This window comes from Vicugna pacos, unplaced genomic scaffold, assembly GCF_048564905.1.
Source record: "Vicugna pacos unplaced genomic scaffold, VicPac4 scaffold_20, whole genome shotgun sequence".
NCBI lineage: Eukaryota > Metazoa > Chordata > Mammalia > Artiodactyla > Camelidae > Vicugna > Vicugna pacos.
Window position 1 is genome coordinate 96,570,863 of NW_027328741.1, and position 144,179 is coordinate 96,715,041.

Genomic DNA, 144,179 nt, shown 5'->3' on the forward strand with positions numbered 1-144,179 from the left:
TTTGAAACACACTAAATCGACCTAGAAGCCAGACTTGTCAATTTTGGTAAAATTTTGTCAGCACTACGGAAAACCTAGACAGATAGAATGCAAACTAGCAGTCCAAACTGTTAAAGGGGTCATGTCAGCTCTTTACGGTTGAAGCCTCCGAGACCAACAGGAACCATGAAATAACTATTGGAAACATGAAATAACCCCCAACCTTGGATACACTTGGGCATGTGGTGCCCTTTAGTCCTATTTGTCACCTACTGGCCAATGTTGGCATTTCAAGGGGTAACATCCCTCTCTAGGAAAATACAAGAGGAGACAAACCAAATATATACATTTAGGTTTGAATCCAAAAGCACCTAGAGGCATTATATCTAGGAGAACCCTGCTGCAGTTATGCTTGTCTATGGAGAACCAGGTGTTCTTCTATCAGTGATGAGAACAGTTAATCTTCCGATCATGTTGGGTAAAGCCATTTAACGCAACCAAGTCTGCACCCACATGATATAGTGCCCCCGGGGGCTTGACTCAAGTGAAAGACGATCCACATAAGCTGTGTCTTTAATGTCATTGGCGACTTTTACAGTACACTTCACTTTCTGACTTGTACTATTTACCTATACTGTCTTGAAAAACTGAGGCCTAATACAGATTCAAGTTCAGTCAAAGATTCCCCTCACTTACCACACTCCCTTCACCCCAGGGAAGACATAAACACAACATTTGCTGAATCTAGCGGAAGGCCATCGTTTCTAGGTGTGAGCTAAGTATTCAATTCCTATCTATTTCAGCCGAGACTATTTGACCTTTAAGGAGTTCACTGTTGTTCACAGAGTGTGAAGCTGGAGGAACTCTGATTCTAGGAGGGACTTGCCCTTCTCCTAATGGCTTCATTGCCGCTCAGGTACTGAACCTTCAAAATGGATGCGTGAGTGGAGGGGAGGGAAGGGCAAGTGCTTGCTAGCTAGGCCCAAACCTGGGAAAAGGCTTACCTGGGCTTGGTGAATTTTGGTCTGAATGGCTTGGGAAGGCCCCTTGGGACGTGTGGATTCTCACGACCTCTTCCAAGAACAGGAGCGTTTTGATCATCTCTGCCATCTCTTCTCTTGCACACGTCAGGGACCTTGGACCCGTTCTTGGAGAAGAGAATTGAGGAACTTCCTCAAGTCCACGTTGGCACTCCGTATGTTTCTGCCAGTATCAGCGAGGTTCAATATGTCTCCTGAATGTCTTTTGAGCCTGGTATCCTCTACAGCTGTCTCCACGCCAGTATTCTCCATTGTAGCAGAACATCTCTCATCCATGTGTTCGCATCTCTCCTCAATCCGTGCAGCCAGCTTTTCGGCCAGCTTCTCTTCGTGACTCCGCTAAAGTCGACTTCACCAGGACTGGGCAAGTCTGAAAGTACCTCGGAGCCTCACCAGTAAGCTGATGACAGGCAGATCTTCCACTGTCTGCCCTTTCAGGTTCTGGAAACTGACCTGTGAACTCAGGTCTTTGGGCAGCAGAAGTATCTCGAACTTACACAGCTTCCCGTAACAAACACCTAAGCCAAGCTCCACAGAGGCCTGCAGCCCCTCCATCACACTGATCCACCCACAGAACTCGGCCCGGTTACCTAGGATCCAACAGCCACAACAAGCCTCGTGGACCACACCAACATTCCACCTGGAATCCAACCGGTAACTGCCATCCCCAATGGCTGCTGCATCTTGTCAGTGTTGGGGGAGGGGCTGCATCCGACGAGAGGTTCCTAAAGTAAATGTGGTTCAGCCCACTAGCGTCCCATGGGCCTTTCTTCTTCCCTCTTTCCTTTTGTTCAGATCTGTATGCACAGTACCAATGGAGAGAAGTGTGTCCCTTTTCAGTTGAAGGTTTCACACGTCTTTAAACTTTCTAAGAGTTCACAGTACACAGAGACCCAGTAAAGGAGACTAATGTTCCTATAATATCCGTACAACCGGAATACATATGCGTCGCATGATTTCTGCTGAAAAACCCACACTCTCAGGACATGGATCTATTGGTTTCATGGGGGCTGAATTTCCAAGAAATGAAACCAACCCCAATGTGCACGTTACTGTCTGTCTCTTTTGTTCTTAGTACACTTTGGCAGAGCTACTTGCCTTTGTTATAGGCTTCTTACAATTCTTCTCTACGTAGCGTAGAATATGGCATTCCTTCATCCTGTTGGAAGACATACAAGACTACATCACGGACTAGGAATCCATTGGATTCCAAATCGGCATTTGGGTGAGGTCACGATATGCTCTTATGAATCTATATTTACGAATATGAATGCACGCCTCTGATTTCCGAATACAAGTGTGCTGAGTACATGCAAGCCGCAATACTGGGTCGATGCGTGCTGAATGATCCTTGACATCACCTTGAGTATTTTCTTTTGAATAATCATGTTTCCCATGGTATATGTCAGCCAACCGTACCATTTTGGTGCATGTTTGTTGGTTTGATTCTTTGTTGGTCTGCTTCTCGCTTGTTTTGCAAACACGTCACGACATGCATCTCTCCTTTCGCTTCAAACAGAGAGTCAAATAAGCTGATTCACTTAAGAGAGTGCTTCCAATCACCTATGATTTCCTGCTTCCCTCTCCAATCTTTAAGGTTTTGATGTCCTCCTTGCCTTCTTCTTGTTTCTTCTTTGCCACTCATGCTCTTCTTGCATTTCCAATAATGGTTTTCTTCTTTCCATTTCATCTTGCTGCTTTTCTATTCCGGGGAGTATTCTCATCCTTCCTTTTAGAAGAAGTTTTGAACTGCTGAATTCTTTTATGATTTGCCGGTCTGTGGATTGCTCTAGCTCTACCGTTATTAGAAATGGTGGTCATGTGGCATAGGCTACCCTAGGTGGCAGCATTTGGCCATTCAGGATATGGTCTGTGTCCTGGCACTCCTCCCTGTCCTGCAATATTGCTGCCGAGTTATAAGCTGAAACCCCTCTGGAGGTTCCCTTGTGACTATGTTGTTTCCTCCAGGTGCATTTTAAATCACTGTGATATTCGGGAACTTTGTTGATTGGAATCATACAGCTGCTTGTAGGTCTATTGGGATTCCACCTCCTTTGGATGCTGTGTAATTCCTGAATTCGCATAGATGATTTTTTCTTGGCTTTCAACAAGTTTCAGTCTGATATTTCTACAGATAAATTTTCAGACATATTTTATTTCTTTATCTCTTGCTTTTCCATCTGGGACTCTTATGAATTCTAGTCTTTCATGCCCTGTCTTAACCCAGGATACAACAGCAATATTTTCATTGTTTTGCACTTGCTTTCCTATGTCCGAATCTGACCGAGGGATTTCTGTTCCCCTGTCTTCACAGTCATTCACGCGTCCCTCTGCATTATCTAGTCTGCTAAGGACTGAATTTTAGCCCTGATATTATCACATCCACTGAGTTTTCTGATATGTTTTGGCTCGTCTTTAGACTTTCTCTTCCCCTTTTCTGGTATTCTGCCTTTTGTGATTCTGAGACCCTTTTGTTCTTCAGTGTTTTCCTGACCTCCATTTTCAACACTTGGACTGCATAGCGTTTTGCAGTCTAGTTGTTTGAAAGCTTATCTTTTGGGCCTTCAATATCTTTGGAACTGATAATGGTACTTCCTATTTCTTTTACTGTACTTCTTCATCTCTACTGGTCAGGTAATATCAGGTATCTAATGTAGATTTTTAGGGCTATGTTAAGTGAAAATTTTAGACTCTTGTCTCTACGCAATTCCAAGGGATTTCTGTGAGGACAATTTCTCCTAGACATTGATGCCATATTCTCTTCCTGTTTGTGTTGTCTGGTATATCTCCAATTGCTGGTGTTGCATTTGTTGTGATGAAAAACCCATACTATTTCGATTAGCATAACTTCATTTTGATTACGCTTATCTCACAATTCTGAAAGTGCGCAGGACACGGCCTCTTGTGGAAATGAGGATTCTAAAGGTTCTCAGCTCTGCATTCTGCTCTATGTCATTTTGGAGTGTTTCCAAAACAGCAAACTGAGAGTGCACTTGTGCTTTGTAGTGCCACGGGAATGTCCCAATGAAAGCAGTTCTTCCCAGAGCTTCTCTTTCTACTGAAACACCAGTGGAAGCACAACCATGGATGTCACAAATCAGGGCCTGCTGGAATGATCCCGCAGACCGACCTTGGTGTCCTCGCTGCCGTACCGTGCCGGTGCCATCCAAAATGTAGCATCCGACTTTGGGAGATAGTGCTGAAGGAAATGCTTCCTCTTCTCACGCTGTGGACTTGGACCACTCTACCTTGTCCTATCATCCTTGTGGCACGGGTGCACGAAGGCCACCACAGAGCTGTTGCGCATCCTGTGCCTCAAACCAAACCATAATCCCAGCCCAGGTTATGAATGTAGCAGATCCTAAGGCTTTTCATTCTGATTTCAAACCCAAGGCCCCCTGGATCCCTCAGACCAGATGCACGATAGCTCTGATTCAGCCCCACACGTGCTCTATTGGCAAAATGCCCAGTTGGTCCCTGGTCCTGCCGATGCACTGGGTGTGGCCATGGGACATATCGGTAATCTCAACTGCGCGACCAGTGTGGTTGATTTATCATTGGTACACTGTTCGGTTTGCTCTCTTGATTAGACACACCACATCCCACAACGCACTCCAGATCCCTGAGACTCAGCGTATGACATCAACCGTAGCCCTATACCTCACTTACCGATGCTCCTGCTAACTGTAATTTGGCATCACGGATCTTGGTCTCAGAATCAACTGTGGGGATAATTTGCGCTGGTATCTTTGACTTCTGTCAGCCAAGCATCTGCTGTGCACTCTTGTAAATCTCAGCACATCACCTTCAATCTCATGTCTCCTGTTCGCTTGAGAGGGTGCGTCCAAGTTAAACAGGGTTTCACCCTTGTTGGTCAGACCCTGCCCTGGTTTCCATTCCCTGCTTTGCCTTCTCCTGCTTCCAGGTGTCCTGAGGCCTCATCCTGTCTTTGGAAGTAACAGACCTCCCTTCGGCAAGTGTCCTGTGCCAAAGGCTGGGTGAGTGGAGTTTTACATTTCTCTGTACAAGGGAGCGCGTGAGTGCAGGTTGCACTTCTTCTCTGCCAACTGGGCATCGATGAATCAACACTATCCAGATACATTTCAGAGAAATGTGATATTTGCTTAGCTCTTGGTTTCTATACAGCCGTGGTGGGAGGGGTTGTCCAAAGAAACCTGTTTTGACATTGTGTTGATATCTCATTTACAGACTTTGAGAATTTTAACAGAATTCATTTCCATGTTTTGGGAGTTATACGAAAATGAAGTTATTTTTTGAAACACACTAAATCGACCTAGAAGCCAGACTTGTCAATTTTGGTAACATTTTGTCAGCACTACGGAAAACCTAGACAGATAGAATGCAAACTAGCAGTCCAAACTGTTAAAGGGGTCATGTCAGCTCTTTACGGTTGAAGCCTCCGAGACCAACAGGAACCATGGAATAACTATTGGAAACATGAAATAACCCCCAACCTTGGATACACTTGGGCATGTGGTGCCCTTTAGTCCTATTTGTCACCTACTGGCCAATGTTGGCATTTCAAGGGGTAACATCCCTCTCTAGGAAAATACAAGAGGAAACAAACCAAATATATACATTTAGGTTTGAATCCAAAAGCACCTAGAGGCATTATAGTTAGGAGAACCCTGCTGCACTTGTGCTTGTCTATGGAGAACCAGGTGTTCTTCTATCAGTGATGAGAACAGTTAATCTTCCGATCATGTTGGGTAAAGCCATTTAACGCAACCAAGTCTGCACCCACATGATATAGTGCCCCCGGGGGCTTGACTCAAGTGAAAGACGATCCACATAAGCTGTGTCTTTAATGTCATTGGCGACTTTTACAGTACACTTCACTTTCTGACTTGTACTATTTACCTATAGTGTCTTGAAAAACTGAGGCCTAATACAGATTCAAGTTCAGTCAAAGATTCCCCTCACTTACCACACTCCCTTCACCCCAGGGAAGACATAAACACAACATTTGCTGAATCTAGCGGAAGGCCATCGTTTCTAGGTTTGAGCTAAGTATTAAATTCCTATCTATTTAAGCCGAGACTATTTGACCTTTAAGGAGTTCACTGTTGTTCACAGAGTGTGAAGCTGGAGGAACTCTGATTCTAGGAGGGACTTGCCCTTCTCCTAATTGCTTCATTGCCGCTCAGGTACTGTACCTTCAAAATGGATTCGTGAGTGGAGGGGAGGGAAGGGCAAGTGCTTGCTAGCTAGGCCCAAACCTGGGAAAAGGCTTACCTGGGCTTGGTGAATTTTGGTCTGAATGCCTTGGGAAGGCCCCCTGGGACGTGTGGATTCTCATGACCTGTTCCAAGAACAGGAGCATTTTGATCATCTCCGCCATCTCTTCTCTTGCACACGTCAGGGACCTTGGACCCGTTCTTGGAGAAGAGAATTGAGGAACTTCCTCAAGTCCACGTTGGCACTCCGTATGTTTCTGCCAGTATCAGCGAGGTTCAATATGTCTCCTGAATGTCTTTTGAGCCTGGTATCCTCTACAGCTGTCTCCACGCCAGTATTCTCCATTGTAGCAGAACATCTCTCATCCATGTGTTCGCATCTCTCCTCAATCCGTGCAGCCAGCTTTTCGGCCAGCTTCTCTTGGTGACTCCCCTAAAGTCGACTTCAGCAGGACTGGGCAAGTCTGAAAGTACCTCAGAGCCTCACCAGTAAGCTGATGACAGGCAGATCTTCCACTGTCTGCCCTTTCAGGTTCTGGAAACTGACCTGTGAACTCAGGTCTTTGGGCAGCAGAAGTATCTCGAACTTACACAGCTTCCCGGACCAAACACCTAAGCCAAGCTCCACAGAGGCCTGCAGCCCCTCCATCACACTGATCCACCCACAGAACTCGGCCCGGTTACCTAGGATCCAACATCCACAACAAGCCTCGTGGAACACACCAACATTCCTCCTGGAATTAACCGGTAACTGCCACCCCAATGCCTGCTGCATCTTGTCAGTGTTGGGGGATGGGCTGCATCCGACGAGAGGTTCCTAAAGTAAATGTGGTTCTGCCCACTAGCGTCCCATGGGCCTTTCTTCTTCCCTCTTTCCTTTTGTTCAGATCTGTATGCACAGTACCAATGGAGAGAAGTGTGTCCCTTTTCAGTTGAAGGTTTCACACGTCTTTAAACTTTCTAAGAGTTCACAGTACACAGAGACCCAGTAAAGGAGACTTATGTTCCTATAATATCCATACAACCGGAATACATATGCGTCGCATGATTTCTGCTGAAAAACCCACACTCTCAGGACATGGATCTATTGGTTTCATGGGGGCTGAATTTCCAAGAAATGAAACCAACCCCAATGTGCACTTTACAGTCTGTCTCTTTTGCTCTTAGTACACTTTGGCAGAGCTACTTGCCTTTGTTATAGGCTTCTTACAATTCTTCTCTACGTAGCGTAGAATATGGCATTCCTTCGTCCTGTTGGAAGACATACAAGACTACATCACGGACTAGGAATCCATTGGATTCCAAATCGGAATTTGGGTGAGGTCACGATATGCTCTTATGAATCTATATTTACGAATGTGAATGCACGCCTCTGATTTCCGAATACAAGTGTGCTGAGTACATGCAAGCCGCAATACTGGGTCGATGCGTGCTGAATGATCCTTGACATCACCTTGAGTATTTTCTTTTGAATAATCATGTTTCCCATGGTATATGTCAGCCAACCGTACCATTTTGGTGCATGTTTGTTGGTTTGATTCTTTGTTGGTCTGCTTCTCGCTTGTTTTGCAAACACTTCAGGACATGCATCTCTCCTTTCGCTTCAAACAGAGAGTCAAATAAGCTGATTCACTTAAGAGAGTGCTTCCAATCACCTATGATTTCCTGCTTCCCTCTCCAATCTTTAAGGTTTTGATGTCCTCCTTGCCTTCTTCTTGTTTCTTCTTTGCCACTCATGCTCTTCTTGCATTTCCAATAATGGTTTTTTCTTTCCATTTCATCTTGCTGCTTTTCTATTCCGGGGAGTGTTCTCAACCTTCCTTTTAGAAGAAGTTTTGATCTGCTGAATTCTTTTATGATTTGCCGGTCTGTGGATTGCTCTAGCTCTACCGTTATTAGAAATGGTGGTCATGTGGCATAGGCTACCCTAGGTGGCAGCATTTGGCCATTCAGTATATGGTCTGTGTCCTGGCACTCCTCCCTGTCCTGCAATATTGCTGCCGAGTTATAAGCTGAAACCCCTCTGGAGGTTCCTTTGTGACTATGTTGTTTCCTCCAGGTGCATTTTAAATCACTGTGATATTCGTGAACTTTGTTGATTGGAATCATACAGCTGCTTGTAGGTCTATTGGGATTCCACCTCCTTTGGATGCTGTGTAATTCCTGAATTCGCATAGATGATTTTTTCTTGGCTTTCAACAAGTTTCAGTCTGATATTTCTACAGATAAATTTTCAGACATATTTTATTTCTTTATCTCTTGCTTTTCCATCTGGGACTCTTATGAATTCTAGTCTTTCATGCCCTGTCTTAACCCAGGATACAACAGCAATATTTTCATTGTTTTGCACTTGCTTTCCTATGTCCGAATCTGACCGAGGGATTTCTGTTCCCCTGTCTTCACAGTCATTCACGCGTCCCTCTGCATTATCTAGTCTGTTAAGGACTGAATTTTAGCCCTGATATTATCACATCCACTGAGTTTTCTGATATCTTTTGGCTCGTCTTTAGACTTTCTCTTCCCCTTTTCTGGTATTCTGCCTTTTGTGATTCTGAGACCCTTTGGTTCTTCAGTGTTTTCCTGACCTCCATTTTCAACACTTGGACTGCATAGCGTTTTGCAGTCTAGTTGTTTGAAAGCTTATCTTTTGGGGCTTCAATATCTTTGGAACTGAAAATGGTACTTCCTATTTCTTTTACTGTACTTCTTCATCTCTACTGGTCAGGTAATATCAGGTATCTAATGTAGATTTTTAGGGCTATGTTAAGTGAAAATTTTAGACTCGTGTCTCTACGCAATTCCAAGGGATTTCTGTGAGGACAATTTCTCCTAGACATTGATGCCATATTCTGTTCCTGTGTGTGTTGTCTGGTATATCTCCAATTGCTGGTGTTGCATTTGTTGTGATGAACAACCCATACTATTTCGATTAGCATAACTTCATTTTGATTACGCTTATCTCACAATTCTGAAAGTGCGCAGGACACGGCCTCTTGTGGAAATGAGGATTCTAAAGGTTCTCAGCTCTGCATTCTGCTCTATGTCATTTTGGAGTGTTTCCAAAACAGCAAACTGAGAGTGCGCTTGTGCTTTGTAGTGCCACGGGAATGTCCCAATGAAAGCAGTTCTTCCCAGAGCTTCTCTGTCTACTGAAACACCAGTGGAAGCACATCCATGGATGTCACACATCAGGGCCTGCTGGAATGATCCCGCAGACCGACCTTGGTGTCCTCGCTGCCGTACCGTGCCGGTGCCATCCAAAATGTAGCATCCGATTTTGGGAGATAGTGCTGAAGGAAATGCTTCCTCTTCTCACGCTGTGGACTTGGACCACTCTACCTTGTCCTATCATCCTTGTGGCACGGGTGCACGAAGGCCACCACAGAGCTGTTGCGCATCCTGTGCCTCAAACCAAACCATAATGCCAGCCCAGGTTATGAATGTAGCAGATCTTAAGGCTTTTCATTTTGATTTCAAACCCAAGGCCCCCTGGATCCCTCAGACCAGATGCACGATAGCTCTGATTCAGCCCCACACGTGCTCTATTGGCAAAATGCCCAATTGGTCCCTGGTCCTGCAGATGCACTGGGTGTGGCCATGGGACAGATAGGTAATCTCAACCGCGCGACCAGTGTGGTTGATTTATCATTGGTACACTGTTCGGTTTGCTCTCTTGATTAGACCCACCACATCCCACAACGCACTCCAGATCCCTGAGACTCAGCGTATGCCATCAACCGTAGCCCTATTCCTCACTTACCGATGCCCCTGCTGACTCTAATTTGGCATCACGGATCTTGGTCTCAGAATCAACTGTGGGGATATTTTGCGCTGGTTTCTTTGAGTTCTGTCAGCCAAGCATCTGCTGTGCACTCTTGTAAATCTCAGCACATCACCTTCAATCTCATGTCTCCTGTCCGCTTGAAAGGGTGTGTCCAAGTTAAACAGGGTTTCACCCTTGTTGGTCAGACCCTGCACTGGTTTCCATTCCCTGCTTTGCCTTCTCCTGCTTCCAGGTGTCCTGAGGCCTCATCCTGTCTTTGGAAGTAACAGACCTCTCTTCGGCAAGTGTCCTGTGCCAAAGGCTGGGTGAGTGGACTTTTACATTTCTCTGTACAAGGGAGCGCGTGAGTGCAGGTTGCACTTCTTCTCTGCCAACTGGGCATCGATGAATCAACACTATCCAGATACATTTCACAGAAATGTGATATTTGCTTAGCTCTTTGTTTCTATACAGCCGTGGTCGGAGGGGTTGTCCAAAGAAACCTGTTTTGACATTGTGTTGATATCTCATTTGCAGTCTTTAAGAATTTTAACAGAATTCATTTCCATGTTTTGGGAGTTATACGAAAATGAAGTTATTTTTTGAAACACACTAAATCGACCTAGAAGCCAGACTTGTCAATTTTGGTAACATTTTGTCAGCTCTACGGAAAACCTAGACAGATATAATGCAAACTAGCAGTCCAAACTGTTAAAGGGTTCATGTCAGCTCTTTACGGTTGAAGCCTCCGAGACCAACAGGAACCATGAAATAACTATTGGAAACATGAAATAACCCCCAACCTTGGATACACTTGGGCATGTGGTGCCCTTTAGCCCTATTTGTCACCTACTGGCCAATGTTGGCATTTCAAGGGGTAACATCCCTCTCTAGGAAAATACAAGATGAAACAATCCAAATATATATATTTAGGTTTGAATCCAAAAGCACCTAGAGGCATTATAGCTAGGAGAACCCTGCTGCAGTTATGCTTGTCTATGGAGAACCAGGTGTTCTTCTATCAGTGATGAGAACAGTTAATCTTCCGATCATGTTGGGTAAAGCCATTTAACGCAACCAAGTCTGCACCCACATGATATAGTGCCCCAGGGGGCTTGACTCAAGTGAAAGACGATCCACATAAGCTGTGTCTTTAATGTCATTGGCGACTTTTACAGTACACTTCACTTTCTGACTTGTACTATTTACCTATACTGTCTTGAAAAACTGAGGCCTAATACAGATTCAAGTTCAGTCAAAGATTCCCCTCACTTACCACACTCCCTTCACCCCAGGGAAGACATAAACACAACATTTGCTGAATCTAGCGGAAGGCCATCGTTTCTAGGTGTGAGCTAAGTATTCAATTCCTATCTATTTCAGCCGAGACTATTTGACCTTTAAGGAGTTCACTGTTGTTCACAGAGTGTGAAGCTGGAGGAACTCTGATTCTAGGAGGGACTTGCCCTTCTCCTAATGGCTTCATTGCCGCTCAGGTACTGATCCTTCAAAATGGATGCGTGAGTGGAGAGGAGGGAAGGGCAAGTTCTTGCTAGCTAGGCCCAAACCTGGGAAAAGGCTTACCTGGGCTTGGTGAATTTTGGTCTGAATGGCTTGGGAAGGCCCCTTGGGACGTGTGGATTCTCACGACCTCTTCCAAGAACAGGAGCGTTTTGATCATCTCTGCCATCTCTTCTCTTGCACACATCAGGGACCTTGGACCCGTTCTTGGAGAAGAGAATTGAGGAACTTCCTCAAGTCCACGTTGGCACTCCGTATGTTTCTGCCAGTATCAGCGAGGTTCAATATGTCTCCTGAATGTCTTTTGAGCCTGGTATCCTCTACAGCTGTCTCCACGCCAGTATTCTCCATTGTAGCAGAACATCTCTCATCCTTGTGTTCGCATCTCTCCTCAATCCGTGCAGCCAGCTTTTCGGCCAGCTTCTCTTCGTGACTCCCCTAAAGTCGACTTCACCAGGACTGGGCAAGTCTGAAAGTACCTCGGAGCCTCACCAGTAAGCTGATGACAGGCAGATCTTCCACTGTCTGCCCTTTCAGGTTCTGGAAACTCACCTGTGAACTCAGGTCTTTGGGCAGCAGAAGTATCTCGAACTTACACAGCTTCCCGGACCAAACAACTAAGCCAAGCTCCACAGAGGACTGCAGCCCCTCCATCACACTGATCCACCCACAGAACTCGGCCCGGTTACCTAGGATCCAACAGCCACAACAAGCCTCGTGGAACACACCAACATTCCACCTGGAATCCAACCGGTAACTGCCATCCCCAATGGCTGCTGCATCTTGTCAGTGTTGGGGGAGGGGCTGCATCCGACGAGAGATTCCTAAAGTCAATGTGGTTCTGCCCACTAGCGTCCCATGGGCCTTTCTTCTTCCCTCTTTCCTTTTGTTCAGATCTGTATGCACAGTACCAATGGAGAGAAGTGTGTCCCTTTTCAGTTGAAGGTTTCACACGTCTTTAAACTTCCTAAGAGTTCACAGTACACAGAGACCCAGTAAAGGAGACTTATGTTCCTATAATATCTGTACAACCGGAATACATATGCGTCACATGATTTCTGCTGAAAAACCCACACTCTCAGGACATGGATCTATTTGTTTCATGGGGGCTGAATTTCCAAGAAATGAAACCAACCCCAATGTGCACTTTACTCTCTGTGTCTTTTGCTCTTAGTACACTTTGGCAGAGCTACTTGCCTTTGTTATAGGCTTCTTACAATTCTTCTCTACGTAGCGTAGAATATGGCATTCCTTCATCCTGTTGGAAGACATACAAGACTACATCACGGACTAGGAAACCATTGGATTCCAAATCGGCATTTGGGTGAGGTCACGATATGCTCTTATGAATCTATATTTACGAATATGAATGAACGCCTCTGATTTCCGAATACAAGTGTTCTGAATACATGCAAGCCGCAATACTGGGTCGATGCGTGCTGAATGATCCTTGATATCACCTTGAGTATTTTCTTTTGAATAATCATGTTTCCCATGGTATATGTCAGCCAACCGTACCATTTTGGTGCATGTTTGTTGGTTTGATTCTTTGTTGGTCTGCTTCTCGCTTGTTTTGCAAACAAGTCAGGACATGCATCTCTCCTTTTGCTTCAAAGAGAGAGTCAAATAAGCTGATTCACTTAAGAGAGTGCTTCCAATCACCTATGATTTCCTGCTTCCCTCTCCAATCTTTAAGGTTTTGATGTCCTCCTTGCCTTCTTCTTGTTTCTTCTTTGCCACTCATGCTCTTCTTGCATTTCCAATAATGGTTTTCTTCTTTCCATTTCATCTTGCTGCTTTTCTATTCCGGGGAGTGTTCTCAACCTTCCTTTTAGAAGAAGTTTTGAACTGCTGAATTCTTTTATGATTTGCCGGTCTGTGGATTGCTCTAGCTCTGCCGTTATTAGAAATGGTGGTCATGTGGCATAGGCTACCCTAGGTGGCAGCATTTGGCCATTCAGTATATGGTCTGTGTCCTGGCACTCCTCCCTGTCCTGCAATATTGCTGCCGAGTTATAAGCTGAAACCCCTCTGGAGGTTCCTTTGTGACTATGTTGTTTCCTCCAGGTGCATTTTAAATCACTGTGATATTCGTGAACTTTGTTGATTGGAATCATACAGCTGCTTGTAGGTCTATTGGGATTCCACCTCCTTTGGATGCTGTGTAATTCCTGAATTCGCATAGATGATTTTGTCTTGGCTTTCAACAAGTTTCAGTCTGATATTTCTACAGATAAATATTCAGACATATTTTATTTCTTTATCTCTTGCTTTTCCATCTGGGACTCTTATGAATTCTAGTCTTTCATGCCCTGTCTTAACCCAGGATACAACAGCAATATTTTCATTGTTTTGCACTTGCTTTCCTATGTCCGAATCTGACCGAGGGATTTCTGTTCCCCTGTCTTCACAGTCATTCACGCGTCCCTCTGCATTATCTAGTCTGTTAAGGACTGAATTTTAGCCCTGATATTATCACATCCACTGAGTTTTCTGATATCTTTTGGATCGTCTTTAGACTTTCTCTTCCCCTTTTCTGGTATTCTGCCTTTTGTGATTCTGAGACCATTTGGTTCTTCAGTGTTTTCCTGACCTCCATTTTCAACACTTGGACTGCATAGCGTTTTGCAGTCTAGTTGTTTGAAAGCTTATCTTTTGGGGCTTCAATATCTTTGGAACTGAAAATGGTACTTCCTATTTCTTTTACTGTACTTCTTCATCTCTACTGGTCAGGTAATATCAGGTATCTAATGTAGATTTTTAGGGCTATGTTAAGTGAAAATTTTAGACTCGTGTCTCTACGCAATTCCAAGGGATTTCTGTGAGGACAATTTCTCCTAGACATTGATGCCATATTCTGTTCCTGTGTGTGTTGTCTGGTATATCTCCAATTGCTGGTGTTGCATTTGTTGTGATGAACAACCCATACTATTTCGATTAGCATAACTTCATTTTGATTACGCTTATCTCACAATTCTGAAAGTGCGCAGGACACGGCCTCTTGTGGAAATGAGGATTCTAAAGGTTCTCAGCTCTGCATTCTGCTCTATGTCATTTTGGAGTGTTTCCAAAACAGCAAACTGAGAGTGCGCTTGTGCTTTGTAGTGCCACGGGAATGTCCCAATGAAAGCAGTTCTTCCCAGAGCTTCTCTGTCTACTGAAACACCAGTGGAAGCACATCCATGGATGTCACACATCAGGGCCTGCTGGAATGATCCCGCAGACCGACCTTGGTGTCCTCGCTGCCGTACCGTGCCGGTGCCATCCAAAATGTAGCATCCGATTTTGGGAGATAGTGCTGAAGGAAATGCTTCCTCTTCTCACGCTGTGGACTTGGACCACTCTACCTTGTCCTATCATCCTTGTGGCACGGGTGCACGAAGGCCACCACAGAGCTCTTGCGCATCCTGTGCCTCAAACCAAACCATAATGCCAGCCCAGGTTATGAATGTAGCAGATCTTAAGGCTTTTCATTTTGATTTCAAACCCAAGGCCCCCTGGATCCCTCAGACCAGATGCACGATAGCTCTGATTCAGCCCCACACGTGCTCTATTGGCAAAATGCCCAATTGGTCCCTGGTCCTGCAGATGCACTGGGTGTGGCCATGGGACAGATAGGTAATCTCAACCGCGCGACCAGTGTGGTTGATTTATCATTGGTACACTGTTCGGTTTGCTCTCTTGATTAGACCCACCACATCCCACAACGCACTCCAGATCCCTGAGACTCAGCGTATGCCATCAACCGTAGCCCTATTCCTCACTTACCGATGCCCCTGCTGACTCTAATTTGGCATCACGGATCTTGGTCTCAGAATCAACTGTGGGGATATTTTGCGCTGGTTTCTTTGAGTTCTGTCAGCCAAGCATCTGCTGTGCACTCTTGTAAATCTCAGCACATCACCTTCAATCTCATGTCTCCTGTCCGCTTGAAAGGGTGTGTCCAAGTTAAACAGGGTTTCACCCTTGTTGGTTAGACCCTGCACTGGTTTCCATTCCCTGCTTTGCCTTCTCCTGCTTCCAGGTGTCCTGAGGCCTCATCATGTATTTGGAAGTAACAGACCTCTCTTCGGCAAGTGTCCTGTGCCAAAGGCTGGGTGAGTGGACTTTTACATTTCTCTGTACAAGGGAGCGCGTGAGTGCAGGTTGCACTTCTTCTCTGCCAACTGGGCATCGATGAATCAACACTATCCAGATACATTTCACAGAAATGTGATATTTGCTTAGCTCTTTGTTTCTATACAGCCGTGGTCGGAGGGGTTGTCCAAAGAAACCTGTTTTGACGTTGTGTTGATATCTCATTTGCAGTCTTTAAGAATTTTAACAGAATTCATTTCCATGTTTTGGGAGTTATACGAAAATGAAGTTATTTTTTGAAACACACTAAATCGACCTAGAAGCCAGACTTGTCAATTTTGGTAACATTTTGTCAGCTCTACGGAAAACCTAGACAGATAGAATGCAAACTAGCAGTCCAAACTGTTAAAGGGTTCATGTCAGCTCTTTACGGTTGAAGCCTCCGAGACCAACAGGAACCATGAAATAACTATTGGAAACATGAAATAACCCCCAACCTTGGATACACTTGGGCATGTGGTGCCCTTTAGCCCTATTTGTCACCTACTGGCCAATGTTGGCATTTCAAGGGGTAACATCCCTCTCTAGGAAAATACAAGATGAAACAATCCAAATATATATATTTAGGTTTGAATCCAAAAGCACCTAGAGGCATTATAGCTAGGAGAACCCTGCTGCAGTTATGCTTGTCTATGGAGAACCAGGTGTTCTTCTATCAGTGATGAGAACAGTTAATCTTCCGATCATGTTGGGTAAAGCCATTTAACGCAACCAAGTCTGCACCCACATGATATAGTGCCCCCGGGGGCTTGACTCAAGTGAAAGACGATCCACATAAGCTGTGTCTTTAATGTCATTGGCGACTTTTACAGTACACTTCACTTTCTGACTTGTACTATTTACCTATACTGTCTTGAAAAACTGAGGCCTAATACAGATTCAAGTTCAGTCAAAGATTCCCCTCACTTACCACACTCCCTTCACCCCAGGGAAGACATAAACACAACATTTGCTGAATCTAGCGGAAGGCCATCGTTTCTAGGTGTGAGCTAAGTATTCAATTCCTATCTATTTCAGCCGAGACTATTTGACCTTTAAGGAGTTCACTGTTGTTCACAGAGTGTGAAGCTGGAGGAACTCTGATTCTAGGAGGGACTTGCCCTTCTCCTAATGGCTTCATTGCCGCTCAGGTACTGATCCTTCAAAATGGATGCGTGAGTGGAGAGGAGGGAAGGGCAAGTTCTTGCTAGCTAGGCCCAAACCTGGGAAAAGGCTTACCTGGGCTTGGTGAATTTTGGTCTGAATGGCTTGGGAAGGCCCCTTGGGACGTGTGGATTCTCACGACCTCTTCCAAGAACAGGAGCGTTTTGATCATCTCTGCCATCTCTTCTCTTGCACACATCAGGGACCTTGGACCCGTTCTTGGAGAAGAGAATTGAGGAACTTCCTCAAGTCCACGTTGGCACTCCGTATGTTTCTGCCAGTATCAGCGAGGTTCAATATGTCTCCTGAATGCCTTTTGAGCCTGGTATCCTCTACAGCTGTCTCCACGCCAGTATTCTCCATTGTAGCAGAACATCTCTCATCCTTGTGTTCGCATCTCTCCTCAATCCGTGCAGCCAGCTTTTCGGCCAGCTTCTCTTCGTGACTCCCCTAAAGTCGACTTCACCAGGACTGGGCAAGTCTGAAAGTACCTCGGAGCCTCACCAGTAAGCTGATGACAGGCAGATCTTCCACTGTCTGCCCTTTCAGGTTCTGGAAACTCACCTGTGAACTCAGGTCTTTGGGCAGCAGAAGTATCTCGAACTTACACAGCTTCCCGGACCAAACACCTAAGCCAAGCTCCACAGAGGCCTGCAGCCCCTCCATCACACTGATCCACCCACAGAACTCGGCCCGGTTACCTAGGATCCAACAGCCACAACAAGCCTCGTGGAACACACCAACATTCCACCTGGAATCCAACCGGTAACTGCCATCCCCAATGGCTGCTGCATCTTGTCAGTGTTGGGGGAGGGGCTGCATCCGTCGAGAGATTCCTAAAGTCAATGTGGTTCTGCCCACTAGCGTCCCATGGGCCTTTCTTCTTCCCTCTTTCCTTTTGTTCAGATCTGTATGCACAGTACCAATGGAGAGAAGTGTGTCCCTTTTCAGTTGAAGGTTTCACACGTCTTTAAACTTCCTAAGAGTTCACAGTACACAGAGACCCAGTAAAGGAGACTTATGTTCCTATAATATCTGTACAACCGGAATACATATGCGTCGCATGATTTCTGCTGAAAAACCCACACTCTCAGGACATGGATCTATTTGTTTCATGGGGGCTGAATTTCCAAGAAATGAAACCAACCCCAATGTGCACTTTACTCTCTGTGTCTTTTGCTCTTAGTACACTTTGGCAGAGCTACTTGCCTTTGTTATAGGCTTCTTACAATTCTTCTCTACGTAGCGTAGAATATGGCATTCCTTCATCCTGTTGGAAGACATACAAGACTACATCACGGACTAGGAAACCATTGGATTCCAAATCGGCATTTGGGTGAGGTCACGATATGCTCTTATGAATCTATATTTACGAATATGAATGAACGCCTCTGATTTCCGAATACAAGTGTTCTGAATACATGCAAGCCGCAATACTGGGTCGATGCGTGCTGAATGATCCTTGACATCACCTTGAGTATTTTCTTTTGAATAATCATGTTTCCCATGGTATATGTCAGCCAACCGTACCATTTTGGTGCATGTTTGTTGGTTTGATTCTTTGTTGGTCTGCTTCTCGCTTGTTTTGCAAACAAGTCAGGACATGCATCTCTCCTTTCGCTTCAAAGAGAGAGTCAAATAAGCTGATTCACTTAAGAGAGTGCTTCCAATCACCTATGATTTCCTGCTTCCCTCTCCAATCTTTAAGGTTTTGATGTCCTCCTTGCCTTCTTCTTGTTTCTTCTTTGCCACTCATGCTCTTCTTGCATTTCCAATAATGGTTTTCTTCTTTCCATTTCATCTTGCTGCTTTTCTATTCCGGGGAGTGTTCTCAACCTTCCTTTTAGAAGAAGTTTTGAACTGCTGAATTCTTTTATGATTTGCCGGTCTGTGGATTGCTCTAGCTCTGCCGTTATTAGAAATGGTGGTCATGTGGCATAGGCTACCCTAGGTGGCAGCATTTGGCCATTCAGTATATGGTCTGTGTCCTGGCACTCCTCCCTGTCCTGCAATATTGCTGCCGAGTTATAAGCTGAAACCCCTCTGGAGGTTCCTTTGTGACTATGTTGTTTCCTCCAGGTGCATTTTAAATCACTGTGATATTCGTGAACTTTGTTGATTGGAATCATACAGCTGCTTGTATGTCTATTGGGATTCCACCTCCTTTGGATGCTGTGTAATTCCTGAATTCGCATAGATGATTTTGTCTTGGCTTTCAACAAGTTTCAGTCTGATATTTCTACAGATAAATATTCAGACATATTTTATTTCTTTATCTCTTGCTTTTCCATCTGGGACTCTTATGAATTCTAGTCTTTCATGCCCTGTCTTAACCCAGGATACAACAGCAATATTTTCATTGTTTTGCACTTGCTTTCCTATGTCCGAATCTGACCGAGGGATTTCTGTTCCCCTGTCTTCACAGTCATTCACGCGTCCCTCTGCATTATCTAGTCTGTTAAGGACTGAATTTTAGCCCTGATATTATCACATCCACTGAGTTTTCTGATATATTTTGGCTCGTCTTTATACTTTCTCTTCCCCTTTTCTGGTATTCTGCCTTTTGTGATTCTGAGACCCTTTGGTTCTTCAGTGTTTTCCTGACCTCCATTTTCAACACTTGGACTGCATAGCGTTTTGCAGTCTAGTTGTTTGAAACCTTATCTTTTGGGCCTTCAATATCTTTGGAACTGAAAATGGTACTTCCTATTTCTTTTACTGTACTTCTTCATCTCTACTGGTCAGGTAATATCAGGTATCTAATGTAGAATTTTAGGGCTATGTTAAGTGAAAATTTTAGACTCTTTTCTCTACGCAATTCCAAGGGATTTCTGTGAGGACAATTTCTCCTAGACATTGATGCCATATTCTGTTCCTGTGTGTGTTGTCTGGTATATCTCCAATTGCTGGTGTTGCATTTGTTGTGATGAACAACCCATACTATTTCGATTAGCATAACTTCATTTTGATTACGCTTATCTCACAATTCTGAAAGTGCGCAGGACACGGCCTCTTGTGGAAATGAGGATTCTAAAGGTTCTCAGCTCTGCATTCTGCTCTATGTCATTTTGGAGTGTTTCCAAAACAGCAAACTGAGAGTGCGCTTGTGCTTTGTAGTGCCACGGGAATGTCCCAATGAAAGCAGTTCTTCCCAGAGCTTCTCTGTCTACTGAAACACCAGTGGAAGCACATACATGGATGTCACACATCAGGGCCTGCTGGAATGATCCCGCAGACCGAACTTGGTGTCCTCGCTGCCGTACCGTGCCGGTGCCATCCAAAATGTAGCATCCGATTTTGGGAGATAGTGCTGAAGGAAATGCTTCCTCTTCTCACGCTGTGGACTTGGACCACTCTACCTTGTCCTATCATCCTTGTGGCACGGGTGCACGAAGGCCACCACAGAGCTGTTGCGCATCCTGTGCCTCAAACCAAACCATAATCCCAGCCCAGGTTATGAATGTAGCAGATCCTAAGGCTTTTTATTCTGATTTCAAACCCAAGGCCCCCTGGATCCCTCAGACCAGATGCACGATAGCTCTGATTCAGCCCCACACGTGCTCTATTGGCAAAATGCCCAATTGGTCCCTGGTCCTGCAGATGCACTGGGTGTGGCCATGGGACAGATCGGTAATCTCAACCGCGCGACCAGTGTGGTTGATTTATCATTGGTACACTGTTCGGTTTGCTCTCTTTATTAGACACACCACATCCCACAACGCACTCCAGATCCCTGAGACTCAGCGTATGCCATCAACCGTAGCCCTATTCCTCACTTACCGATGCCCCTGCTGACTCTAATTTGGCATCACGGATCTTGGTCTCAGAATCAACTGTGGGGATATTTTGCGCTGGTTTCTTTGAGTTCTGTCAGCCAAGCATCTGCTGTGCACTCTTGTAAATCTCAGCACATCACCTTCAATCTCATGTCTCCTGTCCGCTTGAAAGGGTGCGTCCAAGTTAAACAGGGTTTCACCCTTGTTGGTCAGACCCTGCACTGGTTTCCATTCCCTGATTTGCCTTCTCCTGCTTCCAGGTGTCCTGAGGCCTCATCATGTATTTGGAAGTAACAGACCTCTCTTCGGCAATTGTCCTGTGCCAAAGGCTGCGTGAGTGGACTTTTACATTTCTCTGTACAAGGGAGCGCGTGAGTGCAGGTTGCACTTCTTCTCTGCCAACTGGGCATCGATGAATCAACACTATCCAGATACATTTCACAGAAATGTGATATTTGCTTAGCTCTTTGTTTCTATACAGCCGTGGTGGGAGGGGTTGTCCAAAGAAACCTGTTTTGACATTGTGTTGATATCTCATTTGCAGTCTTTAAGAATTTTAACAGAATTCATTTCCATGTTTTGGGAGTTATACGAAAATGAAGTTATTTTTTGAAACACACTAAATCGACCTAGAAGCCAGACTTGTCAATTTTGGTAACATTTTGTCACCTCTACGGAAAACCTAGACAGATAGAATGCAAACTAGCAGTCCAAACTGTTAAAGGGTTCATGTCATCTCTTTACGGTTGAAGCCTCCGAGACCAACAGGAACCATGAAATAACTATTGGAAACATGAAATAACCCCCAACCTTGGATACACTTGGGCATGTTGTGCCCTTTAGTCCTATTTGTCACCTACTGGCCAATGTTGGCATTTCAAGGGGTAACATCCCTCTCTAGGAAAATACAAGATGAAACAATCCAAATATATATATTTAGGTTTGAATCCAAAAGCACCTAGAGGCATTATAGCTAGGAGAACCCTGCTGCAGTTATGCTTGTCTATGGAGAACCAGGTGTTCTTCTATCAGTGATGAGAACAGTTAATCTTCCGATCATGTTGGGTAAAGCCATTTAACGCAACCAAGTCTGCACCCACATGATATAGTGCCCCCGGGGGCTTGACTCAATTGAAAGACGATCCACATAAGCTGTGTCTTTAATGTCATTGGCGACTTTTACAGTACACTTCACTTTCTGACTTGTACTATTTACCTATACTGTCTTGAAAAACTGAGGCCTAATACAGATACAAGTTCAGTCAAAGATTCCCCTCACTTACCACACTCCCTTCACCCCAGGGAAGACATAAACACAACATTTGCTGAATCTAGCGGAAGGCCATCGTTTCTAGGTGTGAGCTAAGTATTCAAATCCTATCTATTTCAGCTGAGACTATTTGACCTTTAAGGAGTTCACTGTTGTTCACAGAGTGTGAAGCTGGAGGAACTCTGATTCTAGGAGGGACTTGCCCTTCTCCTAATGGCTTCATTGCCGCTCAGGTACTGAACCTTCAAAATGGATGCGTGAGTGGAGGGGAGGGAAGGGCAAGTGCTTGCTAGCTAGGCCCAAACCTGGGAAAAGGCTTACCTGGGCTTGGTGAATTTTGGTCTGAATGGCTTGGGAAGGCCCCTTGGGACGTGTGGATTCTCACGACCTCTTCCAAGAACAGGAGCGTTTTGATCATCTCTGCCATCTCTTCTCTTGCACACGTCAGGGACCTTGGACCCGTTCTTGGAGAAGAGAATTGAGGAACTTCCTCAAGTCCACGTTGGCACTCCGTATGTTTCTGCCAGTATCAGCGAGGTTCAATATGTCTCCTGAATGTCTTTTGAGCCTGGTATCCTCTACAGCTGTCTCCACGCCAGTATTCTCCATTGTAGCAGAACATCTCTCATCCATGTGTTCGCATCTCTCCTCAATCCGTGCAGCCAGCTTTTCGGCCAGCTTCTCTTCGTGACTCCCCTAAAGTCGACTTCACCAGGACTGGGCAAGTCGGAAAATACCTCAGAGCCTCACCAGTAAGCTGATGACAGGCAGATCTTCCACTGTCTGCCCTTTCAGTTTCTGGAAATTGACCTGTGAACTCAGGTCTTTGGGCAGCAGAAGTATCTCGAACTTACACAGCTTCCCGGACCAAACAACTAAGCCAAGCTCCACAGAGGCCTTCAGTCCCTCCATCACACTGATCCACCCACAGAGCTCGGCCCGGTTACCTAGGATCCAACAGCCACAACAAGCCTCGTGGAACACACCAACATTCCACCTGGAATCCAACCGGTAACTGCCATCCCCAATGGCTGCTGCATCTTGTCAGTGTTGGGGGAGGGGCTGCATCCGACGAGAGGTTCCTAAATAAATGTGGTTCTGCCCACTAGCGTCCCATGGGGCTTTCTTCTTCCCTCTTTCCTTTTGTTCAGATCTGTATGCACAATACCAATGGAGAGAAGTGTGTCCCTTTTCAGTTGAAGGTTTCACACGTCTTTAAACTTTCTAAGAGTTCACAGTACACAGAGACCCAGTAAAGGAGACTTATGTTCCTATAATATCCGTACAACCGGAATACATATGCGTCGCATGATTTCTGCTGAAAAACCCACACTCTCAGGACATGGATCTATTGGTTTCATGGGGGCTGAATTTCCAAGAAATGAAACCAACCCCAATGTGCACTTTAATGTCTGTCTCTTTTGCCCTTAGTACACTTTGGCAGAGCTACTTGCCTTTGTTATAGGCTTCTTACAATTCTTCTCTATGTAGCGTAAAATATGGCATTACTTCGTCCTGTTGGAAGACATACAAGACTACATCATGGACTAGGATTCCATTGGATTCCAAATCGGCATTTGGGTGAGGTCACGATATGCTCTTATGAATCTATATTTACGAATATGAATGCACGCCTCTGATTTCCGAATACAAGTGTGCTGAGTACATGCAAGCCGCAATACTGGGTCGATGCGTGCTGAATGATCCTTGACATCACGTTGAGTATTTTCTTTTGAATAATCATGTTTCCCATGGTATATGTCAGCCAACCGTACCATTTTGGTGCATGTTTGTTGGTTTGATTCTTTGTTGGTCTGCTTCTCGCTTGTTTTGCAAACACGTCACGACATGCATCTCTCCTTTCGCTTCAAACAGAGAGTCAAATAAGCTGTTTCACTTAAGAGAGTGCTTCCAATCACCTATGATTTCCTGCTTCCCTCTCCAATCTTTAAGGTTTTGATGTCCTCCTTGCCTTCTTCTTGTTTCTTCTTTGCCACTCATGCTCTTCTTGCATTTCCAATAATGGTTTTCTTCTTTCCATTTCATCTTGCTGCTTTTCTATTCCGGGGAGTATTCTCAACCTTCCTTTTAGAAGAAGTTTTGAACTGCTGAATTCTTTTATGATTTGCTGGTCTGTGGATTGCTCTAGCTCTGCCGTTATTAGAAATGGTGGTCATGTGGCATAGGCTACCCTAGGTGGCAGCCTTTGGCCATTCAGGATATGGTCTGTGTCCTGGCACTCCTCCCTGTCCTGCAATATTGCTGCCGATTTATAAGCTGAAACCCCTCTGGAGGTTCCCTTGTGACTATGTTGTTTCCTCCAGGTGCATTTTAAATCACTGTGATATTCGTGAACTTTGTTGATTGGAATCATACAGCTGCTTGTAGGTCTATTGGGATTCCACCTCCTTTGGATGCTGTGTAATTCCTGAATTCGCATAGATGATTTTTTCTTGGCTTTCAACAAGTTTCAGTCTGATATTTCTACAGATAAATTTTCAGACATATTTTATTTCTTTATCTCTTGCTTTTCCATCTGGGACTCTTATGAATTCTAGTCTTTCATGCCCTGTCTTAACCCAGGATACAACAGCAATATTTTCATTGTTTTGCACTTGCTTTCCTATGTCCGAATCTGACCGAGGGATTTCTGTTCCCCTGTCTTCACAGTCATTCACGCATCCCTCTGCATTATCTAGTCTGCTAAGGACTGAATTTTAACCCTGATATTATCACATCCACTGAGATTTCTGATATCTTTTGGCTCGTCTTTAGACTTTCTCTTCCCCTTTTCTGGTATTCTGCCTTTTGTGATTCTGAGACCCTTTGGTTCTTCAGTGTTTTCCTGACCTCCATTTTCAACACTTGGACTGCATAGCGTTTTGCAGTCTAGTTGTATGAATGCTTATCTTTTGGGCCTTCAATATCTTTGGAAATGAAAATGGTACTTCCTATTTCTTTTACTGTATTTCTTCATCTCTACTGGTCAGGTAATATCAGGTATCTAATGTAGATTTTTAGGGCTATGTTAAGTGAAAATTTTAGACTCTTGTCTCTACGCAATTCCAAGGGATTTCTGTGAGGACAATTTCTCCTAGACATTGATGCCATATTCTGTTCCTGTGTGTGTTGTCTGGTATATCTCCAATTGCTGGTGTTGCATTTGTTGGGATGAACAACCCATACTATTTCGATTAGCATAACTTCATTATGATGACGCTTATCTCACAATTCTGAAAGTGCGCAGGACACGGCCTCTTGTGGAAATGAGGATTCTAAAGGTTCTCAGCTCTGCATTCTGCTCTATGTCATTTTGGAGTGTTTCCAAAACAGCAAACTGAGAGTGCGCTTGTGGTTTGTAGTGCCACGGGAATGTCCCAATGAAAGCAGTTCTTCCCAGAGCTTCTCTGTCTACTGAAACAGCATTGGAAGCACATCCATGGATGTCACACATCAGGGCCTGCTGGAATGATCCCGCAGACCGACCTTGGTGTCCTCGCTGCCGTACCGTGCCGGTGCCATCCAAAATGTAGCATCCGATTTTGGGAGATAGTGCTGAAGGAAATGCTTCCTCTTCTCACGCTGTGGACTTGGACCACTCTACCTTGTCCTATCATCCTTGTGGCACGGGTGCACGAAGGCCACCACAGAGCTGTTGCGCATCCTGTGCCTCAAACCAAACCATAATCCCAGCCCAGGTTATGAATGTAGCAGATCCTAAGGCTTTTCATTCTGATTTCAAACCCAAGGCCCCCTGGATCCCTCAGACCAGATGCACGATAGCTCTGATTCAGCCCCACACGTGCTCTATTGGCAAAATGCCAAATTGGTCCCTGGTCCTGCAGATGCACTGGGTGTGGCCATGGGACATATCGGTAATCTCAACCGCGCGATCAGTGTGGTTGATTTATCATTGGTACACTGTTCGGTTTGCTCTCTTGATTAGACCCACCACATCCCACAACGCACTCCAGATCCCTGAGTCTCAGCGTATGCCATCAACCGTAGCCCTATACCTCACTTACTGATGCCACTGCTAAATGTAATTTGGCATCACGGATCTTGGTCTCAGAATCAACTGTGGGGATATGTTGCGCTGGTTTCTTTGAGTTCTGTCAGCCAAGCATCTGCTGTGCACTCTTGTAAATCTCAGCACATCACCTTCAATCTCATGCCTCCTGTCCGCTTGAAAGGGTGCGTCCAAGTTAAACAGGGTTTCACCCTTGTTGGTCAGACCCTGCACTGGTTTCCATTCCCTGCTTTGCCTTCTCCTGCTTCCAGGTGTCCTGAGGCCTCATCCTGTCTTTGGAAGTAACAGACCTCTCTTCGGCAAGTGTCCTGTGCCAAAGGCTGGGTGAGTGGAGTTTTACATTTCTCTGTACAAGGGATCGCGTGAGTTCAGGTTGCACTTTTTCTCTGCCAACTGGGCATCGATGAATCAACACTATCCAGATACATTTCACAGAAATGTGATATTTGCTTAGCTCTTGGTTTCTATACAGCCGTGGTGGGAGGGTTTGTCCAAAGAAACCTTTTTTGACATTGTGTTGATATCTCATTTGCAGTCTTTAAGAATTTTAACAGAATTCATTTCCATGTTTTGGGATTTATACGAAAATGAAGTTATTTTTTGAAACACACTAAATCGACCTAGAAGCCAGACTTGTCAATTTTGGTAACATTTGGTCAGCTCTACGGAAAACCTAGACAGATAGAATGCAAACTAGCAGTCCAAACTGTTAAAGGGGTCATGTCAGCTCTTTACGGTTGAAGCCTCCGAGACCAACAGGAACCATGAAATAACTATTGGAAACATGAAATAACCCCCAACCTTGGATACACTTGGGCATGTGGTGCCCTTTAGTCCTATTTGTCACCTACTGGCCAATGTTGACATTTCAAGGGGTAACATCCCTCTCTAGGAAAATACAAGAGGAAACAAACCAAATATATACATTTAGGTTTGAATCCAAAAGCAACTAGAGGCATTATAGCTAGGAGAACCCTGCTGCAGTTATGCTTGTCTATGGAGAACCAGGTGTTCTTCTATCAGTGATGAGAACAGTTAATCTTCCGATCATGTTGGGTAAAGCCATTTAACGCAACCAAGTCTGCACCCACATGATATAGTGCCCCCGGGGTCTTGACTCAATTGAAAGACGATCCACATAAGCTGTGTCTTTAATGTCATTGGCGACTTTTACAGTATACTTCACTTTCTGACTTGTACTATTTACCTATACTGTCTTGAAAAACTGAGGCCTAATACAGATTCAAGTTCAGTCAAAGGTTACCCTCACTTACCACACTCCCTTCACCCCAGGGAAGACAGAAACACAACATTTGCTGAATCTAGCGGAAGGCCATCGTTTCTAGGTGTGAGCTAAGTATTCAATTCCTATCTATTTCAGCCGAGACTATTTGACCTTTAAGGAGTTCACTGTTGTTCACAGAGTGTGAAGCTGGAGGAACTCTGATTCTAGGAGGGACTTGCCCTTCTCCTAATGGCTTCATTGCCGCTCAGGTACTGAACCTTCAAAATGGATGCGTGAGTGGAGGGGAGGGAAGGGCAAGTGCTTGCTAGCTAGGCCCAAACCTGGGAAAAGGCTTACCTGGGCTTGGTGAATTTTGGTCTGAATGGCTTGGGAAGGCCCCTTGGGACGTGTGGATTCTCACGACCTCTTCCAAGAACAGGAGCGTTGTGATCATCTCTGCCATCTCTTCTCTTGCACACGTCAGGGACCTTGGACCCGTTCTTGGAGAAGAGAATTGAGGAACTTCCTCAAGTCCACGTTGGCACTCCGTATGTTTCTGCCAGTATCAGCGAGGTTCAATATGTCTCCTGAATGTCTTTTGAGCCTGGTATCCTCTACAGCTGTCTCCACGCCAGTATTCTCCATTGTAGCAGAACATCTCTCATCCATGTGTTCGCATCTCTCCTCATTCCGTGCAGCCAGCTTTTCGGCCAGCTTCTCTTCGTGACTCCCCTAAAGTCGACTTCACCAGGACTGGGCAAGTCGGAAAATACCTCAGAGCCTCACCAGTAAGCTGATGACAGGCAGATCTTCCACTGTCTGCCCTTTCAGTTTCTGGAAATTGACCTGTGAACTCAGGTCTTTGGGCATCAGAAGTATCTCGAACTTACACAGCTTCCCGGACCAAACAACTAAGCCAAGCTCCACAGAGGCCTTCAGCCCCTCCATCACACTGATCCACCCACAGAACTCGGCCCGGTTACCTAGGATCCAACAGCCACAACAAGCCTCGTGGAACACACCAACATTCCACCTGGAATCCAACCGGTAACTGCCATCCCCAATGGCTGCTGCATCTTGTCAGTGTTGGGGGAGGGGCTGCATCCGACGAGAGGTTCCTAAAGTAAATGTGGTTCTGCCCACTAGCGTCCCATGGGCCTTTCTTCTTCCCTCTTTCCTTTTGTTCAGATCTGTATGCACAGTACCAATGGAGAGAAGTGTGTCCCTTTTCAGTTGAAGGTTTCACACGTCTTTAAACTTTCTAAGAGTTCACAGTACACAGAGACCCATTAAAGGAGACTTATGTTCCTATAATATCCGTACAACCGGAATACATATGCGTCGCATGATTTCTGCTGAAAAACCCACACTCTCAGGACATGGATCTATTTGTTTCATGGGGGCTGAATTTCCAAGAAATGAAACCAACCCCAATGTGCACGTTACTGTCTGTCTCTTTTGTTCTTAGTACACTTTGGCAGAGCTACTTGCCTTTGTTTTAGGCTTCTTACAATTCTTCTCTACGTAGCGTAGAATATGGCATTCCTTCATCCTGTTGGAAGACATACAAGACTACATCACGGACTAGGAATCTAGTGGATTCCAAATCGGCATTTGGGTGAGGTCACGATATGCTCTTATGAATCTATATTTACGAATATGAATGCACGCCTCTGATTTCCGAATACAAGTGTGCTGAGTACATGCAAGCCGCAATACTGGGTCGATGCGTGCTGAATGATCCTTGACATCACCTTGAGTATTTTCTTTTGAATAATCATGTTTCCCATGGTATATGTCAGCCAACCGTATCATTTTGGTGCATGTTTGTTGGTTTGATTCTTTGTTGGTCTGCTTCTCGCTTGTTTTGCAAACACGTCAGGACATGCATCTCTCCTTTCGCTTCAAACAGAGAGTCAAATAAGCTGATTCACTTAAGAGAGTGCTTCCAATCACCTATGATTTCCTGCTTCCCTCTCCAATCTTTAAGGTTTTGATGTCCTCCTTGCCTTCTTCTTGTTTCTTCTTTGCCACTCATGCTCTTCTTGCATTTCCAATAATGGTTTTCTTCTTTCCATTTCATCTTGCTGCTTTTCTATTCCGGGGAGTATTCTCAACCTTCCTTTTAGAAGAAGTTTTGAACTGCTGAATTCTTTTATGATTTGCCGGTCTGTGGATTGCTCTAGCTCTACCGTTATTAGAAATGGTGGTCATGTGGCATAGGCTACCCTAGGTGGCAGCATTTGGCCATTCAGGATATGGTCTGTGTCCTGGCACTCCTCCCTGTCCTGCAATATTGCTGCCGAGTTATAAGCTGAAACCCCTCTGGAGGTTCCCTTGTGACTATGTTGTTTCCTCCAGGTGCATTTTAAATCACTGTGATATTCGTGAACTTTGTTGATTGGAATCATACAGCTGCTTGTAGGTCTATTGGGATTCCACCTCCTTTGGATGCTGTGTAATTCCTGAATTCGCATAGATGATTTTTTCTTGGCTTTCAACAAGTTTCAGTCTGATATTTCTACAGATAAATTTTCAGACATATTTTATTTCTTTATCTCTTGCTTTTCCATCTGGGACTCTTATGAATTCTAGTCTTTCATGCCCTGTCTTAACCCAGGATACAACAGCAATATTTTCATTGTTTTGCACTTGCTTTCCTATGTCCGAATCTGACCGAGGGATTTCTGTTCCCCTGTCTTCACAGTCATTCACGCGTCCCTCTGCATTATCTAGTCTGCTAAGGACTGAATTTTAGCCCTGATATAATCACATCCACTGAGTTTTCTGATATCTTTTGGCTCGTCTTTAGACTTTCTCTTCCCCTTTTCTGGTATTCTGCCTTTTGTGATTCTGAGACCCTTTTGTTCTTCAGTGTTTTCCTGACCTCCATTTTCAACACTTGGACTGCATAGCGTTTTGCAGTCTAGTTGTTTGAAAGCTTATCTTTTGGGCCTTCAATATCTTTGGATCTGATAATGGTACTTCCTATTTCTTTTACTGTACTTCTTCATCTCTACTGGTCAGGTAATATCAGGTATCTAATGTAGATTTTTAGGGCTATGTTAAGTGAAAATTTTAGACTCTTGTCTCTACGCAATTCCAAGGGATTTCTGTGAGGACAATTTCTCCTAGACATTGATGCCATATTCTCTTCCTGTGTGTGTTGTCTGGTATATCTCCAATTGCTGGTGTTGCATTTGTTGTGATGAACAACCCATACTACTTCGATTAGCATAACATCATTTTGATTACGCTTATCTCACAATACTGAAAGTGCGCAGGACACGGCCTCTGGTGGAAATGAGGATTCTAAAGGTTCTCAGCTCTGCATTCTGCTCTATGTCATTTTGGAGTGTTTCCAAAACAGCAAACTGAGAGTGCGCTTGTGCTTTGTAGTGCCACGGGAATGTCCCAATGAAAGCAGTTCTTCCCAGAGCTTCTCTGTCTACTGAAACACCAGTGGAAGCACAACCATGGATGTCACAAATCAGGGCCTGCTGGAATGATCCCGCAGACCGACCTTGGTGTCCTCGCTGCCGTACCGTGCCGGTGCCATCCAAAATGTAGCATCCAATTTTGGGAGATAGTGCTGAAGGAAATGCTTCCTCTTCTCACGCTGTGGACTTGGACCACTCTACCTTGTCCTATCATCCTTGTGGCACGGGTGCACGAAGGCCACCACAGAGCTGTTGCGCATCCTGTGCCTCAAACCAAACCATAATCCCAGCCCAGGTTATGAATGTAGCAGATCCTAAGGCTTTTCATTATGATTTCAAACCCAAGGCCCCCTGGATCCCTCAGACCAGATGCACGATAGCTCTGATTCAGCCCCACACGTGCTCTATTGGCAAAATGCCCAATTGGTCCCTGGTCCTGCAGATGCACTGGGTGTGGCCATGGGACATATCGGTAATCTCAACCGCGCGACCAGTGTGGTTGATTTATCATTGGTACACTGTTCGGTTTGCTCTCTTGATTAGACCCACCACATCCCACAACGCACTCCAGATCCCTGAGACTCAGCATATGCCATCAACCGTAGCCCTATACCTCACTTACCGATGCCCCTGCTAACTGTAATTTGGCATCACGGATCTTGGTCTCAGAATCAACTGTGGGGATATTTTGCGCTGGTTTCTTTGAGTTCTGTCAGCCAAGCATCTGCTGTGCACTCTTGTAAATCTCAGCACATCACCTTCAATCTCATGCCTCCTGTCCGCTTGAGAGGGTGCGTCCAAGTTAAACAGGGTTTCACCCTTGTTGGTCAGACCCTGCACTGGTTTCCATTCCCTACTTTGCCTTCTCCTGCTTCCAGGTGTCCTGAGGCCTCATCCTGTCTTTGGAAGTAACAGACCTCTCTTCGGCAAGTGTCCTGTGCCAAAGGCTGGGTGAGTGGAGTTTTACATTTCTCTGTACAAGCGAGCGCGTGAGTGCAGGTTGCACTTCTTCTCTGCCAACTGGGCATCGATGAATCAACACTATCCAGATACATTTCACAGAAATGTGATATTTGCTTAGCTCTTGGTTTCTATACAGCCGTGGTGGGTGGGGTTGTCCAAAGAAACCTGTTTTGACATTGTGTTGATATCTCATTTGCAGACTTTAAGAATTTTAACAGAATTCATTTCCATGTTTTGGGAGTTATACGAAAATGAATTTATTTTTTTAAACACACTAAATCGACCTAGAAGCCAGACTTGTCAATTTTGGTAACATTTTGTCAGCTCTACGGAAAACCTAGACAGATAGAATGCAAACTAGCAGTCCAAACTGTTAAAGGGGTCATGTCAGCTCTTTACGGTTGAAGCCTCCGAGACCAACAGGAACCATGGAATAACTATTGGAAACATGAAATAACCCCCAACCTTGGATACACTTGGGCATGTGGTGCCCTTTAGTCCTATTTGTCACCTACTGGCCAATGTTGGCATTTCAATGGGTAACATCCCTCTCTAGGAAAATACAAGAGGAAACAAACCAAATATATACATTTAGGTTTGAATCCAAAAGCACCTAGAGGCATTATAGCTAGGAGAACCCTGCTGCACTTATGCTTGTCTATGGAGAACCAGGTGTTCTTCTATCAGTGATGAGAACAGTTAATCTTCCGATCATGTTGGGTAAAGCCATTTAACGCAACCCAGTCTGCACCCACATGATATAGTGCCCCCGGGGGCTTGACTCAAGTGAAAGACGATCCACATAAGCTGTGTCTTTAATGTCATTGGCGACTTTTACAGTACACTTCACTTTCTGACTTGTACTATTTACCTATACTGTCTTGAAAAACTGAGGCCTAATACAGATTCAAGTTCAGTCAAAGATTCCCCTCACTTACCACACTCCCTTCACCCCAGGGAAGACAGAAACACAACATTTGCTGAATCTAGCGGAAGGCCATCGTTTCTAGGTGTGAGCTAAGTATTCAATTCCTATCTATTTCAGCCGAGACTATTTGACCTTTAAGGAGTTCACTGTTGTTCACAGAGTGTGAAGCTGGAGGAACTCTGATTCTAGGAGGGACTTGCCCTTCTCCTAATGGCTTCATTGCCACTCAGGTACTGAACCTTCAAAATGGATGCGTGAGTGGTGGGGAGGGAAGGGCAAGTGCTTGCTAGCTAGGCCCAAACCTGGGAAAAGGCTTACCTGGGCTTGGTGAATTTTGGTCTGAATGGCTTGGGAAGGCCCCTTGGGACGTGTGGATTCTCACGACCTCTTCCAAGAACAGGAGCGTTTTGATCATCTCTGCCATCTCTTCTCTTGCACACGTCAGGGACCTTGGACCCGTTCTTGGAGAAGAGAATTGAGGAACTTCCTCAAGTCCACGTTGGCACTCCATATGTTTCTGCCAGTATCAGCGAGGTTCAATATGTCTCCTGAATGTCTTTTGAGCCTGGTATCCTCTACAGCTGCCTCCACGCCAGTATTCTCCATTGTAGCAGAACATCTCTCATCCATGTGTTCGCATCTCTCCTCAATCCGTGCAGCCAGCTTTTCGGCCAGCTTCTCTTCGTGACTCCCCTAAAGTCGACTTCACCAGGACTGGGCAAGTCTGAAAGTACCTCGGAGCCTCACCAGTAAGCTGATGACAGGCAGATCTTCCACTGTCTGCCCTTTCAGTTTCTGGAAACTGACCTGTGAACTCAGGTCTTTGGGCAGCAGAAGTATCTCGAACTTACACAGCTTCCCGGACCAAACACCTAAGCCAAGCTCCACAGAGGCCTGCAGCCCCTCCATCACACTGATCCACCCACAGAACTCGGCCCGGTTACCTAGGATCCAACAGCCACAACAAGCCTCGTGGAACACACCAACATTCCACCTGGAATCCAACAGGTAACTGCCATCCCCAATGGCTGCTGCATCTTGTCAGTGTTGGGGGAGGGGCTGCATCCGACGAGAGGTTCCTAAAGTAAATGTGGTTCAGCCCACTAGCGTCCCATGGGCCTTTCTTCTTCCCTCTTTCCTTTTGTTCAGATCTGTATGCACAGTACCAATGGAGAGAAGTGTGTCCCTTTTCAGTTGAAGGTTTCACACGTCTTTAAACTTTCTAAGAGTTCACAGTACACAGAGACCCAGTAAAGGAGACTTATGTTCCTATACTATCCGTACAACCGGAATACATATGCGTCGCATGATTTCTGCTGAAAAACCCACACTCTCAGGACATGGATCTATTGGTTTCATGGGGGCTGAATTTCCAAGAAATGAAACCAACCCCAATGTGCACGTTACTGTCTGTCTCTTTTGTTCTTAGTACACTTTGACAGAGCTACTTGCCTTTGTTATAGGCTTCTTACAATTCTTCTCTACGTAGCGTAGAATATGGCATTCCTTCATCCTGTTGGAAGACATACAAGACTACATCACGGACTAGGAATCTAGTGGATTCCAAATCGGCATTTGGGTGAGGTCACGATATGCTCTTATGAATCTATATTTACGAATATGAATGCACGCCTCTGATTTCCGAATACAAGTGTGCTGAGTACATGCAAGCCGCAATACTGGGTCGATGCGTGCTGAATGATCCTTGACATCACCTTGAGTATTTTCTTTTGAATAATCATGTTTCCCATGGTATATGTCAGCCATCCGTACCATTTTGGTGCATGTTTGTTGGTTTGATTCTTTGTTGGTCTGCTTCTCGCTTGTTTTGCAAACACGTCAGGACATGCATCTCTCCTTTCGCTTCAAACAGAGAGTCAAATAAGCTGATTCACTTAAGAGAGTGCTTCCAATCACCTATGATTTCCTGCTTCCCTCTCCAATCTTTAAGGTTTTGATGTCCTCCTTGCCTTCTTCTTGTTTCTTCTTTGCCACTCATGCTCTTCTTGCATTTCCAATAATGGTTTTCTTCTTTCCATTTCATCTTTCTGCTTTTCTATTCCGGGGAGTATTCTCAACCTTCCTTTTAGAAGAAGTTTTGAACTGCTGAATTCTTTTATGATTTGCCGGTCTGTGGATTTCTCTAGCTCTACCGTTATTAAAAATGGTGGTCATGTGGCATAGGCTACCCTAGGTGGCAGCATTTGGCCATTCAGGATATGGTCTGTGTCCTGGCACTCCTCCCTGTCCTGCAATATTGCTGCCGAGTTATAAGCTGAAACCCCTCTGGAGGTTCCTTTGTGACTATGTTGTTTCCTCCAGGTGCATTTTAAATCACTGTGATATTCGTGAACTTTGTTGATTGGAATCATACAGCTGCTTGTATGTCTATTGGGATTCCACCTCCTTTGGATGCTGTGTAATTCCTGAATTCGCATAGATGATTTTGTCTTGGCTTTCAACAAGTTTCAGTCTGATATTTCTACAGATAAATATTCAGACATATTTTATTTCTTTATCTCTTGCTTTTCCATCTGGGACTCTTATGAATTCTAGTCTTTCATGCCCTGTCTTAACCCAGGATACAACAGCAATATTTTCATTGTTTTGCACTTGCTTTCCTATGTCCGAATCTGACCGAGGGATTTCTGTTCCCCTGTCTTCACAGTCATTCACGCGTCCCTCTGCATTATCTAGTCTGTTAAGGACTGAATTTTAGCCCTGATATTATCACATCCACTGAGTTTTCTGATATATTTTGGCTCGTCTTTATACTTTCTCTTCCCCTTTTCTGGTATTCTGCCTTTTGTGATTCTGAGACCCTTTGGTTCTTCAGTGTTTTCCTGACCTCCATTTTCAACACTTGGACTGCATAGCGTTTTGCAGTCTAGTTGTTTGAAACCTTATCTTTTGGGCCTTCAATATCTTTGGAACTGAAAATGGTACTTCCTATTTCTTTTACTGTACTTCTTCATCTCTACTGGTCAGGTAATATCAGGTATCTAATGTAGAATTTTAGGGCTATGTTAAGTGAAAATTTTAGACTCTTTTCTCTACGCAATTCCAAGGGATTTCTGTGAGGACAATTTCTCCTAGACATTGATGCCATATTCTGTTCCTGTGTGTGTTGTCTGGTATATCTCCAATTGCTGGTGTTGCATTTGTTGTGATGAACAACCCATACTATTTCGATTAGCATAACTTCATTTTGATTACGCTTATCTCACAATTCTGAAAGTGCGCAGGACACGGCCTCTTGTGGAAATGAGGATTCTAAAGGTTCTCAGCTCTGCATTCTGCTCTATGTCATTTTGGAGTGTTTCCAAAACAGCAAACTGAGAGTGCGCTTGTGCTTTGTAGTGCCACGGGAATGTCCCAATGAAAGCAGTTCTTCCCAGAGCTTCTCTGTCTACTGAAACACCAGTGGAAGCACATACATGGATGTCACACATCAGGGCCTGCTGGAATGATCCCGCAGACCGAACTTGGTGTCCTCGCTGCCGTACCGTGCCGGTGCCATCCAAAATGTAGCATCCGATTTTGGGAGATAGTGCTGAAGGAAATGCTTCCTCTTCTCACGCTGTGGACTTGGACCACTCTACCTTGTCCTATCATCCTTGTGGCACGGGTGCACGAAGGCCACCACAGAGCTGTTGCGCATCCTGTGCCTCAAACCAAACCATAATCCCAGCCCAGGTTATGAATGTAGCAGATCCTAAGGCTTTTTATTCTGATTTCAAACCCAAGGCCCCCTGGATCCCTCAGACCAGATGCACGATAGCTCTGATTCAGCCCCACACGTGCTCTATTGGCAAAATGCCCAATTGGTCCCTGGTCCTGCAGATGCACTGGGTGTGGCCATGGGACAGATCGGTAATCTCAACCGCGCGACCAGTGTGGTTGATTTATCATTGGTACACTGTTCGGTTTGCTCTCTTTATTAGACACACCACATCCCACAACGCACTCCAGATCCCTGAGACTCAGCGTATGCCATCAACCGTAGCCCTATTCCTCACTTACCGATGCCCCTGCTGACTCTAATTTGGCATCACGGATCTTGGTCTCAGAATCAACTGTGGGGATATTTTGCGCTGGTTTCTTTGAGTTCTGTCAGCCAAGCATCTGCTGTGCACTCTTGTAAATCTCAGCACATCACCTTCAATCTCATGTCTCCTGTCCGCTTGAAAGGGTGCGTCCAAGTTAAACAGGGTTTCACCCTTGTTGGTCAGACCCTGCACTGGTTTCCATTCCCTGATTTGCCTTCTCCTGCTTCCAGGTGTCCTGAGGCCTCATCATGTATTTGGAAGTAACAGACCTCTCTTCGGCAATTGTCCTGTGCCAAAGGCTGCGTGAGTGGACTTTTACATTTCTCTGTACAAGGGAGCGCGTGAGTGCAGGTTGCACTTCTTCTCTGCCAACTGGGCATCGATGAATCAACACTATCCAGATACATTTCACAGAAATGTGATATTTGCTTAGCTCTTTGTTTCTATACAGCCGTGGTGGGAGGGGTTGTCCAAAGAAACCTGTTTTGACATTGTGTTGATATCTCATTTGCAGTCTTTAAGAATTTTAACAGAATTCATTTCCATGTTTTGGGAGTTATACGAAAATGAAGTTATTTTTTGAAACACACTAAATCGACCTAGAAGCCAGACTTGTCAATTTTGGTAACATTTTGTCACCTCTACGGAAAACCTAGACAGATAGAATGCAAACTAGCAGTCCAAACTGTTAAAGGGTTCATGTCATCTCTTTACGGTTGAAGCCTCCGAGACCAACAGGAACCATGAAATAACTATTGGAAACATGAAATAACCCCCAACCTTGGATACACTTGGGCATGTTGTGCCCTTTAGTCCTATTTGTCACCTACTGGCCAATGTTGGCATTTCAAGGGGTAACATCCCTCTCTAGGAAAATACAAGATGAAACAATCCAAATATATATATTTAGGTTTGAATCCAAAAGCACCTAGAGGCATTATAGCTAGGAGAACCCTGCTGCAGTTATGCTTGTCTATGGAGAACCAGGTGTTCTTCTATCAGTGATGAGAACAGTTAATCTTCCGATCATGTTGGGTAAAGCCATTTAACGCAACCAAGTCTGCACCCACATGATATAGTGCCCCCGGGGGCTTGACTCAATTGAAAGACGATCCACATAAGCTGTGTCTTTAATGTCATTGGCGACTTTTACAGTACACTTCACTTTCTGACTTGTACTATTTACCTATACTGTCTTGAAAAACTGAGGCCTAATACAGATACAAGTTCAGTCAAAGATTCCCCTCACTTACCACACTCCCTTCACCCCAGGGAAGACATAAACACAACATTTGCTGAATCTAGCGGAAGGCCATCGTTTCTAGGTGTGAGCTAAGTATTCAAATCCTATCTATTTCAGCTGAGACTATTTGACCTTTAAGGAGTTCACTGTTGTTCACAGAGTGTGAAGCTGGAGGAACTCTGATTCTAGGAGGGACTTGCCCTTCTCCTAATGGCTTCATTGCCGCTCAGGTACTGAACCTTCAAAATGGATGCGTGAGTGGAGGGGAGGGAAGGGCAAGTGCTTGCTAGCTAGGCCCAAACCTGGGAAAAGGCTTACCTGGGCTTGGTGAATTTTGGTCTGAATGGCTTGGGAAGGCCCCTTGGGACGTGTGGATTCTCACGACCTCTTCCAAGAACAGGAGCGTTTTGATCATCTCTGCCATCTCTTCTCTTGCACACGTCAGGGACCTTGGACCCGTTCTTGGAGAAGAGAATTGAGGAACTTCCTCAAGTCCACGTTGGCACTCCGTATGTTTCTGCCAGTATCAGCGAGGTTCAATATGTCTCCTGAATGTCTTTTGAGCCTGGTATCCTCTACAGCTGTCTCCACGCCAGTATTCTCCATTGTAGCAGAACATCTCTCATCCATGTGTTCGCATCTCTCCTCAATCCGTGCAGCCAGCTTTTCGGCCAGCTTCTCTTCGTGACTCCCCTAAAGTCGACTTCACCAGGACTGGGCAAGTCGGAAAATACCTCAGAGCCTCACCAGTAAGCTGATGACAGGCAGATCTTCCACTGTCTGCCCTTTCAGTTTCTGGAAATTGACCTGTGAACTCAGGTCTTTGGGCAGCAGAAGTATCTCGAACTTACACAGCTTCCCGGACCAAACAACTAAGCCAAGCTCCACAGAGGCCTTCAGTCCCTCCATCACACTGATCCACCCACAGAGCTCGGCCCGGTTACCTAGGATCCAACAGCCACAACAAGCCTCGTGGAACACACCAACATTCCACCTGGAATCCAACCGGTAACTGCCATCCCCAATGGCTGCTGCATCTTGTCAGTGTTGGGGGAGGGGCTGCATCCGACGAGAGGTTCCTAAATAAATGTGGTTCTGCCCACTAGCGTCCCATGGGGCTTTCTTCTTCCCTCTTTCCTTTTGTTCAGATCTGTATGCACAATACCAATGGAGAGAAGTGTGTCCCTTTTCAGTTGAAGGTTTCACACGTCTTTAAACTTTCTAAGAGTTCACAGTACACAGAGACCCAGTAAAGGAGACTTATGTTCCTATAATATCCGTACAACCGGAATACATATGCGTCGCATGATTTCTGCTGAAAAACCCACACTCTCAGGACATGGATCTATTGGTTTCATGGGGGCTGAATTTCCAAGAAATGAAACCAACCCCAATGTGCACTTTAATGTCTGTCTCTTTTGCCCTTAGTACACTTTGGCAGAGCTACTTGCCTTTGTTATAGGCTTCTTACAATTCTTCTCTATGTAGCGTAAAATATGGCATTACTTCGTCCTGTTGGAAGACATACAAGACTACATCATGGACTAGGATTCCATTGGATTCCAAATCGGCATTTGGGTGAGGTCACGATATGCTCTTATGAATCTATATTTACGAATATGAATGCACGCCTCTGATTTCCGAATACAAGTGTGCTGAGTACATGCAAGCCGCAATACTGGGTCGATGCGTGCTGAATGATCCTTGACATCACGTTGAGTATTTTCTTTTGAATAATCATGTTTCCCATGGTATATGTCAGCCAACCGTACCATTTTGGTGCATGTTTGTTGGTTTGATTCTTTGTTGGTCTGCTTCTCGCTTGTTTTGCAAACACGTCACGACATGCATCTCTCCTTTCGCTTCAAACAGAGAGTCAAATAAGCTGTTTCACTTAAGAGAGTGCTTCCAATCACCTATGATTTCCTGCTTCCCTCTCCAATCTTTAAGGTTTTGATGTCCTCCTTGCCTTCTTCTTGTTTCTTCTTTGCCACTCATGCTCTTCTTGCATTTCCAATAATGGTTTTCTTCTTTCCATTTCATCTTGCTGCTTTTCTATTCCGGGGAGTATTCTCAACCTTCCTTTTAGAAGAAGTTTTGAACTGCTGAATTCTTTTATGATTTGCTGGTCTGTGGATTGCTCTAGCTCTGCCGTTATTAGAAATGGTGGTCATGTGGCATAGGCTACCCTAGGTGGCAGCCTTTGGCCATTCAGGATATGGTCTGTGTCCTGGCACTCCTCCCTGTCCTGCAATATTGCTGCCGATTTATAAGCTGAAACCCCTCTGGAGGTTCCCTTGTGACTATGTTGTTTCCTCCAGGTGCATTTTAAATCACTGTGATATTCGTGAACTTTGTTGATTGGAATCATACAGCTGCTTGTAGGTCTATTGGGATTCCACCTCCTTTGGATGCTGTGTAATTCCTGAATTCGCATAGATGATTTTTTCTTGGCTTTCAACAAGTTTCAGTCTGATATTTCTACAGATAAATTTTCAGACATATTTTATTTCTTTATCTCTTGCTTTTCCATCTGGGACTCTTATGAATTCTAGTCTTTCATGCCCTGTCTTAACCCAGGATACAACAGCAATATTTTCATTGTTTTGCACTTGCTTTCCTATGTCCGAATCTGACCGAGGGATTTCTGTTCCCCTGTCTTCACAGTCATTCACGCATCCCTCTGCATTATCTAGTCTGCTAAGGACTGAATTTTAACCCTGATATTATCACATCCACTGAGATTTCTGATATCTTTTGGCTCGTCTTTAGACTTTCTCTTCCCCTTTTCTGGTATTCTGCCTTTTGTGATTCTGAGACCCTTTGGTTCTTCAGTGTTTTCCTGACCTCCATTTTCAACACTTGGACTGCATAGCGTTTTGCAGTCTAGTTGTATGAATGCTTATCTTTTGGGCCTTCAATATCTTTGGAAATGAAAATGGTACTTCCTATTTCTTTTACTGTATTTCTTCATCTCTACTGGTCAGGTAATATCAGGTATCTAATGTAGATTTTTAGGGCTATGTTAAGTGAAAATTTTAGACTCTTGTCTCTACGCAATTCCAAGGGATTTCTGTGAGGACAATTTCTCCTAGACATTGATGCCATATTCTGTTCCTGTGTGTGTTGTCTGGTATATCTCCAATTGCTGGTGTTGCATTTGTTGGGATGAACAACCCATACTATTTCGATTAGCATAACTTCATTATGATGACGCTTATCTCACAATTCTGAAAGTGCGCAGGACACGGCCTCTTGTGGAAATGAGGATTCTAAAGGTTCTCAGCTCTGCATTCTGCTCTATGTCATTTTGGAGTGTTTCCAAAACAGCAAACTGAGAGTGCGCTTGTGGTTTGTAGTGCCACGGGAATGTCCCAATGAAAGCAGTTCTTCCCAGAGCTTCTCTGTCTACTGAAACAGCATTGGAAGCACATCCATGGATGTCACACATCAGGGCCTGCTGGAATGATCCCGCAGACCGACCTTGGTGTCCTCGCTGCCGTACCGTGCCGGTGCCATCCAAAATGTAGCATCCGATTTTGGGAGATAGTGCTGAAGGAAATGCTTCCTCTTCTCACGCTGTGGACTTGGACCACTCTACCTTGTCCTATCATCCTTGTGGCACGGGTGCACGAAGGCCACCACAGAGCTGTTGCGCATCCTGTGCCTCAAACCAAACCATAATCCCAGCCCAGGTTATGAATGTAGCAGATCCTAAGGCTTTTCATTCTGATTTCAAACCCAAGGCCCCCTGGATCCCTCAGACCAGATGCACGATAGCTCTGATTCAGCCCCACACGTGCTCTATTGGCAAAATGCCAAATTGGTCCCTGGTCCTGCAGATGCACTGGGTGTGGCCATGGGACATATCGGTAATCTCAACCGCGCGATCAGTGTGGTTGATTTATCATTGGTACACTGTTCGGTTTGCTCTCTTGATTAGACCCACCACATCCCACAACGCACTCCAGATCCCTGAGTCTCAGCGTATGCCATCAACCGTAGCCCTATACCTCACTTACTGATGCCACTGCTAAATGTAATTTGGCATCACGGATCTTGGTCTCAGAATCAACTGTGGGGATATGTTGCGCTGGTTTCTTTGAGTTCTGTCAGCCAAGCATCTGCTGTGCACTCTTGTAAATCTCAGCACATCACCTTCAATCTCATGCCTCCTGTCCGCTTGAAAGGGTGCGTCCAAGTTAAACAGGGTTTCACCCTTGTTGGTCAGACCCTGCACTGGTTTCCATTCCCTGCTTTGCCTTCTCCTGCTTCCAGGTGTCCTGAGGCCTCATCCTGTCTTTGGAAGTAACAGACCTCTCTTCGGCAAGTGTCCTGTGCCAAAGGCTGGGTGAGTGGAGTTTTACATTTCTCTGTACAAGGGATCGCGTGAGTTCAGGTTGCACTTTTTCTCTGCCAACTGGGCATCGATGAATCAACACTATCCAGATACATTTCACAGAAATGTGATATTTGCTTAGCTCTTGGTTTCTATACAGCCGTGGTGGGAGGGTTTGTCCAAAGAAACCTTTTTTGACATTGTGTTGATATCTCATTTGCAGTCTTTAAGAATTTTAACAGAATTCATTTCCATGTTTTGGGATTTATACGAAAATGAAGTTATTTTTTGAAACACACTAAATCGACCTAGAAGCCAGACTTGTCAATTTTGGTAACATTTGGTCAGCTCTACGGAAAACCTAGACAGATAGAATGCAAACTAGCAGTCCAAACTGTTAAAGGGGTCATGTCAGCTCTTTACGGTTGAAGCCTCCGAGACCAACAGGAACCATGAAATAACTATTGGAAACATGAAATAACCCCCAACCTTGGATACACTTGGGCATGTGGTGCCCTTTAGTCCTATTTGTCACCTACTGGCCAATGTTGACATTTCAAGGGGTAACATCCCTCTCTAGGAAAATACAAGAGGAAACAAACCAAATATATACATTTAGGTTTGAATCCAAAAGCAACTAGAGGCATTATAGCTAGGAGAACCCTGCTGCAGTTATGCTTGTCTATGGAGAACCAGGTGTTCTTCTATCAGTGATGAGAACAGTTAATCTTCCGATCATGTTGGGTAAAGCCATTTAACGCAACCAAGTCTGCACCCACATGATATAGTGCCCCCGGGGTCTTGACTCAATTGAAAGACGATCCACATAAGCTGTGTCTTTAATGTCATTGGCGACTTTTACAGTATACTTCACTTTCTGACTTGTACTATTTACCTATACTGTCTTGAAAAACTGAGGCCTAATACAGATTCAAGTTCAGTCAAAGGTTACCCTCACTTACCACACTCCCTTCACCCCAGGGAAGACAGAAACACAACATTTGCTGAATCTAGCGGAAGGCCATCGTTTCTAGGTGTGAGCTAAGTATTCAATTCCTATCTATTTCAGCCGAGACTATTTGACCTTTAAGGAGTTCACTGTTGTTCACAGAGTGTGAAGCTGGAGGAACTCTGATTCTAGGAGGGACTTGCCCTTCTCCTAATGGCTTCATTGCCGCTCAGGTACTGAACCTTCAAAATGGATGCGTGAGTGGAGGGGAGGGAAGGGCAAGTGCTTGCTAGCTAGGCCCAAACCTGGGAAAAGGCTTACCTGGGCTTGGTGAATTTTGGTCTGAATGGCTTGGGAAGGCCCCTTGGGACGTGTGGATTCTCACGACCTCTTCCAAGAACAGGAGCGTTGTGATCATCTCTGCCATCTCTTCTCTTGCACACGTCAGGGACCTTGGACCCGTTCTTGGAGAAGAGAATTGAGGAACTTCCTCAAGTCCACGTTGGCACTCCGTATGTTTCTGCCAGTATCAGCGAGGTTCAATATGTCTCCTGAATGTCTTTTGAGCCTGGTATCCTCTACAGCTGTCTCCACGCCAGTATTCTCCATTGTAGCAGAACATCTCTCATCCATGTGTTCGCATCTCTCCTCATTCCGTGCAGCCAGCTTTTCGGCCAGCTTCTCTTCGTGACTCCCCTAAAGTCGACTTCACCAGGACTGGGCAAGTCGGAAAATACCTCAGAGCCTCACCAGTAAGCTGATGACAGGCAGATCTTCCACTGTCTGCCCTTTCAGTTTCTGGAAATTGACCTGTGAACTCAGGTCTTTGGGCATCAGAAGTATCTCGAACTTACACAGCTTCCCGGACCAAACAACTAAGCCAAGCTCCACAGAGGCCTTCAGCCCCTCCATCACACTGATCCACCCACAGAACTCGGCCCGGTTACCTAGGATCCAACAGCCACAACAAGCCTCGTGGAACACACCAACATTCCACCTGGAATCCAACCGGTAACTGCCATCCCCAATGGCTGCTGCATCTTGTCAGTGTTGGGGGAGGGGCTGCATCCGACGAGAGGTTCCTAAAGTAAATGTGGTTCTGCCCACTAGCGTCCCATGGGCCTTTCTTCTTCCCTCTTTCCTTTTGTTCAGATCTGTATGCACAGTACCAATGGAGAGAAGTGTGTCCCTTTTCAGTTGAAGGTTTCACACGTCTTTAAACTTTCTAAGAGTTCACAGTACACAGAGACCCATTAAAGGAGACTTATGTTCCTATAATATCCGTACAACCGGAATACATATGCGTCGCATGATTTCTGCTGAAAAACCCACACTCTCAGGACATGGATCTATTTGTTTCATGGGGGCTGAATTTCCAAGAAATGAAACCAACCCCAATGTGCACGTTACTGTCTGTCTCTTTTGTTCTTAGTACACTTTGGCAGAGCTACTTGCCTTTGTTTTAGGCTTCTTACAATTCTTCTCTACGTAGCGTAGAATATGGCATTCCTTCATCCTGTTGGAAGACATACAAGACTACATCACGGACTAGGAATCTAGTGGATTCCAAATCGGCATTTGGGTGAGGTCACGATATGCTCTTATGAATCTATATTTACGAATATGAATGCACGCCTCTGATTTCCGAATACAAGTGTGCTGAGTACATGCAAGCCGCAATACTGGGTCGATGCGTGCTGAATGATCCTTGACATCACCTTGAGTATTTTCTTTTGAATAATCATGTTTCCCATGGTATATGTCAGCCAACCGTATCATTTTGGTGCATGTTTGTTGGTTTGATTCTTTGTTGGTCTGCTTCTCGCTTGTTTTGCAAACACGTCAGGACATGCATCTCTCCTTTCGCTTCAAACAGAGAGTCAAATAAGCTGATTCACTTAAGAGAGTGCTTCCAATCACCTATGATTTCCTGCTTCCCTCTCCAATCTTTAAGGTTTTGATGTCCTCCTTGCCTTCTTCTTGTTTCTTCTTTGCCACTCATGCTCTTCTTGCATTTCCAATAATGGTTTTCTTCTTTCCATTTCATCTTGCTGCTTTTCTATTCCGGGGAGTATTCTCAACCTTCCTTTTAGAAGAAGTTTTGAACTGCTGAATTCTTTTATGATTTGCCGGTCTGTGGATTGCTCTAGCTCTACCGTTATTAGAAATGGTGGTCATGTGGCATAGGCTACCCTAGGTGGCAGCATTTGGCCATTCAGGATATGGTCTGTGTCCTGGCACTCCTCCCTGTCCTGCAATATTGCTGCCGAGTTATAAGCTGAAACCCCTCTGGAGGTTCCCTTGTGACTATGTTGTTTCCTCCAGGTGCATTTTAAATCACTGTGATATTCGTGAACTTTGTTGATTGGAATCATACAGCTGCTTGTAGGTCTATTGGGATTCCACCTCCTTTGGATGCTGTGTAATTCCTGAATTCGCATAGATGATTTTTTCTTGGCTTTCAACAAGTTTCAGTCTGATATTTCTACAGATAAATTTTCAGACATATTTTATTTCTTTATCTCTTGCTTTTCCATCTGGGACTCTTATGAATTCTAGTCTTTCATGCCCTGTCTTAACCCAGGATACAACAGCAATATTTTCATTGTTTTGCACTTGCTTTCCTATGTCCGAATCTGACCGAGGGATTTCTGTTCCCCTGTCTTCACAGTCATTCACGCGTCCCTCTGCATTATCTAGTCTGCTAAGGACTGAATTTTAGCCCTGATATAATCACATCCACTGAGTTTTCTGATATCTTTTGGCTCGTTTTAGACTTTCTCTTCCCCTTTTCTGGTATTCTGCCTTTTGTGATTCTGAGACCCTTTTGTTCTTCAGTGTTTTCCTGACCTCCATTTTCAACACTTGGACTGCATAGCGTTTTGCAGTCTAGTTGTTTGAAAGCTTATCTTTTGGGCCTTCAATATCTTTGGATCTGATAATGGTACTTCCTATTTCTTTTACTGTACTTCTTCATCTCTACTGGTCAGGTAATATCAGGTATCTAATGTAGATTTTTAGGGCTATGTTAAGTGAAAATTTTAGACTCTTGTCTCTACGCAATTCCAAGGGATTTCTGTGAGGACAATTTCTCCTAGACATTGATGCCATATTCTCTTCCTGTGTGTGTTGTCTGGTATATCTCCAATTGCTGGTGTTGCATTTGTTGTGATGAACAACCCATACTACTTCGATTAGCATAACATCATTTTGATTACGCTTATCTCACAATACTGAAAGTGCGCAGGACACGGCCTCTGGTGGAAATGAGGATTCTAAAGGTTCTCAGCTCTGCATTCTGCTCTATGTCATTTTGGAGTGTTTCCAAAACAGCAAACTGAGAGTGCGCTTGTGCTTTGTAGTGCCACGGGAATGTCCCAATGAAAGCAGTTCTTCCCAGAGCTTCTCTGTCTACTGAAACACCAGTGGAAGCACAACCATGGATGTCACAAATCAGGGCCTGCTGGAATGATCCCGCAGACCGACCTTGGTGTCCTCGCTGCCGTACCGTGCCGGTGCCATCCAAAATGTAGCATCCAATTTTGGGAGATAGTGCTGAAGGAAATGCTTCCTCTTCTCACGCTGTGGACTTGGACCACTCTACCTTGTCCTATCATCCTTGTGGCACGGGTGCACGAAGGCCACCACAGAGCTGTTGCGCATCCTGTGCCTCAAACCAAACCATAATCCCAGCCCAGGTTATGAATGTAGCAGATCCTAAGGCTTTTCATTATGATTTCAAACCCAAGGCCCCCTGGATCCCTCAGACCAGATGCACGATAGCTCTGATTCAGCCCCACACGTGCTCTATTGGCAAAATGCCCAATTGGTCCCTGGTCCTGCAGATGCACTGGGTGTGGCCATGGGACATATCGGTAATCTCAACCGCGCGACCAGTGTGGTTGATTTATCATTGGTACACTGTTCGGTTTGCTCTCTTGATTAGACCCACCACATCCCACAACGCACTCCAGATCCCTGAGACTCAGCATATGCCATCAACCGTAGCCCTATACCTCACTTACCGATGCCCCTGCTAACTGTAATTTGGCATCACGGATCTTGGTCTCAGAATCAACTGTGGGGATATTTTGCGCTGGTTTCTTTGAGTTCTGTCAGCCAAGCATCTGCTGTGCACTCTTGTAAATCTCAGCACATCACCTTCAATCTCATGCCTCCTGTCCGCTTGAGAGGGTGCGTCCAAGTTAAACAGGGTTTCACCCTTGTTGGTCAGACCCTGCACTGGTTTCCATTCCCTACTTTGCCTTCTCCTGCTTCCAGGTGTCCTGAGGCCTCATCCTGTCTTTGGAAGTAACAGACCTCTCTTCGGCAAGTGTCCTGTGCCAAAGGCTGGGTGAGTGGAGTTTTACATTTCTCTGTACAAGCGAGCGCGTGAGTGCAGGTTGCACTTCTTCTCTGCCAACTGGGCATCGATGAATCAACACTATCCAGATACATTTCACAGAAATGTGATATTTGCTTAGCTCTTGGTTTCTATACAGCCGTGGTGGGTGGGGTTGTCCAAAGAAACCTGTTTTGACATTGTGTTGATATCTCATTTGCAGACTTTAAGAATTTTAACAGAATTCATTTCCATGTTTTGGGAGTTATACGAAAATGAATTTATTTTTTTAAACACACTAAATCGACCTAGAAGCCAGACTTGTCAATTTTGGTAACATTTTGTCAGCTCTACGGAAAACCTAGACAGATAGAATGCAAACTAGCAGTCCAAACTGTTAAAGGGGTCATGTCAGCTCTTTACGGTTGAAGCCTCCGAGACCAACAGGAACCATGGAATAACTATTGGAAACATGAAATAACCCCCAACCTTGGATACACTTGGGCATGTGGTGCCCTTTAGTCCTATTTGTCACCTACTGGCCAATGTTGGCATTTCAATGGGTAACATCCCTCTCTAGGAAAATACAAGAGGAAACAAACCAAATATATACATTTAGGTTTGAATCCAAAAGCACCTAGAGGCATTATAGCTAGGAGAACCCTGCTGCACTTATGCTTGTCTATGGAGAACCAGGTGTTCTTCTATCAGTGATGAGAACAGTTAATCTTCCGATCATGTTGGGTAAAGCCATTTAACGCAACCCAGTCTGCACCCACATGATATAGTGCCCCCGGGGGCTTGACTCAAGTGAAAGACGATCCACATAAGCTGTGTCTTTAATGTCATTGGCGACTTTTACAGTACACTTCACTTTCTGACTTGTACTATTTACCTATACTGTCTTGAAAAACTGAGGCCTAATACAGATTCAAGTTCAGTCAAAGATTCCCCTCACTTACCACACTCCCTTCACCCCAGGGAAGACAGAAACACAACATTTGCTGAATCTAGCGGAAGGCCATCGTTTCTAGGTGTGAGCTAAGTATTCAATTCCTATCTATTTCAGCCGAGACTATTTGACCTTTAAGGAGTTCACTGTTGTTCACAGAGTGTGAAGCTGGAGGAACTCTGATTCTAGGAGGGACTTGCCCTTCTCCTAATGGCTTCATTGCCACTCAGGTACTGAACCTTCAAAATGGATGCGTGAGTGGTGGGGAGGGAAGGGCAAGTGCTTGCTAGCTAGGCCCAAACCTGGGAAAAGGCTTACCTGGGCTTGGTGAATTTTGGTCTGAATGGCTTGGGAAGGCCCCTTGGGACGTGTGGATTCTCACGACCTCTTCCAAGAACAGGAGCGTTTTGATCATCTCTGCCATCTCTTCTCTTGCACACGTCAGGGACCTTGGACCCGTTCTTGGAGAAGAGAATTGAGGAACTTCCTCAAGTCCACGTTGGCACTCCATATGTTTCTGCCAGTATCAGCGAGGTTCAATATGTCTCCTGAATGTCTTTTGAGCCTGGTATCCTCTACAGCTGCCTCCACGCCAGTATTCTCCATTGTAGCAGAACATCTCTCATCCATGTGTTCGCATCTCTCCTCAATCCGTGCAGCCAGCTTTTCGGCCAGCTTCTCTTCGTGACTCCCCTAAAGTCGACTTCACCAGGACTGGGCAAGTCTGAAAGTACCTCGGAGCCTCACCAGTAAGCTGATGACAGGCAGATCTTCCACTGTCTGCCCTTTCAGTTTCTGGAAACTGACCTGTGAACTCAGGTCTTTGGGCAGCAGAAGTATCTCGAACTTACACAGCTTCCCGGACCAAACACCTAAGCCAAGCTCCACAGAGGCCTGCAGCCCCTCCATCACACTGATCCACCCACAGAACTCGGCCCGGTTACCTAGGATCCAACAGCCACAACAAGCCTCGTGGAACACACCAACATTCCACCTGGAATCCAACAGGTAACTGCCATCCCCAATGGCTGCTGCATCTTGTCAGTGTTGGGGGAGGGGCTGCATCCGACGAGAGGTTCCTAAAGTAAATGTGGTTCAGCCCACTAGCGTCCCATGGGCCTTTCTTCTTCCCTCTTTCCTTTTGTTCAGATCTGTATGCACAGTACCAATGGAGAGAAGTGTGTCCCTTTTCAGTTGAAGGTTTCACACGTCTTTAAACTTTCTAAGAGTTCACAGTACACAGAGACCCAGTAAAGGAGACTTATGTTCCTATACTATCCGTACAACCGGAATACATATGCGTCGCATGATTTCTGCTGAAAAACCCACACTCTCAGGACATGGATCTATTGGTTTCATGGGGGCTGAATTTCCAAGAAATGAAACCAACCCCAATGTGCACGTTACTGTCTGTCTCTTTTGTTCTTAGTACACTTTGACAGAGCTACTTGCCTTTGTTATAGGCTTCTTACAATTCTTCTCTACGTAGCGTAGAATATGGCATTCCTTCATCCTGTTGGAAGACATACAAGACTACATCACGGACTAGGAATCTAGTGGATTCCAAATCGGCATTTGGGTGAGGTCACGATATGCTCTTATGAATCTATATTTACGAATATGAATGCACGCCTCTGATTTCCGAATACAAGTGTGCTGAGTACATGCAAGCCGCAATACTGGGTCGATGCGTGCTGAATGATCCTTGACATCACCTTGAGTATTTTCTTTTGAATAATCATGTTTCCCATGGTATATGTCAGCCATCCGTACCATTTTGGTGCATGTTTGTTGGTTTGATTCTTTGTTGGTCTGCTTCTCGCTTGTTTTGCAAACACGTCAGGACATGCATCTCTCCTTTCGCTTCAAACAGAGAGTCAAATAAGCTGATTCACTTAAGAGAGTGCTTCCAATCACCTATGATTTCCTGCTTCCCTCTCCAATCTTTAAGGTTTTGATGTCCTCCTTGCCTTCTTCTTGTTTCTTCTTTGCCACTCATGCTCTTCTTGCATTTCCAATAATGGTTTTCTTCTTTCCATTTCATCTTTCTGCTTTTCTATTCCGGGGAGTATTCTCAACCTTCCTTTTAGAAGAAGTTTTGAACTGCTGAATTCTTTTATGATTTGCCGGTCTGTGGATTTCTCTAGCTCTACCGTTATTAAAAATGGTGGTCATGTGGCATAGGCTACCCTAGGTGGCAGCATTTGGCCATTCAGGATATGGTCTGTGTCCTGGCACTCCTCCCTTTCCTGCAATATTGCTGCCGAGTTATAAGCTGAAACCCCTCTGGAGGTTCCCTTGTGACTATGTTGTTTCCTCCAGGTGCATTTTAAATCACTGTGATATTCGTGAACTTTGTTGATTGGAATCATACAGCTGCTGGTAGGTCTATTGGGATTCCACCTCCTTTGGATGCTGTGTAATTCCTGAATTCGCATAGATGATTTTTTCTTGGCTTTCCACAAGTTTCAGTCTGATATTTCTACAGATAAATTTTCAGACATATTTTATTTCTTTATCTCTTGCTTTTCCATCTGGGACTCTTATGAATTCTAGTCTTTCATGCCCTGTCTTAACCCAGGATACAACAGCAATATTTTCATTGTTTTGCACTTGCTTTCCTATGTCCGAATCTGACCGAGGGATTTCTGTTCCCCTGTCTTCACAGTCATTCACGCGTCCCTCTGCATTATCTAGTCTGCTAAGGACTGAATTTTAGCCCTGATATTATCACATCCACTGAGTTTTCTGATATCTTTTGGCTCGTCTTTAGACTTTCTCTTCCCCTTTTCTGGTATTCTGCCTTTTGTGATTCTGAGACCCTTTTGTTCTTCAGTGTTTTCCTGACCTCCATTTTCAACACTTGGACTGCATAGCTTTTTGCAGTCTAGTTGTTTGAAAGCTTATCTTTTGGGCCTTCAATATCTTTGGAACTGATAATGGTACTTCCTATTTCTTTTACTGTACTTCTTCATCTCTACTGGTCAGGTAATATCAGGTATCTAATGTAGATTTTTAGGGCTATGTTAAGTGAAAATTTTAGACTCTTGTCTTTACACAATTCCAAGGGATTTCTGTGAGGACAATTTCTCCTAGACATTGATGCCATATTCTGTTCCTGTGTGTTGTCTGGTATATCTCCAATTGCTGGTGTTGCATTTGTTGTGATGAACAACCCATACTATTTCGATTAGCATAACTTCATTTTGATTACGCTTATCTCACAATTCTGAAAGTGCGCAGGACACGGCCTCTTGTGGAAATGAGGATTCTAAAGGTTCTCAGCTCTGCATTCTGCTCTATGTCATTTTGGAGTGTTTCCAAAATAGCAAACTGAGAGTGCGCTTGTGCTTTGTAGTGCCACAGGAATGTCCCAATGAAAGCAGTTCTTCCCAGAGCTTCTCTGTCTACTGAAACACCAGTGGAAGCACATCCATGGATGTCACAAATCAGGGCCTGCTGGAATGATCCCGCAGACCGACCTTGGTGTCCTCGCTGCCGTACCGTGCCGGTGCCATCCAAAATGTAGCATCCGATTTTGGGAGATAGTGCTGAAGGAAATGCTTCCTCTTCTCACGCTGTGGACTTGGACCACTCTACCTTGTCCTATCATCCTTGTGGCACGGGTGCACGAAGGCCACCACAGAGCTGTTGCGCATCCTGTGCCTCAAACCAAACCATAATCCCAGCCCAGGTTATGAATATAGCAGATCCTAAGGCTTTTCATTTTGATTTCAAACCCAAGGCCCCCTGGATCCCTCAGACCAGATGCACGATAGCTCTGATTCAGCCCCACACGTGCTCTATTGGCAAAATGCCCAATTGGTCCCTGGTCCTGCAGATGCACTGGGTGTGGCCATGGGACATATCGGTAATCTCAACCGCGCGATCAGTGTGGTTGATTTATCATTGGTACACTGTTCGGTTTGCTCTCTTGATTAGACCCACCACATCCCACAACGCACTCCAGATCCCTGAGACTCAGCGTATGCCATCAACCGTAGCCCTATACCTCACTTACCGATGCCCCTGCTAACTGTAATTTAGCATCACGGATCTTGGTCTCAGAATCAACTGTGGGGATATTTTGCGCTGGTTTCTTTGAGTTCTGTCAGCCAAGCATCTGCTGTGCACTCTTGTAAATCTCAGCACATCACCTTCAATCTCATGCCTCCTGTCCGCTTGAGAGGGTGCGTCCAAGTTAAACAGGGTTTCACCCTTGTTGGTCAGACCCTGCACTGGTTTCCATTCCCTGCTTTGCCTTCTCCTGCTTCCAGGTGTCCTGAGGCCTCATCCTGTCTTTGGAAGTAACAGACCTCTCTTCGGCAAGTGTCCTGTGCCAAAGGCTGGGTGAGTGGAGTTTTACATTTCTCTGTACAAGCGAGCGCGTGAGTGCAGGTTGCACTTCTTCTCTGCCAACTGGGCATCGATGAATCAACACTATCCAGATACATTTCACAGAAATGTGATATTTGCTTAGCTCTTGGGTTCTATACAGCCGTGGTGGGTGGGGTTGACCAAAGAAACCTGTTTTGACATTGTGTTGATATCTCATTTGCAGACTTTAAGAATTTTAACAGAATTCATTTCCATGTTTTGGGAGTTATACGAAAATGAAGTTATTTTTTGAAACACACTAAATCGACCTAGAAGCCAGACTTGTCAATTTTGGTAACATTTTGTCACCTCTACGGAAAACCTAGACAGATAGAATGCAAACTAGCAGTCCAAACTGTTAAAGGGGTCATGTCAGCTCTTTACGGTTGAAGCCTCCGAGACCAACAGGAACCATGAAATAACTATTGGAAACATGAAATAACCCCCAACCTTGGATACACTTGGGCATGTGGTGCCCTTTAGTCCTATTTGTCACCTACTGGCCAATGTTGGCATTTCAAGGGGTAACATCCCTCTCTAGGAAAATACAAGAGGAAACAAACCAAATATATACATTTAGGTTTGAATCCAAAAGCACCTAGAGGCATTATAGCTAGGAGAACCCTGCTGCAGTTATGCTTGTCTATGGAGAACCAGGTGTTCTTCTATCAGTGATGAGAACAGTTAATCTTCCGATCATGTTGGGTAAAGCCATTTAACGCAACCAAGTCTGCACCCACATGATATAGTGCCCCCGGGGGCTTGACTCAAGTGAAAGACGATCCACATAAGCTGTGTCTTTAATGTCATTGGCGACTTTTACAGTACACTTCACTTTCTGACTTGTACTATTTACCTATACTGTCTTGAAAAACTGAGGCCTAATACAGATTCAAGTTCAGTCAAAGATTCCCCTCACTTACCACACTCCCTTCACCCCAGGGAAGACAGAAACACAACATTTGCTGAATCTAGCGGAAGGCCATCGTTTCTAGGTGTGAGCTAAGTATTCAATTCCTATCTATTTCAGCCGAGACTATTTGACCTTTAAGGAGTTCACTGTTGTTCACAGAGTGTGAAGCTGGAGGAACTCTGATTCTAGGAGGGACTTGCCCTTCTCCTAATGGCTTCATTGCCGCTCAGGTACTGAACCTTCAAAATGGATGCGTGAGTGGAGGGGAGGGAAGGGCAAGTGCTTGCTAGCTAGGCCCAAACCTGGGAAAAGGCTTACCTGGGCTTGGTGAATTTTGGTCTGAATGGCTTGGGAAGGCCCCTTGGGACGTGTGGATTCTCACGACCTCTTCCAAGAACAGGAGCGTTTTGATCATCTCTGCCATCTCTTCTCTTGCACACGTCAGGGACCTTGGACCTGTTCTTGGAGAAGAGAATTGAGGAACTTCCTCAAGTCCACGTTGGCACTCCGTATGTTTCTGCCAGTATCAGCGAGGTTCAATATGTCTCCTGAATGTCTTTTGAGCCTGGTATCCTCTACAGCTGTCTCCACGCCAGTATTCTCCATTGTAGCAGAACATCTCTCATCCATGTGTTCGCATCTCTCCTCAATCCGTGCAGCCAGCTTTTCGGCCAGCTTCTCTTCGTGACTCCGCTAAAGTCGACTTCACCAGGACTGGGCAAGTCTGAAAGTACCTCGGAGCCTCACCAGTAAGCTGATGACAGGCAGATCTTCCACTGTCTGCCCTTTCAGGTTCTGGAAACTGACCTGTGAACTCAGGTCTTTGGGCAGCAGAAGTATCTCGAACTTACACAGCTTCCCGGAACAAACACCTAAGCCAAGCTCCACAGAGGCCTGCAGCCCCTCCATCACACTGATCCACCCACAGAACTCGGCCCGGTTACCTAGGATCCAACAGCCACAACAAGCCTCGTGGACCACACCAACATTCCACCTGGAATCCAACCGGTAACTGCCATCCCCAATGGCTGCTGCATCTTGTCAGTGTTGGGGGAGGGGCTGCATCCGACGAGAGGTTCCTAAAGTAAATGTGGTTCAGCCCACTAGCGTCCCATGGGCCTTTCTTCTTCCCTCTTTCCTTTTGTTCAGATCTGTATGCACAGTACCAATGGAGAGAAGTGTGTCCCTTTTCAGTTGAAGGTTTCACACGTCTTTAAACTTTCTAAAAGTTCACAGTACACAGAGACCCAGTAAAGGAGACTTATGTTCCTATACTATCCGTACAACCGGAATACATATGCGTCGCATGATTTCTGCTGAAAAACCCACACTCTCAGGACATGGATCTATTGGTTTCATGGGGGCTGAATTTCCAAGAAATGAAACCAACCCCAATGTGCACGTTACTGTCTGTCTCTTTTGTTCTTAGTAAACTTTGACAGAGCTACTTGCCTTTGTTATATGCTTCTTACAATTCTTCTCTACGTAGCGTAGAATATGGCATTCCTTCATCCTGTTGGAAGACATACAAGACTACATCACGGACTAGGAATCTAGTGGATTCCAAATCGGCATTTGGGTGAGGTCACGATATGCTCTTATGAATCTATATTTACGAATATGAATGCACGCCTCTGATTTCCGAATACAAGTGTGCTGAGTACATGCAAGCCGCAATACTGGGTCGATGCGTGCTGAATGATCCTTGACATCACCTTGAGTATTTTCTTTTGAATAATCATGTTTCCCATGGTATATGTCAGCCAACCGTACCATTTTGGTGCATGTTTGTTGGTTTGATTCTTTGTTGGTCTGCTTCTCGCTTGTTTTGCAAACACGTCAGGACATGCATCTCTCCTTTCGCTTCAAACAGAGAGTCAAATAAGCTGATTCAATTAAGAGAGTGCTTCCAATCACCTATGATTTCCTGCTTCCCTCTCCAATCTTTAAGGTTTTGATGTCCTCCTTGCCTTCTTCTTGTTCCTTCTTTGCCACTCATGCTCTTCTTGCATTTCCAATAATGGTTTTCTTCTTTCCATTTCATCTTTCTGCTTTTCTATTCCGGGGAGTATTCTCAACCTTCCTTTTAGAAGAAGTTTTGAACTGCTGAATTCTTTTATGATTTGCCGGTCTGTGGATTGCTCTAGCTCTACCGTTATTAAAAATGGTGGTCATGTGGCATAGGCTACCCTAGGTGGCAGCATTTGGCCATTCAGGATATGGTCTGTGTCCTGGCACTCCTCCCTGTCCTGCAATATTGCTGCCGAGTTATAAGCTGAAACCCCTCTGGAGGTTCCCTTGTGACTATGTTGTTTCCTCCAGGTGCATTTTAAATCACTGTGATATTCGTGAACTTTGTTGATTGGAATCATACAGCTGCTGGTAGGTCTATTGGGATTCCACCTCCTTTGGATGCTGTGTAATTCCTGAATTCGCATAGATGATTTTTTCTTGGCTTTCAACAAGTTTCAGTCTGATATTTCTACAGATAAATTTTCAGACATATTTTATTTCTTTATCTCTTGCTTTTCCATCTGGGACTCTTATGAATTCTAGTCTTTCATGCCCTGTCTTAACCCAGGATACAACAGCAATATTTTCATTGTTTTGCACTTGCTTTCCTATGTCCGAATCTGACCGAGGGATTTCTGTTCCCCTGTCTTCACAGTCATTCACGCGTCCCTCTGCATTATCTAGTCTGCTAAGGACTGAATTTTAGCCCTGATATTATCACATCCACTGAGTTTTTGATATCTTTTGGCTCGTCTTTAGACTTTCTCTTCCCCTTTTCTGGTATTCTGCCTTTTGTGATTCTGAGACCCTTTTGTTCTTCAGTGTTTTCCTGACCTCCATTTTCAACACTTGGACTGCATAGCTTTTTGCAGTCTAGTTGTTTGAAAGCTTATCTTTTGGGCCTTCAATATCTTTGGAACTGATTATGGTACTTCCTATTTCTTTTACTGTACTTCTTCATCTCTACTGGTCAGGTAATATCAGGTATCTAATGTAGATTTTTAGGGCTATGTTAAGTGAAAAATTTAGACTCTTGTCTCTACGCAATTCCAAGGGATTTCTGTGAGGACAATTTCTCCTAGACATTGATGCCATATTCTCTTCCTGTGTGTGTTGTCTGGTATATCTCCAATTGCTGGTGTTGCATTTGTTGAGATGAAAAACCCATACTATTTCGATTAGCATAACTTCATTTTGATTACGCTTATCTCACAATTCTGAAAGTGCGCAGGACACGGCCTCTTGTGGAAATGAGGATTCTAAAGGTTCTCAGCTCTGCATTCTGCTCTATGTCATTTTGGAGTGTTTCCAAAACAGCAAACTGAGAGTGCACTTGTGCTTTGTAGTGCCACGGGAATGTCCCAATGAAAGCAGTTCTTCCCAGAGCTTCTCTGTCTACTGAAACACCAGTGGAAGCACATCCATGGATGTCACAAATCAGGGCCTGCTGGAATGATCCCGCAGACCGACCTTGGTGTCCTCGCTGCCGTACCGTGCCGGTGCCATCCAAAATGTAGCATCCGATTTTGGGAGATAGTGCTGAAGGAAATGCTTCCTCTTCTCACGCTGTGGACTTGGACCACTCTACCTTGTCCTATCATCCTTGTGGCACGGGTGCACGAAGGCCACCACAGAGCTGTTGCGCATCCTGTGCCTCAAACCAAACCATAATCCCAGCCCAGGTTATGAATATAGCAGATCCTTAGGCTTTTCATTTTGATTTCAAACCCAAGGCCCCCTGGATCCCTCAGACCAGATGCACGATAGCTCTGATTCAGCCCCACACGTGCTCTATTGGCAAAATGCCCAATTGGTCCCTGGTCCTGCAGATGCACTGGGTGTGGCCATGGGACATATCGGTAATCTCAACCGCGCGATCAGTGTGGTTGATTTATCATTGGTACACTGTTCGGTTTGCTCTCTTGATTAGACCCACCACATCCCACAACGCACTCCAGATCCCTGAGACTCAGCGTATGCCATCAACCGTAGCCCTATACCTCACTTACCGATGCCCCTGCTAACTGTAATTTGGCATCACGGATCTTGGTCTCAGAATCAACTGTGGGGATATGTTGCGCTGGTTTCTTTGAGTTCTGTCAGCCAAGCATCTGCTGTGCACTCTTGTAAATCTCAGCACATCACCTTCAATCTCATGCCTCCTGTCCGCTTGAGAGGGTGCGTCCAAGTTAAACAGGGTTTCACCCTTGTTGGTCAGACCCTGCACTGGTTTCCATTCCCTGCTTTGCCTTCTCCTGCTTCCAGGTGTCCTGAGGCCTCATCCTGTCTTTGGAAGTAACAGACCTCTCTTCGGCAAGTGTCCTGTGCCAAAGGCTGGGTGAGTGGAGTTTTACATTTCTCTGTACAAGCGAGCGCGTGAGTGCAGGTTGCACTTCTTCTCTGCCAACTGGGCATCGATGAATCAACACTATCCAGATACATTTCACAGAAATGTGATATTTGCTTAGCTCTTGGTTTCTATACAGCCGTGGTGGGTGGGGTTGACCAAAGAAACCTGTTTTGACATTGTGTTGATATCTCATTTGCAGACTTTAAGAATTTTAACAGAATTCATTTCCATGTTTTGGGAGTTATACGAAAATGAAGTTATTTTTTGAAACACACTAAATCGACCTAGAAGCCAGACTTGTCAATTTTGGTAATATTTTGTCAGCACTACGGAAAACCTAGACAGATAGAATGCAAACTAGCAGTCCAAACTGTTAAAGGGGTCATGTCAGCTCTTTACGGTTGAAGCCTCCGAGACCAACAGGAACCATGAAATAACTATTGGAAACATGAAATAACCCCCAACCTTGGATACACTTGGGCATGTGGTGCCCTTTAGTCCTATTTGTCACCTACTGGCCAATGTTGGCATTTCAAGGGGTAACATCCCTCTCTAGGAAAATACAAGAGGAAACAAACCAAATATATACATTTAGGTTTGAATCCAAAAGCACCTAGAGGCATTATAGCTAGGAGAACCCTGCTGCAGTTATGCTTGTCTATGGAGAACCAGGTGTTCTTCTATCAGTGATGAGAACAGTTAATCTTCCGATCATGTTGGGTAAAGCCATTTAACGCAACCAAGTCTGCACCCACATGATATAGTGCCCCCGGGGGCTTGACTCAAGTGAAAGACGATCCACATAAGCTGTGTCTTTAATGTCATTGGCGACTTTTACAGTACACTTCACTTTCTGACTTGTACTATTTACCTATACTGTCTTGAAAAACTGAGGCCTAATACAGATTCAAGTTCAGTCAAAGATTCCCCTCACTTACCACACTCCCTTCACCCCAGGGAAGACATAAACACAACATTTGCTGAATCTAGCGGAAGGCCATCGTTTCTAGGTGTGAGCTAAGTATTCAATTCCTATCTATTTCAGCCGAGACTATTTGACCTTTAAGGAGTTCACTGTTGTTCACAGAGTGTGAAGCTGGAGGAACTCTGATTCTAAGAGGGACTTGCCCTTCTCCTAATGGCTTCATTGCCGCTCAGGTACTGAACCTTCAAAATGGATGCGTGAGTGGAGGGGAGGGAAGGGCAAGTGCTTGCTAGCTAGGCCCAAACCTGGGAAAAGGCTTACCTGGGCTTGGTGAATTTTGGTCTGAATGGCTTGGGAAGGCCCCTTGGGACGTGTGGATTCTCACGACCTCTTCCAAGAACAGGAGCGTTTTGATCATCTCTGCCATCTCTTCTCTTGCACACGTCAGGGACCTTGGACCCGTTCTTGGAGAAGAGAATTGAGGAACTTCCTCAAGTCCACGTTGGCACTCCGTATGTTTCTGCCAGTATCAGCGAGGTTCAATATGTCTCCTGAATGTCTTTTGAGCCTGGTATCCTCTACAGCTGTCTCCACGCCAGTATTCTCCATTGTAGCAGAACATCTCTCATCCATGTGTTCGCATCTCTCCTCAATCCGTGCAGCCAGCTTTTCGGCCAGCTTCTCTTCGTGACTCCGCTAAAGTCGACTTCACCAGGACTGGGCAAGTCTGAAAGTACCTCGGAGCCTCACCAGTAAGCTGATGACAGGCAGATCTTCCACTGTCTGCCCTTTCAGGTTCTGGAAACTGACCTGTGAACTCAGGTCTTTGGGCAGCAGAAGTATCTCGAACTTACACAGCTTCCCGGAACAAACACCTAAGCCAAGCTCCACAGAGGCCTGCAGCCCCTCCATCACACTGATCCACCCACAGAACTCGGCCCGGTTACCTAGGATCCAACAGCCACAACAAGCCTCGTGGACCACACCAACATTCCACCTGGAATCCAACCGGTAACTGCCATCCCCAATGGCTGCTGCATCTTGTCAGTGTTGGGGGAGGGGCTGCATCCGACGAGAGGTTCCTAAAGTAAATGTGGTTCAGCCCAAGAGCGTCCCATGGGCCTTTCTTCTTCCCTCTTTCCTTTTGTTCAGATCTGTATGCACAGTACCAATGGAGAGAAGTGTGTCCCTTTTCAGTTGAAGGTTTCACACGTCTTTAAACTTTCTAAAAGTTCACAGTACACAGAGACCCAGTAAAGGAGACTTATGTTCCTATACTATCCGTACAACCGGAATACATATGCGTCGCATGATTTCTGCTGAAAAACCCACACTCTCAGGACATGGATCTATTGGTTTCATGGGGGCTGAATTTCCAAGAAATGAAACCAACCCCAATGTGCACGTTACTGTCTGTCTCTTTTGTTCTTAGTAAACTTTGACAGAGCTACTTGCCTTTGTTATATGCTTCTTACAATTCTTCTCTACGTAGCGTAGAATATGGCATTCCTTCATCCTGTTGGAAGACATACAAGACTACATCACGGACTAGGAATCTAGTGGATTCCAAATCGGCATTTGGGTGAGGTCACGATATGCTCTTATGAATCTATATTTACGAATATGAATGCACGCCTCTGATTTCCGAATACAAGTGTGCTGAGTACATGCAAGCCGCAATACTGGGTCGATGCGTGCTGAATGATCCTTGACATCACCTTGAGTATTTTCTTTTGAATAATCATGTTTCCCATGGTATATGTCAGCCAACCGTACCATTTTGGTGCATGTTTGTTGGTTTGATTCTTTGTTGGTCTGCTTCTCGCTTGTTTTGCAAACACGTCAGGACATGCATCTCTCCTTTCGCTTCAAACAGAGAGTCAAATAAGCTGATTCACTTAAGAGAGTGCTTCCAATCACCTATGATTTCCTGCTTCCCTCTCCAATCTTTAAGGTTTTGATGTCCTCCTTGCCTTCTTCTTGTTCCTTCTTTGCCACTCATGCTCTTCTTGCATTTCCAATAATGGTTTTCTTCTTTCCATTTCATCTTTCTGCTTTTCTATTCCGGGGAGTATTCTCAACCTTCCTTTTAGAAGAAGTTTTGAACTGCTGAATTCTTTTATGATTTGCCGGTCTGTGGATTGCTCTAGCTCTACCGTTATTAAAAATGGTGGTCATGTGGCATAGGCTACCCTAGGTGGCAGCATTTGGCCATTCAGGATATGGTCTGTGTCCTGGCACTCCTCCCTGTCCTGCAATATTGCTGCCGAGTTATAAGCTGAAACCCCTCTGGAGGTTCCCTTGTGACTATGTTGTTTCCTCCAGGTGCATTTTAAATCACTGTGATATTCGTGAACTTTGTTGATTGGAATCATACAGCTGCTGGTAGGTCTATTGGGATTCCACCTCCTTTGGATGCTGTGTAATTCCTGAATTCGCATAGATGATTTTTTCTTGGCTTTCCACAAGTTTCAGTCTGATATTTCTACAGATAAATTTTCAGACATATTTTATTTCTTTATCTCTTGCTTTTCCATCTGGGACTCTTATGAATTCTAGTCTTTCATGCCCTGTCTTAACCCAGGATACAACAGCAATATTTTCATTGTTTTGCACTTGCTTTCCTATGTCCGAATCTGACCGAGGGATTTCTGTTCCCCTGTCTTCACAGTCATTCACGCGTCCCTCTGCATTATCTAGTCTGCTAAGGACTGAATTTTAGCCCTGATATTATCACATCCACTGAGTTTTTGATATCTTTTGGCTCGTCTTTAGACTTTCTCTTCCCCTTTTCTGGTATTCTGCCTTTTGTGATTCTGAGACCCTTTTGTTCTTCAGTGTTTTCCTGACCTCCATTTTCAACACTTGGACTGCATAGCTTTTTGCAGTCTAGTTGTTTGAAAGCTTATCTTTTGGGCCTTCAATATCTTTGGAACTGATAATGGTACTTCCTATTTCTTTTACTGTACTTCTTCATCTCTACTGGTCAGGTAATATCAGGTATCTAATGTAGATTTTTAGGGCTATGTTAAGTGAAAAATTTAGACTCTTGTCTCTACGCAATTCCAAGGGATTTCTGTGAGGACAATTTCTCCTAGACATTGATGCCATATTCTCTTCCTGTGTGTGTTGTCTGGTATATCTCCAATTGCTGGTGTTGCATTTGTTGAGATGAAAAACCCATACTATTTCGATTAGCATAACTTCATTTTGATTACGCTTATCTCACAATTCTGAAAGTGCGCAGGACACGGCCTCTTGTGGAAATGAGGATTCTAAAGGTTCTCAGCTCTGCATTCTGCTCTATGTCATTTTGGAGTGTTTCCAAAACAGCAAACTGAGAGTGCACTTGTGCTTTGTAGTGCCACGGGAATGTCCCAATGAAAGCAGTTCTTCCCAGAGCTTCTCTGTCTACTGAAACACCAGTGGAAGCACATCCATGGATGTCACAAATCAGGGCCTGCTGGAATGATCCCGCAGACCGACCTTGGTGTCCTCGCTGCCGTACCGTGCCGGTGCCATCCAAAATGTAGCATCCGATTTTGGGAGATAGTGCTGAAGGAAATGCTTCCTCTTCTCACGCTGTGGACTTGGACCACTCTACCTTGTCCTATCATCCTTGTGGCACGGGTGCACGAAGGCCACCACAGAGCTGTTGCGCATCCTGTGCCTCAAACCAAACCATAATCCCAGCCCAGGTTATGAATATAGCAGATCCTAAGGCTTTTCATTTTGATTTCAAACCCAAGGCCCCCTGGATCCCTCAGACCAGATGCACGATAGCTCTGATTCAGCCCCACACGTGCTCTATTGGCAAAATGCCCAATTGGTCCCTGGTCCTGCAGATGCACTGGGTGTGGCCATGGGACATATCGGTAATCTCAACCGCGCGATCAGTGTGGTTGATTTATCATTGGTACACTGTTCGGTTTGCTCTCTTGATTAGACCCACCACATCCCACAACGCACTCCAGATCCCTGAGACTCAGCGTATGCCATCAACCATAGCCCTATACCTCACTTACCGATGCCCCTGCTAACTGTAATTTGGCATCACGGATCTTGGTCTCAGAATCAACTGTGGGGATATTTTGCGCTGGTTTCTTTGAGTTCTGTCAGCCAAGCATCTGCTGTGCACTCTTGTAAATCTCAGCACATCACCTTCAATCTCATGCCTCCTGTCCGCTTGAGAGGGTGCGTCCAAGTTAAACAGGGTTTCACCCTTGTTGGTCAGACCCTGCACTGGTTTCCATTCCCTGCTTTGCCTTCTCCTGCTTCCAGGTGTCCTGAGGCCTCATCCTGTCTTTGGAAGTAACAGACCTCTCTTCGGCAAGTGTCCTGTGCCAAAGGCTGGGTGAGTGGAGTTTTACATTTCTCTGTACAAGCGAGCGCGTGAGTGCAGGTTGCACTTCTTCTCTGCCAACTGGGCATCGATGAATCAACACTATCCAGATACATTTCACAGAAATGTGATATTTGCTTAGCTCTTGGTTTCTATACAGCCGTGGTGGGTGGGGTTGACCAAAGAAACCTGTTTTGACATTGTGTTGATATCTCATTTGCAGACTTTAAGAATTTTAACAGAATTCATTTCCATGTTTTGGGAGTTATACGAAAATGAAGTTATTTTTTGAAACACACTAAATCGACCTAGAAGCCAGACTTGTCAATTTTGGTAATATTTTGTCAGCACTACGGAAAACCTAGACAGATAGAATGCAAACTAGCAGTCCAAACTGTTAAAGGGGTCATGTCAGCTCTTTACGGTTGAAGCCTCCGAGACCAACAGGAACCATGAAATAACTATTGGAAACATGAAATAACCCCCAACCTTGGATACACTTGGGCATGTGGTGCCCTTTAGTCCTATTTGTCACCTACTGGCCAATGTTGGCATTTCAAGGGGTAACATCCCTCTCTAGGAAAATACAAGAGGAAACAAACCAAATATATACATTTAGGTTTGAATCCAAAAGCACCTAGAGGCATTATAGCTAGGAGAACCCTGCTGCAGTTATGCTTGTCTATGGAGAACCAGGTGTTCTTCTATCAGTGATGAGAACAGTTAATCTTCCGATCATGTTGGGTAAAGCCATTTAACGCAACCAAGTCTGCACCCACATGATATAGTGCCCCCGGGGGCTTGACTCAAGTGAAAGACGATCCACATAAGCTGTGTCTTTAATGTCATTGGCGACTTTTACAGTACACTTCACTTTCTGACTTGTACTATTTACCTATACTGTCTTGAAAAACTGAGGCCTAATACAGATACAAGTTCAGTCAAAGATTCCCCTCACTTACCACACTCCCTTCACCCCAGGGAAGACATAAACACAACATTTGCTGAATCTAGCGGAAGGCCATCGTTTCTAGGTGTGAGCTAAGTATTCAATTCCTATCTATTTCAGCCGAGACTATTTGACCTTTAAGGAGTTCACTGTTGTTCACAGAGTGTGAAGCTGGAGGAACTCTGATTCTAGGAGGGACTTGCCCTTCTCCTAATGGCTTCATTGCCGCTCAGGTACTGAACCTTCAAAATGGATGCGTGAGTGGAGGGGAGGGAAGGGCAAGTGCTTGCTAGCTAGGCCCAAACCTGGGAAAAGGCTTACCTGGGCTTGGTGAATTTTGGTCTGAATGGCTTGGGAAGGCCCCTTGGGACGTGTGGATTCTCACGACCTCTTCCAAGAACAGGAGCGTTTTGATCATCTCTGCCATCTCTTCTCTTGCACACGTCAGGGACCTTGGACCCGTTCTTGGAGAAGAGAATTGAGGAACTTCCTCAAGTCCACGTTGGCACTCCGTATGTTTCTGCCAGTATCAGCGAGGTTCAATATGTCTCCTGAATGTCTTTTGAGCCTGGTATCCTCTACAGCTGTCTCCACGCCAGTATTCTCCATTGTAGCAGAACATCTCTCATCCATGTGTTCGCATCTCTCCTCAATCCGTGCAGCCAGCTTTTCGGCCAGCTTCTCTTCGTGACTCCGCTAAAGTCGACTTCACCAGGACTGGGCAAGTCTGAAAGTACCTCGGAGCCTCACCAGTAAGCTGATGACAGGCAGATCTTCCACTGTCTGCCCTTTCAGGTTCTGGAAACTGACCTGTGAACTCAGGTCTTTGGGCAGCAGAAGTATCTCGAACTTACACAGCTTCCCGGAACAAACACCTAAGCCAAGCTCCACAGAGGCCTGCAGCCCCTCCATCACACTGATCCACCCACAGAACTCGGCCCGGTTACCTAGGATCCAACAGCCACAACAAGCCTCGTGGACCACACCAACATTCCACCTGGAATCCAACCGGTAACTGCCATCCCCAATGGCTGCTGCATCTTGTCAGTGTTGGGGGAGGGGCTGCATCCGACGAGAGGTTCCTAAAGTAAATGTGGTTCAGCCCACTAGCGTCCCATGGGCCTTTCTTCTTCCCTCTTTCCTTTTGTTCAGATCTGTATGCACAGTACCAATGGAGAGAAGTGTGTCCCTTTTCAGTTGAAGGTTTCACACGTCTTTAAACTTTCTAAGAGTTCACAGTACACAGAGACCCAGTAAAGGAGACTTATGTTCCTATAATATCCGTACAACCGGAATACATATGCGTCGCATGATTTCTGCTGAAAAACCCACACTCTCAGGACATGGATCTATTGGTTTCATGGGGGCTGAATTTCCAAGAAATGAAACCAACCCCAATGTGCACGTTACTGTCTGTCTCTTTTGTTCTTAGTACACTTTGGCAGAGCTACTTGCCTTTGTTATAGGCTTCTTACAATTCTTCTCTACGTAGCGTAGAATATGGCATTCCTTCATCCTGTTGGAAGACATACAAGACTACATCACGGACTAGGAATCCATTGGATTCCAAATCGGCATTTGGGTGAGGTCACGATATGCTCTTATGAATCTATATTTACGAATATGAATGCACGCCTCTGATTTCCGAATACAAGTGTGCTGAGTACATGCAAGCCGCAATACTGGGTCGATGCGTGCTGAATGATCCTTGACATCACCTTGAGTATTTTCTTTTGAATAATCATGTTTCCCATGGTATATGTCAGCCAACCGTACCATTTTGGTGCATGTTTGTTGGTTTGATTCTTTGTTGGTCTGCTTCTCGCTTGTTTTGCAAACACGTCAGGACATGCATCTCTCCTTTCGCTTCAAACAGAGAGTCAAATAAGCTGATTCACTTAAGAGAGTGCTTCCAATCACCTATGATTTCCTGCTTCCCTCTCCAATCTTTAAGGTTTTGATGTCCTCCTTGCCTTCTTCTTGTTCCTTCTTTGCCACTCATGCTCTTCTTGCATTTCCAATAATGGTTTTCTTCTTTCCATTTCATCTTTCTGCTTTTCTATTCCGGGGAGTATTCTCAACCTTCCTTTTAGAAGAAGTTTTGAACTGCTGAATTCTTTTATGATTTGCCGGTCTGTGGATTGCTCTAGCTCTACCGTTATTAAAAATGGTGGTCATGTGGCATAGGCTACCCTAGGTGGCAGCATTTGGCCATTCAGGATATGGTCTGTGTCCTGGCACTCCTCCCTGTCCTGCAATATTGCTGCCGAGTTATAAGCTGAAACCCCTCTGGAGGTTCCCTTGTGACTATGTTGTTTCCTCCAGGTGCATTTTAAATCACTGTGATATTCGTGAACTTTGTTGATTGGAATCATACAGCTGCTGGTAGGTCTATTGGGATTCCACCTCCTTTGGATGCTGTGTAATTCCTGAATTCGCATAGATGATTTTTTCTTGGCTTTCAACAAGTTTCAGTCTGATATTTCTACAGATAAATTTTCAGACATATTTTATTTCTTTATCTCTTGCTTTTCCATCTGGGACTCTTATGAATTCTAGTCTTTCATGCCCTGTCTTAACCCAGGATACAACAGCAATATTTACATTGTTTTGCACTTGCTTTCCTATGTCCGAATCTGACCGAGGGATTTCTGTTCCCCTGTCTTCACAGTCATTCACGCGTCCCTCTGCATTATCTAGTCTGCTAAGGACTGAATTTTAGCCCTGATATTATCACATCCACTGAGTTTTTGATATCTTTTGGCTCGTCTTTAGACTTTCTCTTCCCTTTTTCTGGTATTCTGCCTTTTGTGATTCTGAGACCCTTTTGTTCTTCAGTGTTTTCCTGACCTCCATTTTCAACACTTGGACTGCATAGCTTTTTGCAGTCTAGTTGTTTGAAAGCTTATCTTTTGGGCCTTCAATATCTTTGGAACTGATAATGGTACTTCCTATTTCTTTTACTGTACTTCTTCATCTCTACTGGTCAGGTAATATCAGGTATCTAATGTAGATTTTTAGGGCTATGTTAAGTGAAAAATTTAGACTCTTGTCTCTACGCAATTCCAAGGGATTTCTGTGAGGACAATTTCTCCTAGACATTGATGCCATATTCTCTTCCTGTGTGTGTTGTCTGGTATATCTCCAATTGCTGGTGTTGCATTTGTTGAGATGAAAAACCCATACTATTTCGATTAGCATAACTTCATTTTGATTACGCTTATCTCACAATTCTGAAAGTGCGCAGGACACGGCCTCTTGTGGAAATGAGGATTCTAAAGGTTCTCAGCTCTGCATTCTGCTCTATGTCATTTTGGAGTGTTTCCAAAACAGCAAACTGAGAGTGCACTTGTGCTTTGTAGTGCCACGGGAATGTCCCAATGAAAGCAGTTCTTCCCAGAGCTTCTCTGTCTACTGAAACACCAGTGGAAGCACATCCATGGATGTCACAAATCAGGGCCTGCTGGAATGATCCCGCAGACCGACCTTGGTGTCCTCGCTGCCGTACCGTGCCGGTGCCATCCAAAATGTAGCATCCGATTTTGGGAGATAGTGCTGAAGGAAATGCTTCCTCTTCTCACGCTGTGGACTTGGACCACTCTACCTTGTCCTATCATCCTTGTGGCACGGGTGCACGAAGGCCACCACAGAGCTGTTGCGCATCCTGTGCCTCAAACCAAACCATAATCCCAGCCCAGGTTATGAATATAGCAGATCCTAAGGCTTTTCATTTTGATTTCAAACCCAAGGCCCCCTGGATCCCTCAGACCAGATGCACGATAGCTCTGATTCAGCCCCACACGTGCTCTATTGGCAAAATGCCCAATTGGTCCCTGGTCCTGCAGATGCACTGGGTGTGGCCATGGGACATATCGGTAATCTCAACCGCGCGATCAGTGTGGTTGATTTATCATTGGTACACTGTTCGGTTTGCTCTCTTGATTAGACCCACCACATCCCACAACGCACTCCAGATCCCTGAGACTCAGCGTATGCCATCAACCGTAGCCCTATACCTCACTTACCGATGCCCCTGCTAACTGTAATTTGGCATCACGGATCTTGGTCTCAGAATCAACTGTGGGGATATTTTGCGCTGGTTTCTTTGAGTTCTGTCAGCCAAGCATCTGCTGTGCACTCTTGTAAATCTCAGCACATCACCTTCAATCTCATGCCTCCTGTCCGCTTGAGAGGGTGCGTCCAAGTTAAACAGGGTTTCACCCTTGTTGGTCAGACCCTGCACTGGTTTCCATTCCCTGCTTTGCCTTCTCCTGCTTCCAGGTGTCCTGAGGCCTCATCCTGTCTTTGGAAGTAACAGACCTCTCTTCGGCAAGTGTCCTGTGCCAAAGGCTGGGTGAGTGGAGTTTTACATTTCTCTGTACAAGCGAGCGCGTGAGTGCAGGTTGCACTTCTTCTCTGCCAACTGGGCATCGATGAATCAACACTATCCAGATACATTTCACAGAAATGTGATATTTGCTTAGCTCTTGGTTTCTATACAGCCGTGGTGGGTGGGGTTGACCAAAGAAACCTGTTTTGACATTGTGTTGATATCTCATTTGCAGACTTTAAGAATTTTAACAGAATTCATTTCCATGTTTTGGGAGTTATACGAAAATGAAGTTATTTTTTGAAACACACTAAATCGACCTAGAAGCCAGACTTGTCAATTTTGGTAATATTTTGTCAGCACTACGGAAAACCTAGACAGATAGAATGCAAACTAGCAGTCCAAACTGTTAAAGGGGTCATGTCAGCTCTTTACGGTTGAAGCCTCCGAGACCAACAGGAACCATGAAATAACTATTGGAAACATGAAATAACCCCCAACCTTGGATACACTTGGGCATGTGGTGCCCTTTAGTCCTATTTGTCACCTACTGGCCAATGTTGGCATTTCAAGGGGTAACATCCCTCTCTAGGAAAATACAAGAGGAAACAAACCAAATATATACATTTAGGTTTGAATCCAAAAGCACCTAGAGGCATTATAGCTAGGAGAACCCTGCTGCAGTTATGCTTGTCTATGGAGAACCAGGTGTTCTTCTATCAGTGATGAGAACAGTTAATCTTCCGATCATGTTGGGTAAAGCCATTTAACGCAACCAAGTCTGCACCCACATGATATAGTGCCCCCGGGGGCTTGACTCAAGTGAAAGACGATCCACATAAGCTGTGTCTTTAATGTCATTGGCGACTTTTACAGTACACTTCACTTTCTGACTTGTACTATTTACCTATACTGTCTTGAAAAACTGAGGCCTAATACAGATACAAGTTCAGTCAAAGATTCCCCTCACTTACCACACTCCCTTCACCCCAGGGAAGACATAAACACAACATTTGCTGAATCTAGCGGAAGGCCATCGTTTCTAGGTGTGAGCTAAGTATTCAATTCCTATCTATTTCAGCCGAGACTATTTGACCTTTAAGGAGTTCACTGTTGTTCACAGAGTGTGAAGCTGGAGGAACTCTGATTCTAGGAGGGACTTGCCCTTCTCCTAATGGCTTCATTGCCGCTCAGGTACTGAACCTTCAAAATGGATGCGTGAGTGGAGGGGAGGGAAGGGCAAGTGCTTGCTAGCTAGGCCCAAACCTGGGAAAAGGCTTACCTGGGCTTGGTGAATTTTGGTCTGAATGGCTTGGGAAGGCCCCTTGGGACGTGTGGATTCTCACGACCTCTTCCAAGAACAGGAGCATTTTGATCATCTCTGCCATCTCTTCTCTTGCACACGTCAGGGACCTTGGACCCGTTCTTGGAGAAGAGAATTGAGGAACTTCCTCAAGTCCACGTTGGCACTCCGTATGTTTCTGCCAGTATCAGCGAGGTTCAATATGTCTCCTGAATGTCTTTTGAGCCTGGTATCCTCTACAGCTGTCTCCACGCCAGTATTCTCCATTGTAGCAGAACATCTCTCATCCATGTGTTCGCATCTCTCCTCAATCCGTGCAGCCAGCTTTTCGGCCAGCTTCTCTTCGTGACTCCCCTAAAGTCGACTTCACCAGGACTGGGCAAGTCTGAAAGTACCTCGGAGCCTCACCAGTAAGCTGATGACAGGCAGATCTTCCACTGTCTGCCCTTTCAGGTTCTGGAAACTGACCTGTGAACTCAGGTCTTTGGGCAGCAGAAGTATCTCGAACTTACACAGCTTCCCGGAACAAACACCTAAGCCAAGCTCCACAGAGGCCTGCAGCCCCTCCATCACACTGATCCACCCACAGAACTCGGCCCGGTTACCTAGGATCCAACAGCCACAACAAGCCTCGTGGACCACACCAACATTCCACCTGGAATCCAACCGGTAACTGCCATCCCCAATGGCTGCTGCATCTTGTCAGTGTTGGGGGAGGGGCTGCATCCGACGAGAGGTTCCTAAAGTAAATGTGGTTCAGCCCACTAGCGTCACATGGGCCTTTCTTCTTCCCTCTTTCCTTTTGTTCAGATCTGTATGCACAGTACCAATGGAGAGAAGTGTGTCCCTTTTCAGTTGAAGGTTTCACACGTCTTTAAACTTTCTAAGAGTTCACAGTACACAGAGACCCAGTAAAGGAGACTTCTGTTCCTATAATATCCGTACAACCGGAATACATATGCGTCGCATGATTTCTGCTGAAAAACCCACACTCTCAGGACATGGATCTATTGGTTTCATGGGGGCTGAATTTCCAAGAAATGAAACCAACCCCAATGTGCACGTTACTGTCTGTCTCTTTTGTTCTTAGTACACTTTGGCAGAGCTACTTGCCTTTGTTATAGGCTTCTTACAATTCTTCTCTACGTAGCGTAGAATATGGCATTCCTTCATCCTGTTGGAAGACATACAAGACTACATCACGGACTAGGAATCCATTGGATTCCAAATCGGCATTTGGGTGAGGTCACGATATGCTCTTATGAATCTATATTTACGAATATGAATGCACGCCTCTGATTTCCGAATACAAGTGTGCTGAGTACATGCAAGCCGCAATACTGGGTCGATGCGTGCTGAATGATCCTTGACATCACCTTGAGTATTTTCTTTTGAATAATCATGTTTCCCATGGTATATGTCAGCCAACCGTACCATTTTGGTGCATGTTTGTTGGTTTGATTCTTTGTTGGTCTGCTTCTCGCTTGTTTTGCAAACACGTCAGGACATGCATCTCTCCTTTCGCTTCAAACAGAGAGTCAAATAAGCTGATTCACTTAAGAGAGTGCTTCCAATCACCTATGATTTCCTGCTTCCCTCTCCAATCTTTAAGGTTTTGATGTCCTCCTTGCCTTCTTCTTGTTTCTTCTTTGCCACTCATGCTCTTCTTGCATTTCCAATAATGGTTTTCTTCTTTCCATTTCATCTTGCTGCTTTTCTATTCCGGGGAGTATTCTCAACCTTCCTTTTAGAAGAAGTTTTGAACTGCTGAATTCTTTTATGATTTGCCGGTCTGTGGATTGCTCTAGCTCTACCGTTATTAGAAATGGTGGTCATGTGGCATAGGCTACCCTAGGTGGCAGCATTTGGCCATTCAGGATATGGTCTGTGTCCTGGCACTCCTCCCTGTCCTGCAATATTGCTGCCGAGTTATAAGCTGAAACCCCTCTGGAGGTTCCCTTGTGACTATGTTGTTTCCTCCAGGTGCATTTTAAATCACTGTGATATTCGGGAACTTTGTTGATTGGAATCATACAGCTGCTTGTAGGTCTATTGGGATTCCACCTCCTTTGGATGCTGTGTAATTCCTGAATTCGCATAGATGATTTTTTCTTGGCTTTCAACAAGTTTCAGTCTGATATTTCTACAGATAAATTTTCAGACATATTTTATTTCTTTATCTCTTGCTTTTCCATCTGGGACTCTTATGAATTCTAGTCTTTCATGCCCTGTCTTAACCCAGGATACAACAGCAATATTTTCATTGTTTTGCACTTGCTTTCCTATGTCCGAATTTGACCGAGGGATTTCTGTTCCCCTGTCTTCACAGTCATTCACGCGTCCCTCTGCATTATCTAGTCTGCTAAGGACTGAATTTTAGCCCTGATATTATCACATCCACTGAGTTTTCTGATATCTTTTGGCTCGTCTTTAGACTTTCTCTTCCCCTTTTCTGGTATTCTGCCTTTTGTGATTCTGAGACCCTTTTGTTCTTCAGTGTTTTCCTGACCTCCATTTTCAACACTTGGACTGCATAGCGTTTTGCAGTCTAGTTGTTTGAAAGCTTATCTTTTGGGCCTTCAATATCTTTGGAACTGATAATGGTACTTCCTATTTCTTTTACTGTACTTCTTCATCTCTACTGGTCAGGTAATATCAGGTATCTAATGTAGATTTTTAGGGCTATGTTAAGTGAAAATTTTAGACTCTTGTCTCTACGCAATTCCAAGGGATTTCTGTGAGGACAATTTCTCCTAGACATTGATGCCATATTCTCTTCCTGTGTGTGTTGTCTGGTATATCTCCAATTGCTGGTGTTGCATTTGTTGTGATGAAAAACCCATACTATTTCGATTAGCATAACTTCATTTTGATTACGCTTATCTCACAATTCTGAAAGTGCGCAGGACACGGCCTCTTGTGGAAATGAGGATTCTAAAGGTTCTCAGCTCTGCATTCTGCTCTATGTCATTTTGGAGTGTTTCCAAAACAGCAAACTGAGAGTGCACTTGTGCTTTGTAGTGCCACGGGAATGTCCCAATGAAAGCAGTTCTTCCCAGAGCTTCTCTTTCTACTTAAACACCAGTGGAAGCACAACCATGGATGTCACAAATCAGGGCCTGCTGGAATGATCCCGCAGACCGACCTTGGTGTCCTCGCTGCCGTACCGTGCCGGTGCCATCCAAAATGTAGCATCCGATTTTGGGAGATAGTGCTGAAGGAAATGCTTCCTCTTCTCACGCTGTGGACTTGGACCACTCTACCTTGTCCTATCATCCTTGTGGCACGGGTGCACGAAGGCCACCACAGAGCTCTTTCGCATCCTGTGCCTCAAACCAAACCATAATCCCAGCCCAGGTTATGAATGTAGCAGATCCTAAGGCTTTTCATTCTGATTTCAAACCCAAGGCCCCCTGGATCCCTCAGACCAGATGCACGATAGCTCTGATTCAGCCCCACACGTGCTCTATTGGCAAAATGCCCAATTGGTCCCTGGTCCTGCAGATGCACTGGGTGTGGCCATGGGACATATCGGTAATCTCAACCGCGCGATCAGTGTGGTTGATTTATCATTGGTACACTGTTCGGTTTGCTCTCTTGATTAGACCCACCACATCCCACAACGCACTCCAGATCCCTGAGACTCAGCGTATGCCATCAACCGTAGCCCTATACCTCACTTACCGATGCCCCTGCTAACTGTAATTTGGCATCACGGATCTTGGTCTCAGAATCAACTGTGGGGATATGTTGCGCTGGTTTCTTTGAGTTCTGTCAGCCAAGCATCTGCTGTGCACTCTTGTAAATCTCAGCACATCACCTTCAATCTCATGCCTCCTGTCCGCTTGAGAGGGTGCGTCCAAGTTAAACAGGGTTTCACCCTTGTTGGTCAGACCCTGCACTGGTTTCCATTCCCTGCTTTGCCTTCTCCTGCTTCCAGGTGTCCTGAGGCCTCATCCTGTCTTTGGAAGTAACAGACCTCTCTTCGGCAAGTGTCCTGTGCCAAAGGCTGGGTGAGTGGAGTTTTACATTTCTCTGTACAAGCGAGCGCGTGAGTGCAGGTTGCACTTCTTCTCTGCCAACTGGGCATCGATGAATCAACACTATCCAGATACATTTCACAGAAATGTGATATTTGCTTAGCTCTTGGTTTCTATACAGCCGTGGTGGGTGGGGTTGTCCAAAGAAACCTGTTTTGACATTGTGTTGATATCTCATTTGCAGACTTTAAGAATTTTAACAGAATTCATTTCCATGTTTTGGGAGTTATACGAAAATGAAGTTATTTTTTGAAACACACTAAATCGTCCTAGAAGCCAGACTTGTCAATTTTGGTAATATTTTGTCAGCACTACGGAAAACCTAGACAGATAGAATGCAAACTAGCAGTCCAAACTGTTAAAGGGGTCATGTCAGCTCTTTACGGTTGAAGCCTCCGAGACCAACAGGAACCATGAAATAACTATTGGAAACATGAAATAACCCCCAACCTTGTATACACTTGGGTATGTGGTGCCCTTTAGTCCTATTTGTCACCTACTGGCCAATGTTGGCATTTGAAGGGGTAACATCCCTCTCTAGGAAAATACAAGAGGAAACAAACCAAATATATACATTTAGGTTTGAATCCAAAAGCACCTAGAGGCATTATATCTAGGAGAACCCTGCTGCACTTATGCTTGTCTATGGAGAACCAGGTGTTCTTCTATCAGTGATGAGAACAGTTAATCTTCCGATCATGTTGGGTAAAGCCATTTAACGCAACCAAGTCTGCACCCACATGATATAGTGCCCCCGGGGGCTTGACTCAAGTGAAAGACGATCCACATAAGCTGTGTCTTTAATGTCATTGGCGACTTTTACAGTACACTTCACTTTCTGACTTGTACTATTTACCTATAGTGTCTTGAAAAACTGAGGCCTAATACAGATTCAAGTTCAGTCAAAGATTCCCCTCACTTACCACACTCCCTTCACCCCAGGGAAGACATAAACACAACATTTGCTGAATCTAGCGGAAGGCCATCGTTTCTAGGTGTGAGCTAAGTATTCAATTCCTATCTATTTCAGCCGAGACTATTTGACCTTTAAGGAGTTCACTGTTGTTCACAGAGTGTGAAGCTGGAGGAACTCTGATTCTAGGAGGGACTTGCCCTTCTCCTAATGGCTTCATTGCCGCTCAGGTACTGAACCTTCAAAATGGATGCGTGAGTGGAGGGGAGGGAAGGGCAAGTGCTTGCTAGCTAGGCCCAAACCTGGGAAAAGGCTTACCTGGGCTTGGTGAATTTTGGTCTGAATGGCTTGGGAAGGCCCCTTGGGACGTGTGGATTCTCACGACCTCTTCCAAGAACAGGAGCGTTTTGATCATCTCTGCCATCTCTTCTCTTGCACACGTCAGGGACCTTGGACCCGTTCTTGGAGAAGAGAATTGAGGAACTTCCTCAAGTCCACGTTGGCACTCCGTATGTTTCTGCCAGTATCAGCGAGGTTCAATATGTCTCCTGAATGTCTTTTGAGCCTGGTATCCTCTACAGCTGTCTCCACGCCAGTATTCTCCATTGTAGCAGAACATCTCTCATCCATGTGTTCGCATCTCTCCTCAATCCGTGCAGCCAGCTTTTCGGCCAGCTTCTCTTCGTGACTCCCCTAAAGTCGACTTCACCAGGACTGGGCAAGTCTGAAAGTACCTCGGAGCCTCACCAGTAAGCTGATGACAGGCAGATCTTCCACTGTCTGCCCTTTCAGGTTCTGGAAACTGACCTGTGAACTCAGGTCTTTGGGCAGCAGAAGTATCTCGAACTTACACAGCTTCCCGGACCAAACACCTAAGCCAAGCTCCACAGAGGCCTGCAGCCCCTCCATCACACTGATCCACCCACAGAACTCGGCCCGGTTACCTAGGATTCAACAGCCACAACAAGCCTCGTGGACCACACCAACATTCCACCTGGAATCCAACCGGTAACTGCCATCCCCAATGGCTACTGCATCTTGTCAGTGTTGGGGGAGGGGCTGCATCCGAAGAGAGGTTCCTAAAGTAAATGTGGTTCTGCCCACTAGCGTCCCATGGGCCTTTCTTCTTCCCTCTTTACTTTTGTTCAGATCTGTATGCACAGTACCAATGGAGAGAAGTGTCTCCCTTTTCAGTTGAAGGTTTCACACGTCTTTAAACTTTCTAAGAGTTCACAGTACACAGAGACCCAGTAAAGGAGACTTATGTTCCTATAATATCCGTACAACCGGAATACATATGCGTCGCATGATTTCTGCTGAAAAACCCACACTCTCAGGACATGGATCTATTGGTTTCATGGGGGCTGAATTTCCAAGAAATGAAACCAACCCCAATGTGCACGTTACTGTCTGTCTCTTTTGCTCTTAGTACACTTTGGCAGAGCTACTTGCCTTTGTTATAGGCTTCTTGCAATTCTTCTCTACGTAGCGTAGAATATGGCATTCCTTCATCCTGTTGGAAGACATACAAGACTACATCACGGACTAGGAATCCATTGGATTCCAAATCGGCATTTGGGTGAGGTCACGATATGCTCTTATGAATCTATATTTACGAATATGAATGCACGCCTCTGATTTCCGAATACAAGTGTGCTGAATACATGCAAGCCGCAATACTGGGTCGATGAGTGCTGAATGATCCTTGACATCACCTTGAGTATTTTCTTTTGAATAATCATGTTTCCCATGGTATATGTCAGCCAACCGTACCATTTTGGTGCATGTTTGTTGGTTTGATTCTTTGTTGGTCTGCTTCTCGCTTGTTTTGCAAACACGTCAGGACATGCATCTCTCCTTTCGCTTCAAACAGAGAGTCAAATAAGCTGATTCACTTAAGAGAGTGCTTCCAATCACCTATGATTTCCTGCTTCCCTCTCCAATCTTTAAGGTTTTGATGTCCTCCTTGCCTTCTTCTTGTTTCTTCTTTGCCACTCATGCTCTTCTTGCATTTCCAATAATGGTTTTCTTCTTTCCATTTCATCTTGCTGCTTTTCTATTCCGGGGAGTATTCTCAACCTTCCTTTTAGAAGAAGTTTTGAACTGCTGAATTCTTTTATGATTTGCCGGTCTGTGGATTGCTCTAGCTCTACCGTTATTAGAAATGGTGGTCATGTGGCATAGGCTACCCTAGGTGGCAGCATTTGGCCATTCAGGATATGGTCTGTGTCCTGGCACTCCTCCCTGTCCTGCAATATTGCTGCCGAGTTATAAGCTGAAACCCCTCTGGAGGTTCCCTTGTGACTATGTTGTTTCCTCCAGGTGCATTTTAAATCACTGTGATATTCGGGAACTTTGTTGATTGGAATCATACAGCTGCTTGTAGGTCTATTGGGATTCCACCTCCTTTGGATGCTGTGTAATTCCTGAATTCGCATAGATGATTTTTTCTTGGCTTTCAACAAGTTTCAGTCTGATATTTCTACAGATAAATTTTCAGACATATTTTATTTCTTTATCTCTTGCTTTTCCATCTGGGACTCTTATGAATTCTAGTCTTTCATGCCCTGTCTTAACCCAGGATACAACAGCAATATTTTCATTGTTTTGCACTTGCTTTCCTATGTCCGAATCTGACCGAGGGATTTCTGTTCCCCTGTCTTCACAGTCATTCACACGTCCCTCTGCATTATCTAGTCTGCTAAGGACTGAATTTTAGCCCTGATATTATCACATCCACTGAGTTTTCTGATATCTTTTGGCTCGTCTTTAGACTTTCTCTTCCCCTTTTCTGGTATTCTGCCTTTTGTGATTCTGAGACCCTTTTGTTCTTCAGTGTTTTCCTGACCTCCATTTTCAACACTTGGACTGCATAGCGTTTTGCAGTCTAGTTGTTTGAAAGCTTATCTTTTGGGCCTTCAATATCTTTGGAACTGAAAATGGTACTTCCTATTTCTTTTACTGTACTTCTTCATCTCTACTGGTCAGGTAATATCAGGTATTTAATGTAGATTTTTAGGGCTATGTTAAGTGAAAATTTTAGGCTCTTTTCTCTTCACAATTCCAAGGGATTTCTGTGAGGACAATTTCTCCTAGACATTGATGCCATATTCTCTTCCTGTGTGTTGTCTGGTATATCTCCAATTGCTGGTGTTGCATTTGTTGTGATGAACAACCCATACTATTTCGATTAGCATAACTTCATTTTGATTACGCTTATCTCACAATTCTGAAAGTGCGCAGGACACGGCCTCTTGTGGAAATGAGGATTCTAAAGGTTCTCAGCTCTGCATTCTGCTCTATGTCATTTTGGAGTGTTTCCAAAACAGCAAACTGAGAGTGCGCTTGTGCTTTGTAGTGCCACGGGAATGTCCCAATGAAAGCAGTTCTTCCCAGAGCTTCTCTGTCTACTGAAACACCAGTGGAAGCACATCCATGGATGTCACAAATCAGGGCCTGCTGGAATGATCCCGCAGACCGACCTTGGTGTCCTCGCTGCCGTACCGTGCCGGTGCCATCCAAAATGTAGCATCCGATTTTAGGAGATAGTGCTGAAGGAAATGCTTCCTCTACTCACGCTGTGGACTTGGACCACTCTACCTTGTCCTATCATCCTTGTGGCACGGGTGCACGAAGGCCACCACAGAGCTGTTGCGCATCCTGTGCCTCAAAACAAACCATAATCCCAGCCCAGGTTTTGTATGTAGCAGATCCTAGGCTTTTCATTCTGATTTCAAACCCAAGGCCCCGTGGATCCCTCAGACCAGATGCACGATACCTCTGATTCAGCCCCACACGTGCTCTATTGGCAAAATGCCCAATTGGTCCCTGGTCCTGCAGATGCACTGGGTGTGGCCATGGGACATATCGGTAATCTGAAACGCACGACCACTGTGGTTGATTTATCATTGGTACACTGTTCGGTTTGCTCTCTTGATTAGACCCACCACATCCCACAACGCACTCCAGATCCCTGAGACTCAGCGTATGCCATCAACCGTAGCCCTATACCTCACTTACCGATGCTCCTGCTAAATGTAATTTGCCATCACGGATCTTGGTCTCAGAATCAACTGTGGGGATATTTTGCGCTGGTTTCTTTGAGTTCTGTCAGCCAAGCATCTGCTGTGCACTCTTGTAAATCTCAGCACATCACCTTCAATCTCATGTCTCCTGTCCGCTTGAGAGGGTGCGTCCAAGTTAAACAGGGTTTCACCCTTGTTGGTCAGACCCTGCACTGGTTTCCATTCCCTGCTTTGCCTTCTCCTGCTTCCAGGTGTCCTGAGGCCTCATCCTGTCTTTGGAAGTAACAGACCTCCCTTCGGCAAGTGTCCTGTGCCAAAGGCTGGGTGAGTGGAGTTTTACATTTCTCTGTCCAAGGGAGCACGTGAGTGCAGGTTGCACTTCTCCTGTGCCAACTGGGCATCGATGAATTAACACTATCCAGATACATTTCGCAGAAATGTGATATTTGCTTAGCTCTTGGTTTCTATACAGCCGTGGTGGGAGGGTTTGTCCAAAGAAACCTGTTTTGACATTGTGTTGATATCTCATTTGCAGTCTTTAAGAATTTTACAGAATTCATTTCCATGTTTTGGGAGTTATACGAAAATGAAGTTATTTTTTGAAACACACTAAATCGACCAAGAAGCCAGACTTGTCAATTTTGGTAACATTTTGTCAGCTCTACGGAAAACCTAGACAGATAGAATGCAAACTAGCAGTCCAAACTGTTAAAGGGGTCATGTCAGCTCTTTACGGTTGAAGCCTCCGAGACCAACAGGAACCATGAAATAACTATTGGAAACATGAAATAACCCCCAACCTTGGATACACTTGGGCATGTGGTGCCCTTTAGTCCTATTTGTCACCTACTGGCCAATGTTGGCATTTCAAGGGGTAACATCCCTCTCTAGGAAAATACAAGAGGAAACAATCCAAATATATACATTTAGGTTTGAATCCAAAAGCACCTAGAGGCATTATAGCTAGGAGAACCCTGCTGCAGTTATGCTTGTCTATGGAGAACCAGGTGTTCTTCTATCAGTGATGAGAACAGTTAATCTTCCGATCATGTTGGGTAAAGCCATTTAACGCAACCAAGTCTGCACCCACATGATATAGTGCCCCCGGGGGCTTGACTCAAGTGAAAGACGATCCACATAAGCTGTGTCTTTAATGTCATTGGCGACTTTTACAGTACACTTCACTTTCTGACTTGTACTATTTACCTATACTGTCTTGAAAAACTGAGGCCTAATACAGATTCAAGTTCAGTCAAAGATTCCCCTCACTTACCACACTCCCTTCACCCCAGGGAAGACAGAAACACAACATTTGCTGAATCTAGCGGAAGGCCATCGTTTCTAGGTGTGAGCTAAGTATTCAATTCCTATCTATTTCAGCCGAGACTATTTGACTTTTAAGGAGTTCACTGTTGTTCACAGAGTGTGAAGCTGGAGGAACTCTGATTCTAGGAGGGACTTGCCCTTCTCCTAATGGCTTCATTGCCGCTCAGGTACTGATCCTTCAAAATGGATGCGTGAGTGGAGGGGAGGGAAGGGCAAGTGCTTGCTAGCTAGGCCCAAACCTGGGAAAAGGCTTACCTGGGCTTGGTGAATTTTGGTCTGAATGGATTGGGAAGGCCCCTTGGGACGTGTGGATTCTCACGACCTCTTCCAAGAACAGGAGCGTTTTGATCATCTCTGCCATCTCTTCTCTTGCACACGTCAGGGACCTTGGACCCGTTCTTGGAGAAGAGAATTGAGGAACTTCCTCAAGTCCACGTTGGCACTCCGTATGTTTCTGCCAGTATCAGCGAGGTTCAATATGTCTCCTGAATGTCTTTTGAGCCTGGTATCCTCTACAGCTGTCTCCACGCCAGTATTCTCCATTGTAGCAGAACATCTCTCATCCATGTGTTCACATCTCTCCTCAATCCGTGCCGCCAGCTTTTCGGCCAGCTTCTCTTCGTGACTCCCCTAAAGTCGACTTCACCAGGACTGGGCAAGTCTGAAAGTACCTCGGAGCCTCACCAGTAAGCTGATGACAGGCAGATCTTCCACTGTCTGCCCTTTCAGGTTCTGGAAACTGACCTGTGAACTCAGGTCTTTGGGCAGCAGAAGTATCTCGAACTTACACAGCTTCCCGGACCAAACACCTAAGCCAAGCTCCACAGAGGCCTGCAGCCCCTCCATCACACTGATCCACCCACAGAACTCGGCCCGGTTACCTAGGATCCAACAGCCACAACAAGCCTCGTGGAACACACCAACATTCCACCTGGAATCCAACCGGTAACTGCCATCCCCAATGGCTGCTGCAGCTTGTCAGTGTTGGGGGAGGGGCTGCATCCGACGAGAGGTTCCTAAATTAAATGTGGTTCTGCCCACTAGCATCCCATGGGGCTTTCTTCTTCCCTCTTTCCTTTTGTTCTGATCTGTATGCACAGTACCAATGGAGAGAAGTGTGTCCCTTTTCAGTTGAAGTTTTCACACGTCTTTAAACTTTCTAAGAGTTCACAGTATTTAGAGATCCAGTAAAGGAGACTTATGTTCCTATAATATCCGTACAACCGGAATACAAATGCGTCGCATGATTTCTGCTGAAAAACCCACACTCTCAGGACATGGATCTATTTGTTTCATGGGGGCTGAATTTCCAAGAAATGAAACCAACCCCAATGTGCACGTTACTGTCTGTCTCTTTTGCTCTTAGTACACTTTGGCAGAGCTACTTGCCTTTGTTATAGGCTTCTTACAATTCTTCTCTACGTAGCATAGAATATGGCATTCCTTCATCCTGTTGGAAGACATACAAGACTACATCACGGACTTGGAATCTAGGGATTCCAAATCGGCATTTGGGTGAGGTCACGATATGCTCTTATGAATCTATATTTACGAATATGAATGCACGCCTCTGATTTCCGAATACAAGTGTGCTGAGTACATGCAAGCCGCAATACTGGGTCGATGCGTGCTGAATGATCCTTGACATCACCTTGAGTATTTTCTTTTGAATAATCATGTTTCCCATGGTATATGTCAGCCAACCGTACCATTTTGGTGCATGTTTGTTGGTTTGATTCTTTGTTGGTCTGCTTCTCGCTTGTTTTGCAAACACGTCAGGACATGCATCTCTCCTTTCGCTTCAAACAGAGAGTCAAATAAGCTGATTCACTTAAGAGAGTGCTTCCAATCACCTATGATTTCCTGCTTCCCTCTCCAATCTTTAAGGTTTTGATGTCCTCCTTGCCTTCTTCTTGTTTCTTCTTTGCCACTCATGCTCTTCTTGCATTTCCAATAATGGTTTTCTTCTTTCCACTTCATCTTGCTGCTTTTCTATTCCGGGGAGTATTCTCAACCTTTCTTTTAGAAGAAGTTTTGCACTGCTGAATTCTTTTATGATTTGCCGGTCTGTGGATTGCTCTAGCTCTGCCGTTATTAGAAATGGTGGTCATGTGGCATAGGCTACCCTAGGTGGCAGCATTTGGCCATTCAGGATATGGTCTGTGTCCTGGCACTCCTCCCTGTCCTGCAATATTGCTGCCGAGTTATAAGCTGAAACCCCTCTGGAGGTTCCCTTGTGACTATGTTGTTTCCTCCAGGTGCATTTTAAATCACTGTGATATTCGTGAACTTTGTTGATTGGAATCATACAGCTGCTTGTAGGTCTATTGGGATTCCACCTCCTTTGGATGCTGTGTAATTCCTGAATTCGCATAGATGATTTTTTCTTGGCTTTCAACAAGTTTCAGTCTGATATTTCTACAGATAAATTTTCAGACATATTTTCTATCTTTATCTCTTGCTTTTCCATCTGGGACTCTTATGAATTCTAGTCTTTCATGCCCTGTCTTAACCCAGGATACAACAGCAATATTTTCATTGTTTTGCACTTGCTTTCCTATGTCCGAATCTGACCGAGGGATTTCTGTTCCCCTGTCTTCACAGTCATTCACGCGTCCCTCTGCATTATCTAGTCTGCTAAGGACTGAATTTTAGCCCTGATATTATCACATCCACTGAGTGTTCTGATATCTTTTGGCTCGTCTTTAGACTTTCTCTTCCCCTTTTCTGGTATTCTGCCTTTTGTGATTCTGAGACCCTTTTGTTCTTCAGTGTTTTCCTGACCTCGATTTTCAACACTTGGACTGCATAGCGTTTTGCAGTCTAGTTGTTTGAAAGCTTATCTTTTGGGCCTTCAATATCTTTGGAACTGAAAATGGTACTTCCTATTTCTTTTACTGTACTTCTTCATCTCTACTGGTCAGGTAATATCAGGTATCTAATGTAGATTTTTAGGGCTATGTTAAGTGAAAATTTTAGACTCTTGTCTCTACACAATTCCAAGGGATTTCTGTGAGGACAATTTCTCCTAGACATTGATGCCATATTCTGTTCCTGTGTGTGTTGTCTGGTATATCTCCAATTGCTGGTGTTGCATTTGTTGTGATGAACAACCCATACTATTTCGATTAGCATAACTTCATTTTGATTACGCTTATCTCACAATTCTGAAAGTGCGCAGGACACGGCCTCTTGTGGAAATGAGGATTCTAAAGGTTCTCAGCTCTGCATTCTGCTCTATGTCATTTTGGAGTGTTTCCAAAACAGCAAACTGAGAGTGCGCTTGTGCTTTGTAGTGCCACGGGAATGTCCCAATGAAAGCAGTTCTTCCCAGAGCTTCTCTGTCTACTGAAACACCAGTGGAAGCACATCCATGGATGTCACAAATCAGGGCCTGCTGGAATGATCCCGCAGACCGACCTTGGTGTCCTCGCTGCCGTACCGTGCCGGTGCCATCCAAAATGTAGCATCCGATTTTAGGAGATAGTGCTGAAGGAAATGCTTCCTCTACTCACGCTGTGGACTTGGACCACTCTACCTTGTCCTATCATCCTTGTGGCACGGGTGCACGAAGGCCACCACAGAGCTGTTGCGCATCCTGTGCCTCAAACCAAACCATAATCCCAGCCCAGGTTTTGTATGTAGCAGATCCTAGGCTTTTCATTCTGATTTCAAACCCAAGGCCCCGTGGATCCCTCAGACCAGATGCACGATACCTCTGATTCAGCCCCACACGTGCTCTATTGGCAAAATGCCCAATTGGTCCCTGGTCCTGCAGATGCACTGGGTGTGGCCATGGGACATATCGGTAATCTGAAACGCACGACCACTGTGGTTGATTTATCATTGTTACACTGTTCGGTTTGCTCTCTTGATTAGACCCACCACATCCCACAACGCACTCCAGATCCCTGAGACTCAGCGTATGCCATCAACCGTAGCCCTATACCTCACTTACCGATGCTCCTGCTAACTGTAATTTGCCATCACGGATCTTGGTCTCAGAATCAACTGTGGGGATATTTTGCGCTGGTTTCTTTGAGTTCTGTCAGCCAAGCATCTGCTGTGCACTCTTGTAAATCTCAGCACATCACCTTCAATCTCATGTCTCCTGTCCGCTTGAGAGGGTGCGTCCAAGTTAAACAGGGTTTCACCCTTGTTGGTCAGACCCTGCACTGGTTTCCATTCCCTGCTTTGCCTTCTCCTGCTTCCAGGTGTCCTGAGGCCTCATCCTGTCTTTGGAAGTAACAGACCTCCCTTCGGCAAGTGTCCTGTGCCAAAGGCTGGGTGAGTGGAGTTTTACATTTCTCTGTTCAAGGGAGCACGTGAGTGCAGGTTGCACTTCTCCTGTGCCAACTGGGCATCGATGAATTAACACTATCCAGATACATTTCGCAGAAATGTGATATTTGCTTAGCTCTTGGTTTCTATACAGCCGTGGTGGGAGGGTTTGTCCAAAGAAACCTGTTTTGACATTGTGTTGATATCTCATTTGCAGTCTTTAAGAATTTTACAGAATTCATTTCCATGTTTTGGGAGTTATACGAAAATGAAGTTATTTTTTGAAACACACTAAATCGACCAAGAAGCCAGACTTGTCAATTTTGGTAACATTTTGTCAGCTCTACGGAAAACCTAGACAGATAGAATGCAAACTAGCAGTCCAAACTGTTAAAGGGGTCATGTCAGCTCTTTACGGTTGAAGCCTCCGAGACCAACAGGAACCATGAAATAACTATTGGAAACATGAAATAACCCCCAACCTTGGATACACTTGGGCATGTGGTGCCCTTTAGTCCTATTTGTCACCTACTGGCCAATGTTGGCATTTCAAGGGGTAACATCCCTCTCTAGGAAAATACAAGAGGAAACAATCCAAATATATACATTTAGGTTTGAATCCAAAAGCACCTAGAGGCATTATAGCTAGGAGAACCCTGCTGCAGTTATGCTTGTCTATGGAGAACCAGGTGTTCTTCTATCAGTGATGAGAACAGTTAATCTTCCGATCATGTTGGGTAAAGCCATTTAACGCAACCAAGTCTGCACCCACATGATATAGTGCCCCCGGGGGCTTGACTCAAGTGAAAGACGATCCACATAAGCTGTGTCTTTAATGTCATTGGCGACTTTTACAGTACACTTCACTTTCTGACTTGTACTATTTACCTATACTGTCTTGAAAAACTGAGGCCTAATACAGATTCAAGTTCAGTCAAAGATTCCCCTCACTTACCACACTCCCTTCACCCCAGGGAAGACAGAAACACAACATTTGCTGAATCTAGCGGAAGGCCATCGTTTCTAGGTGTGAGCTAAGTATTCAATTCCTATCTATTTCAGCCGAGACTATTTGACTTTTAAGGAGTTCACTGTTGTTCACAGAGTGTGAAGCTGGAGGAACTCTGATTCTAGGAGGGACTTGCCCTTCTCCTAATGGCTTCATTTCCGCTCAGGTACTGAACCTTCAAAATGGATGCGTGAGTGGAGGGGAGGGAAGGGCAAGTGCTTGCTAGCTAGGCCCAAACCTGGGAAAAGGCTTACCTGGGCTTGGTGAATTTTGGTCTGAATGGATTGGGAAGGCCCCTTGGGACGTGTGGATTCTCACGACCTCTTCCAAGAACAGGAGCGTTTTGATCATCTCTGCCATCTCTTCTCTTGCACACGTCAGGGACCTTGGACCCGTTCTTGGAGAAGAGAATTGAGGAACTTCCTCAAGTCCACGTTGGCACTCCGTATGTTTCTGCCAGTATCAGCGAGGTTCAATATGTCTCCTGAATGTCTTTTGAGCCTGGTATCCTCTACAGCTGTCTCCACGCCAGTATTCTCCATTGTAGCAGAACATCTCTCATCCATGTGTTCACATCTCTCCTCAATCCGTGCCGCCAGCTTTTCGGCCAGCTTCTCTTCGTGACTCCCCTAAAGTCGACTTCACCAGGACTGGGCAAGTCTGAAAGTACCTCGGAGCCTCACCAGTAAGCTGATGACAGGCAGATCTTCCACTGTCTGCCCTTTCAGGTTCTGGAAACTGACCTGTGAACTCAGGTCTTTGGGCAGCAGAAGTATCTCGAACTTACACAGCTTCCCGGACCAAACACCTAAGCCAAGCTCCACAGAGGCCTGCAGCCCCTCCATCACACTGATCCACCCACAGAACTCGGCCCGGTTACCTAGGATCCAACAGCCACAACAAGCCTCGTGGTACACACCAACATTCCACCTGGAATCCAACCGGTAACTGCCATCCCCAATGGCTGCTGCAGCTTGTCAGTGTTGGGGGAGGGGCTGCATCCGACGAGAGGTTCCTAAAGTAAATGTGGTTCTGCCCACTAGCATCCCATGGGGCTTTCTTCTTCCCTCTTTCCTTTTGTTCTGATCTGTATGCACAGTACCAATGGAGAGAAGTGTGTCCCTTTTCAGTTGAAGATTTCATACGTCTTTAAACTTTCTAAGAGTTCACAGTATATAGAGATCCAGTAAAGGAGACTTATGTTCCTATAATATCCGTACAACCGGAATACAAATGCGTCGCATGATTTCTGCTGAAAAACCCACACTCTCAGGACATGGATCTATTTGTTTCATGGGGGCTGAATTTCCAAGAAATGAAACCAACCCCAATGTGCACGTTACTGTCTGTCTCTTTTGCTCTTAGTACACTTTGGCAGAGCTACTTGCCTTTGTTATAGGCTTCTTACAATTCTTCTCTACGTAGCATAGAATATGGCATTCCTTCATCCTGTTGGAAGACATACAAGACTACATCACGGACTTGGAATCTAGGGATTCCAAATCGGCATTTGGGTGAGGTCACGATATGCTCTTATGAATCTATATTTACGAATATGAATGCACGCCTCTGATTTCCGAATACAAGTGTGCTGAGTACATGCAAGCCGCAATACTGGGTCGATGCGTGCTGAATGATCCTTGACATCACCTTGAGTATTTTCTTTTGAATAATCATGTTTCCCATGGTATATGTCAGCCAACCGTACCATTTTGGTGCATGTTTGTTGGTTTGATTCTTTGTTGGTCTGCTTCTCGCTTGTTTTGCAAACACGTCAGGACATGCATCTCTCCTTTCGCTTCAAACAGAGAGTCAAATAAGCTGATTCACTTAAGAGAGTGCTTCCAATCACCTATGATTTCCTGCTTCCCTCTCCAATCTTTAAGGTTTTGATGTCCTCCTTGCCTTCTTCTTGTTTCTTCTTTGCCACTCATGCTCTTCTTGCATTTCCAATAATGGTTTTCTTCTTTCCACTTCATCTTGCTGCTTTTCTATTCCGGGGAGTATTCTCAACCTTTCTTTTAGAAGAAGTTTTGCACTGCTGAATTCTTTTATGATTTGCCGGTCTGTGGATTGCTCTAGCTCTGCCGTTATTAGAAATGGTGGTCATGTGGCATAGGCTACCCTAGGTGGCAGCATTTGGCCATTCAGGATATGGTCTGTGTCCTGGCACTCCTCCCTGTCCTGCAATATTGCTGCCGAGTTATAAGCTGAAACCCCTCTGGAGGTTCCCTTGTGACTATGTTGTTTCCTCCAGGTGCATTTTAAATCACTGTGATATTCGTGAACTTTGTTGATTGGAATCATACAGCTGCTTGTAGGTCTATTGGGATTCCACCTCCTTTGGATGCTGTGTAATTCCTGAATTCGCATAGATGATTTTTTCTTGGCTTTCAACAAGTTTCAGTCTGATATTTCTACAGATAAATTTTCAGACATATTTTCTATCTTTATCTCTTGCTTTTCCATCTGGGACTCTTATGAATTCTAGTCTTTCATGCCCTGTCTTAACCCAGGATACAACAGCAATATTTTCATTGTTTTGCACTTGCTTTCCTATGTCCGAATCTGACCGAGGGATTTCTGTTCCCCTGTCTTCACAGTCATTCACGCGTCCCTCTGCATTATCTAGTCTGCTAAGGACTGAATTTTAGCCCTGATATTATCACATCCACTGAGTGTTCTGATATCTTTTGGCTCGTCTTTAGACTTTCTCTTCCCCTTTTCTGGTATTCTGCCTTTTGTGATTCTGAGACCCTTTTGTTCTTCAGTGTTTTCCTGACCTCGATTTTCAACACTTGGACTGCATAGCGTTTTGCAGTCTAGTTGTTTGAAAGCTTATCTTTTGGGCCTTCAATATCTTTGGAACTGAAAATGGTACTTCCTATTTCTTTTACTGTACTTCTTCATCTCTACTGGTCAGGTAATATCAGGTATCTAATGTAGATTTTTAGGGCTATGTTAAGTGAAAATTTTAGACTCTTGTCTCTACACAATTCCAAGGGATTTCTGTGAGGACAATTTCTCCTAGACATTGATGCCATATTCTGTTCCTGTGTGTGTTGTCTGGTATATCTCCAATTGCTGGTGTTGCATTTGTTGTGATGAACAACCCATACTATTTCGATTAGCATAACTTCATTTTGATTACGCTTATCTCACAATTCTGAAAGTGCGCAGGACACGGCCTCTTGTGGAAATGAGGATTCTAAAGGTTCTCAGCTCTGCATTCTGCTCTATGTCATTTTGGAGTGTTTCCAAAACAGCAAACTGAGAGTGCGCTTGTGCTTTGTAGTGCCACGGGAATGTCCCAATGAAAGCAGTTCTTCCCAGAGCTTCTCTGTCTACTGAAACACCAGTGGAAGCACATCCATGGATGTCACAAATCAGGGCCTGCTGGAATGATCCCGCAGACCGACCTTGGTGTCCTCGCTGCCGTACCGTGCCGGTGCCATCCAAAATGTAGCATCCGATTTTAGGAGATAGTGCTGAAGGAAATGCTTCCTCTACTCACGCTGTGGACTTGGACCACTCTACCTTGTCCTATCATCCTTGTGGCACGGGTGCACGAAGGCCACCACAGAGCTGTTGCGCATCCTGTGCCTCAAACCAAACCATAATCCCAGCCCAGGTTTTGTATGTAGCAGATCCTAGGCTTTTCATTCTGATTTCAAACCCAAGGCCCCGTGGATCCCTCAGACCAGATGCACGATACCTCTGATTCAGCCCCACACGTGCTCTATTGGCAAAATGCCCAATTGGTCCCTGGTCCTGCAGATGCACTGGGTGTGGCCATGGGACATATCGGTAATCTGAAACGCACGACCACTGTGGTTGATTTATCATTGTTACACTGTTCGGTTTGCTCTCTTGATTAGACCCACCACATCCCACAACGCACTCCAGATCCCTGAGACTCAGCGTATGCCATCAACCGTAGCCCTATACCTCACTTACCGATGCTCCTGCTAACTGTAATTTGCCATCACGGATCTTGGTCTCAGAATCAACTGTGGGGATATTTTGCGCTGGTTTCTTTGAGTTCTGTCAGCCAAGCATCTGCTGTGCACTCTTGTAAATCTCAGCACATCACCTTCAATCTCATGTCTCCTGTCCGCTTGAGAGGGTGCGTCCAAGTTAAACAGGGTTTCACCCTTGTTGGTCAGACCCTGCACTGGTTTCCATTCCCTGCTTTGCCTTCTCCTGCTTCCAGGTGTCCTGAGGCCTCATCCTGTCTTTGGAAGTAACAGACCTCCCTTCGGCAAGTGTCCTGTGCCAAAGGCTGGGTGAGTGGAGTTTTACATTTCTCTGTTCAAGGGAGCACGTGAGTGCAGGTTGCACTTCTCCTGTGCCAACTGGGCATCGATGAATTAACACTATCCAGATACATTTCGCAGAAATGTGATATTTGCTTAGCTCTTGGTTTCTATACAGCCGTGGTGGGAGGGTTTGTCCAAAGAAACCTGTTTTGACATTGTGTTGATATCTCATTTGCAGTCTTTAAGAATTTTACAGAATTCATTTCCATGTTTTGGGAGTTATACGAAAATGAAGTTATTTTTTGAAACACACTAAATCGACCAAGAAGCCAGACTTGTCAATTTTGGTAACATTTTGTCAGCTCTACGGAAAACCTAGACAGATAGAATGCAAACTAGCAGTCCAAACTGTTAAAGGGGTCATGTCAGCTCTTTACGGTTGAAGCCTCCGAGACCAACAGGAACCATGAAATAACTATTGGAAACATGAAATAACCCCCAACCTTGGATACACTTGGGCATGTGGTGCCCTTTAGTCCTATTTGTCACCTACTGGCCAATGTTGGCATTTCAAGGGGTAACATCCCTCTCTAGGAAAATACAAGAGGAAACAATCCAAATATATACATTTAGGTTTGAATCCAAAAGCACCTAGAGGCATTATAGCTAGGAGAACCCTGCTGCAGTTATGCTTGTCTATGGAGAACCAGGTGTTCTTCTATCAGTGATGAGAACAGTTAATCTTCCGATCATGTTGGGTAAAGCCATTTAACGCAACCAAGTCTGCACCCACATGATATAGTGCCCCCGGGGGCTTGACTCAAGTGAAAGACGATCCACATAAGCTGTGTCTTTAATGTCATTGGCGACTTTTACAGTACACTTCACTTTCTGACTTGTACTATTTACCTATACTGTCTTGAAAAACTGAGGCCTAATACAGATTCAAGTTCAGTCAAAGATTCCCCTCACTTACCACACTCCCTTCACCCCAGGGAAGACAGAAACACAACATTTGCTGAATCTAGCGGAAGGCCATCGTTTCTAGGTGTGAGCTAAGTATTCAATTCCTATCTATTTCAGCCGAGACTATTTGACTTTTAAGGAGTTCACTGTTGTTCACAGAGTGTGAAGCTGGAGGAACTCTGATTCTAGGAGGGACTTGCCCTTCTCCTAATGGCTTCATTTCCGCTCAGGTACTGAACCTTCAAAATGGATGCGTGAGTGGAGGGGAGGGAAGGGCAAGTGCTTGCTAGCTAGGCCCAAACCTGGGAAAAGGCTTACCTGGGCTTGGTGAATTTTGGTCTGAATGGATTGGGAAGGCCCCTTGGGACGTGTGGATTCTCACGACCTCTTCCAAGAACAGGAGCGTTTTGATCATCTCTGCCATCTCTTCTCTTGCACACGTCAGGGACCTTGGACCCGTTCTTGGAGAAGAGAATTGAGGAACTTCCTCAAGTCCACGTTGGCACTCCGTATGTTTCTGCCAGTATCAGCGAGGTTCAATATGTCTCCTGAATGTCTTTTGAGCCTGGTATCCTCTACAGCTGTCTCCACGCCAGTATTCTCCATTGTAGCAGAACATCTCTCATCCATGTGTTCACATCTCTCCTCAATCCGTGCCGCCAGCTTTTCGGCCAGCTTCTCTTCGTGACTCCCCTAAAGTCGACTTCACCAGGACTGGGCAAGTCTGAAAGTACCTCGGAGCCTCACCAGTAAGCTGATGACAGGCAGATCTTCCACTGTCTGCCCTTTCAGGTTCTGGAAACTGACCTGTGAACTCAGGTCTTTGGGCAGCAGAAGTATCTCGAACTTACACAGCTTCCCGGACCAAACACCTAAGCCAAGCTCCACAGAGGCCTGCAGCCCCTCCATCACACTGATCCACCCACAGAACTCGGCCCGGTTACCTAGGATCCAACAGCCACAACAAGCCTCGTGGTACACACCAACATTCCACCTGGAATCCAACCGGTAACTGCCATCCCCAATGGCTGCTGCAGCTTGTCAGTGTTGGGGGAGGGGCTGCATCCGACGAGAGGTTCCTAAAGTAAATGTGGTTCTGCCCACTAGCATCCCATGGGGCTTTCTTCTTCCCTCTTTCCTTTTGTTCTGATCTGTATGCACAGTACCAATGGAGAGAAGTGTGTCCCTTTTCAGTTGAAGATTTCATACGTCTTTAAACTTTCTAAGAGTTCACAGTATATAGAGATCCAGTAAAGGAGACTTATGTTCCTATAATATCCGTACAACCGGAATACAAATGCGTCGCATGATTTCTGCTGAAAAACCCACACTCTCAGGACATGGATCTATTTGTTTCATGGGGGCTGAATTTCCAAGAAATGAAACCAACCCCAATGTGCACGTTACTGTCTGTCTCTTTTGCTCTTAGTACACTTTGGCAGAGCTACTTGCCTTTGTTATAGGCTTCTTACAATTCTTCTCTACGTAGCATAGAATATGGCATTCCTTCATCCTGTTGGAAGACATACAAGACTACATCACGGACTTGGAATCTAGGGATTCCAAATCGGCATTTGGGTGAGGTCACGATATGCTCTTATGAATCTATATTTACGAATATGAATGCACGCCTCTGATTTCCGAATACAAGTGTGCTGAGTACATGCAAGCCGCAATACTGGGTCGATGCGTGCTGAATGATCCTTGACATCACCTTGAGTATTTTCTTTTGAATAATCATGTTTCCCATGGTATATGTCAGCCAACCGTACCATTTTGGTGCATGTTTGTTGGTTTGATTCTTTGTTGGTCTGCTTCTCGCTTGTTTTGCAAACACGTCAGGACATGCATCTCTCCTTTCGCTTCAAACAGAGAGTCAAATAAGCTGATTCACTTAAGAGAGTGCTTCCAATCACCTATGATTTCCTGCTTCCCTCTCCAATCTTTAAGGTTTTGATGTCCTCCTTGCCTTCTTCTTGTTTCTTCTTTGCCACTCATGCTCTTCTTGCATTTCCAATAATGGTTTTCTTCTTTCCACTTCATCTTGCTGCTTTTCTATTCCGGGGAGTATTCTCAACCTTTCTTTTAGAAGAAGTTTTGCACTGCTGAATTCTTTTATGATTTGCCGGTCTGTGGATTGCTCTAGCTCTGCCGTTATTAGAAATGGTGGTCATGTGGCATAGGCTACCCTAGGTGGCAGCATTTGGCCATTCAGGATATGGTCTGTGTCCTGGCACTCCTCCCTGTCCTGCAATATTGCTGCCGAGTTATAAGCTGAAACCCCTCTGGAGGTTCCCTTGTGACTATGTTGTTTCCTCCAGGTGCATTTTAAATCACTGTGATATTCGTGAACTTTGTTGATTGGAATCATACAGCTGCTTGTAGGTCTATTGGGATTCCACCTCCTTTGGATGCTGTGTAATTCCTGAATTCGCATAGATGATTTTTTCTTGGCTTTCAACAAGTTTCAGTCTGATATTTCTACAGATAAATTTTCAGACATATTTTCTATCTTTATCTCTTGCTTTTCCATCTGGGACTCTTATGAATTCTAGTCTTTCATGCCCTGTCTTAACCCAGGATACAACAGCAATATTTTCATTGTTTTGCACTTGCTTTCCTATGTCCGAATCTGACCGAGGGATTTCTGTTCCCCTGTCTTCACAGTCATTCACGCGTCCCTCTGCATTATCTAGTCTGCTAAGGACTGAATTTTAGCCCTGATATTATCACATCCACTGAGTGTTCTGATATCTTTTGGCTCGTCTTTAGACTTTCTCTTCCCCTTTTCTGGTATTCTGCCTTTTGTGATTCTGAGACCCTTTTGTTCTTCAGTGTTTTCCTGACCTCGATTTTCAACACTTGGACTGCATAGCGTTTTGCAGTCTAGTTGTTTGAAAGCTTATCTTTGGGCCTTCAATATCTTTGGAACTGAAAATGGTACTTCCTATTTCTTTTACTGTACTTCTTCATCTCTACTGGTCAGGTAATATCAGGTATCTAATGTAGATTTTTAGGGCTATGTTAAGTGAAAATTTTAGACTCTTGTCTCTACACAATTCCAAGGGATTTCTGTGAGGACAATTTCTCCTAGACATTGATGCCATATTCTGTTCCTGTGTGTGTTGTCTGGTATATCTCCAATTGCTGGTGTTGCATTTGTTGTGATGAACAACCCATACTATTTCGATTAGCATAACTTCATTTTGATTACGCTTATCTCACAATTCTGAAAGTGCGCAGGACACGGCCTCTTGTGGAAATGAGGATTCTAAAGGTTCTCAGCTCTGCATTCTGCTCTATGTCATTTTGGAGTGTTTCCAAAACAGCAAACTGAGAGTGCGCTTGTGTTTTGTAGTGCCACGGGAATGTCCCAATGAAAGCAGTTCTTCCCAGAGCTTCTCTGTCTACTGAAACACCAGTGGAAGCACATCCATGGATGTCACAAATCAGGGCCTGCTGGAATGATCCCGCAGACCGACCTTGGTGTCCTCGCTGCCGTACCGTGCCGGTGCCATCCAAAATGTAGCATCAGATTTTGGGAGATAGTGCTGAAGGAAATGCTTCCTCTTCTCACGCTGTGGACTTGGACCACTCTAACTTGTCCTATCATCCTTGTGGCACGGGTGCACGAAGGCCACCACAGAGCTTTTGCGCATCCTGTGCCTCAAACCAAACCATAATCCCATCCCAGGTTTTGAATGTAGCAGATCCTAAGGCTTTTCATTCTGATTTCAAACCCAAGGCCCCCTGGATCCCTCAGACCAGATGCACGATAGCTCTGATTCAGCCCCACACGTGCTCTATTGGCAAAATGCCCAATTGGTCCCTGGTCCTGCAGATACACTGGGTGTGGCCATGGGACATATCGGTAATCTCAACCGCGCGACAAGTGTGGTTGATTTATCATTGGTACACTGTTCGGTTTGCTCTCTTGATTAGACCCACCACATCCCACAACGCACTCCAGATCCCTGAGACTCAGCGTATGCCATCAACCGTAGCCCTATACCTCACTTACCGATGCTCCTGCTAACTGTAATTTGGCATCACGGATGTTGGTCACAGAATCAACTGTGGGGATATTTTGCACTGGTTTCTTTGAGTCCTGTCAGCCAAGCATCTGCTGTGCACTCTTGTAAATCTCAGCACATCACCTTCAATCTCATGCCTCCTGTCCGCTTGAGAGGGTGCGTCCAAGTTAAACAGGGTTTCACCCTTGTTGGTCAGACCCTGCACTGGTTTCCATTCCCTGCTTTGCCTTCTCCTTCTTCCAGGTGTCCTGAGGCCTCATCCTGTCTTTGGAAGTAACAGACCTCTCTTCGGCAAGTGTCCTGTGCCAAAGGCTGGGTGAGTGGAGTTTTACATTTCTCTGTACAAGGGAGCGCGTGAGTGCAGGTTGCACTTCTTCTCTGCCAACTGGTCATCGATGAATCAACACTATCCAGATACATTTCACAGAAATGTGATATTTGCTTAGCTCTTGGTTTCTATACAGCCGTGGTGGGAGGGGTTGTCCAAAGAAACCTGTTTTGACATTGTGTTGATATCTCATTTGCAGTCTTAAAGAATTTTAACAGAATTCATTTCCATGTTTGTGAGTTATACGAAAATGAAGTTATTTTTTGAAACACACTAAATCGACTTAGAAGCCAGACTTGTCAATTTTGGTAACATTGTGTCAGATCTACGGAAAACCTAGACAGATAGAATGCAAACTAGCAGTCCAAACTGTTAAAGGGGTCATGTCAGCTCTTTACGGTTGAAACCTCCGAGACCAACAGGAACCATGAAATAACTATTGGAAACATGAAATAACCCCCAACCTTGGATACACTTGGGCATGTGGTACCGTTTAGTCCTATTTGTCACCTACTGTCCAATGTTGGCATTTCAAGGGGTAACATCCCTCTCTAGGAAAATACAAGAGGAAACAATCCAAATATATACATTTAGGTTTGAATCCAAAAGCACCTAGAGGCATTATAGCTAGGAGAACCCTGCTGCAGTTATGCTTGTCTATGGAGAACCAGGTGTTCTTCTATCAGTGATGAGAACAGTTAATCTTCCGATCATGTTGGGTAAAGCCATTTAACGCAACCAAGTCTGCACCCACATGATATAGTGCCCCCGGTGGCTTCACTCAAGTGAAAGACGATCCACATAAGCTGTGTCTTTAATGTCATTGGCGACTTTTACAGTACACTTCACTTTCTGACTTGTACTATTTACCTATACTGTCTTGAAAAACTGAGGCCTAATACAGATTCAAGTTCAGTCAAAGATTCCCCTCACTTACCACACTCCCTTCACCCCAGGGAAGACAGAAACACAACATTTGCTGAATCTAGCGGAAGGCCATCGTTTCTAGGTGTGAGCTAAGTATTCAATTCCTATCTATTTCAGCCGAGACTATTTGACCTTTAAGGAGTTCACTGTTGTTCACAGAGTGTGAAGCTGGAGGAACTCTGATTCTAGGAGGGACTTGCCCTTCTCCTAATGGCTTCATTGCCGCTCAGGTACTGATCCTTCAAAATGGATGCGTGAGTGGAGGGGAGGGAAGGGCAAGTGCTTGCTAGCTAGGCCCAAACCTGGGAAAAGGCTTACCTGGACTTGGTGAATTTTGGTCTGAATGGCTTGGGAAGGCCCCTTGGGACGTGTGGATTCTCACGACCTCTTCCAAGAACAGGAGCGTTTTGATCATCTCTGCCATCTCTTCTCTTGCACACGTCAGGGACCTTGGACCCGTTCTTGGAGAAGAGAATTGAGGAACTTCCTCAAGTCCACGTTGGCACTCCGTATGTTTCTGCCAGTATCAGCGAGGTTCAATATGTCTCCTGAATGTCTTTTGAGCCTGGTATCCTCTACAGCTGTCTCCACGCCAGTATTCTCCATTGTAGCAGAACATCTCTCATCCATGTGTTCGCATCTCTCCTCAATCCGTGCAGCCAGCTTTTCGGCCAGCTTCTCTTCGTGACTCCCCTAAAGTCGACTTCACCAGGACTGGGCAAGTCTGAAAGTACCTCGGAGCCTCACCAGTAAGCTGATGACAGGCAGATCTTCCACTGTCTGCCCTTTCAGGTTCTGGAAACTGACCTGTGAACTCAGGTCTTTGGGCAGCAGAAGTATCTCGAACTTACACAGCTTCCCGGACCAAACACCTAAGCCAAGCTCCACAGAGGCCTGCAGCCCCTCCATCACACTGATCCACCCACAGAACTCGGCCCGGTTACCTAGGATCCAACAGCCACAACAAGCCTCGTGGAACACACCAACATTCCACCTGGAATCCAACCGGTAACTGCCATCCCCAATGGCTGCTGCATCTTGTCAGTGTTGGGGGAGGGGCTGCATCCGACGAGAGGTTCCTAAAGTAAATGTGGTTCTGCCCACTAGCGTCCCATGGGCCTTTCTTCTTCCCTCTTTCCTTTTGTTCAGATCTGTATGCACAGTACCAATGGAGAGAAGTGTGTCCCTTTTCAGTTGAAGTTTTCACACGTCTTTAAACTTTCTAAGAGTTCACAGTACACAGAGACCCAGTAAAGGAGACTTATGTTCCTATAATATGCGTACAACCGGAATACATATGCGTCGCATGATTTCTGCTGAAAAACCCACACTCTCAGGACATGGATCTATTGGTTTCATGGGGGCTGAATTTCCAAGAAATGAAACCAACCCCAATGTGCACGTTACTGTCTGTCTCTTTTGCTCTTAGTACACTTTGGCAGAGCTACTTGCCTTTGTTATAGGCTTCTTACAATTCTTCTCTACGTAGCGTAGAATATGGCATTCCTTCATCCTGTTGGAAGACATACAAGACTACATCACGGACTAGGAATCCATTGGATTCCAAATCGGCATATGGGTGAGGTCACGATATGCTCTTATGAATCTATATTTACGAATATGTATGCACGCCTCTGATTTCCGAATACAAGTGTGCTGAGTACATGCAAGCCGCAATACTGGGTCGATGCGTGCTGAATGATCCTTGACATCACCTTGAGTATTTTCTTTTGAATAATCATGTTTCCCATGGTATATGTCAGCCAACCGTACCATTTTGGTGCATGTTTGTTGGTTTGATTCTTTGTTGGTATGCTTCTCGCTTGTTTTGCAAACACGTCAGGACATGCATCTCTCCTTTCGCTTCAAACAGAGAGTCAAATAAGCTGATTCACTTAAGAGAGTGCTTCCAATCACCTATGATTTCCTGCTTCCCTCTCCAATCTTTAAGGTTTTGATGTCCTCCTTGCCTTCTTCTTGTTTCTTCTTTGCCACTCATGCTCTTATTGCATTTCCAATAATGGTTTTCTCCTTTCCATTTCATCTTGTTGCTTTTCTATTCCGGGGAGTATTCTCAACTTTCCTTTTAGAAGAAGTTTTGAACTGCTGAACTCTTTTATGATTTGCCGGTCTGTGGATTGCTCTAGTACTGCCGTTATTAGAAATGGTGGTCATGTGGCATAGGCTACCCTAGGTGGCAGCATTTGGCCATTCAGGATATGGTCTGTGTCCTGGCACTCCTCCCTGTCCTGCAAAATTGCTGCCAAATTATAAGCTGAAACCCCTCTGGAGGTTCCCTTGTGACTATGTTGTTTCCTCCAGGTGCATTTTAAATCAATGTGATATTCGTGAAATTTGTTGAATGGAATCATACAGCTGCTGGTAGGTCTATTGGGATTCCACCTCCTTTGGATGCTGTGTAATACCTGAATTCGCATAGATGATTTTTTCTTGGCTTTCAACAAGTTTCAGACTGATATTTCTACAGATAAATTTTCAGACATATTTTATTTCTTTATCTCTTGCTTTTCCATCTGGGACTCTTATGAATTCTTGTCTTTCATGCCCTGTCTTAACCCAGGATACAACAGCAATATTTTCATTGTTTTGCACTTGCTTTCCTATGTCCAAATCTGACCGAGGGATTTCTGTTCCCCTGTCTTCACAGTAATTCACGCGTCCCTCTGCATTATCTAGTCTGCTAAGGACTGAATTTTAGCCCTGATATTATCACATCCACTGAGTGTTCTGATATCTTTTGGTTCGTCTTTAGACTTTCTCTTCCCCTTTTCTGGTATTCTGCCTTTTGTGATTCTGAGACCCTTTTGTTCTTCAGTGTTTTCCTGACCTCCATTTTCAACACTTGGACTGCATAGCTTTTTGCAGTCTAGTTGTTTGAAAGCTTATCTTTTGGGCCTTCAATATCTTTGGAACTGAAAATGGTACTTCCTATTTCTTTTACTGTACTTCTTCATCTCTACTGGTCAGGTAATATCAGGTATCTAATGTAGATTTTTAGGACTATGTTAAGTGAAAATTTTTGACCCTAGTCTCTACACAATTCCAAGGGATTTCTGTGAGGACAATTTCTCCTAGACATTGATGCCATATTCTGTTCATGTGTGTGTTGTCTGGTATATCACCAATTTCTGGTGTTGCATTTGTTGTGATGGACAACCTATACTACTTCGATTAGCATAACTTCATTTTGATTACGCTTATCTCACAATTCTGAAAGTGCGCAGGACACGGCCTCTTGTGGAAATGAGGATTCTAAAGGTTCTCAGCTCTGCATTCTGCTCTATGTCATTTTGGAGTGTTTCCAAAACAGCAAACTGAGAGTGCGCTTGTGCTTTGTAGTGCCACGGGAATGTCCCAATGAAAGCAGTTCTTCCCAGAGCTTCTCTGTCTACTGAAACACCAGTGGAAGCACATCCATGGATGTCACACATCAGGGCCTGCTGGAATGATCCCGCAGACCGACCTCGGTGTCCTCGCTGCCGTACCGTGCCGGTGCCATCCAAAATGTAGCATCCGATTTTGGGAGATAGTGCTGAAGGAAATGCTTCCTCTTCTCACGCTGTGGACTTGGACCACTCTACCTTCTCCTATCATCCTTGTGGCACGGGTGCACGAAGTCCACCACAGAGATGTTGCGCATCCTGTGCCTCAAACCAAACCATAATCCCAGCCCAGGTTATGAATGTAGCAGATCCTAAGGCTTTTCATTCTGATTTCAAACCCAAGGCCCCCTGGATCCCTCAGACCAGATGCACGATAGCTCTGATTCAGCCCCACACGTGCTCTATTGGCAAAATGCCCAATTGGTCCCTGGTCCTGCAGATGCACTGGGTGTGGCCATGGGACATATCGGTAATCTCAACCGCGCGACCAGTGTGGTTGATTTATCATTGGTACACTGTTCGGTTTGCTCTCTTGATTAGACCCACCACATCCCACAACGCACTCCAGATCCCTGAGACTCAGCGTATGCCATCAACCGTAGCCCTATACCTCACTTACCGATGCCCCTGCTAACTGTAATTTGGCATCACGGATCTTGGTCTCAGAATCAACTGTGGGGATATTTTGCGCTGGTTTCTTTGAGTTCTGTCAGCCAAGCATCTGCTGTGCACTCTTGTAAATCTCAGCACATCACCTTCAATCTCATGCCTCCTGTCTGCTTGAGAGGGTGCGTCCAAGTTAAACAGGGTTTCACCCTTGTTGGTCAGACCCTGCACTGGTTTCCATTCCCTGCTTTGCCTTCTCCTGCTTCCAGGTGTCCTGAGGCCTCATCCTGTCTTTGGAAGTTACAGACCTCTCTTTGGCAAGTGTCCAGTGCCAAAGGCTGGGTGAGTGGAGTTTTACATTTCTCTGTACAAGGGAGCGCGTGAGTGCAGGTTGCACTTCTTCTCTGCCAACTGGGCATCGATGAATCAACACTATCCAGATACATTTCACAGAAATGTGATATTTGCTTAGCTCTTGGTTTCTATACAGCCGTGGTGGGAGGGGTTGTCCAAAGAAACCTGTTTTGACATTGTGTTGATATCTCATTTGCAGTCTTTAAGAATTTTAACAGAAATCATTTCCATGTTTTGGGAGTTATACGAAAATGAAGTTATTTTTTGAAACACACTAAATCGACCTAGAAGCCAGACTTGTCAATTTTGGTAACCTTTTGTCAGCACTACGGAAAACCTAGACAGATAGAATGCAAACTAGCAGTCCAAACTGTTAAAGGGTTCATGTCAGCTCTTTACGGTTGAAGCCTCCGAGACCAACAGGAACCATGAAATAACTATTGGAAACATGAAATAACCCCCAACCTTGGATACACTTGGGCATGTGGTGCCATTTAGCCCTATTTGTCACCTACTGGCCAATGTTGGCATTTCAAGGGGTAACATCCCTCTCTAGGAAAATACAAGAGGAAACAAACCAAATATATACATTTAGGTTTGAATCCAAAAGCACCTAGAGGCATTATAGCTAGGAGAACCCTGCTGCACTTATGCTTGTCTATGGAGAACCAGGTGTTCTTCTATCAGTGATGAGAACAGTTAATCTTCCGATCATGTTGGGTAAAGCCATTTAACGCAACCAAGTCTGCACCCACATGATATAGTGCCCCCGGGGGCTTGACTCAAGTGAAAGACGATCCACATAAGCTGTGTCTTTAATGTCATTGGCGACTTTTACAGTACACTTCACTTTCTGACTTGTACTATTTACCTATACTGTCTTGAAAAACTGAGGCCTAATACAGATTCAAGTTCAGTCAAAGATTCCCCTCACTTACCACACTCCCTTCACCCCAGGGAAGACATAAACACAACATTTGCTGAATCTAGCGGAAGGCCATCGTTTCTAGGTGTGAGCTAAGTATTCAATTCCTATCTATTTCAGCCGAGACTATTTGACCTTTAAGGAGTTCACTGTTGTTCACAGAGTGTGAAGCTGGAGGAACTCTGATTCTAGGAGGGACTTGCCCTTCTCCTAATGGCTTCATTGCCGCTCAGGTACTGAACCTTCAAAATGGATGCGTGAGTGGAGGGGAGGGAAGGGCAAGTGCTTGCTAGCTAGGCCCAAACCTGGGAAAAGGCTTACCTGGGCTTGGTGAATTTTGGTCTGAATGGCTTGGGAAGGCCCCTTGGGACGTGTGGATTCTCACGACCTCTTCCAAGAACAGGAGCGTTTTGATCATCTCTGCCATCTCTTCTCTTGCACACGTCAGGGACCTTGGACCCGTTCTTGGAGAAGAGAATTGAGGAACTTCCTCAAGTCCACGTTGGCACTCCGTATGTTTCTGCCAGTATCAGCGAGGTTCAATATGTCTCCTGAATGTCTTTTGAGCCTGGTATCCTCTACAGCTGTCTCCACGCCAGTATTCTCCATTGTAGCAGAACATCTCTCATCCATGTGTTCGCATCTCTCCTCAATCCGTGCAGCCAGCTTTTCGGCCAGCTTCTCTTCGTGACTCCCCTAAAGTCGACTTCACCAGGACTGGGCAAGTCTGAAAGTACCTCGGAGCCTCACCAGTAAGCTGATGACAGGCAGATCTTCCACTGTCTGCCCTTTCAGGTTCTGGAAACTGACCTGTGAACTCAGGTCTTTGGGCAGCAGAAGTATCTCGAACTTACACAGCTTCCCGGACCAAACACCTAAGCCAAGCTCCACAGAGGCCTGCAGCCCCTCCATCACAGTGATCCACCCACAGAACTCGGCCCGGTTACCTAGGATCCAACAGCCACAACAAGCCTCGTGGAACACACCAACATTCCACCTGGAATCCAACCGGTAACTGCCATCCCCAATAGCTGCTGCATCTTGTCAGTGTTGGGGGAGGGGCTGCATCCGACGAGAGGTTCCTAAAGTAAATGTGGTTCTGCCCACTAGCGTCCCATGGGCCTTTCTTCTTCCCTCTTTCCTTTTGTTCAGATCTGTATGCACAGTACCAATGTAGAGAAGTGTGTCCCTTTTCAGTTGAAGGTTTCACACGTCTTTAAACTTTCTAAGAGTTCACAGTACACAGAGACCCAGTAAAGGAGACTTATGTTCCTATAATATCCGTACAACCGGAATACATATGCGTCGCATGATTTCTGCTGAAAAACCCACACTCTCAGGAAATGCATCTATTGGTTTCATGGGGGCTGAATTTCCAAGAAATGAAACCAACCCCAATGTGCACTTTACTGTCTGTCTCTTTTGCTCTTAGTACACTTTGGCAGAGCTACTTGCCTTTGTTATAGGCTTCTTACAATTCTCCTCTACGTAGCGTAGAATATGGCATTCCTTCATCCTGTTGGAAGACATACAAGACTACATCACGGACTAGGAATCTAGGGATTCCAAATCGGCATTAGGGTGAGGTCACGATATGCTCTTATGAATCTATATTTACGAATATGAATGCACGCCTCTGATTTCCGAATACAAGTGTGCTGAGTACATGCAAGCCGCAATACTGGGTCGATGCGTGCTGAATGATCCTTGACATCACCTTGAGTATTTTCTTTTGAATAATCATGTTTCCCATGGTATATGTCAGCCAACCGTACCATTTTGGTGCATGTTTGTTGGTTTGATTCTTTGTTGGTCTGCTTCTCGCTTGTTTTGCAAACACGTCAGGACATGCATCTCTCCTTTCGCTTAAACAGAGAGTCAAATAAGCTGATTCACTTAAGAGACTGCTTCCAATCACCTATGATTTCCGGCTTCCCTCTCCAATCTTTAAGGTTTTGATGTCCTCCTTGCCTTCTTCTTGTTTCTTCTTTGCCACTCATGCTCTTCTTGCATTTCCAATAATGGTTTTCTTCTTTCCACTTCATCTTGCTGCTTTTCTATTCCGGGGAGTATTCTCAACCTTCCTTTTAGAAGAAGTTTTGCACTGCTGAATTCTTTTTTGATTTGCCGGTCTGTGGATTGCTCTAGCTCTGCCGTTATTAGAAATGGTGGTCATGTGGCATAGGCTACCCTAGGTGGCAGCATTTGGCCATTCAGGATATGGTCTGTGTCCTGGCACTCCTCCCTGTCCTGCAATATTGCTGCCGAGTTATAAGCTGAAACCCCTCTGGAGGTTCCCTTGTGACTATGTTGTTTCCTCCAGGTGCATTTTAAATCACTGTGATATTCGTGAACTTTGTTGATTGGAAACATACAGCTGCTGGTAGGTCTATTGGGATTCCACCTCCTTTGGATGCTGTGTAATTCCTGAATTCGCATAGATGATTTTTTCTTGGCTTTCAACAAGTTTCAGTCTGATATTTCTACAGATAAATTTTCAGACATATTTTGTTTCTTTATCTCTTGCTTTTCCATCTGGGACTCTTATGAATTCTAGTCTTTCATGCCCTGTCTTAACCCAGGATACAACAGCAATATTTTCATTGTTTTGCACTTGCTTTCCTATGTCCGAATCTGACCGAGGGATTTCTGTTCCCCTGTCTTCACAGTCATTCACGCGTCCCTCTGCATTATCTAGTCTGCTAAGGGCTGAATTTTAGCCCTGATATTATCACATCCACTGAGTGTTCTGATATCTTTTGGCTCGTCTTTAGACTTTCTCTTCCCCTTTTCTGGTATTCTGCCTTTTGTGATTCTGAGACTCTTTTGTTATTCAGTGTTTTCCTGACCTCCATTTTCAACACTTGGACTGCATAGCGTTTTGCAGTCTAGTTGTTTGAAAGCTTATCTTTTGGGCCTTCAATATCTTTGGAACTGAAAATGGTACTTCCTATTTCTTTTACTGTAATTCTTCATCTCTACTGGTCAGGTAATATCAGGTATCTAATGTAGATTTTTAGGGCTATGTTAAGTGAAATTTAGACTCTTGTCTCTACGCAATTCCAAGGGATTTCTGTGAGGACAATTTCTCCTAGACATTGATGCCATATTCTCTTCCTGTGTGTGTTGTCTGGTATATCTCCAATTGCTGGTGTTGCATTTGTTGTGATGAACAACCCATACTATTTCGATTTGCATAACTTCATTTTGATTACGCTTATCTCACAATTCTGAAAGTGCGCAGGACACGGCCTCTCGTGGAAATGAGGATTCTAAAGGTTCTCAGCTCTGCATTCTGCTCTATGTCATTTTGAAGTGTTTCCAAAACAGCAAACTGAGAGTTCGCTTGTGCTTTGTAGTGCCACGGGAATGTCCCAATGAAAGCAGTTCTTCCCAGAGCTTCTGTGTCTACTGAAACAACAGTGGAAGCACATCCATGGATGTCACAAATCAGGGCCTGCTGGAATGATCCCGCAGACCGACCTTGGTGTCCTCGCTGCCGTACCGTGCCGGTGCCATTCAAAATGTAGCATCCGATTTTGGGAGATTGTGCTGAAGGAAATGCTTCCTCTTCTCACGCTATGGACTTGGACCACTCTACCTTGTCCAATCATCCTTGTGGCACGGGTGCACGAAGGCCACCACAGAGCTGTTGCGCATCCTGTGCCTCGAACCAAACCATAATCCCAGCCCAGGTTATGAATGTAGCAGATCCTAAGGCTTTTCATTCTGATTTCAAACCCAAGGCCCCCTGGATCCCTCAGACCAGATGCACGATAGCTCTGATTCAGCCCCACACGTGCTCTATTGGCAAAATTCCCAATTGGTCCCTGGTCATGCAGATGCACTGGGTGTCCCCATGGGACAGTTCGGTAATCTCAACCGCGCGACCAGTGTGGTTGATTTATCATTGGTACACTGTTCGGTTTGCTCTCTTGATTAGACCCACTAAATCCCACAATGCACTCCAGATCCCTGAGACTCATCGTATGCCATCAACCGGAGCCCTATACCTCACTTACCGATGCCCCTGCTAACTGTAATTTGGCATCACTGATCTTGGTCTCAGAATCAACTGTGGGGATATTTTGCGCTGGTTTCTTTGAGTTCTGTCAGCCAAGCATCTGCTGTGCACTCTTGTAAATCTCAGCACATCACCTTCAATCTCATGTCTCCTGTCCCCTTGAGAGGGTGCGTCCAAGTTAAACAGGGTTTCACCCTTGTTGGTCAGACCCTGCACTGGTTTCCATTCCCTGCTTTGCCTCCTCCTGCTTCCAGGTGTCCTGAGGCCTCATCCTGTCTTTGGAAGTAACAGACCTCTCTTCGGCAAGTGTCCTGTGCCAAAGGCTGGGTGAGTGGAGTTTTACATTTCTCTGTACAAGGGAGCGCGTGAGTGCAGGTTGCACTTCTTCTCTGCCAACTGGGCATCGATGAATCAACACTATCCAGATACATTTCACAGAAATGTGATATTTGCTTAGCTCTTGGTTTCTATACAGCCGTGGTGGGAGGGGTTGTCCAAAGAAAACTGTTTTGACATTGTGTTGATATCTCATTTGCAGTCTTTAAGAATTTTAACAGAATTCATTTCCATGTTTTGGGAGTTATACGAAAATGAAGTTATTTTTTGAAACACACTAAATCGACCTAGAAGCCAGACTTGTCAATTTTGGTAACATTTTGTCAGCTCTACGGAAAACCTAGACAGATAGAATGCAAACTAGCAGTCCAAACTGTTAAAAGGGTCATGTCAACTCTTTACGGTTGAAGCCTCCGAGACCAACAGGAACCGTGAAATAACTATTGGAAACATGAAATAACCCCCAACCTTGGATACACTTGGGCATGTGGTGCCCTTTAGTCCTATTTGTCACCTACTGGTAAATGTTGGCATTTCAAGGGGTAACATCCCTCTCTAGGAAAATACAAGAGGAAACAAACCAAATATATACATTTAAGTTTGAATCCAAAAGAACCTAGAGGCATTATAGCTAGGAGAACCCTGCTGCAGTTATGCTTGTCTATGGAGAACCAGGTGTTCTTCTATCAGTGATGAGAACAATTAATTTTCCGATCATGTTGGGTAAAGCCATTTAACGCAACCAAGTCTGCACCCACATGATATAGTGCCCCCGGGGGCTTGACTCAAGTGAAAGACGATCCACATAAGCTGTGTCTTTAATGTCATTGGCGACTTTTACAGTACACTTCACTATCTGACTTGTACTATTTACCTGTACTGTCTTGAAAAACTGAGGCCTAATACAGATTCAAGTTCAGTCAAAGATTCCCCTCACTTACCACACTCCCTTCACCCCAGGGAAGACATAAACACAACATTTGCTGAATCTAGCGGAAGGCCATCGTTTCTAGGTGTGAGCTAAGTATTCAATTCGCATCTATTTCAGCCGAGAATATTTGACCTTTAAGGAGTTCACTGTTGTTCACAGAGTGTGAAGCTGGAGGAAATCTGATTCTAGGAGGGACTTGCCCTTCTCCTAATGGCTTCATTGCTGCTCAGGTACTGAACCTTCAAAATGGATGCGTGAGTGGAGGGGAGGGAAGGGCAAGTGCTTGCTAGCTAGGCCCAAACCTGGGAAAAGGCTTACCTGGGCTTGGTGAATTTTGGTCTGAATGGCTTGGGAAGGCCCCTTGGGACGTGTGGATTCTCACGACCTCTTCCAAGAACAGGAGCGTTTTGATCATCTCTGCCATCTCTTCTCTTGCACACGTCAGGGACCTTGGACCCGTTCTTGGAGAAGAGAATTGAGGAACTTCCTCAAGTCCACGTTGGCACTCCGTATGTTTCTGCCAGTATCAGCGAGGTTCAATATGTCTCCTGAATGTCTTTTGAGCCTGGTATCCTCTACAGCTGTCTCCACGCCAGTATTCTCCATTGTAGCAGAACATCTCTCATCCATGTGTTCGCATCTCTCCTCAATCCGTGCAGCCAGCTTTTCGGCCAGCTTCTCTTCGTGACTCCCCTAAAGTCGACTTCACCAGGACTGGGCAAGTCTGAAAGTACCTCGGAGCCTCACCAGTAAGCTGATGACAGGCAGATCTTCCACTGTCTGCCCTTTCAGGTTCTGGAAACTGACCTGTGAACTCAGGTGTTTGGGCAGCAGAAGTATCTCGAACTTACACAGCTTCCCGGAACAAACACCTAAGCCAAGCTCCACAGAGGCCTGCAGCCCCTCCATCACACTGATCCACCCACAGAACTCGGCCCGGTTACTTAGGATCCAACAGCCACAACAAGCCTCGTGGAACACACCAACATTCCACCTGGAATCCAACCGGTAACTGCCATCCACAATGGCTGCTGCATCTTGTCAGTGTTGGGGGAGGGGCTGCATCCGACGAGAGGTTCCTAAAGTAAATGTGGTTCTGCCCACTAGCGTCCCATGGGCCTTTCTTTTTCCCTCTTTCCTTTTGTTCAGATCTGTATGCACAGTACCAATGGAGAGAAGTGTGTCCCTTTTCAGTTGAAGGTTTCACACGTCTTTAAACTTTCTAAGAGTTCACAGTACACAGAGACCCAGTAAAGGAGACTTATGTTCCTATAATATCCGTACAACCGGAATACATATGCGTCGCATGATTTCTGCTGAAAAACCCACACTCTCAGGACATGGATCTATTGGTTTCATGGGGGCTGAATTTCAGAGAAATGAAACCAACCCCAATGTGCACTTTACTGTCTGTCTCTTTTGCTCTTAGTACACTTTGTCAGAGCTACTTGCCTTTGTTATAGGCTTCTTACAATTCTTCTCTACGTAGCGTAGAATATGGCATTCCTTCATCCTGTTGGAAGACATACAAGACTACATCACGGACTAGGAATCTAGGGATTCCAAAACGGCATTAGGGTGAGGTCACGATATGCTCTTATGAATCTATATTTACGAATATGAATGCACGCCTCTGATTTCCGAATACAAGTGTGCTGAGTACATGCAAGCCGCAATACTGGGTCGATGCGTGCTGAATGATCCTTGACATCACCTTGAGTATTTTCTTTTGAATAATCATGTTTCCCATGGTATATGTCAGCCAACCGTACCATTTTGGTGCATGTTTGTTGGTTTGATTCTTTGTTGGTCTGCTTCTCGCTTGTTTTGCAAACACGTCAGGACATGCATCTCTCCTTTCGCTTCAAACAGAGAGTCAAATAAGCTGATTCACTTAAGAGACTGCTTCCAATCACCTATGATTTCCTGCTTCCCTCTCCAATCTTTAAGGTTTTGATGTCCTCCTTGACTTCTTCTTGTTTCTTCTTTGCCACTCATGCTCTTCTTGCATTTCCAATAATGGTTTTCTTCTTTCCATTTCATCTTGCTGCTTTTCTATTCCGGGGAGTATTCTCAACCTTCCTTTTAGAAGAAGTTTTGAACTGCTGAATTCTTTTATGATTTGCCGGTCTGTGGATTGCTCTAGCTCTGCCGTTATTAGAAATGGTGGTCATGTGGCATAGGCTACCCTATGTGGCAGCCTTTGCCCATTCAGGATATGTTCTGTGTCCTGGCACTCCTCCCTGTCTTGCAATATTGCTGCCGAGTTATAAGCTGAAAACCCTCTGGAGGTTCCCTTGTGACTATGTTGTTTCCTCCAGGTGCATTTTAAATCACTGTGATATTCGTGAACTTTGTTGAATGGAATCATACAGCTGCTGGTAGGTCTATTGGGATTCCACCTCCTTTGGATGCTGTGTAATTCCTGAATTCGCATAGATGATTTTTTCTTGGCTTTCAACAAGTTTCAGTCTGATATTTCTACAGATAAATTTTCAGACATATTTTATTTCTTTATCTCTTGCTTTTCCATCTGGGACTCTTATGAATTCTAGTCTTTCATGCCCTGTCTTAACCCAGGATACAACAGCAATATTTTCATTGTTTTGCACTTGCTTTCCTATGTCCGAATCTGACCGAGGGATTTCTGTTCCCCTGTCTTCACAGTCATTCACGCGTCCCTCTGCATTATCTAGTCTGCTAAGGACTGAATTTTAGCCCTGATATTATCACATCCACTGAGTGTTCTTATATTTTTTGGCTCGTCTTTAGACTTTCTCTTCCCCTTTTCTGGTATTCTGCCTTTTGTGATTCTGAGACTATTTTGTTATTCAGTGTTTTCCTGACCTCCATTTTCAACACTTGGACTGCATAGCGTTTTGCAGTCTAGTTGTTTGAAAGCTTATCTTTTGGGCCTTCAATATCTTTGGAACTGAAAATGGTACTTCCTATTTCTTTTACTGTACTTCTTCATATCTACTGGTCAGGTAATATCAGGTATCTAATGTAGATTTTTAGGGCAATGTTAAGTGAAAATTTTAGACTCTTGTCTCTACGCAATTCCAAGGGATTTCTGTGAGGACAATTTCTCCTGGACATTGATGCCATATTCTGTTCCTGTGTGTGTTGTCTGGTATATCTCCAATTGCTGGTGTTGCATTTGTTGTGATGAACAACCCATACTATTTCGATTAGCATAACTTCATTTTGATTACGCTTATCTCACAATTCTGAAAGTGCGCAGGACACGGCCTCTTGTGGAAATGAGGATTCTAAATGTTCTCAGCTCTGCATTCTGCTCTATGTCATTTTGGAGTGTTTCCAAAAGAGCAAACTGAGAGTGAGCTTGTGCTTTGTAGTGCCACGGGAATGTCCCAATGAAAGCAGTTCTTCCCAGAGCTTCTCTGTCTACTGAAACACCAGTGGAAGCACATCCATGGATGTCACAAATCAGGGCCTGCTGGAATGATCCCGCAGACCGACCTTGGTGTCCTCGCTGCCGTACCGTGCCGGTGCCATCCAAAATGTAGCATCCGATTTTGGGAGATAGTGCTGAAGGAAATGCTTCCTCTTCTCACGCTGTGGACTTGGACCACTCTACCTTGTCCTATCATCCTTGTGGCACGGGTGCACGAAGGCCACCACAGAGCTGTTGCGCATCCTGTGCCTCAAACCAAACCATAATCCCAGCCCAGGTTATGAATGTAGCAGATCCTAAGGCTTTTCATTCTGATTTCAAACCCAAGGCCCCCTGGATCCCTCAGACCAGATGCACGATAGCTCTGATTCAGCCCCACACGTGCTCTATTGGCAAAATGCCCAATTGGTCCCTGGTCCTACAGATGCACTGGGTGTGGCCATGGGACATATCGGTAATCTCAACCGCGCGACCAGTGTGGTTGATTTATCATTGGTACACTGTTCGGTTTGCTCTCTTGATTAGACCCACCACATCCCACAATGCACTCCAGATCCCTGAGACTCAGCGTATGCCATCAACCGTAGCCCTATACCTCACTTACCGATGCCCCTGCTAACTCTAATTTGGCATCACGGATCTTGGTCTCAGAATCAACTGTGGGGATATTTTGCGCTGGTTTCTTTGAGTTCTGTCAGCCAAGCATCTGCTGTGCACTCTTGTAAATCTCAGCACATCACCTTCAATCTCATGCCTCCTGTCCGCTTGAGAGGGTGCGTCCAAGTTAAACAGGGTTTCACCCTTGTTGGTCAGACCCTGCACTGGTTTCCATTCCCTGCTTTGCCTTCTCCTGCTTCCAGGTGTCCTGAGGCCTCATCCTGTCTTTGGAAGTAACAGAACTCTCTTCGGCACGTGTCCTGTGCCAAAGGCTGGGTGAGTGGAGTTTTACATTTCTCTGTACAAGGGATCGCGTGAGTGCAGGTTGCACTTCTTCTCTGCCAACTGGGCATCGATGAATAAACACTATCCAGATACATTTCACAGAAATGTGATATTTGCTTAGCTCTTTGTTTCTATACAGCCGTGGTGGGAGGGGTTGTCCAAAGAAACCTGTTTTGACATTGTGTTGATATCTCATTTGCAGACTTTAAGAATTTTAACAGAATTCATTTCCATGTTTTGGGAGTTATACGAAAATGAAGTTATTTTTTGAAACACACTAAATCGACCTAGAAGCCAGACTTGTCAATTTTGGTAACATTTTGTCAGCTCTATGGAAAACCTAGACAGATAGAATGCAAACTAGCAGTCCAAACTATTAAAGGGGTCATGTCAGCTCTTTACGGTTGAAGCCTCCGAGACCAACAGGAAGCATGAAATAACAATTGGAAACATGAAATAACCCCCAACCTTGGATACACTTGGGCATGTGGTGCCCTTTAGCCCTATTTGTCACCTAATGGCCAATGTTGGCATTTCAAGGGGTAACATCCCTCTCTAGGAAAATACAAGAGGAAACAATCCAAATATATACATTTAGGTTTGAATCCAAAAGCACCTAGAGGCATTATAGCTAGGAGAACCCTGCTGCAGTTATGCTTGTCTATGGAGAACCAGGTGTTCTTCTATCAGTGATGAGAACAGTTAATCTTCCGATCATGTTGGGTAAAGCCATTTAACGCAACCAAGTCTGCACCCACATGATATAGTGCCCCCGGGGGCTTGACTCAAGTGAAAGACGATCCACATAAGCTGTGTCTTTAATGTCATTGGCGACTTTTACAGTACACTTCACTTTCTGACTTGTACTATTTACCTATACTGTCTTGAAAAACTGAGGCCTAATACAGATTCAAGTTCAGTCAAAGATTCCCCTCACTTACCACACTCCCTTCACCCCAGGGAAGACAGAAACACAACATTTGCTGAATCTAGCGGAAGGCCATCGTTTCTAGGTGTGAGCTAAGTATTCAATTCCTATCTATTTCAGCCGAGACTATTTGACCTTTAAGGAGTTCACTGTTGTTCACAGAGTGTGAAGCTGGAGGAACTCTGATTCTAGGAGGGACTTGCCCTTCTCCTAATGGCTTCATTGCCGCTCAGGTACTGAACCTTCAAAATGGATGCGTGAGTGGAGGGGAGGGAAGGGCAAGTGCTTGCTAGCTAGGCCCAAACCTGGGAAAAGGCTTACCTGGGCTTGGTGAATTTTGGTCTGAATGGCTTGGGAAGGCCCCTTGGGACGTGTGGATTCTCACGACCTCTTCCAAGAACAGGAGCGTTTTGATCATCTCTGCCATCTCTTCTCTTGCACACGTCAGGGACCTTGGACCCGTTCTTGGAGAAGAGAATTGAGGAACTTCCTCAAGTCCACGTTGGCACTCCGTATGTTTCTGCCAGTATCAGCGAGGTTCAATATGTCTCCTGAATGTCTTTTGAGCCTGGTATCCTCTACAGCTGTCTCCACGCCAGTATTCTCCATTGTAGCAGAACATCTCTCATCCATGTGTTCGCATCTCTCCTCAATCCGTGCAGCCAGCTTTTCGGCCAGCTTCTCTTCGTGACTCCCCTAAAGTCGACTTCACCAGGACTGGGCAAGTCTGAAAGTACCTCGGAGCCTCACCAGTAAGCTGATGACAGGCAGATCTTCCACTGTCTGCCCTTTCAGGTTCTGGAAACTGACCTGTGAACTCAGGTCTTTGGGCAGCAGAAGTATCTCGAACTTACACAGCTTCCCGGACCAAACACCTAAGCCAAGCTCCACAGAGGCCTGCAGCCCCTCCATCACACTGATCCACCCACAGAACTCGGCCCGGTTACCTAGGATCCAACAGCCACAACAAGCCTCGTGGAACACACCAACATTCCACCTGGAATCCAACAGGTAACTGCCATCCCCAATGGCTGCTGCATCTTGTCAGTGTTGGGGGAGGGGCTGCATCCGACGAGAGGTTCCTAAAGTAAATGTGGTTCAGCCCACTAGCGTCCCATGGGCCTTTCTTCTTCCCTCTTTCCTTTTGTTCAGATCTGTATGCACAGTACCAATGGAGAGAAGTGTGTCCCTTTTCAGTTGAAGGTTTCACACGTCTTTAAACTTTCTAAGAGTTCACAGTACACAGAGACCCAGTAAAGGAGACTTATGTTCCTATAATATCCGTACAACCGGAATACATATGCGTCGCATGATTTCTGCTGAAAAACCCACACTGTCAGGACATGGATCTATTGGTTTCATGGGGGCTGAATTTCCAAGAAATGAAACCAACCCCAATGTGCACGTTATTGTCTGTCTCTTTTGCTCTTAGTACACTTTGTCAGAGCTACTTGCCTTTGTTATAGGCTTCTTACAATTCTTCTCTACGTAGCGTAGAATATGGCATTCCTTCATCCTGTTGGAAGACATACAAGACTACATCACGGACTAGGAATCCATTGGATTCCAAATCGGCATTTGGGTGAGGTCACGATATGCTCTTATGAATCTATATTTACGAATATGTATGCACGCCTCTGATTTCCGAATACAAGTGTGCTGAGAACATGCAAGCCGCAATACTGGGTCGATGCGTGCTGAATGATCCTTGACATCACCTTGAGTATTTTCTTTTGAATAATCATGTTTCCCATGGTATATGTCAGCCAACCGTACCATTTTGGTGCATGTTTGTTGGTTTGATTCTTTGTTGGTCTGCTTCTCGCTTGTTTTGCAAACACGTCAGGACATGCATCTCTCCTTTCGCTTCAAACAGAGAGTCAAATAAGCTGATTCACTTAAGAGAGTGCTTCCAATCACCTATGATTTCCTGCTTCCCTCTCCAATCTTTAAGGTTTTGATGTCCTCCTTGCCTTCTTCTTGTTTCTTCTTTGCCACTCATGCTCTTCTTGCATTTCCAATAATGGTTTTCTTCTTTCCATTTCATCTTGCTGCTTTTCTATTCCGGGGAGTATTCTCAACCTTCCTTTTAGAAGAAGTTTTGAACTGCTGATTTCTTTTATGATTTGCCGGTCTGTGGATTGCTCTAGCTCTACCGTTATTAGTAATGGTGGTCATGTGGCATAGGCTACCCTAGGTGGCAGCCTTTGGCCATTCAGGATATGGTCTGTGTCCTGGCACTCCTCCCTGTCCTGCAATATTGCTGCCGGGTTATAAGCTGAAACCCCTCTGGAGGTTCCCTTGTGACTATGTTGTTTCCTCCAGGTGCATTTTAAATCACTGTGATATTCGTGAACTTTGTTGAATGGAATCATACAGCTGCTGGTAGGTCTATTGGGATTCCACCTCCTTTGGATGCTGTGTAATTCCTGAATTCGCATAGATGATTTTTTCTTGGCTTTCAACAAGTTTCAGTCTGATATTTCTACAGATAAATTTTCAGACATATTTTATTTCTTTATCTCTTGCTTTTCCATCTGGGACTCTTATGAATTCTAGTCTTTCATGCCCTGTCTTAACCCAGGATACAACAGCAATATTTTCATTGTTTTGCACTTGCTTTCCTATGTCCGAATCTGACCGAGGGATTTCTGTTCCCCTGTCTTCACAGTCATTCACGCGTCCCTCTGCATTATCTAGTCTGCTAAGGACTGAATTTTAGCCCTGATATTATCACATCCACTGAGGTTTCGGATATCTTTTGGCTCGTCTTTAGACTTTCTCTTCCCCTTTTCTGGTATTCTGCCTTTTGTGATTCTGAGACCCTTTTGTTCTTCAGTGTTTTCCTGACCTCCATTTTCAACACTTGGACTGCATAGCGTTTTGCAGTCTAGTTGTTTGAAAGCTTATCTTTTGGGCCTTCAATATCTTTGGAACTGAAAATGGTACTTCCTATTTCTTTTACTGTACTTCTTCATCTCTACTGGTCAGGTAATATCAGGTATCTAATGTAGATTTTTAGGGCTATGTTAAGTGAAAAATTTAGACTCTTGTCTCTACGCAATTCCAAGGGATTTCTGTGAGGACAATTTCTCCTAGACATTGATGCCATATTCTCTTCCTGTGTGTGTTGTCTGGTATATCTCCAATTGCTGGTGTTGCATTTGTTGTGATGAACAACCCATACTATTTCGATTAGCATAACTTCATTATGATTACGCTTATCTCACAATTCTGAAAGTGCGCAGGACACGGCCTCTTGTGGAAATGAGGATTCTAAAGGTTCTCAGCTCTGCATTCTGCTCTATGTCATTTTGGAGTGTTTCCAAAACAGCAAACTGAGAGTGCGTTTGTGCTTTGTAGTGCCACGGGAATGTCCCAATGAAAGCAGTTCTTCCCAGAGCTTCTCTGTCTACTGAAACACCAGTGGAAGCACATCCATGGATGTCACAAATCAGGGCCTGCTGGAATGATCCCGCAGACCGACCTTGGTGTCCTCGCTGTCGTACCGTGCCGGTGCCATCCAAAATGTAGCATCCGATTTTGGGAGATAGTGCTGAAGGAAATGCTTCCTCTTCTCACGCTGTGGACTTGGACCACTCTACCTTGTCCTATCATCCTTGTGGCACGGGTGCACGAAGGCCACCACAGAGCTGTTGCGCATCCTGTGCCTCAAACCAAACCATAATCCCAGCCCAGGTTATGAATGTAGCAGATCCTAAGGCTTTTCATTCTGATTTCAAACCCAAGGCCCCCTGGATCCCTCAGACCAGATGCACGATAGCTCTGATTCAGCCCCACACGTGCTCTATTGGCAAAATGCCCAGTTGGTCCCTGGTCCTGCAGATGCACTGGGTGTGGCCATGGGACATATCGGTAATCTCAACCGCGCGACCAGTGTGGTTGATTTATCATTGGTACACTGTTCGGTTTGCTCTCTTGATAAGACCCACCACATCCCACAACGCACTCCAGATCCCTGAGACTCAGCGTATGCCATCAACCGTAGCCCTATACCTCACTTACCGATGCCCCTGCTAACTCTAATTTGGCATCACGGATCTTGGTCTCAGAATCAACTGTGGGGATATTTTGCGCTGGTTTCTTTGAGTTCTGTCAGCCAAGCATCTGCTGTGCACTCTTGTAAATCTCAGCACATCACCTTCAATCTCATGTCTCCTGTCCCGTTGAGAGTGTGCGTCCAAGTTAAACAGGGTTTCACCCTTGTTGGTCAGACCCTGCACTGTTTTCCATTCCCTGCTTTGCCTTCTCCTGTTTCCAGGTGTCCTGAGGCCTCATCCTGTTTTTGGAAGTAACAGACCTCTCTTCGGCAAGTGTCCTGTGCCAAAGGCTGTGTGAGTGGAGTTTTACATTTCTCTGTACAAGGGATCGCGTGAGTGCAGGTTGCACTTCTTCTCTGCCAACTGGGCATCGATGAATCAACACTATCCAGATACATTTCACAGAAATGTGATATTTGCTTAGCTCTTGGTTTCTATACAGCCGTGGTGGGAGGGGTTGTCCAAAGAAACCTGTTTTGACATTGTGTTGATATCTCATTTGCAGTCTTTAAGAATTTTAACAGAATTCATTTCCATGTTTTGGGAGTTATACGAAAATGAAGTTATTTTTTGAAACACACTAAATCGACCTAGAAGCCAGACTTGTCAATTTTGGTAACATTTTGTCAGCACTTCGGAAAACCTAGACAGATAGAATGCAAACTAGCAGTCCAAACTGTTAAAGGGGTCATGTCAGCTCTTTATGGTTGAAGCCTCCGAGACCGACAGGAACCATGAAATAACTATTGGAAACATGAAATAACCCCCAACCTTGGATACACTTGGGCATGTGGTGCCCTTTAGTCCTATTTGTCACCTACTGGCCAATGTTGGCATTTCAAGGGGTAACATCCCTCTCTAGGAAAATACAAGAGGAAACAAACCAAATATATACATTTAGGTTTGAATCCAAAAGCACCTAGAGGCATTATAGCTAGGAGAACCCTGCTGCAGTTATGCTTGTCTATGGAGAACCAGGTGTTCTTCTATCAGTGATGAGAACAGTTAATCTTCCGATCATGTTGGGTAAAGCCATTTAACGCAACCAAGTCTGCACCCACATGATATAGTGCCCCCGGGGGCTTGACTCAAGTGAAAGACGATCCACATAAGCTGTGTCTTTAATGTCATTGGCGACTTTTACAGTACACTTCACTTTCTGACTTGTACTATTTACCTATACTGTCTTGAAAAACTGAGGCCTAATACAGATTCAAGTTCAGTCAAAGATTCCCCTCACTTACCACACTCCCTTCACCCCAGGGAAGACATAAACACAACATTTGCTGAATCTAGCGGAAGGCCATCGTTTCTAGGTGTGAGCTAAGTATTCAATTCCTATCTATTTCAGCCGAGACTATTTGACCTTTAAGGAGTTCACTGTTGTTCACAGAGTGTGAAGCTGGAGGAACTCTGATTCTAGGAGGGACTTGCCCTTCTCCTAATGGCTTCATTGCCGCTCAGGTACTGAACCTTCAAAATGGATGCGTGAGTGGAGGGGAGGGAAGGGCAAGTGCTTGCTAGCTAGGCCCAAACCTGGGAAAAGGCTTACCTGGGCTTGGTGAATTTTGGTCTGAATGGCTTGGGAAGGCCCCTTGGGACGTGTGGATTCTCACGACCTCTTCCAAGAACAGGAGCGTTTTGATCATCTCTGCCATCTCTTCTCTTGCACACGTCAGGGACCTTGGACCCGTTCTTGGAGAAGAGAATTGAGGAACTTCCTCAAGTCCACGTTGGCACTCCGTATGTTTCTGCCAGTATCAGCGAGGTTCAATATGTCTCCTGAATGTCTTTTGAGCCTGGTATCCTCTACAGCTGTCTCCACGCCAGTATTCTCCATTGTAGCAGAACATCTCTCATCCATGTGTTCGCATCTCTCCTCAATCCGTGCAGCCAGCTTTTCGGCCAGCTTCTCTTCGTGACTCCCCTAAAGTCGACTTCACCAGGACTGGGCAAGTCTGAAAGTACCTCGGAGCCTCACCAGTAAGCTGATGACAGGCAGATCTTCCACTGTCTGCCCTTTCAGGTTCTGGAAACTGACCTGTGAACTCAGGTCTTTGGGCAGCAGAAGTATCTCGAACTTACACAGCTTCCCGGACCAAACACCTAAGCCAAGCTCCACAGAGGCCTGCAGCCCCTCCATCACACTGATCCACCCACAGAACTCGGCCCGGTTACCTAGGATCCAACAGCCACAACAAGCCTCGTGGAACACACCAACATTCCACCTGGAATCCAACCGGTAACTGCCATCCCCAATGGCTGCTGCATCTTGTCAGTGTTGGGGGAGGGGCTGCATCCGACGAGAGGTTCCTAAAGTAAATGTGGTTCTGCCCACTAGCGTCCCATGGGCCTTTCTTCTTCCCTCTTTCCTTTTGTTCAGATCTGTATGCACAGTACCGATGGAGAGAAGTGTGTCCCTTTTCAGTTGAATGTTTCACACGTCTTTAAACTTTCTAAGAGTTCACAGTACACAGAGACCCAGTAAAGGAGACTTATGTTCCTATAATATCCATACAACCGGAATACATATGCGTCGCATGATTTCTGCTGAAAAACCCACACTCTCAGGACATGGATCTATTGGTTTCATGGGGGCTGAATTTCCAAGAAATGAAACCAACCCCAATGTGCACTTTACTGTCTGTCTCTTTTGCTCTTAGTACACTTTGGCAGAGCTACTTGCCTTTGTTATAGGCTTCTTACAATTCTTCTCTACGTAGCGTTGAATATGACATTCCTTCATCCTGTTGAAAGACATACAAGACTACATCACGGACTAGGAATCCATTGGATTCCAAATCGGCATTTGGGTGAGGTCACGATATGCTCTTATGAATCTATATTTACGAATATGAATGCACGCCTCTGATTTCCGAATACAAGTGTGCTGAGTACATGCAAGCCGCAATACTGGGTCGATGCGTGCTGAATGATCCTTGACATCACCTTGAGTATTTTCTTTTGAATAATCATGTTTCCCATGGTATATGTCAGCCAACCGTACCATTTTGGTGTTTGTTTGTTGGTTTGATTCTTTGTTGGTCTGCTTCTCGCTTGTTTTGCAAACACGTCAGGACATGCATCTCTCCTTTCGCTTCAAACAGAGAGTCAAATAAGCTGATTCACTTAAGAGAGTGCTTCCAATCACCTATGATTACCTGCTTCCCTCTCCAATCTTTAAGGTTTTGACGTCCTCCTTGCCTTCTTCTTGTTTCTTCTTTGCCACTCATACTCTTCTTGCATTTCCAATAATGGTTTTCTTCTTTCCATTTCATCTTTCTGCTTTTCTATTCCGGGGAGTATTCTCAACCTTCCTTTTAGAAGAAGTTTTGAACTGCTGAATTCTTTTATGATTTGCCGGTCTGTGGATTGCTCTAGCTCTGCCGTTATTAGAAATGGTGGTCATGTGGCATAGGCTACCCTAGGTGGCAGCATTTGGCCATTCAGGTTATGGTCTGAGTCCTGGCACTCCTCCCTGTCCTGCAATATTGCTGCCGAGTTATAAGCTGAAACCCCTCTGGAGGTTCCCTTGTGACTATGTTGTTTCCTCCAGGTGCATTTTAAATCACTGTGATATTCGTGAACTTTGTTGATTGGTATCATACAGCTGCTTGTAGGTCTATTGGGATTCCACCTCCTTTGGATGCTGTGTAATTCCTGAATTCGCATAGATGATTTTTTCTTGGTTTTCAACAAGTTTCAGTCTGATATTTCTACAGATAAATTTTCAGACATATTTTATTTCTTTATCTCTTACTTTTCCATCTGGGACTCTTATGAATTCTTGTCTTTCATGCCCTGTCTTAACCCAGGATACAACAGCAATATTTTCATTGTTTTGCACTTGCTTTCCTATGTCCGAATCTGACCGAGGGATTTCTGTTCCCCTGTCTTCACAGTCATTCACGCGTCCCTCTGCATTATCTAGTCTGCTAAGGACTGAATTTTAGCCCTGATATTATCACATCCACTGAGTTTTCTGATATTTTTTGGCTCGACTTTAGACTTTATCTTCCCCTTTTCTGGTATTCTGCCTTTTGTGATTCTGAGACCCTTTGGTTCTTCAGTGTTTTCCTGACCTCCATTTTCAACACTTGGACTGCATAGCGTTTTGCAGTCTAGTTGTTTGAAAGCTTATCTTTTGGGCCTTCAATATCTTTGGAACTGAAAATGGTACTTCCTATTTCTTTTACTGTACTTCTTCATCTCTACTGGTCAGGTAATATCAGGTATCTAATGTAGAATTTTAGGGCTATGTTAAGTGAAAATTTTAGACTCTTGTCTCTACGCAATTCCAAGGGATTTCTGTGAGGACAATTTCTCCTAGACATTGATGCCATATTCTGTTCCTGTGTGTGTTGTCTGGTATATCTCCAATTGCTGGTGTTGCATTTGTTGTGATGAACAACCCATACTACTTCGATTAGCATAACTTCATTTGATTACGCTTATCTCACAATTCTGAAAGTGCGCAGGACACGGCCTCTTGTGGAAATGAGGATTCAAAAGGTTGTCAGCTCTGCATTCTTCTCTATGTCATTTTGGAGTGTTTCCAAAACAGCAAACTGAGAGTGCGCTTGTGCTTTGTAGTGCCACGGGAATGTCCCAATGAAAGCAGTTCTTCCCAGAGCTTCTCTGTCTACTGAAACACCAGTGGAAGCACATCCATGGATGTCACACATCAGGGCCTGCTGGAATGATCCCGCAGACCGACCTTGGTGTCCTCGCTGCCGTACCGTGCCGGTGCCATCCAAAATGTAGCTTCCGATTTTGGGAGATAGTGCTGAAGGAAATGCTTCCTCTTCTCATGCTGTGGACTTGGACCTCTACCTTGTCCTATCATCCTTGGGGCACGAGTGCACGAAGGCCACCACAGAGCTGTTGCGCATCCTGTGCCTCAAACCAAACCATAATCCCAGCCCAGGATATGAATGTAGCAGATCCTAAGGCTTTTCATTCTGATTTCAAACCCAAGGCCCCCTGGATCCCTCAGACCAGATGCACGATAGCTCTGATTCAGCCCCACACGTGCTCTATTGGCAAAATGCCCAGTTGGTCCCTGGTCCTGCAGATGCACTGGGTGTGGCCATGGGACATATCGGTAATCTCAACCGCGCGACCAGTGTGGTTGATTTATCATTGGTACACTGTTCGGTTTGCTCTCTTGATTAGACCCACCACATCCCACAACGCACTCCAGATCCCTGAGACTCAGCGTATGCCATCAACCGTAGCCCTATACCTCACTTACCGATGCTCCTGCTAACTGTAATTTGGCATCACGGATCTTGGTCTCAGAATCAACTGTGGGGATAATTTGCGCTGGTATCTTTGAGTTCTGTCAGCCAAGCATCTGCTGTGCACTCTTGTAAATCTCAGCACATCACCTTCAATCTCATGTCTCCTGTTCGCTTGAGAGGGTGCGTCCAAGTTAAACAGGGTTTCACACTTGTTGGTCAGACCCTGCCCTGGTTTCCATTCCCTGCTTTTCCTTCTCCTGCTTCCAGGTGTCCTGAGGCCTCATCCTGTCTTTGGAAGTAACAGACCTCTCTTCGGCAAGTGTCCTGTGCCAAAGGCTGGGTGAGTGGAGTTTTACATTTCTCTGTACAAGGGAGCGCGTGAGTGCAGGTTGCACTTCTTCTCTGCCAACTGGGCATCGATGAATCAACACTATCCAGATACATTTCACAGAACTGTGATATTTGCTTAGCTCTTTGTTTCTATACAGCCGTGGTGGGAGGGGTTGTCCAAAGAAACCTGTTTTGACATTGTGTTGATATCTCATTTGCAGTCTTTAAGAATTTTAACAGAATTCATTTCCATGTTTTGGGAGTTATACGAAAATGAAGTTATTTTTTGAAACACACTAAATCGACCTAGAAGCCAGACTTGTCAATTTTGGTAACATTTTGTCAGCTCTACGGAAAACCTAGACAGATAGAATGCAAACTAGCAGTCCAAACTGTTAAAGGGGTCATGTCAGCTCTTTACGGTTGAAGCCTCCGAGACCAACATGAACGATGAAATAACTATTGGAAACATGAAATAACCCCCAACCTTGGATACACTTGGGCATGTGGTGCCCTTTAGTCCTATTTGTCACCTACTGGCCAATGTTGGCATTTCAAGGGGTAACATCCCTCTCTAGGAAAATACAAGAGGAAACAAACTAAATATATACATTTAGGTTTGAATCCAAAAGCACCTAGAGGCATTATAGCTAGGAGAACCCTGCTGCACTTATGCTTGTCTATGGAGAACCAGGTGTTCTTCTATCAGTGATGAGAACAGTTAATCTTCCGATCATGTTGGGTAAAGCCATTTAACGCAGTCAAGTCTGCACCCACATGATATAGTGCCCCCGGGGGCTTGACTCAAGTGAAAGACGTTCCACATAAGCTGTGTCTTTAATGTCATTGGCGACTTTTACAGTGCACTTCACTTTCTGACTTGTTCTATTACCTATACTGTCTTGAAAAACTGAGGCCTAATACAGATTCAAGTTCAGTCAAAGATTCCCCTCACTTACCACACTCCCTTCACCCCAGGGAAGACATAAACACATTTGCTGAATCTAGCGGAAGGCCATCGTTTCTAGGTGTGAGCTAAGTATTCAATTCCTATCTATTTCAGCCGAGACTATTTGACCTTTAAGGAGTTCACTGTTGTTCACAGAGTGTGAAGCTGGAGAAACTCTGATTCTAGGAGGGACTTGCCCTTCTCCTAATGGCTTCATTGCCACTCAGGTACTGAACCTTCAAAATGGATGCGTGAGTGGAGGGGAGGGAAGGGCAAGTGCTTGCTAGCTAGGCCCAAACCTGGGAAAAGGCTTACCTGGGCTTGGTGAATTTTGGTCTGAATGGCTTGGGAAGGCCCCTTGGGACGTGTGGATTCTCACGACCTCTTCCAAGAACAGGAGCGTTTTGATCATCTCTGCCATCTCTTCTCTTGCACACGTCAGGGACCTTGGACCCGTTCTTGGAGAAGAGAATTGAGGAACTTCCTCAAGTCCACGTTGGCACTCCGTATGTTTCTGCCAGTATCAGCGAGGTTCAATATGTCTCCTGAATGTCTTTTGAGCCTGGTATCCTCTACAGCTGTCTCCACGCCAGTATTCTCCATTGTAGCAGAACATCTCTCATCCATGTGTTCGCATCTCTCCTCAATCCGTGCAGCCAGCTTTTCGGCCAGCTTCTCTTCGTGACTCCCCTAAAGTTGACTTCACCAGGACTGGGCAAGTCTGAAAGTACCTCGGAGCCTCACCAGTAAGCTGATGACAGGCAGATCTTCCACTGTCTGCCCTTTCAGTTTCTGGAAACTGACCTGTGAACTCAGGTCTTTGGGCAGCAGAAGTATCTCGAACTTACACAGCTTCCCGGACCAAACACCTAAGCCAAGCTCCACAGAGGCCTGCAGCCCCTCCATCACACTGATCCACCCACAGAACTCGGCCCGGTTACCTAGGATCCAACAGCCACAACAAGCCTCGTGGAACACACCAACATTCCACCTGGAATCCAACCGGTAACTGCCATCCCCAATGGCTGCTGCATCTTGTCAGTGTTGGGGGAGGGGCTGCATCCGACGAGAGGTTCCTAAAGTAAATGTGGTTCTGCCCACTAGCGTCCCATGGGCCTTTCTTCTTCCCTCTTTCCTTTTGTTCAGATCTGTATGCACAGTACCAATGGAGAGAAGTGTGTCCCTTTTCAGTTGAAGGTTTCACACGTCTTTAAACTTTCTAAGAGTTCACAGTACACAGAGACCCAGTAAAGGAGACTTATGTTCCTATAATATCCGTACAACCGGAATACATATGCGTCGCATGATTTCTGCTGAAAAACCCACACTCTCAGGACATGGATCTATTGGTTTCATGGGGGCTGAATTTCCAAGAAATGAAACCAACACCAATGTTCACATTACTTTCTGCCTCTTTTGCTCTTAGTACACTTTGGCAGAGCTACTTGCCTTTGTTATAGGCTTCTTACAATTCTTCTCTACGTAGCGTTGAATATGACATTACTTCATCCTGTTGGAAGACATACAAGACTACATCACGGACTAGGAATCCATTGGATTCCAAATCGGCATTTGGGTGAGGTCACGATATGCTCTTATGAATCTATATTTACGAATATGAATGCACGCCTCTGATTTCCGAATACAAGTGTGCTGAGTACATGCAAGCCGCAATACTGGGTCGATGCGTGCTGAATGATCCTTGACATCACCTTGAGTATTTTCTTTTGAATAATCATGTTTCCCATGGTATATGTCAGCCAACCGTACCATTTTGGTGCATGTTTGTTGGTTTGATTCTTTGTTGGTCTGCTTCTCGCTTGTTTTGCAAACACGTCAGGACATGCATCTCTCCTTTCGCTTTAAACAGAGAGTCAAATAAGCTGATTCACTTAAGAGAGTGCTTCCAATCACCTATGATTACCTGCTTCCCTCTCCAATCTTTAAGGTTTTGATGTCCTCCTTGCCTTCTTCTTGTTTCTTCTTTGCCACTCATGCTCTTCTTGCATTTCCAATAATGGTTTTCTTCTTTCCATTTCATCTTGCTGCTTTTCTATTCCGGGGAGTATTCTCAACCTTCCTTTTAGAAGAAGTTTTGAACTGCTGAATTCTTTTATGATTTGCCGGTCTGTGGATTGCTCTAGCTCTGCCGTTATTAGAAATGGTGGTCATGTGGCATAGGCTACCCTAGGTGGCAGCATTTGGCCATTCAGGATATGGTCTGTGTCCTGGCACTCCTCCCTGTCCTGCAATATTGCTGCCGAGTTATAAGCTGAAACCCCTCTGGAGGTTCCCTTGTGACTATGTTGTTTCCTCCAGGTGCATTTTAAATCACTGTGATATTCGTGAACTTTGTTGATTGGTATCATACAGCTGCTTGTAGGTCTATTGTGATTCCACCTCCTTTGGATGCTGTGTAATTCCTGAATTCGCATAGATGATTTTATCTTGGTTTTCAACAAGTTTCAGTCTGATATTTCTACAGATAAATTTTCAGACATATTTTATTTCTTTATCTCTTGCTTTTCCATCTGGGACTCTTATGAATTCTAGTCTTTCATGCCCTGTCTTAACCCAGGATACAACAGCAATATTTTCATTGTTTTGCACTTGTTTCCTATGTCCGAATCTGACCGAGGGATTTCTGTTCCCCTGTCTTCACAGTCATTCACGCGTCCCTCTGCATTATCTAGTCTGCTAAGGACTGAATTTTAGCCCTGATATTATCACAACCACTGAGTTTTCTGATATTTTTTGGCTCGTCTTTAGACTTTCTCTTCCCCTTTTCTGGTATTCTGCCTTTTGTGATTCTGAGACCCTTTGGTTCTTCAGTGTTTTCCTGACCTCCATTTTCAACACTTGGACTGCATAGCGTTTTGCAGTCTAGTTGTTTGAAAGCTTATCTTTTGGGCCTTCAATATCTTTGGAACTGAAAATGGTACTTCCTATTTCTTTTACTGTAATTCTTCATCTCTACTGGTCAGGTAATATCAGGTATCTAATGTAGATTTTTAGGGCTATGTTAAGTGAAAATTGTAGACTCTTGTCTCTACGCAATTCCAAGGGATTTCTGTGAGGACAATTTCTCCTAGACATTGATGCCATATTCTGTTCCTGTGTGTGTTGTCTGGTATATCTCCAATTGCTGGTGTTGCATTTGTTGTGATGAACAACCCATACTATTTCGATTAGCATAACTTCATTTTGATTACGCTTATCTCACAATTCTGAAAGTGCGCAGGACACGGCCTCTTGTGGAAATGAGGATTCTAAAGGTTCTCAGCTCTGCATTCTGCTCTATGTCATTTTGGAGTGTTTCCAAAGCAGCAAACTGAGAGTTTGCTTGTGCTTTGTTGTGCCACGGGAATGTCCCAATGAAAGCAGTTCTTCCCAGAGCTTCTCTGTCTACTGAAACACCAGTGAAAGCACATACATGGATGTCACACATCAGGGCCTGCTGGAATGATCCCGCAGACCGACCTTGGTGTCCTCGCTGCCGTACCGTGCCGGTTCCATCCAAAATGTAGCATCCGATTTTGGGAGATAGTGCTGAAGGAAATGCTTCCTTTTCTCACGCTGTGGACTTGGACCACTCTACCTTGTCCTATCATCCTTGTGGCACGGGTGCACGAAGGCCACCACAGAGCTGTTGCGCATCGTGTGCCTCAAACCAAACCATAATCCCAGCCCAGGTTATGAATGTAGCAGATCCTAAGGCTTTTCATTCTGATTTCAAACCCAAGGCCCCCTGGATCCCTCAGACCAGATGCACGATAGCTCTGATTCAGCCCCACACGTGCTCTATTGGCAAAATGCCCAATTGGTCCCTGGTCCTGCAGATGCACTGGGAGTGGCCATGGGACAGATCGGTAATCTCAACCGCGCGACCAGTGTGGTTGATTTATCATTGTTACACTGTTCGGTTTGCTCTTTGATTAGACCCACCACATCCCACAATGCACTCCAGATCCCTGAGATTCAGCGTATGCCAACAACCGAAGCCCTATACCTCACTTACCGATGCTCCAGCTAACTGTAATTTGGCATCACGGATCTTGGTCTCAGAATCAACTGTGGGGATATTTTGCGCTGGTTTCTTTGAGTTCTGTCAGCCAAGCATCTGCTGTGCACTCTTGTAAATCTCAGCACATCACATTCAATCTCATGTCTCCTGTCTGCTTCAGAGGGTGCGTCCAAGTTAAACAGGGTTTCACACTTGTTGGTCAGACCCTGCCCTGGTTTCCATTCCCTGCTTTGCCTTCTCCTGCTTCCAGGTGTCCTGAGGCCTCATCCTGTCTTTGGAAGTAACAGACCTCTGTTCGGCAACTTTCCTGTGCCAAAGGCTGGGTGAGTGGAGTTTTACATTTCTCTGTACAAGGGAGCACGTGAGTGCAGGTTGCACTTATTCTCTGCCAACTGGGCATCGATGAATCAACACTATCCAGATACATTTCACAGAAATGTGATATTTGCTTAGCTCTTTGTTTCTATACAGCCGTGGTGGGAGGGGTTGCCCAAAGAAACCTGTTTTGACATTGTGTTGATATCTCATTTGCAGTTTTTAAGAATTTTAACAGAATTCATTTCCATGTTTTGGGAGTTATACGAAAATGAAGTTATTTTTTGAAACACACTAAATCGACCTAGAAGCCAGACTTGTCAATTTTGGTAACATTTTGTCAGCTCTACGGAAAACATAGACAGATAGAATGCAAACTAGCCGTCCAAACTGTTAAAGGGGTCATGTCAGCTCTTTACGGTTGAAGCCTCCGAGACCAACAGGAAGCATGAAATAACTATTGGAAACATGAAATAACCCCCAACCTTGGATACACTTGGGCATGTGGTGCCCTTTAGCCCTATTTGTCACCTACTGGCCAATGTTGGCATTTCAAGGGGTAACATCCCTCTCTAGGAAAATACAAGAGGAAACAAACCAAATATATACATTTAGGTTTGAATCCAAAAGCACCTAGAGGCATTATAGCTAGGAGAACCCTGCTGCAGTTATGCTTGTCTATGGAGAACCAGGTGTTCTTCTATCAGTGATGAGAACAGTTAATCTTCCGATCATGTTGGGTAAAGCCATTTAACGCAACCAAGTCTGCACCCACATGATATAGTGCCCCCGGGGGCTTGACTCAAGTGAAAGACGATCCACATAAGCTGTGTCTTTAATGTCATTGGCGACTTTTACAGTACACTTCACTTTCTGACTTGTACTATTTACCTATACTGTCTTGAAAAACTGAGGCCTAATACAGATTCAAGTTCAGTCAAAGATTCCCCTCACTTACCACACTCCCTTCACCCCAGGGAAGACATAAACACAACATTTGCTGAATCTAGCGGAAGGCCATCGTTTCTAGGTGTGAGCTAAGTATTCAATTCCTATCTATTTCAGCCGAGACTATTTGACCTTTAAGGAGTTCACTGTTGTTCACAGAGTGTGAAGCTGGAGGAACTCTGATTCTAGGAGGGACTTGCCCTTCTCCTAATGGCTTCATTGCCGCTCAGGTACTGAACCTTCAAAATGGATGCGTGAGTGGAGGGGAGGGAAGGGCAAGTGCTTGCTAGCTAGGCCCAAACCTGGGAAAAGGCTTACCTGGGCTTGGTGAATTTTGGTCTGAATGGCTTGGGAAGGCCCCTTGGGACGTGTGGATTCTCACGACCTCTTCCAAGAACAGGAGCATTTTGATCATCTCTGCCATCTCTTCTCTTGCACACGTCAGGGACCTTGGACCCGTTCTTGGAGAAGAGAATTGAGGAAATTCCTCAAGTCCACGTTGGCACTCCGTATGTTTCTGCCAGTATCAGCGAGGTTCAATATGTCTCCTGAATGTCTTTTGAGCCTGGTATCCTCTACAGCTGTCTCCACGCCAGTATTCTCCATTGTAGCAGAACATCTCTCATCCATGTGTTCGCATCTCTCCTCAATCCGTGCAGCCAGCTTTTCGGCCAGCTTCTCTTCGTGACTCCCCTAAAGTCGACTTATGCAGGACTGGGCAAGTCTGAAAGTACCTCAGAGCCTCACCAGTAAGCTGATGACAGGCAGATCTTCCACTGTCTGCCCTTTCAGGTTCTGGAAACTGACCTGTGAACTCAGGTCTTTGGGCAGCAGAAGTATCTCGAACTTACACAGCTTCCCGGACCAAACACCTAAGCCAAGCTCCACAGAGGCCTGCAGCCCCTCCATCACACTGATCCACCCACAGAACTCGGCCCGGTTACCTAGGATCCAACAGCCACAACAAGCCTCGTGGAACACACCAACATTCCACCTGGAATTAACCGGTAACTGCCACCCCAATGCCTGCTGCAACATGTCAGTGTTGGGGGAGGGGCTGCATCCGACGAGAGGTTCCTAAAGTCAATGTGGTTCTGCCCACTAGCGTCCCATGGGCCTTTCTTCTTCCCTCTTTCCTTTAGTTCAGATCTGTATGCACAGTACCAATGGAGAGAAGTGTGTCCCTTTTCAGTTGAAGGTTTCACACGTCTTTAAACTTTCTAAGAGTTCACAGTACACAGAGACCCAGTAAAGGAGACTTATGTTCCTATAATATCCGTACAACCGGAATACATATGCGTCGCATGATTTCTGCTGAAAAACCCACACTCTCAGGACATGGATCTATTGGTTTCATGGGGGCTGAATTTCCAAGAAATGAAACCAACCCCAATGTGCACTTTACTCTCTGTCTCTTTTGCTCTTAGTACACTTTGGCAGAGCTACTTGCCTTTGTTATAGGCTTCTTACAATTCTTCTCTACATAGCGTAGAATATAGCATTCCTTCATCCTGTTGGAAGACATACAAGACTACATCACGGACTAGGAATCCATTGGATTCCAAATCGGCATTTGGGTGAGGTCACGATATGCTCTTATGAATCTATATTTACGAATATGAATGCACGCCTCTGATTTCCGAATACAAGTGTGCTGAGTACATGCAAGCCGCAATACTGGGTCGATGCGTGCTGAATGATCCTTGACATCACCTTGAGTATTTTCTTTTGAATAATCATGTTTCCCATGGTATATGTCAGCCAACCGTACCATTTTGGTGCATGTTTGTTGGTTTGATTCTTTGTTGGTCTGCTTCTCGCTTGTTTTGCAAACACGTCAGGACATGCATCACTCCTTTCGCTTCAAACAGAGAGTCAAATAAGCTGATTCACTTAAGAGAGTGCTTCCAATCACCTATGATTTCCTGCTTCCCTCTCCAATCTTTAAGGTTTTGATGTCCTCCTTGCCTTCTTCTTGTTTCTTCTTTGCCACTCATGCTCTTCTTGCATTTCCAATAATGGTTTTCTTCTTTCCATTTCATCTTGCTGCTTTTCTATTCCGGGGAGTATTCTCAACCTTCCTTTTAGAAGAAGTTTTGAACTGCTGAATTCTTTTATGATTTGCCGGTCTGTGGATTGCTCTAGCTCTGCCGTTATTAGAAATGGTGGTCATGTGGCATAGGCTACCCTAGGTGGCAGCATTTGGCCATTCAGGATATGGTCTGTGTCCTGGCACTCCTCCCTGTCCTGCAATATTGCTGCCGAGTTATAAGCTGAAACCCCTCTGGAGGTTCCTTTGTGACTATGTTGTTTCCTCCAGGTGCATTTTAAATCACTGTGATATTCGTGAACTTTGTTGATTGGAATCATACAGCTGCTTGTAGGTCTATTGGGATTCCACCTCCATGGATGCTGTGTAATTCCTGAATTCGCATAGATGATTTTGTCTTGGCTTTCAACAATTTTCAGTCTGATATTTCTACAGATAAATTTTCAGACATATTTTATTTCTTTATCTCTGCTTTTCCTTCTGGGACTCTTATGAATTCTAGTCTTTCATGCCCTGTCTTATCCCAGGATACAACAGCAATATTTTCATTGTTTTGCACTTGCTTTCCTATGTCCGAATCTGACCGAGGGATTTCTGTTCCCCTGACTTCACAGTCATTCACGCGTCCCTCTGCATTACCTAGTCTGCTAAGGACTGAATATTAGCCCTGATATTATCACATCCACTGAGTTTTCTGATATCTTTTGGCTCGTCTTTAGACTTTCTCTTCCCCTTTTCTGGTCTTCTGCCTTTTGTGATTCTGAGACCCTTTTGTTCTTCAGTGTTTTCCTGACCTCCATTTTCAACACTTGGACTGCATAGCGTTTTGCAGTCTAGTTGTTTGAAAGCTTATCTTTTGGGCTTTCAATATCTTTGGAACTGAAAATGGTACTTCCTATTTCTTTTACTGTACTTCTTCATCTCTAATGGTCAGGTAATATCAGGTATCTAATGTAGATTTTTAGGGCTATGTTAAGTGAAAATTTTAGACTCTTGTCTCTACGCAATTCCAAGGGATTGCTGTGAGGACAATTTCTCCTAGACATTGATGCCATATTCTGTTCCTGTGTGTGTTGTCTGTTATATCTCCAATTGCTGGTGTTGCATTTGTTGTGACGAACAACCCATACTATTTCGATTAGCATAACTTCATTTTGATTACGCTTATCTCACAATTCTGAAAGTGCGCAGGACAAGGACTCTTGTGGAAATGAGGATTCTAAAGATTCTCAGCTCTGCATTCTGCTCTATGTCATTTTGGAGTGTTTCCAAAACAGCAAACTGAGAGTGCGCTTGTGCTTTGTAGTGCCACGGGAATGTCCCAATGAAAGCAGTCCTTCCCAGTGCTTCTCTGTCTACTGAAACACCAGTGGAAGCACATCCATGGATGTCACACATCAGGGCCTGCTGGAATGATCCCGCAGACCGACCTTGGTGTCCTCGCTGCCGTACCGTGCCGGTGCCATCCAAAATGTAGCTTCCGATTTTGGGAGATAGTGCTGAAGGAAATGCTTCCTCTTCTCACGCTGTGGACTTGGACCACTCTACCTTGTCCTATCATCCTTGTGGCACGGGTGCACGAAGGCCACCACAGAGCTGTTGCGCATCCTGTGCCTCAAACCAAACCATAATCCCAGCCCAGGTTATGAATGTAGCAGATCCTAAGGCTTTTCATTCTGATTTCAAACCCAAGGCCCCCTGGAACCCTCAGACCAGATGCACGATAGCTCTGATTCAGCCCCACACGTGCTCTATTGGCAAAATGCCCAATTGGTCCCTGGTCCTGCAGATGCACTGGGTGTGGCCATGGGACAGATCGGTAATCTCAACCGCGCGACCAGTGTGGTTGATTTATCATTGGTACACTGTTCGGTTTGCTCTCTTGATTAGACCCACCACATCCCACAGCGCACTCCAGATCCCTGAGACTCAGCGTATGCCATCAACCGTAGCCCTATACCTCACCTATCTATGCTCCTGCTAACTGTAATTTGGCATCACGGATCTTGGTCTAAGAATCAACTGTGGGGATATTTTGCGCTGGTTTCTTTGAGTTCTGTCAGCCAAGCATCTGCTGTGCACTCTTGTAAATCTCAGCACATCACCTTCAATCTCATGTCTCCTGTCCGCTTGAGAGGGTGCGTCCAAGTTAAACAGGGTTTCACCCTTGTTGGTCAGACCCTGCACTGGTTTCCATTCCCTGCTTTGCCTTCTCCTGCTTCCAGGTGTCCTGAAGCCTCATCCTGTCTTTGGAAGTAACAGACCTCTCTTCGGCAAGTGTCCTGTGCCAAAGGCTGGGTGAGTGGAGTTTTACATTTCTCTGTACAAGGGAGCGCGTGAGTGCAGGTTGCACTTCTTCTCTGCCAACTGGACATCGATTAATCAACACTATCAAATACATTTCACAGAAATGTGATATTTGCTTAGCTTTTGGTTTCTATACAGCCGTGGTGGGAGGGGTTGTCCAAAGAAACCTGTTTTGACATTGTGTTGATATCTCATTTGCAGTCCTTAAGAATTTTAACAGAATTCATTTCCATGTTTTGGGAGTTATACGAAATTGAATTTATTTTTTGAAACACACTAAATCGACCTAGAAGCCAGACTTGTCAATTTTGGTAACATTTTGTCAGCTCTACGGAAAACATAGACAGATAGAATACAAACTAGCAGTCCAAACTGTTAAAGGGGTCATATCAGCTCTTTACGGTTGAAGCCTCCGAGACCAACAGGAACCATGAAATAACTATTGGAAACATGAAATAACCCCCAATATTGGATACACTTGGGAATGTGGTGCCCTTTAGCCCTATTTGTCACCTACTGGCCAATGTTGGCATTTCAAGGGGTAACATCCCTCTCAAGGAAAATACAAGAGGAAACAGACCAAATATATACATTTAGGTTTCAATCCAAAAGAACCTAGAGGCATTATAGCTAGGAGAGCCCTGCTGCAGTTATGCTTGTCTATGGAGAACCAGGTGTTCTTCTATCAGTGATGAGAACAGTTAATCTTCCGATCATGTTGGGTAAAGCCATTTAACGCAACCAAGTCTGCACCCACATGATATAGTGCCCCCGGGGGCTTGACTCAAGAGAAAGACGATCCACATAAGCTGTGTCTTTAATGTCATTGGCGACTTTTACAGTACACTTCACTTTCTGACTTGTACTATTTACCTATACTGTCTTGAAAAACTGAGGCCTAATACAGATTCAAGTTCAGTCAAAGATTCCCCTCACTTACCACACTCCCTTCACCCCAGGAAAGACATAAACACAACATCTGCTGAATCTAGCGGAAGGCCATCGTTTCTAGGTGTGAGCTAATTATTCAATTCCTATCTATTTCAGCCGAGACTATTTGACCTTTAAGGAGTTCACTGTTGTTCACAGAGTGTGAAGCTGGAGGAACTCTGATTCTAGGAGGGACTTGCCCTTCTCCTAATGTCTTCATTGCCGCTCAGGTACTGAACCTTCAAAATGGATGCGTGAGTGGAAGGGAGGGAAGGGCAAGTGCTTGCTAGCTAGGCCCAAACCTGGGAAAAGGCTTACCTGGGCTTGGTGAATTTTGGTCTGAATGGTTTGGGAAGGCCCCTTGGGACGTGTGGATTCTCACAACCTCTTCCAAGAACAGGAGCGTTTTGATTATCTCTGCCATCTCTTCTCTTGCACACGTCAGGGACCATGGACCCGTTCTTGGAGAAGGGAATTGAGGAACTTCCTCAAGTCCACGTTGGCACTCCGTATGTTTCTGCCAGTATCAGCGAGGTTCAATATGTCTCCTGAATTTCTTTTGAGCCTGGTATCCTCTACAGCTGTCTCCACGCCAGTATTCTCCATTGTAGCAGAACATCTCTCATCCATGTGTTCGCATCTCTCCTCAATACGTGCAGCCAGCTTTTCGGCCAGCTTCTCTTCGTGACTCCCCTAAAGTCGACTTCACCAGGACTGGGCAAGTCTGAAAGTACCTCGGAGCCTCACCAGTAAGCTGATGAAAGGCAGATCTTCCACTGTCTGCCCTTTCAGGTTCTGGAAACTGACCTGTGAACTCAGGTCTTTGGGCAGCAGAAGTATCTCGAACTTACACAGCTTCCCGGACCAAACACCTAAGCCAAGCTCCACAGAGGCCTGCAGCCCCTCCATCACACTGATCCACCCACAGAAATCGGCCCGGTTACCTAGGATCCAACAGCCACAACAAGCCTCGTGGAACACACCAACATTCCACCTGGAATCCAACCGGTAACTGCCATCCCCAATGGCTGTTGCATCTTGTCAGTGTGGGGGAGGGGCTGCATCCGAAGAGAGGTTCCTAAAGTAAATGTGGTTCTGCCCACTAGCGTCCCATGGGGCTTTCTTCTTCCCTCTTTCCTTTTGTTCAGATCTGTATGCACAGTACCAATGGAGAGAAGTGTGTCCCTTTTCAGTTGAAGGTTTCAAACGTCTTTAAAATTCCTAAGAGTTCACAGTACACAGAGACCCAGTAAAGGAGACTTCTGTTCCTATAATATCCGTACAACCGGAATACATATGCATCGCATGATTTCTGCTGAAAAACCCACACTCTCAGTACATGGATCTATTTGTTTCATGGGGGCTGAAATTCCAAGAAATGAAACCAACCCCAATGTGCACTTTACTCTCTGTGTCTTTTGCTCTTAGTACACTTTGGCAGAGCTACTTGCTTTTGTTATAGGCTTCTTACAATTCTTCTCTACGTAGCGTAGAATATGGCATTCCTTCATCCTGTTGGAAGACATACAAGTCTACATCACGGACTAGGAATCCATTGGATTCCAAATCGGCATTTGGGTGAGGTCACGATATGCTCTTATGAATCTATATTTACGAATATGAATGCACGCCTCTGATTTCCGAATACAAGTGTGCTGAGTACATGCAAGCCGCAATAGTGGGTCGATGCGTGCTGAATGATCCTTGATATCACCTTGAGTATTTTCTTTTGAATAATCATGTTTCCCATGGTATATGTCAGCCAACCGTACTATTTTGGTGCATGTTTGTTGGTTTGATTCTTTGTTGGTCTGCTTCTCGCTTGTTTTGCAAACACGTCAGGACATGCATCTCTCCTTTCGCTTCAAACAGAGAGTCAAATAAGCTGATTCACTTAAGAGAGTGCTTCCAATCACCTTTGATTTCCTGCTTCCCTCTCCAATCTTTAAGGTTTTGATGTCCTCCTTGCCTTCTTCTTGTTTCTTCTTTGCCACTCATGCTCTTCTTGCATTTCCAATAATGGTTTTCTTCTTTCCATTTCATCTTGCTGCTTTTCTATTCCAGGGAGAATTCTCAACCTTCCTTTTAGAAGAAGTTTTGAACTGCTGAATCTTTTATGATTTGCCGGTCTGTGGATTGCTCTATCTCTACCGTTATTAGAAATTGTGGTCATGTGGCATAGGCTACCCTAGGTGGCAGCATTTGGCCATTCAGGATATGGTCTGTGTCCTGGCACTCCTCCCTGTCCTGCAATATTGCTTCCGAGTTATAAGCTGAAACCCCTCTGGAGGTTCCCTTGTGACTATGTTGTTTCCTCCAGGTGCATTTTAAATCACTGTGATATTCGTGAACTTTGTTGATTGGAATCATACAGCTGCTTGTAGGTCTATTGGGATTCCAACACCTTTGGATGCTGTGTAATTCCTGAATTCGCATAGATGATTTTTTCTTGGCTTTCAACAAGTTTCAGTCTGAAATTTCTACAGATAAATTTTCAGACATATTTTATTTCTTTATCTCTTGCTTTTCCATATGGGACTCTTATGAATTCTAGTCTTTCATGCCCTGTCTTAACCCAGGATACAACAGCAATATTTTCATTGTTTTGCACTTGCTTTCCTATGTCCGAATCTGACCGAGGGATTTCTGTTCCCCTGCCTTCACAGTCATTCACGCGTCCCTCTGCATTATCTAGTCTGCTAAGGACTGAATTTTAGCCCTGATATTATCACATCCACTGAGTTTTCTGAAATCTTTTGGCTCGTCTTTAGACTTTCTCTTCCCCTTTTCTGGTATTCTGCCTTTTGTGATTCTGAGACCCTTTTGTTCTTCAGTGTTTTCCTGACCTCCATTTTCAACACTTGGACTGCATAGCGTTTTGCAGTCTAGTTGTTTGAAAGCTTCTCTTTTGGGCCTTCAATATCTTTGGAACTGAAAATGGTACTTCCTATTTCTTTTACTGTACTTCTTCATCTCTACTGGTCAGGTAATATCAGGTATATAATGTAGATTTTTAGGGCTATGTTAAGTGAAAATTTTAGACTCTTGTCTCTACACAATTCCAAGGGATTTCTGTGAGGACAATTTCTCCTAGACATTGATGCCATATTCTGTTCCTGTGTGTTGTCTGGTATATCTCCAATTGCTGGTGTTGCATTTGTTGTGATGAACAACCCATACTATTTCGATTAGCATAACTTCATTTTGATTACGCTTATCTCACAATTCTGAAAGTGCGCAGGACACGGCCTCTTGTGGAAATGAGGATTCTAAAGGTTCTCAGCTCTGCATTCTGCTCTATGTCATTTTGGAGTGTTTCCAAAACAGCAAACTGAGAGTGCGCTTGTGCTTTGTAGTGCCACGGGAATGTCCCAATGAAAGCAGTTCTTCCCAGAGCTTCTCTGTCTACTGAAACACCAGTGGAAGCACATCCATGGATGTCACAAATCAGGGCCTGCTGGAATGATCCCGCAGACCGACCTTGGTGTCCTCGCTGCCGTACCGTGCCGGTGCCATCCAAAATGTAGCATCCGATTTTGGGAGATAGTGCTGAAGGAAATGCTTCCTCTTCTCACGCTGTGGACTTGGACCACTCTACCTTGTCCTATCATCCTTGTGGCACGGGTGCACGAAGGCCACCACAGAGCTGTTGCACATCCTGTGCCTCAAACCAAACCATAATCCCAGCCCAGGTTATGAATGTAGCAGATCCTAAGGCTTTTCATTCTGATTTCAAACCCAAGGCCCCCTGGATCCCTCAGACCAGATGCACGATAGCTCTGATTCAGCCCCACACGTGCTCTATTGGCAAAATGCCCAATTGGTCCCTGGTCCTGCAGATGCACTGGGTGTGGCCATGGGACATATCGGTAATCTCAACCGCGCGACCAGTGTGGTTGATTTATCATTGGTACACTGTTCGGTTTGCTCTCTTGATTAGACCCACCACATCCCACAACGCACTCCAGATCCCTGAGACTCAGCGTATGCCATCAACCGTAGCCCTATACCTCACTTACCGATGCCCCTGATAACTGTAATTTGGCATCACGGATCTTGGTCTCAGAATCAACTGTGGGGATATTTTGCGCTGGTTTCTTTGAGTTCTGTCAGCCAAGCATCTGCTGTGCACTCTTGTAAATCTCAGCACATCACCTTCAATCTCATGCCTCCTGTCCTCTTGAGAGGGTGCGTCCAAGTTAAACAGGGTTTCACCCTTGTTGGTCAGACCCTGCACTGGTTTCCATTCCCTGATTTGCCTTCTCCTGCTTCCAGGTGTCCTGAGGCCTCATCCTGTCTTTGGAAGTAACAGACCTCTCTTCGGCAAGTGTCCTGTGCCAAAGGCTGGGTGAGTGGAGTTTTACATTTCTCTGTACAAGGGAGCGCGTGAGTGCAGGTTGCACTTCTTCTCTGCCAACTGGGCATCGATGAATCAACACTATCCAGATACATTTCACAGAAATGTGATATTTGCTTAGCTCTTGGTTTCTATACAGCCGTGGTGGGAGGGGTTGTCCAAAGAAAACTCTTTTGACATTGTGTTGATATCTCATTTGCAGTCTTTAAGAATTTTAACAGAATTCATTTCCATGTTTTGGGAGTTATACGAAAATGAAGTTATTTTTTGAAACACACTAAATCGACCTAGAAGCCAGACTTGTCAATTTTGGTAACATTTTGTCAGCTCTACGGAAAACCTATACAGATAGAATGCAAACTAGCAGTCCAAACTGTTAAAGGGGTCATGTCAGCTCTTTACGGTTGAAGCCTCCGAGACCAACAGGAACCATGAAATAACTATTGGAAACATGAAATAACCCCCAACCTTGGATACACTTGGGCATGTGGTGCCCTTTAGTCCTATTTGTCACCTACTGGCCAATGTTGGCATTTCAGGGGTAACATCCATCTCTAGGAAAATACAAGAGGAAACAATCCAAATATATACATTTAGGTTTGAATCCAAAAGCACCTAGAGGCATTATAGCTAGGAGAACCCTGCTGCAGTTATGCTTGTCTATGGAGATCCAGGTGTTCTTCTATCAGTGATGAGAACAGTTAATCTTCCGATCATGTTGGGTAAAGCCATTTAACGCAACCAAGTCTGCACCCACATGATATAGTGCCCCCGGGGGCTTGACTCAAGTGAAAGACGATCCACATAAGCTGTGTCTTTAATGTCATTGGCGACTTTTACAGTACACTTCACTTTCTGACTTGTACTATTTACCTATACTGTCTTGAAAAACTGAGGCCTAATACAGATTCAAGTTCAGTCAATGATTCCCCTCACTTACCACACTTCCTTCACCCCAGGGAAGACAGAAACACAACATTTACTGCATCTAGCGGAAGGCCATCGTTTCTAGGTGTGAGCTAAGTATTCAATTCCTATCTATTTCAGCCGAGACTATTTGACCTTTAAGGAATTCACTGTTGTTCACAGAGTGTGAAGCTGGAGGAACTCTGATTCTAGGAGGGACTTGCCCTTCTCCTAATGGCTTCATTGCCGCTCAGGTACTGAACCTTCAAAATGGATGCGTGAGTGGATAGGAGGGAAGGGCAAGTGCTTGCTAGCTAGGCCCAAACCTGGGAAAAGGCTTACCTGGGCTTGGTGAATTTTGGTCTGAATGGCTTGGGAAGGCCCCTTGGGACGTGTGGATTCTCACGACCTCTTCCAAGAACAGGAGCGTTTTGATCATCTCTGCCATCTCTTCTCTTGCACACGTCAGGGACCTTGGACCCGTTCTTGGAGAAGAGAATTGAGGAACTTCCTCAAGTCCACGTTGGCACTCCGTATGTTTCTGCCAGTATCAGCGAGGTTCAATATGTCTCCTGAATGTCTTTTGAGCCTGGTATCCTCTACAGCTGTCTCCACGCCAGTATTCTCCATTGTAGCAGAACATCTCTCATCCATGTGTTCGCATCTCTCCTCAATCCGCGCAGCCAGCTTTTCGGCCAGCTTCTCTTCGTGACTCCCCTAAAGTCGACTTCACCAGGACTGGGCAAGTCTGAAAGTACCTCGGAGCCTCACCAGTAAGCTGATGACAGGCAGATCTTCCACTGTCTGCCCTTTCAGGTTCTGGAAACTGACCTGTGAACTCAGGTCTTTGGGCAGCAGAAGTATCTCGAACTTACACAGCTTCCCGGACCAAACACCTAAGCCAAGCTCCACAGAGGCCTGCAGCCCCTCCATCACACTGATCCACCCACAGAACTCGGCCCGGTTACCTAGGATCCAACAGCCACAACAAGCCTCGTGGAACACACCAACATTCCACCTGGAATCCAACCGGTAACTGCCATCCCCAATGGCTGCTGCATCTTGTCAGTGTTGGGGGAGGGGCTGCATCCGACGAGAGGTTCCTAAAGTAAATGTGGTTCTGCCCACTAGCATCCCATTGGGCTTTCTTCTTCCCTCTTTCCTTTTGTTCAGATCTGTATGCACAGTACCAATGAAAAGAAGTGTGTCCCTTTTCAGTTGAAGGTTTCACACGTCTTAAAACTTTCTAAGAGTTCACAGTACACAGAGACCCAGTAAAGGAGACTTATGTTCCTATAATATCCGTACAACAGGAATACATATGTGTCGCATGATTTCTGCTGAAAAACCCACACTCTCAGGACATGGATCTATTGGTTTCATGGGGGCTGAATTTCCAAGAAATGAAACCAACCCCAATGTGCACGTTACTGTCTGTCTCTTTTGCTCTTAGTACACTTTGCCAGAGCTACTTGCCTTTGTTATAGGCTTCTTACAATTCTTCTCTACGTAGCGTAGAATATGGCATTCCTTCATCCTGTTGGAAGACATACAAGACTACATCACGGACTAGGAAACCATTGGATTCCAAATCGGCATTTGGGTGAGGTCACGATATGCTCTTATGAATCTATATTTACGAATATGAATGCACGCCTCTGATTTCCGAATACAAGTGTGCTGAGTACATGGAAACCGCAATACTGGGTCAATGCGTGCTGAATGATCCTTGACATCACCTTGAGTATTTTCTTTTGAATAATCATGTTTCCCATGGTATATGTCAGCCAACCGTACCATTTTGGTGCATGTTTGTTGGTTTGATACTTTGTTGGTTTTCTTCTCGCTTGTTTTGCAAACACGTCAGGACATGCACCTCTCCTTTCGCTTCAAACAGAGAGACAAATAAGCTGACTCACTTAAGAGAGTGCTTCCAATCACCTATGATTTCCTGCTTCCCTCTCCAATCTTTAAGGTTTTGATGTCCTCCTAGCCTTCTTCTTGTTTCTTCTTTGCCACTCATGCTCTTCTTGCATTTCCAATAATGGTTTTCTTCTTTCCATTTCATCTTGCTGCTTTTCTATTCCGGGGAGTATTCTCAACCTTCCTTTTAGAAGAAGTTTTGAACTGCTGAATTCTTTTATGATTTGCCGGTCTGTGGATTGCTCTAGCTCTACCGTTATTAGAAATGGTGGTCATGTGGCATAGCTACCCTAGGTGGCAGCCTTTGGCCATTCAGGATATGGTCTGTGTCCTGGCACTCCTCCCTGTCCTGCAATATTGCTGCCGAGTTATAAGCTGAAACCCCTCTGGAGGTTCCCTTGTGACTATGTTGTTTCCTCCAGGTGCATTTTAAATCACTGTGATATTCGTGAACTTTGTTGATTGGAATCATACAGCTGCTTGTAGGTCTATTGGGATTCCACCTCCTTTGGATGCTGTGTAATTCCTGAATTCGCATAGATGATTTTTTCTTGGCTTTCAACAAGTTTCAGTCTGATATTTCTACAGATAAATTTTCAGACATATTTTATTTCTTTATCTCTTGCTTTTCCATCTGGGACTCTTATGAATTCTAGTCTTTCATGCCCTGTCTTAACCCAGGATACAACAGCAATATTTTCATTGTTTTGCACTTGCTTTCCTATGTCCGAATCTGACCGAGGGATTTCTGTTCCCCTGTCTTCACAGTCATTCACGCGTCCCTCTGCATTATCTAGTCTGCTAAGGACTGAATTTTAGCCCTGATATTAACACATCCACTGAGTTTTCTGATATCTTTTGGCTCGTCTTTAGACTTTCTCTTCCCCTTTTCTGGTATCCTGCCTTTTGTGATTCTGAAACCCTTTTGTTCTTCAGTGTTTTCCTGACCTCCATTTTCAACACTTGGACTGCATAGCGTTTTGCAGTCTAGTTGTTTGAAAGCTTCTCTTTTGGGCCTTCAATATCTTTGGAACTGAAAATGGTACTTCCTATTTCTTTTACTGTACTTCTTCATCTCTACTGGTCAGGTAATATCAGGTATCTAATGTAGATTTTTAGGGCTATGTTAAGTGAAAATTTTAGACTCTTGTCTCTACGCAATTCCAAGGGATTTCTGTGAGGACAATTTCTCCTAGACATTGATGCCATATTCTGTTCCTGTGTGTGTTGTCTGGTATATCTCCAATTGCTGGTGTTGCATTTGTTGTGATGAACAACCCATACTATTTCGATTAGCATAACTTCATTTTGATTACGCTTATCTCACAATTCTGAAAGTGCGCAGGACACGGCCTCTTGTGGAAATGAGGATTCTAAAGGTTCTCATCTCTGCATTCTGCTCTATGTCATTTTGGTGTGTTTCCAAAACAGCAAACTGAGAGTGCCCTTGTGCTTTGTAGTGCCACGGGAATGTCCCAATGAAAGCAGTTCTTCCCAGAGCTTCTCTGTCTACTGAAACAGCAGTGGAAGCACATCCATGGATGTCACACATCAGGGCCTGCTGGAATGATCCCGCAGACCGACCTTGGTGTCCTCGCTGCCGTATCGTGCCGGTGCCATCCAAAATGAAGCATCCGATTTTGGGAGATAGTGCTGAAGGAAATGCTTCCTCTTCTCACGCTGTGGACTTGGACCACTCTACCTTGTCCTATCATCCTTGTGGCACGGGTGCACGAAGGCCACCACAGAGCTGTTGCGCATCCTGTGCCTCAAACCAAACCATAATCCCAGCCCAGGTTATGAATGTAGCAGATCCTAAGGCTTTTCATTCTGATTTCAAACCCAAGGCCCCCTGGATCCCTCAGACCAGATGCACGATAGCTCTGATTCAGCCCCACACGTGCTCTATTGGCAAAATGCCCAATTGGTTTCTGGTCCTGCAGATGCACTGGGTGTGGCCATGGGACGTATCGGTAATCTCAACCACGTGACAAGTGTGGTTGATATATCATTGGTACACTGTTAGGTTTGCTCTCTTGATTAGACCCACTACATCCCACAACGCAATCCAGATCCCTGAGACTCAGCGTATGCCATCAACCGTAGCCCTATACCTCACTTACCGATGCTCCTGCTAACTGTAATTTGGCATCACGGATCTTGGTCTCAAAATCAACTGTGGGGATATTTTGCGCTGGTTTCTTTGAGTTCTGTCAGCCAAGCATCTGCTGTGCACTCTTGTAAATCTCAGCACATCACCTTCAATCTCATGTCTCCTGTCCGCTTGAGAGGGTGCGTCCAAGTTAAACAGGGTTTCACCCTTGTTGGTCAGACCCTGCACTGGTTTCCATTCCCTGCATTGCCTGCTACTGCTTCCAGGTGTCCTGAGGCCTCATCCTGTCTTTGGAAGTAACAGACCTCTCTTCGGCAAGTGTCCTGTGCCAAAGGCTGGGTGAGTGGAGTTTTACATTTCTCTGTACAAGGGAGCGCGTGAGTGCAGGTTGCACTTCTTCTCTGCCAACTGGGCATCGATGAATCAACACTATCCAGATACATTTCACAGAAATGTGATATTTGCTTAGCTCTTGGTTTCTATACAGCCGTGGTCGGAGGGGTTGTCCAAAGAAACCTCTTTTGACATTGTGTTGATATCTCATTTGCAGTCTTTAAGAATTTTAACAGAATTCATTTCCATGTTTTGGGAGTTATACGAAAATGAAGTTATTTTTTGAAACACACTAAATCGACCTAGAAGCCAGACTTGTCAATTTTGGTTACATTTTGTCAGCTATACGGAAAACCTAGACAGATAGAATGCAAACTAGCAGTCCAAACTGTTAAAGGGGTCATGTCAGCTCTTTACTGTTGAAACCTCCGAGACCAACAGAAACGATGAAATAACTATTGGAAACATGAAATAACCCCCAACCTTGGATACACTTGGGCATGTGGTGCCCTTTAGTCCTATTTGTCACCGACTGGCCAATGTTGGCATTTCAAGGGGTAACATCCCTCTCTAGGGAAATACAAGAGGAAACAAACCAAATATATACATTTAGGTTTGAATCCAAAAGCACCTAGAGGCATTATAGCTAGGAGAACCCTGATGCACTTATGCTTGTCTATGGAGAACCAGGTGTTCTTCTATCAGTGATGAGAACAGTTAATCTTCCGATCATGTTGGGTAAAGCCATTTAACGCAACCAAGTCTGCACCCACATGATATAGTCCCCCCGGGGGCTTGACTCAAGTGAAAGACGATCCACATAAGCTGTGTCTTTAATGTCATTGGTGACTTTTACAGTACACTTCACTTTCTGACTTGTACTATTTACCTATACTGTCTTGAAAAACTGAGGCCTAATACAGATTCAAGTTCAGTCAAAGATTCCCCTCACTTACCACACTCCCTTCACCCCAGGGAAGACATAAACACAACATTTGCTGAATCTAGCGGAAGGCCATCGTTTCTAGGTGTGAGCTAAGTATTCAATTCCTATCTATTTCAGCCGAGACTATTTGACCTTTAAGGAGTTCACTGATGTTCACAGAGTGTGAAGCTGGAGGAACTCTGATTCTAGGAGGGACTTGCCCTTCTCCTAATGGCTTCATTGCCGCTCAGGTACTGAACCTTCAAAATGGATGCGTGAGTGGAGGGGAGGGAAGGGCAAGTGCTTGCTAGCTAGGCCCAAACCTGGGAAAAGGCTTACCTGGGCTTGGTGAATTTTGGTCTGAATGGCTTGGAAAGGCCCCTTGGGACGTGTGGATTCTCACGACCTCTTCCAAGAACAGGAGCATTTTGATCATTTCTGCCATCTCTTCTCTTGCACACGTCAGGGACCTTGGACCCGTTCTTGGAGAAGAGAACTGAGGAACTTCCTCAAGTCCACGTTGGCACTCCGTATGTTTCTGCCAGTATCAGCGAGGTTCAATATGTCTCCTGAATGTCTTTTGAGCCTGGTATCCTCTACAGCTGTCTCCACGCCAGTATTCTCCATTGTAGCAGAACATCTCTCATCCATGTGTTCGCATCTCTCCTCAATCCGTGCAGCCAGCTTTTCGGCCAGCTTC